General features: G+C 43.1%; 1 protein-coding gene across 1 annotated transcript; it reads right to left on the bottom strand.

Annotated features, from left to right (window-relative positions):
- Positions 1–32,500: 32,500 nt before the first annotated feature.
- On the bottom strand, positions 32,501–99,826 carry LOC124776072 (trypsin-1-like). Its single transcript, XM_047250915.1, has 8 exons — positions 99,747–99,826; positions 78,684–78,766; positions 78,502–78,600; positions 69,758–69,936; positions 55,696–55,787; positions 51,026–51,138; positions 47,562–47,758; positions 32,501–32,644 (listed from the first exon to the last, which is right to left on the bottom strand). Exons 1-8 carry the CDS (start codon positions 99,824–99,826, stop codon positions 32,501–32,503), a joined length of 987 nt encoding a protein of 328 aa, XP_047106871.1.
- Positions 99,827–144,179: the final 44,353 nt, after the last annotated feature.

Below are 144,179 nucleotides of genomic sequence, written 5' to 3'. Positions count from 1 at the left end.
TAAGACGAATAAGAAAGATAAGGTCAGACATTCATACAGATTATTGTTAAAACTAAATTTGGAGCACAACCATGGTAAGTTCAGATAGTATGTCTGATACTTTAGATACTACTTAAGAGTCGAATGTTGAGGGTAATGGTAGATGATGCTGTCACGCCACCACGTGGCCTGTGAGCAATAGGCTACCAGTTCCGAAGTGGTACCCTACACCTGATCCCTTTGTACAACTATGTCAAAGGACATAAGCTTTACCCAGTCAAAACTAGATGAAAATAATCAAAGTCTTGACAATACCTCCCTTCGGCAAGATTAGAGGCTTTGAGTTATCTCAAAATGAGCTTAAGGAGAGCAATGAGAGTAGCGTTCAATGATTTCGAAAGCAAGACGTTATCAACCGAACTGAGTAAAACCCCTAAGAGATTTTGGTCGTATGTAAAATCAGTAAGTGGGTCAAAATCGTCGATTCATTCTCTCAGCGACCACACCGGCACCTAAATGGAAGATAACAGAGAGAAGGCCGAAATACTGAATTTGGTCTTCCGAAGTTGTTTCACCGCGGAAGATCGTAACAATGTCCGTACTTTCAATCTTCGTGTGAACGTCGAAATGGCACATATTGAGATAACGGATGGCGGAACCGAAAAGCAGCAACAATCGCCTAGTAGTGGAAAGGCTTCAGGACCAGATGAGATACCTATAGGATTCTATAATGATTAAGCGAAAGAACTTGCTCCCCTTCTAGCAGTAATTTATCGTACATCGCTTGAGGAAGGAAAGGTACCTAACGACTGGAAAAAAGAACAGGTCTTTTCCATTTTTAAGAAAGGCCGTAAGACAGATTCACACAATTACAGATGTATATCGTTGACGTCAATATGTTGTAGAATTATGGAACATGTTTTATGCTCAAGAATTATGGCGTTCTTGGAAAGGAACAACTCCTCTATAAAAATCAACATGGATTTCGCAAACAGAGGTCCTGCTAAACTCAGCTCGCTCTGTTCCTCTATGAGATCCACAGCGCAGTGGACAACGCCGCTCAGGTTGATGCCGTGTTCCTTGATTTCAGTGAGGCATTTCACACTGTTCCCCACTGCCGTTTAATCAAAAAAATACGAGCTTACGGAGTATCGGAGCAGACCTGCGATTGCATTCAACATTTACTTGCTGACAGGACTCAACATGTCGCTCTTAACGGAACTAAATCGACAGATGTAAAGGTAATTCCCGGAGTACCACAGGGAAGTGTGATTGGACCATTGCTGTTCACAATATATACATGGTGTTATAAAAAGGTACGGCCAAACTTTCAGGAAACATTCCTCACACACAAATAAAGAAAAGATGTTACGTGGACATGTGTCCGGAAACGCTTCATTTACATGCTAGAGCTCATTTTAGTTTCTTCCAACTACACTGAATGGAGCACGTAATCATGATTTCATACGGGACGTTCTACCTGTGCTGCTAGAACATGTGCCTTTACAAGTACGACACAACATGTGGTTCATGCACGATGGAGCTCCTGCACATTTCAGTCGAAGTGTTCGTACGCTTCTCAACAACAGATTCGGTGACCGATGGATTGGTAGAGGCGGACCAATTCCATGGCCTCCACGCTCTCCTGACCTCAACCCTCTTGACTTTCATTTATGGGGGCATTTGAAAGCTCTTGTCTACGCAACCCCGGTACCAAATGTAGAGACTCTTCGTGCTCGTATTGTGGACGGCTGTGATACAATACGCCATTCTCCAGGGCTGCATCAGCGCATCAGGGATTCCATGCGACGGAGGGTGGATGCATGTATTCTCGCTAACGGAGGACTTTTGAACATTTCCTATAACGAAGCGTTTGAAGTCACGCTGGTACATTCTGCTGCTGTGTGTTTCCATTCCATGATTAATGTGATTTGAAGAGAAGTAATAAAATGAGCTCTGACATGGAAAGTAAGCGTTTCCGGACACATATCCACATAACATATTTTCCTTCTTTGTGTGTGAGGAATGTTTCCTGAAAGTTTAGCCTTACCTTTTTGTAACACCCTGTATAAATGATCTAGTAGAAAGCGTCTGATGCTCTTTAAGGCAATTCGCAGATGGTGCAGTTGATGCAGTTGTTTATAGCAAACTAGCAACGCCAGAAGATAGTAAGAATTTGCAGAACGACTTGCAGAGAACTGATGAATGGTGCAGACTCTGGCAGTTGACCCTGAACGTAAATATATGTAACATATTGCGCATACATAGGAAAAGAAATCCACTACAGCGAAGCTACACTGTTGATGAGAAACAGCTGGAGACAGCATCTGCCGTAAAATATCTAGGCGTAACTATGCAGAGTGACCTTAAGTGGAACGACCATATAAAACAGATAGTGGGAAAAGCAAACACAAGACTCAGATTCATCGGAAGAATCTTAAGGAAATGAAACTTACCCACGATGGAAGTGGCTTATAAGGCACTTGTTCGCTTGATTCTTTTGTTCATCTATTTGGGATCACTATCAGGTAGGTCAAATAGAGGAAGATAAGATACAACGTAGAACGGCACGTTTCATCACGGGATCGTTTAGCTGGCTAGAGAGCGTTACGGAGATGCTAAACAAACGCCACTGGCAGACGTTACAAGAGAGACGTTGTGCATCACGGAGAGATTTACTACTGAAATTTCCGGATAGCACTTTTCAGGAGGAGTCAGACAGCCAGCATATTACTCCCCCCCCCCCCCCCCCACATACGTCTCACGTATTGACCACGAGCAGAAATTCGAAAAATTAGAGCCAATACAGAGGCTTACCGACACTCATCCTTCCCACGCACTATTCGCGAGTGGAACAGGGTTGGAGGGATCAGATAGTGCTACCGAAAGTACCCTCCGCCACACACCATTAGGTGGCTTGAGGCGTATGATACAGATGCAGATGAAAACAGACGTTGCGAATCACGCCGTTGAAGTGATACACGGCGACTTATTAGGAATAACTAATGATATTTCAACAATGAAAACTAGAGTAAAAGACATGCCAGATAAGATTAAGAAACTGACAAATGACTTTGATACATTGCGGTAAAATTTAACAACACGACAGTCGACATATCGACAGGTCGCCAAAACAAGTAGACTAACAAAGAATGAAAAAGACGTTGACGAATTTAATGAGAGAAAGGGGTTTCATTTGATAGCAGGTCAAAGACAGAGCTATAGAGGGCTGTTGAGAAAACGATTACTGACGTGTACACAGAGCAGACTACGTCGGTAGTAAAGATACAAACTTAGTTAGCTCAGATGAAAAAGCAGGATCGACCTAGGTGGAAGGATCATGTGCAAAGACAAATAGGGACAAAACTGGAGAAATTAGAAAAATACTTGAATAACATTAAGAAGCAAGCAAGGAATAATTATTGCTAGCCAGCTAAGAGTAATGATGAATGTCATAGCCCATTTTCTCATACAAATGTATGTGCACAAGGAGCAGTAGTTAGCACAAACATAGTACCACAAAACGCCGATGGGTGGACACAACACTTTCATGAGTTATACTAGAATTTAGTCTTCTAAAAAACCGACAGTTCCAGGTGGTCATCCTAGAAAAAAAACCTGGGCTACGGCTTGGTCTGAGCAATTAAGGATGCAGTATATATATATATATATATATATATATATATATATATATATATATATATATATTGGGTTTTATACAAGGGAAGGCCGCACTTTGCACTTCCGAGACGGCAGAGAATTGGCACACATTAGCACAATTTGAAAATGCATTTGTTGGGAAATATTGGTAGCGTTGTGTGCAGGAAAGATTAAGAAAACAAGTATGGAGTCCAGAGCTATACAACATCAGGTAGGGGTCGTTTAAGAAAATATTTCGAGAATTCCTTAAATAAGACTCGTTTCTGGGAAGGACCCATAGCTCTCAGCGATGTTTGACACATTTTGAAAGGAAATCTTCCATGTCACATTGGAGAAAAACTACTACACATACCATACTTTTTGTCGGTCCTTTATTATGGTGTCCTTATAAACGAAGATACTGAGTACTGCTCGAGCGTTTGGGATCCCTACCAGGTCGGATAGAGGGAGGACATAGAAGCAATTCAGAGGCGGGCTGCTAGATTTGTTACTGGTGGGTTTGGTCATCACGCGAGTGTTACGGAAATGTTTCAGGAACTCGGGTGGGAGTCTCTAGTGCAGCATGCAGTACGAGTATCGTAATGGTGGGGGCGGTGGAGAAGCTATGCCCACTCCGCCGCAGTATACCGGCAGCAATCACGGGCGATCACTTGATGTTCATCGTGTGCTTGTTGACACACAGGAGGTTGTGTTGATGTCAGTGCTGTGCCCGACCGGTGGCGGGTCTCCGAATCATAAATGAAGACGTAGGAATGATGACATATATGACACTGGTTATTCAAACCACGAATCCACGGTGACAATACCACCACGGAAACCAGCCACAATTTAATCAGGGCAGAAAGACTTGCCAGCAATCGAATCATAATGGGAGCCGGCCTCTGTGGCCGAACGTTTCTAGGCGCTTCAGTCCGGAACCGAGTTGCTTCTGCGGTCGCAGGTTCGAATCCTGCCTCGGGCATGGATGTGTGTGATGTCCTGAGGTTAGTTCGGTTTAGATACTTCTAAGTCTAGGGGACCGATGACCTCTGATGTTAAGTCCCGTAATGCTTAGAGCCATTTCAACCTAGTGGGGAGCCGCAGTAAGGAAATCCAAATCCAGCAGTGAATATAATCGTGATCATCGATAATGCACGTTCGTTGGCTACGAATTCAGCAAACTAGGCGTGCCTGAACAGGTCGATAACAACACTGCGTAATATAATACACCACATAAACCATCAGATCTAATACACAAAAACAAGGAAAAGAATGAATGGGTTACAGTCACTTGGTGTATGCCTAGGCAGGAAGTATCCCTTGAAAAAAGGTAAGAAAAGTATTAATATCTTTAACAGACAGCGCCAAGCTACGAAAGATTCATTATAGCAAACAGCCGAATAGAGTTAACCAATTCTCTTCTGGGGATAAGGACCCACAGCAAACCATCACTGTTACAAAATGAAAATCATAAATGACAACTGATGTATACCGGTCCTTTTAGGGTTGGGCGAATACCACACTACGGAAGCTACTTGTTGGTATATCCGCAGAGCGGGAAGATATAAGGTTTTCACTGCAGATACATTTAGTCAGATCTTCATAAGTTTTCAACTTGTTGCAGAAATTGGCAGCTTGCTGTAAATGTTCAGAAGTGTAAAATTTTGCACTTCAGGACATGAGAATCACTGTTGGCATCAGCCAAATTACACAAATACCTTGATGAACACTTTGTAGGGATGTGAAATGGAATGATTACGTAAGTTCAGTCGTAGGTAAAGCTGGTGGTAGTGAAGCATCTACATCTACATCTACATACGTACTCCGCAATCCACTCTACGGTGCGTGGCGGAGGGTACCTTGTACCACAACTAGCATCTTCTCTCCCTGTTCCACTCCCAAACTCTCTCTTATATTTGTAGTCTTTCCGCAAAATGTAAGTTGGCGGAAGTAAAATTGTAATGCATTCAGCCTCAAATGCTGGTTCTCGAAATTTTCTCAGTAGCGATTCACGAAAAGAACGCCTCCCTTCCACTAGAGACTCCTACCCGAGTTCCTGAAACATTTCCGTAACACTCGCGTGATGACCAAACCTACCAGTAACAAATCAAGCAGCCCGCCTCTGAATTGCTTCTATGTCCTCCCTCTATCCGACCTGGTAGGGATCCCAAACGCTCGAGCAGTACTCAAGAATAGGTAGTATTAGTGTTTTATAAGCGGTCGTCTTTACAGATGAACCACATCTTCCCAAAATTCTACCAATGAACCGAAGACGACTTTCCGCCTTCCCAACAACTGCCATTACATGCTTGTCCCACTTCATATCGCTGTGTAATGTTACGCCCAAATATTTAATCGACGTGACTGTGTAAAGCGCTACACTACTAATGGAGTATTCAAACATTACAGGATTCTTTTTCCTATTCATCTGCATTAATTTACATTTATCTATATTTAGAGTTAGCTGCCATTCTTTACACCAATCACAAATCCTGTCCAGGTTATCTTGTATCCTCCTACAGTCACTCAACGACGACACTTTCCCGTACACCACAGCATCATCAGCAAACAGCCGCACAATGCTATCCACCTAATCCAAAAGATCATTTATGTAGGTAGAAAACAACAGCGGACCTACCACACTTCCCTGGGGCACTCCAGACGATACCCTCACCTCCGATGAACAAGCAAAGCAAGCGTTGTATCGTGTGTGAGATACAGAGGCGAGCGAGTGTGCCGGGACTCACTCCAGTTCACTGCTAGTAGCGCCACGTCACGTTAACGCCTCTGCGCATAGCGCGCAAATATTGCACCACAACTAAGTATGAAATTAAAAATCAGATTGTACATTTAAAACTTTGTTAAAATATATTTTAGTGTTATAATGTTTCAAATATCAAGTCATTATGTACCTAGACTTGCAAGTATATGTAAAAATGCCGTTTTAAGAAAAAAGAATAAGTAGCGTTAAATAACAAAGCTAGAAAGCCAGAATTTGCTCAGAATGTGCCTTTAGAACTCATAAATATGTGGTACAAGTTTCAAAACCACAGAACAAAAACTACGACCGGAATCGCGATATTTAGGAAAAATCAAAAGCGCTAAATATTGGACTTAGAAACTTAAAAATTTGTTTTATGCTTTAATAGGTGCCGGAGCGGACGGCCGAGGGAACATCTGTTGTCTACGGCTTTCCACATACTGCAGCAGCCTCTGAAAGACCGCTTTCTCGGACACATAATCTTTATTAACATAGTTATAAATTAATTTAGAAACTTCTGAGTTTTTACGTGTAATCATACCTGAGAGACCACGTTAAGCTACGTCTTATAGTTTTTGAGTAATTAAGTAAAAACCAACTTTTAACTAAAATATACCCAATTGTAGTAGGTTAAGTAACTGTAATTTTAATTATAGAAAATTTCGGTTGAAGAAGATGATAAAACTACCAATTAATGCAGGTATACTAAATTTTAGAGTTGTAGTGTTAATAACAGCCAATACAAATTCTAGTAAAGGTGTGGTTCAGCGGTAACGATCTACCATTAGTTCCAGCATAAAAAATCTAGAAGGCAAAATTTTCATTGAAGCGAGCTGAAACTTTTTCTGTGCTTTCAAACTTGTCTGAATACACGTAAAAACTTAGAAGTTTCTAAATTAATTTATAACTATGTTACTAAAGATTATGTGTCCGAGAAAGCGGTCTTTCAGAGGCTGCTGCAGTATGTGGAAAGCCGTAGACAACAGATGTTCCCTCGGCCGTCCGCTCCGGCACCTATTTAAATACAGCCCGAGAGGCAAGACTACGGTTCATTTCGCACTCAGCCACTGTAAGTGCCACATCTGTTAAACGTCGGATCACGCTCTGCCTCGGATGACGTCAGAGCCGGACTGTGACGGATCGCGTATTTGCTGTAAAAGCGGATAGTGAACTCGCGAGGACTGTACACCATCCTGGATTTCTTAGAATTCGCCAAAGTAACTGTTAGTGTGCCGTTCGTGAGAAACTTAAATCCGCGTGGCGAGGTGGCTTCTATTATTTCCACTTCTATCTTCTATGGCGAGCATTAATTTTGAGCATTAATTTTGAACATTTATTGCAAACTTTCATCTGAGTATTATTAGTCATGGCGAAAGACAATCTAGTAGGAACGTATCTTAGATGGTAGCCTCTGAACTGCTAGATGCGTTGTTAGAATAGAAAGACTAGCTTTCAATTGAACATAGTGAATTTCCAAGTGTTGTACTAGAGAAACTTTTATCAATATGTGTGTTAAATAGAACTTTATACTTTCAATCATAAATCACAGTCCTGGTCCCGCTAAGTAGAAGGAGAATAGGAACTTTTCTTTCAGTGGGCTGGACCGGAACGTGGCCGTGTAGAGTGGAAACTAAGGTCAGTATGTTGCCCTTTGCTTTCTGGCTGACCACAGAATTAGTTGCCAAGCTCGCGTGAGAAAGATGGCGAACTGTAACAACCACTAACTCAAACATAATTCAACTCGCCGGCCCACAGTAGACGTCGTTTTGTTGATCGAATACTGGGGAGTGCAATCAGTCTACAAAATAGATTGCTTACAAAGCACTCATACGACTGGTTCTATAGTATTGCTCAAGTGTGTGGTGCTCGTACCAGATAGGGCTAGCAGGGGATATTGCACCTATACAGAGAAGGGCACGAATAGTCACAGGTTTGTTTAATCCGTGGAAGAGTGTCACAGAGGTACTTAAGGAACTGAACTGAAGGAACTTGAATAAAGACGTAAACTATCCCGAGAAAGTCTATTAACAAGTAATTACTATTAAAAACAGTCTTGATCACGATTTATTTAACAAGGTGACCGGTTTCGACCACTACTGTGGTCATCTTCAGACCATTGAGTAGGAACCTCTTTCTGTTAGTAGTGATTCTCCAACAGAAAGAAGTTCCTACAAAGTGGTCTGAAGATGACCACAGAAGTGGTCGAAACCGGTCACCTTGTTAAATAAATCGTAATCAAGACTGTTTTTAATAGTAATTATTTATAAGACATTGATCACTGCTGTTCCCGTAATGCATTCAAAAGTAATTCTATTAACAAAGTTTCAGGTACCGGTTTTAAATGATTACTCTAGGAATATACTACAACCCCCTGCGTATTGTTCACATAGGGATCGCGAGGATAAAATTAGAATAATTACTGCACGCACAGAGGCATTCAATCGTTCTTCCCATGGTCCATAAGTGAATGGAACGTGAATAAATCCTAATGAGTTCTACAATGGGATGTACCCTCTGCCATGCACCTCAATGTTGTTGCACAATGTAGATGTAGATATATATATACATTTTTAGCATGCAATAGTGCTCTGACAGAGACATATCAACGACTGAAGAGACAAAAATATATGTAGCAATACGACAAGACCTCAACTTTAGCACACACTACCTTTATTTAATAGGTATGATCTATGCAACAAGCTGCAAAACGCGAGATATCATAAAGGTAAGTAAAATACAGAATGAAATGAACATCATCCACAAACCTAGCTGACACAACCAGATCAGTGGATACGTTGAACCTAGTAGAAGAATAACAAACGGTACACTCTTGAATCTGAAGATACATGTCTTAAGATATTACTAAACAAGCAGTAAAAAAGAAAGGAAAGTTCAATAATCTCCTCTATTTTACATTTGTCTGTTGTATATATTTTTCATTATTAATGTTTGCATAAAGATTTTAAACTATCAGTTGGTAATTACTGCGAAGTTGCCATCTGGGTCTCGTGGGAACGAAATTATTCCCCCGCGCCCAATAAACGTGTGTTAAAAACAGCAATTCACATCTCAGAGTGCCTGAGGGTGCTCCGAAATTTTGATGCGAAAGTAACCAAACAATTAGGCAAAACGCATTATCAGTAAGGAAAATGAGTACTGTAACTTTATAAGGCGTGCTTTCCAGAAGACGACTCGCGTATAGTAAACGATTTGCGTTTCGGTATGCTGGAAGCACAAGGCAGTCTCACGTAATCCATTTTTGCTTACACCCTGAATAGCAGTGAGAGGGGGCAATACCTCAAATAATTGTATTAAATAACAAATTCTAAACAAATGCGTATACCGCTGGTAAAAAATGAAATGACCGTATGGCATTGTTGGCCTGGAGGCCACATCCGTGGAAGTTCGGCCGCCAAGCGTGAGTTTTATTTCAGTCGTAGTCACATTGGATGACTTTCGTACCGATGATGAGGATGAAACGATGATGAGGACAACACAACACCCAGTCCACGAGCGGAGAAAATCTCCAATCCGGCCGGGAATCGAATCCGGGTCCGCTGAACGTGAGGGAAGCGTGTTATTACTTTTTTTGCATTTTGTTCTTTGTTGTTCGTTCTATTTGATCGTAGCGGACGTCACATGGCATCCGTTGTAGTTCGTTGTTGATCCCCTCACTCAGTTTCTTTGACCGAACACGCTGAGCTACCGTGCCGGCATCTCAGCTAAGCAGGTGGGCTATGCGGCTGGTGATGTTCTCAAACAAGTAGGGATTGTGCTATCAGCCGGGGGAGGTATGAAGGAAGATTGTTATGAAGGTAATTTTAAAAAAAAATTACTACAAACTAAGTGACTACACTCGAATAGTGCAAATATAGTGAACTGAAAACTATGGCTTAAGGAAGTTTTGTTCTCGTAGTGGAGGAAAAGTTGTTCCGGACTTGGATCATTTGACAGTAAAAGTGTCTAAAGGCAGTATGGCGCTTGCAAATAACCATCAAGCTGTGTTACTTCCTGGATCTACTAGTAGGGAAAGGACTCGCGACTTCTTCAGGAACCTTCCTACTCTTCTCTCCCACCTCTGATGGAAGAGGGCGGACTGTTAGAGGACATGCTGCCGTCCCTTTTCAGGTATAGGGGTTGTACATATTATTTATTTCTTTTATTACAATTTACTTTTCTAGCAAGTGCGTTTGCCATATATGTTTTACAATTTTATTACGTGTTTTGCAGTATATTCTTTTCTTTAATAAGTAAGTAACGTTATTTTAATATAATGTGGGTTTTGACAACAACAAAAGACTTAATAAAAACAAAAGACTTGATAAAAACAAAAGACATATATATATACACTCCTGGAAATTGAAATAAGAACACCGTGAATTCATTGTCCCAGGAAGGGGAAACTTTAGTGACACATTCCTGGGGTCAGATACATCACATAATCACACTGACAGAACCACAGGCACATAACACAGGCAACAGAGCATGCACAATGTCGGCACTAGTACAGTGTATATCCACCTTTCGCAGCAATGCAGGCTGCTATTCTCCCATGGAGACGATCGTAGAGATGCTGGATGTAGTCCTGTGGAACGGCTTGCCATGCCATTTCCACCTGGCGCCTCAGTTGGACCAGCGTTCGTGCTGGACGTGCAGACCGCGTGAGACGACGCTTCATCCAGTCCCAAACATGCTCAATGGGGGACAGATCCGGAGATCTTGCTGGCCAGGGTAGTTGACTTACACCTTCTAGAGCACGTTGGGTGGCACGGGATACATGCGGACGTGCATTGTCCTGTTGGAACAGCAATTTCCCGTGCCGGTCTAGGAATGGTAGAACGATGGGTTCGATGACGGTTTGGATGTACCGTGCACTATTCAGTGTCTCCTCGACGATCACCAGTGGTGTACGGCCAGTGTAGGAGATCGCTCCCCACACCATGATGCCGGGTGTTGGCCCTGTGTGCCTCGGTCGTATGCAGTCCTGATTGTGGCGCTCACCTGCACGGCGCCAAACACGCATACGACCATCATTGGCACCAAGGTAGAAGCGACTCTCATCGCTGAAGACGACACGTCTCCATTCGTCCCTCCATTCACGTCTGTCGCGACACCACTGGAGGCGGGCTGCACGATGTTGGGGCGTGAGCGGAAGACGGCCTAACGGTGTGCGGGACCGTAGCCCAGCTTCATGGAGACGGTTGCGAATGGTCCTCGCCGATACCCCAGGAGCAACAGTGTCCCTAATTTGCTGAGAAGTGGCGGTGCGGTCCCCTACGGCACTGCGTAGGATCCTACGGTCTTGGCGTGCATCCGTGCGTCGCTGCGGTCCGGTCCCAGGTCGACGGGTACGTGCACCTTCCGCCGACCACTGGCGACAACATCGATGTACTGTGGAGACCTCACGCCTCACGTGTTGAGCAATTCGGCGGTACGTCCACCCGGCCTCCCGCATGCCCACTATACGCCCGCGCTCAAAGTCCGTCAACTGCACATACGGTTCACGTCCACGCTGTCGCGGCATGCTACCAGTGTTAAAGACTGCGATGGAGCTCCGTATGCCATGGCAAACTGGCTGACACTGACGGCGGCGGTGCACAAATGCTGAGCAGCTAGCGCCATTCGACGGCGAACACCGCGGTTCCTGGTGTGTCCTCTGTGCCGTGCGTGTGATCATTGCTTGTACAGCCCTCTCGCAGTGTCCGGAGCAAGTATGGTGGGTCTGACACACCGGTGTCAATGCGTTCTTTTTTCCATTTCCAGGAGTGTATATGGATAATAGAAAGTCAGTATGCGAAAGGATATGTACATAACAAGATTGAGGATTTATAAATAAGGCGTAATTCATAAGTAATTTCGTATTATTGACATTGTAAGTTTCATGGGTAATTTGCTTGATCGTTATACATATATTGTGTTGCAAATATCAGATTCCGAGGGTAGTTGATTCACAATATGTTTTGCATATAGTAGTGTACATTTATTGGTGGTGTTGCATCTTTTCCTTGCGTATTTTCTACATTAACTGGAGTTTAGTTTTTTTAATTGATCCTGAGAGGGGTGTTCTGTATTGTCAGGTATTTGGTGTTGTTTAGACTGTTTGCTGGTTTCTTGTGTTGGTATGTTATGTGTGTGTGTTTGCGGTTAATGCATTATTCTTTCATCTAGGTGAGTTGGTGTTGTTGTGTTTTCGATTAGGGGTTGTAGAACTGGGACGAGGTCAGGGAATGTTTTGGCTGTGTTTTGGACTATTGTGCGTGAGGGTGGTATGTATTTGTACTAAGGTTTTCCGTTTTCTCTTCCGTTTGTGGTGAGAATATCCTCCATGTCAGTCCTTGTGTGGAGTATGTGTTCGCCGTATTTGGCCCTGAGCTTGGTGATTCTGGTTTTCAGTGGTTCTACATCTGTGATCTTGTACACTTCATTGCTGGGGGATGTGGAAGGCAGTTTGGTGATGCTGCGTATAAGTCTTCTTTCTGTTTTGCAGAACTTTACCGTGATGCGAGCCTGTATTCCCCCGAGTGGAGCGACTGCATACTCCAGTATTGGTCCTATAAATGTTTTATACGTATGTGGAGCTGTTTTATCGCTAAACCCATGGAAGCGTCCTTGTACCTGACTTACTTTATTTTGTCTGAGTCGTATTTCGTTTAGTAAGTGATTTAGGTTTGTTTTCCTTTTAAGGTGTCGGTCTAGATGTACTCCTAGGTATCTGACTCAGTTGTTGAGTGTGAGGGGCGTGTTCCAGAGTGATAGTTAAATATCGTTGTCGTCTTGCTGTCTTTTTTTTTGTGAAATGTCTGTGTTGGGAGGGAACTGTTTGGGGTTGGGGCTAATTCTCCATTTCGTCATCCATTGCTCTAGTCGTGTGTGGTAGTTGTTAGTCTTTCATTGTAAGGTGATTGTTTTCGGTTCTGTGCACCAGTAGACCTATGGTTTACCACCATGAAAGAAGGTATTCGGCAGCCTCCGCTCATAACACACGTATGGGAATAAAGTAGGCCACAGCACTCAACTACGGTGGCTAAGAACTCCAGTTACCATGCTGTGGTATCGTACTGATTGTATCGTATGCATTCATATATGCGCCAGCTTTCTTGCCACCCAATGGACATAGGGACAACGTGAATTTTAGAATAGGAAACGAACATCATAAAGGCACTTATGCAAGTGCATATTTAGGGAATTTGTGGAGAAAGAAATAAGTGTCGACTGCTCATAAAATCTGTGGTAAGTGCTACAACTCCTGTTTTGAAGAAATCGCAAAAAACTTCCAGAAATCATTCCTTTTTTATATCCTTATTCTTTATAGCATAAACTAATGAAGAAAGTTAATCTAAAAACATTTTTAAAGTTACCGTGAAACATTTAACAACAACAAATTTGTTTATGGAACAAAACAAGAACAGGGGTATGAGCCAACCTTACTAACATAAAAACTTGGCTAAGTCCACCACTTATATCTGTAAATAAAGGGGTGTGGGAAAATAACAATAATAATTTTACTATTATTAATATACGGAAACTATTGTTTTCAGTTTTTCTATAGTAACTATATTGTTTTGAAAAGTCAGTTAGGCCTACAAAAGTGCTGTATTAGCAAACAAACTAGATAAAGAACAAAGACAAAATCAAGAACGTTATTGTATTCTTACAAGTTTTATTTCATAATAAATGCCTTTTACAAAGTTTAAAAAGTTATCTTTTGTGTTAATTTAACACTATTTTATAAACAAAATATTACAATGTTACAGTCTATAAGCAGCTCCTGTGTTTAATCTGTCAGATTTTGGTAAAAAAGTTTGTTTTCTTGTGTTTGAGATAAGGTATCATCTTATCGTCTTCTTCAAGTACTGCTTCTCAGGTTTCAATCTGGCTCTTAGTTGAAGCTGGGGTAGATTTAAGCCTTTTATGATTTCCATCTTCACTCCTTCTTTGAATACATTCGTTTGCGTCCACGTTTCACCTTAATTGATTTTTTTTTTTTTTTTGTAAACACTTTTCCTGGGTTAGTTTTGGAAACTTTTAGCCAAATGGCCTTGGAAATTTCTAACTTTTTGTGATGAGGTGTTCTTTAGCTACTTTGGAAAAGTCATAAAAATCATCCTCATTCATCGTAGTGGTTATAAAAGGAGTTTTTCTATTGGCATTATACAAAACTCTCACAAGATCCAAAGTAACTTCACATTTTCCTACTTTTTTTCCGTTTCTCAATCAGAGCAAAGTCTTGGTCACAGGCTGAGTATGTGTGTCCAGACACGATATACTTGTGGTGAACTTCGTCAAGGAAATTATTACAGTCCAAGTATATCCACAGGAACAATAGCATCAAATTTTTGTTTTGGCCACAGCTATTGTCAGACCACACAATTAACATTTTTTCTGGGCGATTTTACTTTTAATCCTCCTTAACACACAGCTCGCTATTTCGTTGTCTCTGCTGCCACTCATGCCCTCGTGCCAAAGAAACATAAAACCTTTATTATTATCTGCCATATGCAATTCCAAATTGTAACAAGAAAGTTGACACAAATAATCCATTTGCAGTGTGACAATGATGGTAAAGAGAAAACTTGTTGTAAATCTATTGATACTGTGCCTATATCACTTGTGCGAGAGGTAGAATATACGTGATCACGATTCATCTCTTCTCTAGATTTTTGAATGCGTCTATGATGAAATTCTAGTGATGTACGATATGCTGCTCGATTGGTTGAGTCATTTAGCATTTTACTTTTAAGCAGATCACATGTGTTACAGGTATCTTTCCTTGGGCGGTGAAATCTGAGTTTAGGAAAATGTTCTTTCAATACTTTTTTGTTGTACAAATATCTTAATTTTTTTGTTTGGATGAAGCGTAACAAAATGCTCATACATTTTGCTGTAATTTAAATCTTGGCTTAAAAATAGAAGGGAGCTTTTAGCTCTTGTGTATTGGCTTTCGTCCTTGGGGAAACTTTTGATGTGTTCAACAATGTGTTTTGCATCAGCAGCTATATATGTCCTTCCTTTGGTTTTATTTACCCTACGTTCAATTTAGGTAACATCATCACTATTTTTTCTTTTACCAAGGTTTCCACTCTTGGCCTGGTAATTTTGTGTATTTCGAGAAAGGTTTTTTTGCAAACTTGAAAATGTCCACCTTCGTCATCAGGAACTCTATGAAAAACACTAGCCTGTCTGCGATTCTCCTAGGGTTCTTCGTAAGAACCATGCCGCTTTTTTCTAACATTGCATATACTTAAGTTTCCCATCAAATAAGAGTTTTGCTTAATATTATCACCTAGTTCGTAGAACTGATTGAATATGTTTAATTTGTGCTCCAATGCAATGCCTCTACATTGATAGCGGCACCGGCATAAAACCTACAACAAACAAACACGGGAATTAGAGGCATTAAATAATGATTTGGGCTGGACATCATTAAAAGGAAGACTTTTTTCGTTGCGACGGAATCTTCTCACGAAATTCCTGTCACCAACTTTCTCCTCCGAACGCGAAAATATTTTGTTCATACCGACCTACATAGGGAGAAACGATCACCACGATAAAATTAGGGAAATCGGAGCCCGTACGGGAAGATATAGGTGGTCGTTCTTTCCGCGCGCTATACGAGATTGGAATAACAGAGAATTGTGAAAGTAGTTCGATGAACCCCCTGCCAGGTACTTAAATATGATTTGCAGAGTATCCATGTAGATGTAGATGTAGATATAGAATTTGTGACTGCCACAAATAACCTGTTTATTTGCTCCTCTGCACAGTTAATAGTTCTGCTATAGTCCAGGAACCAAGTCAAACATAACGTAAAGTGGTCTGCACAATCTAAACATAGGTTAGCTTAGAACACCACAGAAAAATCATAATGAACCGAAGTTCTTCAAAAAAGCCTTAGTTCTAAGGCGTTGAATTTATCATATACACTTACCTCATCAGGTGGAGGTTGTTTTTGTGGTACAGTAACTTTTTTATTGTTCTAATATGGTTTTCCCTCGGCTCTTAGCTTCTTATTTATTTGGGAAACACTACCTTCACCTTCTTTCCGACTTTTTCTTGTTTCATCCATCACATAAACCATAATAGTAAACACAACAGACAGGACTAATCACTGTTAATGGCTCAAATGGCTCTGAGCACTATGGGAATTAACTTCTGAGGTCATCAGTCCCCTAGAACTTAGAACTACTTAAACCTAACTAACCTAGGGGCATCACACACATCCATGCCAGAGGCAGGATTCAAACCTGCGACCGTAGCGGTCGCGTGGTTCAAGACTGTAGCGCCTAGAACCGCTCGGTCACCCTGGCCGGCTAATCACTGCAACTTGAACACAATCGGACCGGGCACATAGCCCGGATTTTGTTTCAGAACAGGTGGCAATTAGCGCCTGGCGCATTCTGGTGGCAATGTTTTAAACCGCTTCTACACTTATTACTAGATAGTCCGGTTTTGACTGACGAAGGTTAGGTACATAGCCAATATTTTCACAATAAAACGAAATTTTAATTTTTGACGCTTAGACCAGAGTTTATAATCTGTCGACAAATGTATCCTCACTAAAATTGATGTGTTAACACAAAAGGAGAAATGTCGAGATACCCTAAACTTCAGAATATCGAGAATGAAACGACGATGTAATAAGGGAGAACGTAGTATACTTATGTATACGTAAATATTTATGTAGTATGAGATAATATCTAATCTAGGTTAAAATATTTGTCTCATGTTAACTATTATTTGAGAAAGAGGTGGACATCCCCAAAAGCATCGGGTTCCGTGGTGAGTCTCGGGTAGCAAAAAACTACGCTCCGAAGGCCTGTTCACGGATAGAACAAACGGCAGTCAAATTACCAACCTATTCCTTATTATCCTACGACTATTACATCCAATATGTCACATGAATATAACATGTACCAATGTGGGACAAATATTTTGTGAAATGAATCATTGGGTTCAGCCGTGTGAGTGTGAACTGCACAGACTTCGCTCAAGCGGACCGTGAAACTTTCCAGTAAATAATTTCGGTGTCTAAGGGAATGTTATGATCTCTGTAGAAAAACAGTAGCTATGTTAAGATTGATCTTGGTTAGTCACATTCTGGTACCTCTACGTTCTTAATGTTGAATAGACTTTGGACAGAGCGGAGTATGTGTTTCCTTATTTAACAATAACCACTGAAGTGAAGAAATTGGTATACATAATAATTATTATAGACCTGTGGAAACTTTTACTGTAGAGAAGGTGAAGAAATTTAACTGTTCTCCGAGGCTGTAAAAGGAGGTAAATGAAAACGGATTAATTCCTGGCTGGCCTGGACTGTATCAAAATGGCCGCTTGCGCGATACGTAAAAATTAAGAGAGTAATTCTCACCCTTTTCAAGAGCTTGCAGTCTTTAAATTTCCAATTTCACTGTCAAAACGTAAAAGAAGTAATAGTTTCTCCATGTCAGCTCATTAGTGAAGCCCTCTGCTTCCCTTATATCGATCTAAAGCGAGACTGGTATTTTTTTTCTATACCATAAAACTAGCCATAGTCGTGAAATATGATACTAGGAGATGATCAGTTCATACCTCTCTCGCTAATGTAAATCCCTTTTGCGTGCTGCGACTAACGATTCCATCGAGAATCATCCTCAAATTAAGGGCGTATCCGTTTTTCAAAATTGTTAAATTATCTTTTTATTACTAAACAGTCAACAGTTATTCTATACCCATCAGTACACGAAAGTCACACAGAAGGAGTTTTTACAACATTAGGGACTATTTAAGTAGGCAACACTGGTCACTAAAGTATACGTTCAGATATATAAAGAATTGTTCCGCAATTTTCTAGATGTATCAATAAAATAAACTGAGGTTACAATGCAAATAGATTTGTACTATTCAAGTTATTTGGTTTTCTTCTCAAGAAAATATTTACTAGCTCTTATGAAGAATTACAAGAATTTTTGTGTTTTGTGCTTTTTTTGCTTCCCAAGATGTTTTAATGGGTTTTTCCAAGTTGCTATTGGTTGTTTGTTTTCTAAAGAAGTTTTTCTTTCTTTTTATCTACAAGTGCGATATGTTATAACTTCTTTTGCTCAGTTGGTGAAGTTTATTAGTTTTACAAGTGGGGATTTATTTCCCTTTGCTTCCACGACGATTTTATTGTATTCTTCACATAAATAAGTTATTCACGAAAAAGCTCATCGTCTACCAAGACGGTGTTTCTGTTTTAAGAAGCCTTACTTAAGCGGTCTGTCAGAGGCTTCAGGACAAACTGAACGAGGAAAGTGTCGTTATGAGCTACAAGCCTGAGCCGATTTTGGCCTTTCTTAAGACGGATGTAAGGTGGGGCTAGAAGGGAGGAAACAGGCACTAAAAACTGTCCATAGATAGCGTCTTTAACTGTTAATCAAAATATTCTGAGTCCCGAATCTGAAACGAGGCACAACTTAAATTTCGATTTATCGTTAGCAATGTTGTGCCAAATATTAGGGGTGTTCGAAAAGAAAGGATCCAGAGGCATAATTACAGAAACCAGTACCTGTATGTTAGGAGTACTGACCCTGGCTGTTGCGACACTTGTCCCACTGTATGACAAGGCGGTGAAAGGATGTCTCGTGAAATTCCTGCGGCTGCGAAGTTAACCAGTTCCGCACGCACAGCTGGACTTTCTATTAAAATGTCTTCCCCTAAACAGGAGTTACATAATATGTGTACGATAACAGATTATTAAGAAGGAACAACGATTAATGTAAGTTTGGGTCTGTCCGAGAGTCATCACGCACGAATAACCAAAGCACTTACGACATCCGCTCACATAAAGCGACAAATCTGGTTTCGAGTCCCAGTCCGTAGCAAATTTTCATTGTCGTCAACCCTTATACAGCTGATGGTTGTTTTTACTCGCATCTACGAATACATTTCATACATGCCAAAAAGGCAGTAGTCGGACTTATATCCATGTCCAAAGGAACAATGCATCTTCCTTCTTAAAATCGAGCGCATTGCAACATCGCTTTCATCCGACGATATCACGCAGCTGCTTTCATTAAAAATGTTCTCCCGTGTATGGAAATATACATAATTAATGTACGAATGCAGGTTGTAGACACTTTGTTGAAGACATCATTTCCACTTCGCGCGTTGGGCGCGTAGGTTCTGTCTCGTCTTTGTTTGCCATAGCGTCTCGAGAGCTTCCTTGTCTCCCCTTAGCGTCCTGTGACTCCTTACGCACGTCTCGTTTTAGTGACTCAGTTTTGAAGTGGCATAGCCTTGCGTCCTGCTGTCGCCCATTGCTCCTAGGAAATGTCCAACTACAGGTAGCGTTAACTTTTGCTTTGATAAGTTCATGTTAATTCGAAAATTCATGATTGTCTTTTAGACACTGTCAGGGTAGCTCCAGAACACCATGCTACGGCTTATATCGATCCTGAATCGTTTGGGTCTTATGTCAAGTCTCTAGATCAACATCAGGTTGACAGTTTCCCTTTGCGGCACGGACACGAACTCCCTTTCGCTCAACACGTCGGATGTAATAGCACGGTTATTTTGGCAAACGCAGAAGTGGAATATGTAAGTTGATGACAATTTCCTAAAGATCGTGCGGCTTTCCTTTGAGGACATACGGGGTATACGGTGAGAAACGCTGGTCCGCTCAACATCGTTTACATGTTTATGGTGATGTTCAATCCTTGGACGTGATGATAAAATCGAAAAACCCCTCTCATTTGCGTACGTGTGAATACCGGGCACATTTAATTTAAACAGGACACGTAGGGACTAGTTATATGTAATGTGCGTGGATACTCCTCAGAAATTGCCCTCGTCGTGTCACCTTAAAAATCCACTAATAAGCATTGTAAAATGGTAACTTTGGCGGACCTCGTTCCCAGAGTGACAGCCATTGTGCACGACCAAGATCCTGAGGGACAACACCAGCCACTGTTTGATGTCCCTAGGGAATTTCCAGAGTTAACCTTTAGCAATACAGAAATACCCGTCGCTGAAGAATGAAATAAATAGGCAGTAAAGGGAAGCTAAGACGAAATGGCTCCGTGAAAAATATGAAGAAATCGAAAAAGGAATGACTGTCGGTTGGACTGACTCAGCATACAGGAAAGTCAAAACAACCTTAGGTGAGATTAAAAACAAGGACGGAAGCAATAACAGTGCAACCGGAATTCCGCTCTTAGATGCAGAGGAGAGCGCGGATGAGGGGGAAGATTTATCTGATGTGATAGAAGAAACAGGAGCCGATTTAAAAGATGTAGGGGATCCAGTATTTAAATCGGTATTTAAGACAGTTTTGGAGGACCTAAAATGAAGTAAGCCAGAAGGGATAGGTAATATTCCATCAGAATTTCTAAAATCATTGCGAGAAACGGCAACAAAACGACTATTCACTTTGGTGTGTAGAGATTATGACTTTCGGAAGAATATCATCCTCACAATTTTGAAGACTGCAAGAGATGGCAATTGAAAGAATTATCGCACAATAAGCTGAACAGCTCATGCATCCAAGTTGTTGATAAGAATAATACGCAGGAGAATGGAAAAGAAAATTGAGGATGCGCTAGATGACGATCAGTTTGGCTTTAGATAAGTTAAAGGCACCAGAGAGGCAATCCCCATCTTGCATTTGATAATAGAAACAGTACTAAAGAAAAATCAAGACACGTTATTAAGATGTATGGACCTCGAAAAATCTTCCGACATTGTACAATAGTCCAAGATGTTCGAAATTCTGAGAAAAAAAGGGGCAAGCTATAGGGAGAGATGTGTAATACACAACATGTATAAGAGCCAAGAGGGAATTACATGAGTGAACGACCAAGAACGAAGCGCTCGTATTAAAAATGGTGTAAGACAGGAACGTAGCCTCCCCCTCTCCGGCCCCCCCCCTAGTCTGTTAAATCTGTATATCGAACAAGCAATGATGAGAATGAAAGAAAGGTTCAGTAGTGGAATTAAAATTCAAGGCGAAAGGGTATCACAATGATACGATTCACTGATGTCACTGCTATCCTGAGTGAAAGTAAAGAAAAATTACACGACATGCTGAATGGAATGAGCAACCTAATAAGTACAGAATATGTATTGAGAGTAAATCGAAGAAAGACGAAAGTAATGAGAAGTAGCAGAAATGAGAACAGCGAGAAACTTAACATCAGGATTGATCGTCACGAAGTAGATGAAGGTAGAAAATTCTGCTACCTAGGCAATGACGGGCAGACTGGCACTGGCAAAAGGGCATTCCTGACCAAGAGAAGTCTATAGGGGAATGTTGAAAATTAGTTGGACTGATAAGGTAAGGAATGAGGAGGTTCTGCGCAAAATCGGAGAGGGAAGGAGTATGTGGAAAACACTGACAGGGAGAAGGAACAAGTTGATAGGGCATCTGTTAAGACATTAGGGAATCACTTCTATGGTTCCAGAAGGAGCTGTACAGGACAAAAACTGTAGAGGAAGACAAATATTGGAATACGTCCAGCAAATAATTGAGGATGAAGGTTGCAAGTGTTACTCTGAGATGAAGAGGTTGTCACAGGAATTCGTGTCGGGCCGCATGAAACCAGTCAGAAGACTAATGATAAACAAAAAAGCGCTCGTATAGGGACTTTGCCACGTAGCTTTCGCGTCGCCGCCAGTTCCACGTCAAAACAAGCGTAGACGGACGCAAGACAATGAGGGATCAGACGATTTCTCTTACCTTCTCCGCTCAACTGAAAAGATTCCGTTGAAGGTCTCCCCCCCCCCCCTCACCGAGTTAGGACCAGATGATAATGTGTTATCTGCTGTTCACCTCCGGCACCCCCTCTGACATATATCACGAGACCGAGACCGTCTCTTGGGCATCACTTGAGAGTGGACCTGTTCCGGAACTTCCTACCTTTCTGGGTATTCCTCAGTTTGTCGCTACCATTCTTCTACTCCTTAGGATGGGGAAAGAATGCCACAGATCGCAGCTGATCACACCCAGAACGGCACAACAAGTGTGGAAGTGGAACACATGGGATGGCAAAATATATACCGTCAGCTTTCGTTTCCGTTCATTCTCAGTATCCGCACCGCCCACCTATGGAGAAGTGGGGCGTGCGGACACCTTCCTCTGCGGCTGGTTCTGAATTTCCGCATCCCCCGACCACCACCCACCCACTCCACCCACGTTACCTCATTAGCTGTCACATTCCAGCAAAGCGTTTTGAAGCTGAGCGTGCGACTTCGCAAAAAGGAAAAAAAGAAGATGTGGAGAAGAGGGATCAAGCGCTTTACATTCAGATTCATAAATGCTCTCTGTCGCGAACTGTGAAGCTAGACCTTAAAGGTCACGTTCAAGTAATCGTCTGAACCGTGTTAGTGACAACTGGTTGCAGGCCTATACTTTTCTTACCTTGAATGTGAACCGAATAAGTTCCGATCTTGCGGCGATGCGACAGTCTTGCCATGCTGTGACAATTTGTTTACGATTCAGTAGCAGACATGAAATTTTTGCAAGAGGTGTTATTAAATCATTTTGCTGTTCCCGGATTTCTAAGTTGTTTAATGTGACTCGTGAACTATCTACTGGTACTGCGTTATTTTACAGAGAGGGAATACCACTGAGAGATTCTGAAGTTCTTGATAACGGCTGAGGTACAGGCTGACATTTTTGTGACCTTACTTTAATTGTTCTTTATGCCCCTTCCGGATCTGGCCATTCGACAGATCGAGCGCGTTTTACAAAGAGAGTATAGTTTATTTATTCCGTAAAACTCTGCTGAAGCTTTTGTTGGGAGGAGATTTGAATTGTGTTTTGAGTCCTGTAGATATGACCCCCAATTGTAATTTCAATAAGGAAGTATATGACTTGGTGCGCTCCTCGCAATACACCATACATGGATCTGTTACTGTCTCTCTCTCTCGTCAAACATAAGCATTTTACAGCTACATCTAGCAGCAGACTCGATCGGTCTTATTTCCCTCAATCTTTATCTGTGCGGTTAATAGCCGTTTCCCGATACTGCAATTCACCAAAGCTGTGTGGCTCGACGTCAAATGCCAGAACGTCATCTCAGTTGCTGCAGCTTCGTTTCTGGAGCCTTATTTTTATTGATTTTAATGAGGCTTTTGACCGTATCAGCTACCGTTTCTTGATGCACGTGTTCCAGGCGACTATATACTCTGTAGATCCTCTGCTTCAGTTATGTAGCTGGAAGATAATGGGAGAAAACATCTCGGTCCGAGCGTACAATAATGATCTTATGGCTTTTCTAAGCCGTATCTATGACATGTCCTTGCTCAAGGACATCTCATACCTTTTGTTATTTCTCTGAGGCCCGCATTAATGAACAGATACTAACATGTTACCTTTGTTGGGTTTTAATCAAGTTGTCTTTTCATGAGCAACCGAGGTTGCTCGCCACAAATCGTTGAGGATTACATAGTATCGCTGCACTTAAGGAGGCTGCACTTAGCGAGAGGTGACTCGCCGTATGCAAAGAGCAATTCGTGAATGCGAACGCTGTTACCTTAGCCTTCTTCACGAAGCACAGGTCTCAGATTCCTCAATTTTCAGTTAAGCGTGTTATTTGCATAAACTTTCCCACTCCCAGCTATGATTGCGTACCAATTGAAGCAGTTACTGAGTCATTTCCTACGGGAAAGTCATATCTTTCGACTAGGGTTCGAAATGATAGCGAGGCCACGTCCCCTTCGAGAGTTGATGCTTCCCAGTATTAAAGCAAAGGTTTCGATACCGTTTGTATGAAGTAACGTCTTAACATATACTCGAGCCTTTCATTCCATTGCATCTCGCTTACTTACATATCTTCAGTCGGTCAGTCTCCCTCCCCCTGCAGATGTTGGCAGCATCAACTCTAAATTGCAGCACGTACGAGAGTTTTATTTTGTAATCACTTTTCCAGGAGCCGACATTTTATCAGTGACGCGTCTTACCACCAGATCTTTACTTTACCGTTGGGGGTACAATAATAGCTCTCCCCTGCTGAAACTGCCGCGTCACCGATTTCTTGAAAAACAGTGTGGTTTCACGTTAGTGAATGTTTTTGATGGAGTCGCTTCATCGTGGTATGGGGTATTCATACCTACGAACGCCTCCGTTGCATTGGTCTTCGTCCAACTGATCTTTGCGACACGTCACGAACCCTATACATCACCATTTCTTCATATAAGTAACTCTGAGTTACTGAAAACTGCAGTTATAAAAAGAAAAGATTGGGCATAAGTTGTTATTCACGGCCTTCCCTTCGTTCACAACGTTCATTAACGGGAATAAGGTTCAGAGAAGAAATTCGACAATAGGTGCTACGACGAGCAGGTTCAGTTCATGCCCCGTGCAGAAGCTGTTTGTTGCACCATATACAGGGTGAGTCACCTAACGTTACCGCTGGATATATTTCGTAAACCACATCAAATACTGACGAATAGATTCCACAGACCGAACGTGAGGAGAGGGGCTAGTCTAATTGGTTAATACAAACCATAAAAATGCACGAAAGTATGCTTTTTAACACAAACCTACGTTTTTTTTAATGGAACAGCGTTAGTTTTGTTAGCACATCTGAACATATAAACAAATACGTAATCAGTGCCGTTTGTTGCATTGTAAAATGTTAATTGCATCCGGAGATATTGTAACCTAAAGTTGACGCTTGAGTACCACTCCTCCGCTGTTCGATCGTGTGTATCGGAGAGCACCGAATTACGTAGGGATCCAAAGGGAACGGTGATGGACCTTAGGTACAGACAGAGACTGGAACAGCACATTACGTCCACATGCTAACACCTTTTTATTGGCCTTTTTCACTGACGCAAATGTACATTACCATGAGGGGTGAGGTACACGTACACACGTGGTTTCTGTTTTCAATTACGGAGTGGAATAGAGTGTGTCCCGACATGTCAGGCCAATAGATGATCGATGTGGTGGCCATCATTTGCTGCACACAATTGCAATCTCTGGCGTAATGAGTGTCGTGCACGCCGCAGTACATCTGGTGTAATGTCGCCGCAGTCTGCCACAATACGTTGTTTCATATCCTCTGGGGTTGTAGGCACATCACGGTACACATTCTCCTTTAACGTACCCCACAGAAAGAAGTCCAGAGGTGTAAGATCAGGAGAACGGGCTGGCCAATTTATGCGTCCTCCACGTCCTATGAAATGCCCGTCGAAAATCCTGTCCAGGGTCAGCCTAGTGTTAATTGCGGAATGTGCAGGTGCACCATCATGCTGATACCATATACGTGGACGCGTTTCCAGTGGGATATTTTCGAGCAACGTTGGCAGATCATTCTGTCGAAACGCGATGTATGTTGCAGCTGTTTGGGCCCCTGCAATGAAGTGAGGACCAATGAGGTGGTCGCCAATGATTCCGCACCATACATTTACAGTCCACGGTCGCTGTCGCTCTACCTGTCTGAGCCAGCGAGGATTGTCCACGGACCAGTAATGCATGTTCCGTAGATTCACTGCCCCGTGGTTTGTGAAAACCGCTTCATCGGTAAACAGGTAGAACTGCAACACATTCTCTGTTAATGCCCATTGACAGAATTGCACTCGATATTACAGTCATCACCATGTAATTGTTGATGTAGCGACACATGAAAAGGGTGAAAGCGGTGACGATGCAGTATGCGCATGACACTACTTTGACTCAGTCCACCGACTCTCGCAATGTCCCGTGTACTCATGTGTGGGTTCATGGCAACAGCAGCTAACACACCAACTGCAACCGCTTCTCCTGTGACGGGCCTGTTACGGACCCGTTTGCGTGCTACGACCATACCTGTCGCATACAGTTGGCGGTAGATGTTTTGCAATGTGCGGCACGTTGGATGATCTCTGTCCGGGTACCGTTCTGCATACACCCTACAGGCTTCAGCTGCATTTCGTCGACACTCGCCATAGATAAGTATCATCTCCGCCTTTTCAGAGTTCGAATACACCATGGTCACAGATCCTACAACACTACACTATCACAGACGTCTGGTAACACGGTGTACTACAGTTGGTCTGCGTGCGGAGACGAATGCAGAATAACAATAGCAGCAAGCGCTACATGCGGACACTGCGACAGCTAGACCAAACCACAACAGTGCACTACAGCCACACTCGTAAATACGGTCGTCATCGTAAACATGTCCCTGCAGATGCTGCTCGCCGACTGTGGCCTGTGTTTGTTACAACACGCAACTGAACGTCGGAGGTTTCAAGCGTCAACTGTAGGTTACAATATGTCCGGATGTAATTAACATTTTACAAGGCAACAAAGGGCACTGATTACAGATTTGTTTGTATGTTCAGATGTGCTAACAAAACTAACGTGGTTCCATTTAAAAAACGTAGGTTTGTGTTAAAAGACATATTTCTGTGCATTTTTGTATGGTTTGTATTAAACAATTACACTAGCCTCTCTCGTCACGTTTGGTCTGTGGAATCGGTTAGTTAGTATTTGATGTGGTTTACGAAATATATCCAGCAGTAACGTTAGGTGGCCACCCTGTATTTCAGCCGGAATTTTTTTTTTAAGTCGCAGTGTGAATTGCGCTCTCCCTCATTTTATTTCGGTTCTAAGGAGCCTTCTCTATAACATTCGCCGGTAGGTAAATTATTTTGCAGCCCTGACTAACCTTATAAGGATACCGATTTCGTGCCGCAATCATTTTCTGTTAAAATGTATATGTTTATAATGTTGCTGATAAGTTTCTCCGCAGTACCGCAATCAGACGCCTGAATGCAGGTGCAGCCGGCCGAAGTGGCCGTGCGGTTAAAGGCGCTGCAGTATGCAACCGCAAGACCGCTACGGTCGCAGGTTCGAATCCTGCCTCGGGCATGTGTGTTTGTGATGTCCTTAGGTTAGTTAGGTTTAACTAGTTCTAAGTTCTAGGGGACTAATGACCTCAGCAGTTGAGTCCCATAATGCTCAGAGCCATTTGAATGCAGGTGAATAGCTTTCCCACGAATTTCTACTGATGCCATTGATCGAGATACCTCCCTGTTGATGTGTAGTTGTGTGTTGAAAACAGCGCTAGCAGATCGCATACCAAATTACTAGTCTACGCGCTCTAGAACCCTAAACTGGTTCTATACAAAAGGTAATACAATGATCTTCATTCGGTGGTACTATCAGCTCATCTCAACATGTTCATTCTGCTTTAAGACACGGAGCTATTGCACGTCAACAATGCTCTTAATCGCTGGCATTCTTCTAAGGAAACATAGCATCTACGTGTACATGGATATATTACAGAAACGTGCATCAGTGTTGATAAACAGTACGGATGATTTTGTGCTATTATTCCCAAATTCATAAAACTCTGTATACTCCCTACAGCTAGAGCAAAATACTTAATAATAGTGTGAACAAAATTTGTGGCAGAAGAAGGTTGATGAATAGTCCTGTCAACGTACATAATCCAGAAATAAAACTAGGTGGTGATAATGTGAACAACATGAGTCCCATGTGATGTTTGAAAGGAACTGCGAGCATGTAAGTGGCTTAAAATAATCTATTTAGTCGTTAATGTTGTTCTGATTATTACTGTATTTAAGCTGACAGTACAATATCCAAAGACCAAACAGACATCTCTCCTCTTGCTTCAATTAATCCAAATGAAGTAATTCAACTTTTGGATTACCATACTAGGAGGTGGAAGCAGGTGGTAGGGCAGTGTGGAGGAAGGGGAGATGGGGGAGGAGGTGTAATCGGGAAAACAAGATCGGCACAAAGTCGATAAGGACGAAGCAGTAGGAAACGAACGTAATGTGAGCTCAAATCTGTACCTATGAACTAAGACAGTATGCACATAAAAAGCAACTCACAATCACATCTAAGTCAAAGACAAAACAGAGAAATATAGAGCTGACAACTGACAACTGATGTTTCTATAGGTAAGCAAAATTGAGGACGTATTGTAGAAAGAGAAGAGGAAGTAGGTGAAGATAAAAAACAAATTACGATACTGAGAGATTTGCACAGCAATGAAAGAAGAAGTGAAAATGAGGTGCCTGTAGTAGACGACATACCGCCAGAATTTTTGAAATTTTTTGAGGGCCAGCCATGAAAAATATATTACACTTGTTGTGCAAGGTATACTGTTTGTCCAGAAAAGGAGGCACTCAGTAGAGGAGGAGGAAACGAGATTTCACGGTTTGAGAGGACACGTGATGTTATTACAGTAATGTACAGATGTGGACGTAGATGTAGGTGTAGAATTGCAAAATCTAATCAAATGTACAAAGTACTTGGCAGTATGAGCTCATTTACCACAATGTGGTTACACCCTGTCTAGTCTTTCAAGCTGTCAGGTGCTAATGACGGTGTCTCATACAAGCACGTGGGATCTCCGTAACCTTCACAGTCATCAGTCAACATCCGACGTTGTCTGCTCCTCCTATAAACCCTACCAGGCCTCGTAACAACACTAAACACGAACAAAAGTGATGCACTGTAGTGGTGTTTCTACTTTTCACAGAGGAGTTCAACTTGAAACAGTTACACACCCACCACCAGCCTGTAATTGACATCCCATCATTCCATCTGGCTGCTTCAGGTTTTTGTCAGGCAGTGAGTATGAGATTGGGGAAATAACTTCAAACTTCAATAAGAGTCTAATATCTCCATTCCCAGCTGTTGTCCGGTACGAACACTGCCGAGCCATCAGTTTAATACTTAATGGTTGGAAAATACTGAAGTGACTCATTTACAGAAGAATGAAAAAATTGGTTCCAACCGGGGAAGGTCAATTGTTTCAGTAGAAATGTAACACACATGAGACAATACTGACCCTATCCTTTATCTTAGCTTGTAAGTGCAGATTTAGTGAAAGCTTTTGACAATGTTCACTGTACTAAACTCTTTGGTATTATGAAGTTATCAGACACAAAATACAGGGAGTGAAAGGTTATTCACAGATTGCACAGAAAGCAGACTGTAGTTGTAGGAGTCCAAGGACATGAAAGTGGAGCTGCAGTTGAGAAGGGAATGAGACAGGTTAGCTGCCTATTCCAGATGTTATTGAATCTGTACAATGAGCAAGCTGTAAAGCAAACAAAGGAGAAATTTGGAAAGGGGCTTAAAGTTTGGTGAGAAGAAATAAACCCTTTGAGGTTTGCCGACGACTTTTAAATCTGTCAGAGAGGGCAAAGAACACGAAACAGCAACTTAACGGCGTGACTAGCATCTTGAAAATAAATCGTAACGAAATAAAAAAAAATGTTCAAATGTGTGTGAAATCTTATGGGACTTAACTGCTAAGGTCATCAGTCCCTAAGCTTACACAATACTTAACCTAAATTATCCTAAGGACAAACACACACACCCATGCCCGAGGGAGGACTCGAACCTCCGCCGTGACCACGTAACGAAATAAGACAACGTGTATCAAATATAGTTGAATCATATGAGGTAATGCTGACAGAATTAGATTCGGAAATTAGACACTAAAAGTAGCAGATGAGTTTTTCTATTTGGCTAGAAAAATAACTGAAGAGGGCCGAAAATAAAAAAAGAAAATTAAAATTTGCCAGTAGCAAGAAAACTTTTTGTGTTTTTATTTATAAATGTTTCATACCAAGTTTATGAATAGTGATGACATTTGTCGATCAGCCGCACGTCGTGGCGTTCAGTGCTTAAATCATTCCTTTATACTACACTTGAGACTTAATATTCAATAACGTAACGCTGTTCTCTGCATTTATATCTTGACTCGATGCAATGGCCCACTCCAGACAACTGGTGTAGTATAATTTTAAATGTTCTGGAGTCGTTTCTCCAGGTATTTGTGTCGAGTATAACCTTGTAAGGAAGTGAAACGTGGACAGCAGGCAGTTCAGACAAGAAGAGAATAGAAATGTGGCACTGTAGAAGAATACTCGTGAAGAGGTGGAAAGGCTGGATGACTAACGACATGGTACTGAGCAGAGATTGATGGAGCAACTAGACCAAAAAAAGGGGAACGGTTGGTATGACACATCCTGAGGTGTCGAGGAATAGTCAGCTACGTAGCGAAGGGCTGTGTTCGGGGCTAGGGAGGAGGGGGTAATGGGGTAAACTGGTTCAAACGCATGTAGGATGTAGTAATTATTCAGAGATGAAGAGGCTTGCATAGGATAGACAAGCCTGCAAAGCTGCATCAGCTGGATCAACGAGAGCAGAAGCAGATTTCACAGGGGAGGTTTCACAAACCTCTACATGTATTACAACTGACTGACTGAATATCAAGTCGCACAATACTGGTGAGTCATTATATCCAGTTGTACACCTCAGTAGCAGAGTGGCCAGCTCAGCGTAGATGGCTGCCATGTGGAGGACGTGTTTCGACTCCCTCTACTGTCGGTAATTTTTCCTTGGTATGGAGTATGGAGTGCACTCAGCCTCGTGATGCCAACTGAGCACCTAGTGGCTCCAGGGTCTGACAAGTCCGTAAAATGGCCGGGAGACAAGTGAGTTGATCATATGCCCTCCATACATCATCCTCATAACACCACAAGGCAGAGGACGACGTGGCGATGGAAAGACACCCCTCAGGCCTTTCCTGTCTGGACGAGGAGCTCGTTAATTACATCAAAAATGTTCGAATGTGTGTAAATTCCTAATTGACCAAAATGCTGAGGTCATCGGTCCCTAGACTTACACACTACTTTAAACTAACTTAAACTAACTTAGGCTAAGAACAACACACACACACACCCATGCCCGAGGGAGGGCTCGAACCTCTGGGGGTAGGGGGTTAATAATATCCAGCACGAAGTTTACCCCCGCAGTATAATGGGTGACATGCAATGGCAACAAGTTCAAAGCACCGAAATGATCAATAAATTGCAAGAACTTTACTGTAATAAAATTAATACCCTTAAACGCATTTAAATGTCAGTGTTTGCATGTCAAAGAAGCATTTAAATTTATATCATTAGTGATAAGATAGTTTCACCTACTCACTGTTGTTATCAAACGATATTAAACAAAAACAATGTTACGCTTTTTGTGTAATGTCACTTTATAATTCCCGATGGGACGAAAGTGTCTTATAGCTAATGATACAAACTGCAGTGTTTATTACAAATACTAGACATATCCCAGTAAATAAGTAAATAAATAAATAAAGATCAGCAGCCTATGCTGGAAAATTATTTATAGAGGTTTTTAGTCGATGTACACCCAATCATAAAGAATGCTATTCAATGTGTTCCGTTTCCGCGAGATTCTAAATCAAATACTGCAACCTTTCTATCTCAGCAATACACTAATGTTGAGATAATATTAGTGAGACATAGCGATTTCAGCGTGCTTGTACGCTCTTTCTGTAAGACTCATGGAGGCAGTCGGTTTTGTACGCTAAGTTTAAAACCCATGTTAGCACGAAAGAACCATGTGGATGAAATATGTATTGCATTATTGATTTAAATTAATTAAGTACTGTTCTGGCAAAGCAGTGTGTTGAATTTAGAATTCATTTCTGTAGACTTTTCAAAGAAATAGTGTTGATACTTTGTGATTTATTTGTCTTTATTACAAATCCCTTGTTCATGAAGAAACTAATGGTTTATTGTGCTAATATTATATTATTTAATATTATTTGTAATGATATTGTACATTTATTGGTTTGTAATACAAAGTAGTAGGAGAGAAAATAACAATTTCCTTAATATTAATGTTGCGTACGGCAATGTAGTGGAAGAAGGAAATTTATCCTATCCCAGGACGTAAAGTTAAACACGATATCCGGAACAAGGAAAACATGAGAAGCAGAACAGCACAAACAAGAAAGATTTCTTTAGCAGCAGGGCTCTACTGGTTCCGAATATCGGTATGGAAATGAGGAAGAAATAGAAACATTTGGAATACAGTATAGTGTGGAAGTGGAAGAGTACCATCTGAAGTTCTTATAAGAAATAGAAAAAAATTGTAACGTGCCGCTACAGAAAAAATACGTTAACTGTACAGTTAAAGATACAAATGAAGAAGTGTTAAAAAGACTAGCTGGGGAGAGAAGGCTGTAGGAGGCGCTTTCAAGAATAAGGAACAAGTCAGTGGAAAAATTGCTACGGTACCAAGAAAAAGTAAAGGATAGTGAAAGATGCAAGTAAGAATGCGGTAGTCTAAAGACTGGTGATTAAAATGGATAATATACACTTCTAAATGTGTTCATTAACAAAGTCGAGGAAGGCCGATACCCTGGTGTATACACTTGGGGACCTCTCTGTGGCACAGGGCATGATGGTCCATGAAGCCATGCCAACCACCATGCCGTCCTGAGTAACTGGACTACCAGAGTCACCCTGAAAAAATAAATAAATAAAAATAAAAAAAATTGCAGGAATCTCAGAGCCCAGTAATAACAACTTATTATAACATAAGGGTCAATCGAAAAGTTCCCGTTCGATGGTCGTACAATATCGATATGCCAATCAGGGAAAATCACCATGAGGATTGAGGCAATCGTCCCACCAACGCACGAGGTTGAGCATATCGTTACGGTGAAACACCGTGCGCTGCTGCGTGAAAAAAACCACGACTGCCTGCTGTATATCCGCGAGCTACAGGAATCTTCGATGATTAAAGGCCTTTTTAAAGGAGCAAAGACATTATAATCACATGGGGAAATATCAGGATTGGCTTCTCCCAGTTAGATGTGTCAATCAGTAAGGAACTTTGCGCACCATTCCAAGACAGCGGTCTTATACAGACACGCTGCACAAAACAGCGGTCTTATACAGATACCCCTGCACGATACACGTTCTTCATTCGTTGATGGCTATCTACCGATGTTTGGCTTTCGGCAACTAAGACAAGAATAAGAGCAAGTTGGCCTTTTTGAACGCATTTGGTAATAACGTCGCCGTAGTTCACGTATCCGCATTTGTTGCACACACGTTAGAAGTGTATGAATGCCACACTAATCCACTGCATACTTGTCGGTGCTTATATAGGCTCACTAGAGTCGCACTACAAAAGATATATCCGGCAGCAATACCCTTAAACGGAAACTTTTGGTCGTCCCTTATGCAGATCAAACCCTGAAGAAAAAGCAACTACTTCTATAAACGTAAAGCAATTTTTCTTGCTTTCTTTTTTTGTGATAACGGAACATCATACTACAACAGTTGTTTTACTTTGATATGTATGTATGGTTCTTTTTATCTCGCTGTTATCAAACATGAAACACTGAATTGTGGCAACTCTGGGTAAATCTGTATTTAGAAAACTGCAAATTATTACGAAAATAAATCAAAGCAATTTCTTACGCATTGAAAAAAGTAGTTTTAATTATTTAGTCAACTGGCAACCCTTCCATGGAACACTTCTTACTAGTTATTATACCTTCATACAAAGAAATATATGTAAGCAGAAAATGTTAAATATGAGGAAACAGAGTAGCCGTGATAGAGTACCTGAGCAGATATTTCGTATTTCAGTAGATTCCATTTTCGGTTACATCAGTTCTCGCTTTGCTTATTGTTCTGCCGTCTTGCCTAGTATTGTTTCGTAGAAAGCACGATTCTTTCGTATCTTGAACTTCTTCTTTCAACTTCTCTGTTGGTTAACGAGTTATTAGGGCAATTTTGGGTAATCTTTTTGTCATGGATATTGTACGGCCCAACAGAAACAAGCGGCCGTTTGGGAGCCAAGCTGAAAAGGGCACCGCGCCTACTGATCATCATCAATTTCTTCCAAATTTATGGTGTACGCACGACTTGACCAGAAATGAAGGTGGCAGAAGTACGAGCTCCGGATGGCAAAGCGTCTAGAAAAAGTAACATGTCTGTCCCGGGTGGGGCGGTACAAGAGCCATGTCTTAATATACTATCAAGATAGCGGTTGGCGCAATGAAGTGTAGGACGGTAATATACGGTCGTGCAAACATTTTTGCATTTTCAATTTCGACTTTACTTACACTGTAAGCAAACCGAAAGAGTTCTTAATATTTTATATTTATCAATATTTACAAAAAGGACACGATAAGGAAAAGCAGCGGATCATTTTGGACCGAGGATTCGAAAAACTGTGGATGAGTATGTGGCAAAATATGGGAATGTCGTCATTATTTCATCAAAATCTAGGGAAAGTACAGTAGCGTTATGCAAAATTTTTTTGACTGATGTGCAGTCCTACGTCCAGGAAAACAATTTTCTTGTGTTAATAATTTTTAAAGATGAAGAAGGATCGCCATCCTGCAGTGTTAAAGTGCCATCCCTCACCAGCACCCCATCCTAAAAAAAAAAAAGAGAAGCGCTTCGCTGGTGTAAACCTGCGATAACTGTTTTTCTGTTTTTATCGTCAGGGAAAGCGTTTGGTCAAAATGCTTAAAAACTGCTTTTATCTCATAAATAGAGAAAAATAAAGCACTTCCCGAGAAGTCTGCAAGAAAATACATTCCAATGCACATCACCAGCACTCCTCGCCATCTTGACTAAATGGCGCACTACGCCTAATTTTATGACGAGTGTGAGATGAGAGAAAAGCCTTTATGAATGTAAACCAAGTCTATTTTTCCATAGAAACTTTAAAACAATCACGAAACTGCAAAAAAGGCGAGGATTTAGAACATATGCAAATGCCAAGAATAGTATTTGTTCCCCTCTTTTTATGACGAACATCACTGCAACACGTGTAAATCAACAACTGTAATTTAATAAAAGTATCTAATTTTATTTACACCTTACACTCACCTTTCGGAAATTTGTTTATTTCGGTCTGTCGCAAGAGCAAGTAACGTGAAAATTGGAAATGAAATAATACTCCGCACACTAGTTCGAATGCGCGTCCCGTGAATTACCATTACGTATACTGTCCGTTCCACCAGCTGCTGCCTGAAAACTACGCTGACATGAATAGCTCTTGCCTCACCCGACGCGTACCAAAATGCTATTTCTCCTAAACGCCTGGCCATCTGGTGCTCCCACTCTTACCACTTTCATTTCCGCCCGACCCGCGGATATATCTCAAATTTGGTTTAAATCGGTGGAAGACGAGTAGGCACTGTCCTCTCGAGAGAGCAGGTCCAGAGGCGCCCAGGAGCAAAATTTTTATACTCTGCGTATCACGATTGGTAGCGAAAACCGACACAGGAGGAAGTATACGGTAATAGAAGCGAGAGAATTAAAGTACACGTGGATCGGAAAATGAGTTATTTGCGAGATAACTGCGAAATTGTGGTTACTAGCCACCACTGACTTCAATATCGAACTTTGTTCTAGTTACAATAAACGTATTTGACATAGAAACTTTTAGATTAAGTCCCCATTTAACTGGACTCAAATTTCACCGAAGATTTACGTTAACAAGACGTAAATTATTCCTTCGGCACGTAGCATGTAACACCTTACTGTACACGTTTCGTTCTGACACGTATAGACTATGCCATGCTAGTCTCCGATGCGAATTACGAACTCCTTCAAACACTCTCGAATCATTTCGTAAATCTTGACATCACAGCAAAATTCGCTGCCCAGTTCTTCAGCCGTATCAACACAATGCAGTACTCTCCTATTTTGTGATGGCTATGTACACTACTGGCCATTAAAAATGCTGCGCCACGCAGATGACGTGCTACAGACGCGAAATTTAACCGACACGAAGAAGATGCTGTGATATGCAAATGATTAGCTTTTCAGAGCATTCACACAAGGTTGGCGCCAGTGGCGACACCTACAGCGTGCTGACATGAGGAAAGTTTCCAACCGATTTCTCATACACAAACAGCAGTTGACCGGCGTTGCCTGGTGAAACGTTGTGATGCCTCGTGTAAGGAGGAGAAATGTGTACCATCACGTTTCGGACTCTGATAAATGTCGGATTGTAGCCTATCGCGATTGCGGCTTATCATATCGCGACATTGCTGCTCGCGTTGGTCGAGATCCACTGATTGTTAACAGAATATGGAATCGGTGGGTTCAGGAGGGTAATCTACATCTACATCTACATGACTACTCTGCAATTCACATTTAAGTGCTTGGCAGAGGGTTCGTCGAACCACACTCATACTATCTCTCTACCACTCCACACCCGAACAGCGCGTGGGAAAAACGAACACCTAAACCTTTCTGTTCGAGCTCTGATTTCTCTTATTTTATTTTGATGATCATTCCTACTTATGTAGGTTGGGCTCAACAAAATATTTTCGCATTCGGAAGAGAAAGTTGGCGACTGAAATTCTGTAAATAGATCTCGCCGCGACGAAAATCGTCTTTGCTGTAATGACTTCCATCCCAATTCGCGTATCATATCTGCCACACTCTCTCCCCTACTACGTGACAATAGAAAACGAGCTGCCCTTTTTTGCACCCTTTCGATGTCCTCCGTCAATCCCACCTGGTAAGGATCCCACACCGCGCAGCAATATTCTAACAGAGGACGAACAAGTGTAGTGCAAGCTGTCTCTTTAGTGGACTTGTTTCATCTTCTAAGTGACCTGCCAATGAAACGCAACCTTTGGCTCGCCTTCCCCACAATACTATCTATGTAGTCTTTCCAACTGAAGTTGTTCGTAATTTTAACACCCAGGTACTTAGCTGAACTGACAGCCTTGAGAATTGTACTAGAGTAATCGAATTCCAACGGATTTCTTTTGGAACTCATGTGGATCACATCACACTTTTCGTTATTTAGCGTCAACTGCCACCTGCCACACCATACAGCAATCTTTTCTAAATCGCTTTGCAACGGATACTGGTCTTCGGATGACCTTACTAGACGGTAAATTACAGCATCATCTGCGAACAACCTAAGAGAACTGCTCAGATTGTCACCCAGGTTATTTATATAGATCAGGAACAGCAGAGGTCCCAGGACGCTTCCCTGGGGAACATCTGATATCACTTCAGTTTTACTCGATGATTTTCCGCCTATTACTACGAACTGCGACCTTCCTGACAGGAAATCACGAATCCAGTCGCACAACTGAGACGATACCCCATAGGCCCGCAGCTTAATTAGAAGTCGCTTGTGAGGAACGGTGTCAAAAGCTTTCCGGAAATCTAGAAATACGGAATCAACTTGAGATCCCCTGTCGATAGCGGCCATAGCGGTAATACGGAACGCCGTGCTGGATCCCAACGGCCTCGTATCACTAGCAGTCAAGTTTACAGGCATTTTATCCGCATGGCTGTAACGGATCGTGCAGCCACGTCTCGTTCCCTGAGTCAACAGAGGGAGCCGTTTGCAAAGCAACAACCATGTACATGAACAGTTGGACGACGTTTGCAGCAGCATGGACTATCAGCTCGGGGACCATGGCTGCGTTTACCCTTGACGATGAATCACAGACAGGAGGGCCTGCGATAGTTTTCTCAACGTCGAACCTGGGTGCACGAATGGCAAAACGTCATTTTTTCGAATGAATCCAGGTTCTGTTTACAGCATCATGACGATCGCATCCGTGTTTGGCGACATCGCGGTGAACGCACATTGGAAGCGTGTATTCGTCATCGCTATACTGGCGTATCACCCGGCGTGACTGTATGGGGAGCCATTGGTTACACATCTCGGTCACCTCTTGTTCGCATTGACGGCTCTTTGAACAGTGGACGTTACATTTCATATGTGTTACCACCCGTGGCGCTACCCTTCATTCGATTCCTGCGAAACCCTACTTTCAGCAGGATAATGCACGACCTCATGTTGCAGGTCCTGTACGGGCCTTTCAAGATACAGAAAATGTTCGACTGCTGCCCTGGCCAGCACATTCTCCAGATCTCTCACCAATTGAAATCGTCTTGTCGATGGTGGCCGAACAACTGGCTCGTCACAATACGCCAGTCAGTACTCTTGATGAACTGTGGTATCGTGTTGAAGCTGTATGGGCAGCTGTGTACCTGTACACGCCATGCAAGCTCTGTTTGACTCAATGCCCAGGCGTATCAAGGCCGTTATTACGGCCAGAGGTGGTTGTTCTGGGTACTGATTTCTCAGGATTTATGCACCCAAATTGCGTGCAAATGTCAGTTCTAGTATAAAATATTTGTCCAATGAATACCAGTTTATCATCTGCATTTCTTCTTGGTGTAGCAAATTTAATGGCCAGTAGTGTACAAAACCATCCAGAAGGTAGAGATGACGTGACATTGGAGGTCAATGTACGGCCTGTGCTGGATCACATTTGACTGTGCAAAAAAATTTCTCGGTTCACTTTCCCCGTCAAATCTAAGCTTTCGATGATATCGACCACTGTCGTTATCTTTTTTCTCTCTTTTTTTTGGCCCCATTTTTAAATCAAAGGGTCATCGTCGATGACGATCCAGACTTCATGGTGGAAGGAAATTAGGAGTTCGGGTTCACATTACTATGAATAAACGTTTGGGGTCAACTTCTTAGGGTCATAAGTTACCGTCAGTACCACCAGTTGGTGGAATGGCATAGGATGTCGCAGTACCAAGGAACGTGGTACCTTATACCGTCGCCATGGAGCGGTATAGTCCTTCCAAGGGTTGTTATGTGGTATACTGATGATGATGTTGTGTGGTTTGTGGAGTGCTCAACTGTGCGGTCATCAGCGCCCGTACAAAGTTCCAATTATTTCACAGTCCAATTTTTTTCACAGTCACATCTAGTCACTGTCACGGATGATGATGAAACGATGAGGACAACACAAACACCCAGTCTTTGGACAAAGAAAATCACCAACCCGGCCGGTAATCGTACCCGGGGGGCCCGTGATTCATAGGTAGCAACGCTAGCCACTAGACCACAAGCTGCGGGTAAGTGGTACACCGAGTTACACAAAGTGTCTACTTTACTGTGCAAGGTCGTCGTCCGTCTACGAACTGCTTCTAGTACTGAATCCTTATGGAAGGCACCGTGCAAGTTAACGACGCGAGTATAGAGGTTGGCACGAAGTATCCATCTGACTACCATATTCTGTGAAACATGTAGGCAGCCAATTTGTGTTGTACTAGCAAGACCCCAAAACCGAGCTGCCACACAGTGTCTTAGAGAACACGGAGGTCTTAAATAACCGAAGCTTTGCTGTGGTACTGAGGTCAGCACCCTTGAAAACAAGGAGGAGTTTCTTGGCCGTACCAAAAGCTTTGTTCCGGAGAAGGTCAACACGTTAATGGAGAAAGAAGTGTTTGTCCAAAATGACCCGCAGAAAAGTGACCAATGTCCCTTCAGGGGATATCCTGTCCATGAAGTCTTTAGCTGTTGGGCATCGAGGGGCGTTCCTTGTTTAAATAGATGTCTGTCGTCTTGACAGGATTTAGTTGCACTTTATTGGTCTGACACCAAGCGGTTGTGGCGCCTAGTTCACACTGAAGGCGTCGAATGTTGCCGTGAATACGTCTGCCACTGGTGAGAAAAACCGCGTCATTCGGCAAACTGCGCAGTTTGTACCCCTGTGACATTCGGCATGTCACTGACATAGATATTAAACAGTAGTGTGGATAAAACGAATCCTTGAGGCAACCCCACATACGGCAGTTGGGTAATAGACCATTCGCCCTCTACAGTAACAATTGTCTTTCTATCTGTCAAGAAACTAGTTGTAAGTTTCACATAACAATTGGGTATCGACGTCAGTTCACCCAGTTTCCGATTTAACTGTTCCCGCCATACTTTATCAAAGGCCCTTTCAATATCTAAGAAGACCGCTGCAGTAGTACTAGGCACATTGAAATTTCTGGCAACATAGTTGCAGCTCCGTGGATAGTTTAGGTTGGGAGCCATACTGTTTTGCTCTAATTGTACCGTCTGCCACAAGTAGTTCCAAAATGCAGGCCTGGATGACTCTCTCGAAGGTTTTGCCCAAATCACGAAAAAGATTAATGGGTCGGTAATTTGCTGCCAGGGTAACGTCCTCCTGGTATAGGGAATAGAAACTACCTTGGCGATCTTCCACAAAGAGGGGAAATACGTTGTCAAGAGACAGCCACTATAAATGGTTCTCGAGAGCACCAATAACTTACATGCCAAGCTCTTCAGGTGTAATTTGCTGATCTTGTCAGATCCAGGTCCCATTTAACTTCCTGAGTAAAGTTCTAATTTCGCTAGGTGTTAGACGGGGACGGAAACGGTTCAGGAGTAGTTACGATCCGATCGACGAGTTGTACGGTGGCATACTCATGGTCTCTCTGGGCTCTGTTCAGAGAAGCATCATTTGTCGCTCAAACGCCATCGCGAATGCTTCCTCTTTTGCGAGAAGGTCTTCTGTTGTTCCGTGAGGAGTCTGAAACGGTCGTCTGGGCATGGTGTGGGCCTCAAGTTTTTCACTAATGGCCATTCTTCTCTGGTTTGCAAGAGTGAGAAGGACGTCATATCCTCCCACGTTTCCATTTGCCATTCAAGTAATTGCCGTTGAAGCTGCCTTTCCATACGATGCTGTCATTGGCGGTAAACTGGATTGCGAGACCGTTGACACAACTTCCGGTACCGGTTCTTCCGTAGCTGTAGTTCTTCTGGTAAGGGAGGCAACGGATCGTGGATCTGGAAGTCCTCAAGAACCGTTATAGCCGACAGTTTATGTGCCCTCCGGAGCTTCCGCGTTAAGTAATTGACGGCATAATCGATTTGTGCCAGGATCTCAACCTCCAGTGTAGACTCGATTTTATTATTTAAGTACCTCTTGAACTTGGACCAGTTACTTTCCTGGTGAACTTGCTGATTCGGTAGGTGACCTGTCAGTGGTAACGACGCCAGAACAGGATCATGGTTCGACGATAAGTCGTAGATAGTAGCAAGAGGGATGTCAATCCCAGTCCTTGGATGGTAATAATGTTAAGGACATTTGGACGTTGTTGGCCGGTAGAGGAAGTTTGAGCAGGCTCAAGAGGTCCCCAGATCTCCAGGTCAAAGTCCTGTTCCAGACTGTGCAGCACCAGTCCCCTAGGGTTGTTGGTACATGAATTCCAGGTAGGATACTTCGCATTCCAGTCGCCTCCAGTAAACGTCTTGCCGTTGGTGCTAAGATATGATGTAAATCTTGTGCTATTAGCTGTGCTGCAGGGCGAAGATATGCCGCCACAAAAGTGACCTCTTCGAAATCTGCTGCAGGGCGACGATATGCCGCCACAAAAGTGACCTCTCCGAAATCTGTCCAGAGTGAAACCACAGTCGCTCCAGCTCCTGTGGGTTGGGTAGGTTGACATGCCGCTGAGTAATACTACGCCGAAGGTAAACTGCTGTGTCACCACGTCGCGCATGTCTGTCAGTGCGGTAACCGACAGTATTTCGAAGCTTGAAAGTTTCATTTGGCCATAGGTGACTCTCTACCGGGAGGACTATGTCGATCTTGTGACAGGCAATGAAATCTTGCAGTTCATGTTTCTTATTGCGAACTCCAGAAGCATTCCATAGGCAGATGCGAAGATATGTTGTCGGTGCAGCCGTGATGTTAATCTGACCCCTTTAGTTGAGCCAGTGTCTTTAGCTGTCAACACCCTTCTTCCAGCAGTGGTGAGCTTATGTAGAAAGTTCTGGCTGCTAAGAAATCTGAGAATGTTTGTCACTTCGGTGAGCACAGCATCCGCGTCTTTGTCCCGAGGTGTCCTCAGTTTGAACAACCAACGTATATCTTGCAATGCCTAAGCAAACGTTCGTCCCTTTCGTGTTGCAGTTGCAGTCCACAGTGGTTCTGTCGGGTGGAGGGGGAGGGGGAGAGAGGGAGTGGGGGAGGGGCGGAGGGGGGGAGGGGCGTAGGTGGGCCGTCTTTTGGAACAGCCGAGCGGTCTAAGGCGTTGCAGTCATGGACTGTGCGGCTGGTCCCGCCGGAGATTGGAGTCCTTCCTCGGGCATGGGTGTGTGTGTTTGTCATTACGATAATTTAGGTTAAGTAGTGCGTAAGCTTAGGGGCTGATGACCTTAGCAGTTAAGTCCCATAAGATTTCACACACATTTGAACATTTTTTTCTTTTGGAACAGCCGCGCCAGCCGTGTCAGTCATTACATGTTTCATACCGTCTTGAACAGTTGCACGTTCCCGCTGTGGTTGTGCAGAACGTGAGGCTGATGTGTGGAACTTCTTGAGAGCTTTCTGAAACTCACTACAGCCCTTTCAGGATGATGCATACGACCCTGGCAACTCGCGCTTTTAGGAGGTGAGCCTGGGGGTAGTGTACGTTCAGTACTGGGGTGCATGGCGCCACATTTAACACATCGTGTCGGTAGCCAACAATAATTAGATGCGTGTGTACAACGTTGACAAAGTTTACATTGGGAAGGTTCGTTGCGGGAGCGGTAATCCTCCATGCGCACTTTCATCGACAGCACATAGCGAACTCCATAGATGGAACCAGATTTACCTCCCTTTTGTAGTGTCACAGTTTACACCAGCAGTGGGTGAAGCTTTCCCTTCCCCTTAACCATGAACTGGTCTACATCCTTTATGGTAAAGACATGATCTTGTAGGGCTTTGTGCACTTCCTCTGCCGTAGCCGAAGGTGGAAAATCTTTCACCACTACCTTCACATCCCTGCCGGTGATATCCTTGAACGTGTGAAATGGTAATTGTTGATTCTTGCGAAATTCGAACACCTTCTGGTAATCCTCGAGGGTGCCAATGTAGAATTTTACACCATCTCCCACGTACGCAGCTCGTAAACCACCAGATATCTGTTTCCTAAAGTTGCGGCACAGCTTAACATCGTTGGCACAGTTCTAAACGACTATGTGTGACATCTTGGGAGCCTTTGGGACGGACGGAGGTGGGGTGGCAGGTCGGCGGTCGTAGGCTCTTGCACCGACGCTCCAACGAGGGCGTCATATCAGTTTGTAGTGACAAGGGTCGGTCGCGCAGCTCGTTATAGTGCCTGAACAGCGCTGCGGTGAAAGATCTCTCAGCGCTGTACTGATTGAAACCCCTTCTAAGCCACGCTGTCAACAGTAGGTTGGCATTCCATAGATTCATCATCCAGATATGTTGTCCTGTGAGGACCTGATTCTGTCGCTTCGCGGTTTAAGCCACACGACGATAATTCCCCAGAATCATTGTCTGTATCCTCCGGAAGCAGTTGTTTCATACGACGTATTTCTTCTAAAGCTTCTTTGCGATGACGTCGGTGGTATTCGTACTTCTCCTCCGGTATTTAGCTCTTATGTGTGGTACACAGGTAGCCTTCAGGCTTTGTTTCGCGGTGTGATGCTGTAGTTGTGGTACAGTCTCACCCATTGTAGTGTCCGACGCGATGTCCGTGACGGGATCCATGTCATCATCAGACAGGGAACCGAAAGCAGCCAGAAATCGCTTTCACACGTCCGCCGACGCGTCCGTGAAAAACACAATTGCAGAAATACTTCCACGAACTCGCGAAAAACACGATAACTGACTAACGGCTTGCGATTCGGTAATTACAGTTCGATACAATCGAAAACTGCCTCTCTGATAGCCGTTAGATAGCAAGGTTCCTTTTTTATAACCCCAGAACAGCATTTGATTGGCCGGATTACGTACAGAGGTGGCGCGTTCTGCGTCCATATATTTTGCTTCCGCTCTATATCTAGCGTCGTTTGCAGCTCCATCCATCGCATCAGGCGGTGAATTGTGGGAAGTATACCTCCGATTTTTTCTCTTTTCAAGTGCACGCTTTCATGCATTGCTAAGAGCATTGTGTCTATTGAAGTTGTATTCACAAGGTCTAATTTTAGAAGCTTCGCCGGCCACGGTGGTCTAGCGGTTCTAGGCGCTCAGTCCGGAACCGCGCAGCTGCTACGGTCGCAGGTTCGAATCCTGCCTCGGGCATGGATGTGTGTGATGCCCTTAGGTTAGTTACGTTTAAGTAGTTCTAAGTCCTAGGGCCCTGATGACCTCAGAAGTTAATTCCCATAGTGCTCAGAGCCATTTGAACCAAAACAAATTATGTACGCTGAAGAGCGGCGTACTAATCTGCCGCCAGCCTGCTCCCTTCGGGGGAGAATCGAAACTCAATTAGGGGAAGAAAAAAAACTCTGCACGACGATCGATCGGCAATCGTCCGTATACACTGGCTCACGTAACTCTTGCCACACTCGCAAGGGATTGTATTATATTTAATGCGCGGCAACATTTCTTTCATTTTTCTGGGCGGCAGGAAAACTGGTCTGAATCCTTGCCTGTTTAAGACTGTCCGTATCTCGCTAGTTGTTGCACCGCGCTGTGTGTTGGTCCCCTTGGCTTCTTTGAATGGAGTGGCGTCCTGGTTTCGTCATCAGGCTGATCTAAAGTTATGGATAGAATACCCATACCTTCTGAACATCGTCTTCAGACGCTTGATCTCGGAACCTAGGTGGTCCATGTCCGAAATAGTTCTGGCTCTGTGTACTAGCGTGTTCAGCATAGCTCTCTTCCGAGCTGGATGGTGAAAGCTACATCCTTTGAGACACAGACCTGCATGTATCGGTTTTTCTGTACACAGAGTGTCCGAGTCGTCCATCTGATCTCCGTTCGACCAACACATCTATGAAGGTAACTTCCTAACCTCCATCACCACTGTACACCATTCAAATTAACAACTTACTGCCACAGTGCCCCACTGCCAGATTAAAAGCTTATTGTCAACATATCTCAAGAAGCAAGCTGTCCGAAAGGGAAGACTGTTCAACGCTCGTTCTTCAACACCTCCCATGAAAAAGTTTGCTACGGCTCGTGACAGTGGTGAGCGAAGTGTCTCATGTCACCAGAAAAAAAGCTGTGCTTGTCTTCAATTCCCCAATGTTGCTCAAGGTAAGGTAACACTGGGTGAAATTTGAGCTCAGTTACCAAGGTCGTAGCCAGGATTTTGTCAAAGGGAGGGTCCGATTTGTTTTAAATTTCTATATGATGTACAACACATGTTTTCTTTTTTACAGTGTGTCCCACAATTCATATTACATACTAACAAAGTTCTAGAGAAGAGAAGACTTAATAGATCAGTTTCATGTAGAAACCCATGTCGAGAAACGTCATCCAACGACGCTACACAGTGTCAAAGTTATAGGCATCAACGCCTGTAAATGTATGTATCGAGACGGAGTGATCCCGTGATTATGTTACAGAGTGATGGAGAAGGATAAATGTATCAATTTGAGGTAAGGGTCCCCGTATCCGAAACGAGCGAGTCGAAAGTTGTAACCGAAAACCGCTATGATGCCTCTGATCGTGTAATACATGTACTGGTACTGCTGTTAACAATGCAGCCTTTCGCTCCCTGTTTTATATCCCTGCCACTTTTCTAATTTGAAAGAGAGTGTTCCAGTCTACACTGTCAAAAGCTTCCTCTAATTCTACGAATGCTATAAACGTAGGTTTGCCTTTCCTGGACCTGACTTCTGTCAGAAGTCGTAGGGTCAGTATTGCCTCGTGTCTTCCTACAGATCTCCGGAATCCAAACTGATCTTCCTCGAGGTCTGCTTCTACCAGTTTTTCCATTCTTGTGTAAGGGAGCCGTGTTAGTACTTTGCATCCGTGACTTTTTTCGACTTAAGTTTTTCAATGCTTTGTCAGATTCTTCCTCTACGTCCTCTTCCATTTCCATAACATTGCCCTCAAGTACATCTTCCTTGTATAGACTCTCTGTAAACTCCTTCCACCTTTCTGTTTTTCCTTCTTTGCTTGGACTGGACAACCATCTGAGCTCTTGATATTTATACAGATAATTCGCTTTTCTCCAAAGCTCTCTTTAATTTTCCTCTAGGTAGTATCTATCTTACCCTAGCGATATATACTTCTGCACCATTACATTTGTCCTCTAGCCATTCCTGCTTAGTCATTGTGCACCTGCTGTCGATCTAATTTTTTCGACGTTTGTATTCTCTTTCGCATGCTTTATTTATTGCATTTTTATATTTTCTCCTTTCATCAATCAATTGCAATATCTCTTGTACTACCCAAGGATTTCTACAATGCCTTGTCATTTTATCTATTATGTCCTCTGCTGCCTTCACTATTTCATCTCTTAAAGCTATCCATTCGTCTTTTACTGTATTACTTTCCCCTGCTCTTGTCAATCGTTCCCTAATATGCCCTGTGAATCCCTCTACAGCCTCTGACTCTCTCAGTTTATACAGGTCTCATCTCCTTAATAACTGAAGAAAATGTCTCTAAAAAAAATTTTGGCACATGCTATCGAGATACAATAGCGTGGAATGAATGGAAAAACAAGGCTACGACTTCCTTTTTTTTTTACCATCACATTCTACAAGTAAAGGAAAAGTCTTGTAATGATAGTATTTCTCCGAATAGAGAAATTGAGAGCTTAGGTGCTGACCTTACAGCTGTAGACGTTTCTTCAATGGTGAACCATTACTGATGTATGTAAGACTATATTTTGTAAACTTGTTGCTAAACTTACCATGTTGTTTTTAAAAAAATTACGGGTTTGTATGTACGTGAAATCTAATTTTTTATTGGAGTTCCTTTTTATTACAACCAGGAAATTTACATTTAATTAAGTAAGTAAAACTAGTACTAGTACTAGTATGACGTATGCAGTGGAGTCTCTAGTATCTAGGTCGAAACCTTCAAGCCATAGATATTGTAAGGCCTTCACAAAAAAGCAAACATGTGAAGGCAAGCGGGCACATGCCTCGACACCCCTAAGTACCATTTACAAATCTCTGTTACGTCACGAGAAGTGCGGATTACCTTCTGTAAACATTTATCTTAAAATGGCTTACGAAGAGCACCAGGGAAGGCAACTAATTTGGAGACGGTGGGAAGCGCCAGAGACATGTTCTTGGATATGCCACGATTCTGTTACATTTAACGGTATTTTGGACTACAGGGAGGGTAAACACACACTTACCTATTATTCTTCAGTGTTTTTCGACATACATGACATTTAGCAGAGATAGTGGCAACCCTATAAATGAAATACATTCACAGTTTCGAATATGGACGGACAGCCATCAAAAGTATAATAAAATGACGTCTATGAACATTTGTGTGGGACCAAGACACGAACCCGGATTTCCCGCTTATCGCAAACGGTCGCCTGACCATTAGGCTATCTGAGCACGACTCATTGTCAGGCTCAAACTTCCACATGTCATCAACCATGTGTCTACCAAGTGTACTCGTACATTCATTGTGTATAGTGCCGCACAAGCGAGACATTTTACTGCAAAGGTCGTTTGTCCCGTGTGTGCGTGTAAATACGGTTTTGCAGTACATGCAGTGCATTGCATCACATTCTGAAAGACAATGACATTGAAATATCATAGAAAACAACCATGTCCTACTCCAGCATCTCACTTTTCTCTCTTTTCTTCATGCCTACATCGGCTCCCTTATAGATAAAATACCGTACTTACGTAGCAGACACCGGTCCCTCCTGTGACCGGGCCTGTGCAAATCATAGTGTCAGTCAGCTGGTTTTCCGTTATTAAGCTGTCGATCAGCTGCGAGCAAGTCGCTTGGTCGATGATGACGACGTCTACAGTCTGCAGGATATCCGGTTCGCCTTCGTCTTCTATCTCTCCCCAGCCAAGCGCAGCAGCGGATGATCCATCTGCGGAAGACAATTTTTGTTCAGTACTTAAGTCATTCAGGTGCAGATGGTCCACATATTTTTATGTGAAATGCAACTTGATATTAGGTGGGAGGTCTTTTTGAATGCAGATCTGATTGTGGTGTTTCTGAATTGCTATCTTTAGAGGCCAAAAACTGAAGCTAAAATAAATTTTTACGGTAATTCTAGTCGTATTGCTTAACAGGAATAGACCGTTATCTGTAGCACGGGCAATAAAAGTGTGATAATAGAGGTAATAGTTTCTTTTCTGGATTAAATTAGTGTATTATATCCATTACTCTACGCTAAGTGGAATATCTTATTTTATTTAGTGATATGTTCGTTAGCAGAAAACATTTTTAATCTCAGTGCAACAAGAATTCTTGCAGATGGCACTGGAACTATTTTGACATGTGCCACAGATCTTGGGAAAAAATACCAGGAAATATAAAGTTCAAGGGTTTATAATGTTGAGATGGAAAAAGTTCATTATAGGAAGACAATGCTGTCTCAAATATCTACAAACACTGACATTAGAAAATCACAAAACTACTGGACCAAATGAGCTACTGAATTTCAAATGGTTCAAATGGCTCTGAGCACTATGGGACTCAACTGCTGAGGTCATAAGTCCCCTAGAACTTAGAACTACTTAAACTAACCTAAGGACAACACACACATCCATGCCCGAGGCAGGATTCCAACCTGCGACCGTAGCGGTCGCGCGGTTCCAGACTGTAGCGCCAGAACCGCTCGGCCACCAGCGGCCGGCTACTGAATTTCGATGTACTCTTGTGCGAAGTATGGTTTCTTCAGTTAACACTTAAATGTTGGCAGAAATATGACATTCTTTCCGTGAGGGAAATATCTGAGAACAATTTATGTCTTAAATAGGGCAACAGACAAAAATTTATTTGGTAACTGAGCAGAATGAATTATGTAGCCTAATGAATAACACCGGATATCCTCCTTCACAATGCTTAGTACTATATACCAACGTATTTATTCCTGTATTTATCCCTTTTCTTCCATTATTTGACACGTATATACTGAAAGTATTGAATAATTTACCGCTCCCTCATCATATTCCATACGTCATTTTGATATATTATCCTTACTCCTCCGTCTCTCTCTTTCGAAGCATTAATCCCGACTTGGGGGTGGGGGGTCTGCTGCTATGATTAACCGGATTTGGAGTGTTAATTTGAAGGTGTGGCCGGATGCCTTTCCCGTCGCTAGTATTATCCTTACTCCTACCATGTCTAAACCCTGTTACATAAACTCCGGAGCTCCGCAGCTTTTAAAACAGTTTATGTAACAGGGTTTAGACGTTTAGGAGTAAGGATAATATATCAAAATGAAGTATGGAATATGATGAGGGAGCGATAAATTATTCAATATTTTCAGTATATACGTGTAAAACAATGGAAGAAAGGGATAAATCCTGGAATAAATACGTTGATATATAGTATTAAGCATTCTTTTCTACCACAATGATATTACCCTTATACAAAGAGTGAGAAAAACAGAAAGTATCTTTGTGTAGAAATTGGAACAGATTTCGGAAGACAACACTTCTGCTTCTTGGGAAATGACAAAAATGTGAACAAGAACAGTGATAGAGAAATAAAGGAACAACGTTCCTAATTCATATGTGAGATCATCAGCAGAATACTGAATAACATGAAGATGAAATATATGAGAGCAAAAATGTATAAAATAATGATGGTACCGATTCTAAAATAAGGCGTTATGCATACTGCTCCTCACAGGCGCATAGTATACAACCAGACGAAATTAGATTACTAAAATAAGTCAGCGGATACTCTAGGTTGGATAAGTATTCATGAGGCTAAAATAGATTTAAATATTGTATAAACTGGGACAATGATAGAAGGAAACTGGAATATATGGGAATACTATAAGAAAAGACTGGAAGAGAAAAGACTTCATAAGTGAACAAAAGGGTACAGCCCTAGAGGACGAAGAAAGATGCAAGACCTAGCCTTTACTGTGACTATCGTAGTATTTGCAGACAATGAAGCCGACTCATAAATGAGTTCGATGATGACTGATATCTGAAGTAACGAGTGCGGCACTTGCTACGGAACGTGAAATAAAATACCATAACTAAGAACAAGAACTTGGAGTACTGGAGTATTGGACATAACAGAAGAGTATCGATGTTCATGGAAGCTCTACATCATAAGCAAAAAGCTTCAGCATTACAGATAAAGAGGTTAAAGGTGGTCGTAGAAGCAGTGTAAAGTAAAAGCACTCCCACTGGTGATATAAGAGAAAAATCACGAGAAACAGAAATGAAGATGTAGGGTACGGAAATTGGAAACCGTTGAAGAAAACCGTATCCAGAGGTCGTAAATGGGAAACAAGTGAATGAACAAATACCGGTGAGAGTATGACGGAGCCTCAGAGAGCAGCAAATTACCCATTTTTTTCAGAGTGAGATAAAAAAAGGTAAAGATAAGTTTCGCAATTGGAATGGTTACTGCCAATTATTATTTTTTTTTATGGAGAGGGGCATTTCGCACACTATATTCGTTATAGATATCTTGGAAAATGGCGGAACTACGTGTAGGAGCTACACTGCCTAACAAAGAAAAATCGTGCCCCCAGAATATGTGGTCGGATGTTAATGTATCTTCGTACACGAACACATCATCAGCGGTATGTAAACGATTGGAGTTGCAATACTGTATGACGGGTGAAACCGCCGCCAGAGTGCTTTAACACTGTTCGTGTTCAGTTTTGTTACTAGTCCTGGCAGGGCACACAAGGGGCGTAAACAGGATCAGAACTAGAACGAAATTTTCACTCTACAGCGGAGTGTGCGCTGATATGAAACTTCCTGGCAGATTAAAACTGTGTGCCGGACCGAGACTCAAACTCAGGAGCTTTGCCTTTCGCGGGCAAGTGCTCTGAGCTACCCAAGCACGACTCACGCCCCGTCCTCACAGCTTTAATTCCGCCAATACCGCGTCTCCTACCTTCCAAACTTCACAGAAGCTCTCCTGCGAACCAAATTTAAGATACGCTATGGAAGAATACTTTAAAGGTGCTCAAACTGCTACAGTGGCATAAATTGCAGGTTTGGATGACAATATCCAGGTGTCTCAGTGTTTCGGTCTCGCAGTATATTTCCAGTTTATAGTACTTTAATAGCTGTATAGATAACTGTTTAACGTTCGGTTCCGAGGTATAACGCAGAACCGCAGGTGAATCGTTTGAAAACGTGTCGGCGACGCTTACCTGTGGGAACAACTCCGGCGCTGGGCAGGTTAATGGGTTGGACAAAAGAGTTGAACGTGAAGGCGGTCATCAGTTTGATGACAGCGATGTCGTTAGGGCTCACGTCAGTACCACTGGAAAGAACGCTTGTTACAGAGCTACTCGTACATATTGGCACAAGAAAGCAGAAATCTTATATTAGGATGCAGAACAATAAATTTAAAAGAAAACAAATATGTATAAAATGTCAACTAAATACTCGCAGAAATTTAGATATTGACAACGATCTCGCGACCGTCGGAACTGGAAAATAACTACAGTGACTAAAATTAATGTACTTCCTCTGTCTAGTATCTACTCAGTCTTGTTTATTTATTTCCAACTTTCCTCTTCAGTTATCATCCTGGCTTACAAAATCTGATCAGTTTATTTTCTGGAAATTGAGATTATACGAGAGTATTAAGGTAAACACCGCTTGGTTCCTTCACGTTTAAACTAAGAGACAGTTCTTGTGATAAAATCGTTTGTGCTGCCAGTACAGAAATTCGATGCGAGACATCATAGTCATGTGTGAAACATTATCCCAAACGAAACTTTAAAACTAATTCATGTACCATGTGAAAATGTTAGTTAGCGCAGTTCAGGCAGGTGAAGAGTCACAGAGTGTGACAAGCTGATACATAGCATATTAGTTGTAATCGGAAATAAACGCATTCTTGCTCGCCTAACATGGAGATATGGGCAGAATTTCGGTGTAGCCATTACGTCGAGGAAGGTTGAGAGCAGTAGATATGTTGAACAGCAGGTAAATGGAAACGCCAGACTAAAGATACTGCAAACGTTTGTTTCACCAAAAAGTACTGATGGTTATGTACTCGTTCGTATTCATGCAACGGTAGTTTTCCAGTATGATTGTACGTAAGAGCTCTGCAATTTCTGCATTCTAGTCCCCAGTTCTTGGTAAGTGTACCACTATTCCCGCTTCCTCAAGGTCTCGATGATCATACATCCTGAGTTATTCTGTTGTCATCTGTAGTCTCATCTGTCTATACCATGCAAATTGTTTTCCTTTCAATCCACTGAATCAATATTGAATCTATGTTTGCTGTCAGTTTGATGTCTTCATTTATTACCCTATCTATTACTGTGATTTTAAAAGCGTTCTTCACTACATCATTTCGGCTGCATACAGCTTTCATTCCATTTCCTTTGTCAGCGACTACGCATGTGTCCTTCACGAGAGGATGCTTTCGACAACACTCCTATACGGTCGTTATTGTATCTTTGACGATACACTCGTTCCAAAATACGGCACGTAGCTGGTTAGTTATGACGTTTAATATCGTTTTTGGATGTGTACATCTTAGACATTCCATTTATTGTCTATCAGTGTGTTGTCTAAATATTTAATAATTTCGTTCTTCAATTTTAAATCACTCCTTTCCGCTTCTATGAACATAATATTACATGTTTCCAGCATTTACCTTTATATATATATATACGAGGGCAGTTCAATAAGTAATGCAACACATTTTTTTTCTCGGCCAATTTTGGTTGAAAAAACCGGAAATTTCTTGTGGAATATTTTCAAACATTCCCGCTTCGTCTCGTATAGTTTCATTGACTTCCGACAGGTGGCAGCGCTGTACGGAGCTGTTAAAATGGCGTCTGTAACGGATGTGCGTTGCAAAAAACGGGCAGTGATAGAGTTTCTTTTGGCGGAAAACCAGGGCATCTCAGATATTCATAGGCGCTTGCAGAATGTCTACGGTGATCTGGCAGTGGAAAAAAGCACGGTGAGTCGTTGGGCAAAGCGTGTGTCATCATCGCCGCAAGGTCAAGCAAGACTGTCTGATCTCCCGCGTGCGGGCCGGCCGTGCACAGCTGTGACTCCTGCAATGGCGGAGCGTGCGAACACACTCGTTCGAGATGATCGACGGATCACCATCAAACAACTCAGTGCTCAACTTGACATCTCTGTTGGTAGTGCTGTCACAATTGTTCACCAGTTGGGATATTCAAAGGTTTGTTCCCGCTGGGTCCCTCGTTGTCTAACCGAACACCATAAAGAGCAAAGGAGAACCATCTGTGCGGAATTGCTTGCTCGTCATGTGGCTGAGGGTGACAATTTCTTCTCAAAGATTGTTACAGGCGATGAAACATGGGTTCATCACTTCGAACCTGAAACAAAACGGCAATCAATGGAGTGGCGCCACACCCACTCCCCTACCAAGAAAAAGTTGAAAGCCATACCCTCAGCCGGTAAAGTCATGGTTACAGTCTTCTGACTGCTGAAGGGGTTATTCTGTTCGATGTCCTTCCCCATGGTCAAACGATCAACTCTGAAGTGTATTGTGCTACTCTTCAGAAATTCAAGAAACGACTTCAGCGTGTTCGTAGGCACAAAAATCAGAACGAACTTCTCCTTCTTCATGACAACGCAAGACCTCACACAAGTCTTCGCACCCGAGAGGAGCTCACAAAACTTCAGTGGACTGTTCTTCCTCATGCACCCTACAGCCCCGATCTCGCACCGTCGGATTTCCATATCTTTGGCCCAATAAAGGACGCAATCCGTGGGACGCACTACGCGGATGATGAAGAAGTTATTGATGCAGTACGACGTTGGCTCCGACATCGACCAGTGGAATGGTACCGTGCAAGCATACATGCCCTCATTTCAAGGTGGCGTAAGGCCGTAGCATTGAATGGAGATTACGTTGGAAAATAGTGTTGTGTAGCTAAAAGATTGGGGAATAACCTGGTGTATTTCAATGCTGAATAAAACAACCCCTGTTTCAGAAAAAAAATGTGTTGCATTACTTATTGAACTGCCCTCGTATATATATATATATTCTCGTAAATCTCAAATCTATAGCATTTATGAATTTATATCAATGCAGGTAATTCCCAAATACCTAAGTTACGTTGTTTGCTTCTCGACTGTTATCATTCGGTCATCCATAAAGAGTAGGCTGTAATTTCATCCATCGGAAACGAAAATTTTCGAAACCCTAAAACTTTGTTATTTGTGATTTAAACAATAAAATACCGTTCCGGGCACTGCCGTGGAAGGAAAGCATGGTAATACACACACAGACATTAAGTCCAATATTATTGTAATCTTCTAGAGAATTTGAAATCGGAATAATTTTTAAACCACATATGTTCATAAGTTATTTCGAGCGCTCCACGCCCTTACGGAGTCCGTTCAAATTTCTCCAGTGACCCCAATCCAGATGGGAACACGAGGGTTTATTAAGCGCATTTGGACGTTCTTATTGCTAGAATTGTTTTATGGACTCTTCTGATGGTTGCACTCAATTTATAAATCCGTTGGGCACTGGTTGATGGTCATATGATGGCTGACGTTTTCGATTAATCTGTTTGTTCGGTTCTTTTGAGCTAAGGAACGATCTTCTGGTATGTGGAGCAGCAATGCCCGATTGTGAATACTGGTGACCCATTCTAGTTGGTTTCGAGCAGTCAGTTATTTTCCTTCATGTATCATAAAGACCGTATTAATTTCTTTGGTGTGCTTAGACGTCTCCCAAATAGGGAATCCATAACCGGTGACCGAAAATACATGCTGAGTGCTGTGCAGCGTAGCACGTTTTCGTTGGTCCCCTTAACCCCACTTTGCAGATATTTTTGATTAGTACGTTATTCCGTCTTTGGATTTTGTTTTTGTTTTTCTCAATATGTTTCCTACTTGCCAAATTTCTGTCGAAGTTGGTACCCAGGGTGCCACTCAAGACGATATTTAGATCCTTTCTGAATTTTTGCCAGGATTCGGTATTAGTTGTTTTGCCCTGTAGTAGTATGTGAGTGTCACGACGTCACTATTTAGGCCATTTTCAATTTCATCACGAGATTTTGCTTAACATGAAATCGCCGCATTATCTACGTAAATAAAAGATGCTAACTTTCTCCAAAATTGATTGATCATTCGTGTGCTTATGAAAGTGCAGCCATCTGCGACACACTGCCTTGCAGAAAACTGTTTTTCCTGCTTCGTTAACTGCTTGTAATGTGTTAAGATTCGACAAAGGATCTACTATTTAATATACGTGCTAACAAAGGACATTCGTCATCGTATCCCCTTCAGATTTAGTGCAAAAATGGTCCAGTGGTCGGTCAAAAATTAAACATAGCTCAAACTTGAATACACGAAGAAGGTGTACTGAACTGTGAAAAAAGAAGCAAAACAGATGCAGTGAACGACGTAAGCTCAAGACGTGCTTCTTCTTGTTTGAATACTTGTTCTGTGTTCAGTTTTTGACGACTGGGCCATCTTACCACCATATATGAAGGAGGTGCGATGGAGAGCATCGCTTGCAAGATGTTTCTACGGATCTTGACCACCCGATTTAATTTTGAAAGAAGAATTCTCAGGTTTACAGTATCGTCTGCTACACATGTTCGATGTACTTAATCCGGGCACTTCGTTCTTGATCTTCCATTCTTATTGTTTGTTCTTCTATACAAATAAAAAGAAACACGACAGATGGGAGGACTTGAACTAATCTCTATAGGAAGATATCAGGCTTAATATATGAAAGTGAAGATGATGCTGATAATATTTCAGTGATTTGAAAATTGAGTCAAACATAGCACTTCAATGTGGAAGAGTACTTTACTCACTGGAGTCGGTATGAAGTCTGTTGAATTACCGCGTGGCTTGTACTTACCCTGGGTGGTCTGGGTGCTTGATCATCTGCGAAATCCTCACCTCCTGCTCCGTGCCTTCGTCGGTGCTCTGGTCCAGTTCTCCGGCCACTGCCTGGAACAATAACGTGTACCTCTCGTTCTTTTCCACACTATATGGGAGACAATTTAGCATCGTTAATTTCTACTCTATAATGTTTGACATAGGAAAGAAGTGAAAGAGATGAAATTTAAGGGACGGGGTGAGGGAAGGAAGAAATGTTGGAGTTTAAAGGTCCGTTGACGACGAAATCATTAGAGAAAGAGCACAGGATCTTAAAGAAACCGTCCCGACACTACTCTGACTTGAATCGCAGTCTTCCCGCAAGCGAGGAGTTAAGGGACCAGATAACCCTGCTAAGATTCACCGAAATCACAGATCTTCTGGCTGAAAGTAAGAACTTTTTTGAGCAGGACAGGATAACAACCATAAGTTTTGACTTACACAAAAAATGGGGGGAAATGCTAAAGAGCAGTAGAAAGGAATATATCAATTTGCTCCAAATCACAAGTCGAGAAGAGTAGAAATGGTGGATAGGCGAGAATGTCTGTACAAGGGAGAACTCAGTAGAGGGTGTCGTAGGCGAGAGGAGCTTTCTCCAGAAACTGAGGATCACTGGTGGTAAATCTTAGTATTAATCGAGGAATTTTTTAAATAATTATTATATCCAGAACAAAACAATGCGTATATACGAACCGTATATATTAGGAAGATAAGGAGAAAAAAGAGTTAAGTGCCTAGAATTTCCTTCACATAGTGTATTACAACTATGTTTTGAATATTAAAACCTTTTTTCACACTAAAGCTTTGCATGTGACGTGCCATTTCTCCATTAACGATTGCTCAATTTCGGTCCAACAGACCATTTCAAGGGGGTGAAAATGTTTTTGGGACTTTGTGGTAAGGTTCTATGGGACCAAACTGCTGAGGTCAGCAGTCCCTAGCCCCGAGTGAGGACTAGAACCTCCGACGGGGGGAGTCGCGCGAACTGTGAGAAGGCCCCTAAGACCGTACGGCTACTCCGCGCGGCAAGTGGGGTGGAGTATATGACCGAGCATGAACATCAATATAGTTTAAAATACTATGTCTGTTAAACTAACAGGGTAAGCGTATGCAGGCAAACCACTGTAACTAAAGTTGCAAATAATGATAATTATAGTCGCATCCCTGCTCGTACATCCATACCAACGTGAACTGGAAATGTGCTTAGTAACCTGTTTGAATTCCTCGTTGTAACATATCCATGCATACCGTTAAGAGATCTAATATTCTGTCTGCCATCCCCACTCATATATTTGTTGACTCTTAAAAATGCAATAGTGAGGTGAATATGGCAAGCTGTGTTGTACAAACATATTTATTCATATAAAATAAGACCCTTGATGGAAAAGTTGTCGTTTACTCTCCACTGAACGAAGAAAGTAAATTGGAAGGAACAATGGGAAACAAAGTATTGGAAATAACGGATAACGAGTAAATGCCATCTTTTACGGGAGATAACCAAATATAGTTATGGAAACATAAGGAGGAGCAATGGGGGAAATGAAGGGCTTTAGGAGCTTCACAACAAACTTTACTGTGTTTCGAGAAGATGAAACAATTTCTTATGTGAGACAAATTTCATGGATGCACCGTTTCCCTACTAGGGAATTTTTTGACGTTAGTTTTGTCCAGAGACGGTGATCAAATTGCGGTGTGATAAATATTGTTTTAGAGATATTGCTCATCTGATATAGATTTATTTCTGTGCTAAGAGACGAAGAGTTTGCAGTACGAGACCGCGATATATACTTCGGAAGAGCTGGTTGCCCGTTTGGCTGAAGTTGCAGGCATTACGCGTGAAACACGTAGTTGTTTAGAGCGAGTTAGGCAATCATTAGCACGCAGATGCCAGTTGTGCATTAATGAAAGCGGACGTCATTTTTATTAACATCTTTAAAATTATACTGACCACACTGAGGTTTGAAGACCGTCTCTAAACATCACTAGAGTATAAACCTTCATGAACTCCTATGGCCAACAAGGTACGTTTATGATACTTTTGTCACGTGTAAAGAGTATTTCTTTTTATCGCCATTAAATAATCTTAAGCTTTTTTATTCGTAATTCTTTTACGCCTTGTATTTAACTGTCAGACGTAACTATAAATGTGCTGCCTGAAAATAATTGTTGTGGATATAAACAAATTGTCTGAAGAAAGAGAATGTGAAATAACTGTTGTAAGGTGTGGTGTGTGTGACAGAAATTGTTCTATGTATGTTAAGGTGACATATCTGTATCTCTGTATTCTTCTACTGACGAATTGGAACGGAGACATGAACTTCAAATAGAGTCGATGCCGGTACGCGGATTTAATACGACAAGAAGACGCAAACTTACAATTCTGTCTTCCTGATATTGTACGAGGACGTGTTGAAAAGTAATACCTTCGAATTTTTAGGTGAAAAATCTGAAGTTTGCATGAGTAAAACACACATTATTAAAATTCTACACCTTTCTTCATGTCTACATATTTATTTCACGTTAAAAAAATTCAGTCTTGCAGCCGATCGTCCTTTAATTCTGTAAGTAGGCTGTTTAGGTTTTTATGTTGGTAACGCCACGTAGCGCTCTATATGAAAATCACTGACTGTGCTGTGTGCAGTCTGGTGCTGGTTAGCATTATTGGAATATTCGCTGTTGTAGTGTTGGGCAGTTGGATGTGAACAGCGCGTAGCGTTGCGCAGTTGGAGGTTAGCCGCCAGCATTGATGGATGTGGGGAGAGAAATGGCATAATTTTGAGAGCGTACTATCTGGACGTGTGTCCATCAGAAAGAGTAAATTTGTAATATTTACCTTAATATAAATATTTACCTTAATAATGTTGCAAAGTTATATATATATATATATATATATATATATATATATATATATATATATATATATATAGCATCAACAGGTTAGTGTTCATCACGAACGTGGTTTTGTAGTCAGTGCAATGTTTACAAATGCGGAGTTGGCAGATGCCCATTTGATGTATGGATTAGCACGGGCCAATAGCCGTGGCGCGGTACGTTTGTATTGAGACAGATTTCCAGAACGAAGGTGTTCCGACAGGAAGACGTTCGAAGCAATTGATCGGCGTCTTAGGGAGCACGGAACATTCCAGCCTATGACTCGCGACTGGGGATGACCTAGAACGACGAGGACACCTGCAATGGACGAGGCAATTCTTCGTGCAGTTGACGATAACCCTAATGTCAGCGTCAGAGAAGTTGCTGCTGTACAAGGTAACGTTGACCACGTCACTGTATGGAGAGTGCTACGGGAGAACCAGTTGTTTCCGTACCATGTACAGCGTGTGGAGGCACTATCAGCAGCTGATTGGCCTCCACGGGTACACTTCTGCGAATGGTTCATCCAACAATGTGTCAATCCTCATTACGGATGAGGCTTCATTCCAACGTGATCAAATTGTAAATTTTCACAATCAACATGTGTGGGCTGACGAGAGTCCGCACGCAGTTGTGCAATCACGTCATCAACACGGATTTTCTGTGAACGTTTGGGCAGGCATTGTTGGTGATGTCTTGATTGGGCACCATGTTCTTCCACCTACGCTCAATGGAGGATGTTATCATGATTTCATACGGGATACTCTACCTGTGCTGCTAGAACATGTGCCTTTACAAGTACGACACAAAATGTGGTTCACGTACGATGGAGCTCCTGCACATTTCAGTCGAAGTGTTCGTACGCTTCTCAACAACAGATTCGGTGACCGATTGATTGGTAGAGGCGGACCAATTCCATGGCCTCCACGCTCTCCTGACGTCAATCCTCTTGACTTTCAATTATGGGGGCATTTGAAAGCTCTTGTCTACGCAACCCCGGTACCAAATGTACAGACACTTCGTGCTCGTATTGTGGACGGCTGTGATACAATACGCCATGCTCCAGGGCTGCATCAGCGCATCAGGGATTCCATGCGACGGAGGGTGGATGCATGTATCCTCGCTAACGGAGGACATTTTGAACATTTCCTGTAACAAAGTGTTTGAAGTCACGCTGGTACGTTCTGTTGCTGTGTGTTTCCAGTCCATGATTAATGTGATTTGAAGAGAAGTAATAAAATGAGCTCTAATATGGAAAGTAAGCTTTTCCGGACACATGTCCAAATAACATACACTCCTGGAAACTGAAATAAGAACACCGTGAATTCATTGTCCCAGGAAGGGGAAACTTTATTGACACATTCCTGGGGTCAGATACATCACATTATCACACTAACTGAACCACAGGCACATAGACACAGGCAACAGAGCATGCACAATGTCGCCACTAGTACAGTGTATATCCACCTTTCGCAGCAATGCAGGCTGCTACTCTCCCATGGAGACGATCGTAGAGATGCTGGATGTAGTCCTGTGGAATGGCTTGCCATGCCATTTCCACCTGGCGCCTCAGTTGGACCAGCGTTCGTGCTGGACGTGCAGACCGCGTGAGACGACGCTTCATCCAGTCCCAAACATGCTCAATGGGGGACAGATCCGGAGATCTTGCTGGCCAGGGTAGTTGACTTACACCTAGAGCACGTTGGGTGGCACGGGATACATGCGGACGTGCATTGTCCTGTTGGAACAGCAAGTTCCCTTGCCGGTCTAGGAATGGTAGAACGATGGGTTCGATGACGGTTTGGATGTACCGTGCACTATTCAGTGTCCCCTCGACGATCACCAGTGGTGTACGGCCAGTGTAGGAGATCGCTCCCCACACCATGATGCCGGGTGTTGGCCCTGTGTGCCTCGGTCGTATGCAGTCCTCATTGTGGCGCTCACCTGCACGGCGCCAAACACGCATACGACCATCATTGGCACCAAGGCAGAAGCGACTCTCATCGCTGAAGACGACACGTCTCCATTCGTCCCTCCATTCACGCCTGTCGCGACACCACTGGAGGCGGGCTGCACGATGTTGGGGCGTGAGCGGAAGACGGCCTAACGGTGTGCGGGACCGTAGCCCAGCTTCATGGAGACGGTTGCGAATGGTCCTCGCCGATACCCCAGGAGCAACAGTGTCCCTAATTTGCTGGGAAGTGGCGGTGCGGTCCCCTACGGCACTGCGTAGGATCCTACGGTCTTGGCGTGCATCCGTGCGTCGCTGCGGTCCGGTCCCAGGTCGACGGGCACGTGCACCTTCCGCCGACCACTGGCGACAACATCGATGTACTGTGGAGACCTCACGCCCCACGTGTTGAGCAATTCGGCGGTACGTCCACCCGGCCTCACGCATGCCCACTATACGCCCTCACTCAAAGTCCGTCAACTGCACATACGGTTCACGTCCACGCTGTCGCGGCATGCTACCAGTGTTAAAGACTGCGATGGAGCTCCGTATGCCACGGCAAACTGGCTGACACTGACGGCGGCGGTGCACAAATGCTGCGCAGCTAGCGCCATTCGACGGCCAACACCGCGGTTCCTGGTGTGTCCGCTGTGCCGTGCGTGTGATCATTGCTTGTACAGCCCTCTCGCAGTGTCCGGAGCAAGTATGGTGGGTCTGACACACCGGTGTCAATGTGTTCTTTTTTCCATTTCCAGGAATGTATTTTATTTCTTTGTGTGTGAGGAATGTTTCCTGAAAGTTTGGCAGTACCTTTTTGTAACACCCTATATATATATATATATATATATATATATATATATATATATAACTTTGGAACATTATTAAGGTAAATACACTGTTTGTTCTCTATCAGAATCTTTCATTTGCTGACTATGCCTATCAGTAGTTAGTGCCTTCAGTAGTCATAATCTTTTATTTAGATGGCAGTAGTGGCGCTCGCTGTATTGCAGTAGTTCGAGTAACGAAGATTTTTGTGAGGTAAGTGATTCAAGAAAGGCATAGGTTGTTGTTAGTCAGGGCCATTCTTTTGTAGGGATTTTTGAAAGTCAGACTGCGTTGTGCTAAAAATATTGTGTGTCAGTTTAGTGTTGATCAGAATAAGTAAAGAGAGTAATGTCTGAGTACGCTCAGTTTTGCTCAGCTGTTTGAAAATCAAATAATGTAAGAGGTTTATCAGCATAGTCATTCATAAATTTTTCTAAGGGGACGTTTCAATACATCCCACGATATTTCCTGTAAGTACATGCCAGGAAGCTACAGGTGAGCCATCGACGAAGAAAATAAAAATTTATGTTTATTTCTCAACATAGACACCCTCGTGACGAACTCATTTCTCCTAATGACAGAGACGTTTGTCGATAGAGTCATTAGAATGTTTGTTGATGGAGACAGAACCTCACCTCTGCCTGAACTGTTCATCTCCATCAAAGGGAGCCTCACGGGATAGCCGCGCGTTCTGAGGCGTCTTGTCACCGTCCTCGCGGCTTCCCCCGTCGGAGGTTCGTGTCGTCCCTCGGGCATGGATGTTTGTGTCGTCCGTAGCGTCAATTAGTTTAAGTTAGATTAAGTAGTGTGTAAGCTTTGGTCCCATAAGACCTTACCACAAATTTACAAAAGTTTTTTCCATCAAAGCGAAGTCCTTGAAAGTGTCCTTCAGGTTTTCGAAACAGATGGAAATCGGATGGGTCAAGTCGGGACTGTATTGAGGATGATCGATGACAGCGAAACCAAGACGTCGCAATCTTGCAGATTTCGCGGCGCTGGTGTGTAGTTAGGTATTTTCATGCTCAAAGAGAGGCCGCGAGCGGCATATACATAGACATGAGGAATAAAGATACAGAATAGCGCCTGTTATATTTAAAAGCTTTAAGGGGATCCGGAAAGGCTCAAAATCATGAAAAGTTCAATTTTTACTTTTTTGCGTTTTCTGAATCTGCAGACTATTACCTTTTAATAGATTTATATTTATTCAATTCCGAAGACTACAACTATTTTTAAATTTTTTTTGAAATGTGTTCTACATGGGCGTGACCCACTGTGGCGCTGTTAAACTGCTGTCAAATGGTGTTATTATTAACGTCCGTGTTCATCAGGTACATTTTAGTGATGTGAGATAAAGTATGTGTTGTGGCTAACCTGTGATGGTTCAATATATATCGTTGGTGTGATTGTCGATTGTTTCATGTTTATTTACTCTGTCGTTATCTCGAAAATATTCGTAATTAATACTGTTTCTTGAGTCTCTGTGCCCGTATCTCGTGGTCGTGCGGTAGCGTTCTCGTTTCCCACGCCCGGGTTCCCGGGTTCGATTCCCGGCGGGGTCAGGGATTTTCTCTGCCTCGTGATGGCTGGGTGTTGTGTGCTGTCCTTAGGTTAGTTAGGTTTAAGTAGTTCTAAGTTCTAGGGGACTGATGACCATAGCTGTTAAGTCCCATAGTGCTCAGAGCCATTTGAACCATTTTGAGTCTCTGTTTTGTTGAAGTATAATAATGAGTAAAAGTAAAGTTATTAGAAATCCTCTGAAGGCTTTTAAGAAAAGGAGAAATGTTGGAAAGCCAAAGGTATGTGTTATTACTGTAAACAATAAAGACGATAACCAAGTGAGTGAACCTAACCTCTCAAGTACACCTGCCCATACTTCACAGAAGAAGCTTGGCTCAAAGGAATTTTTTCAAACTGTGTAAGATGTATTCATTGTAGTGAAGTTGGTCTGGAACTCTCCATAATAAAGCACGTAGGACTTGCTAGTGAAATACAACTGAAATGTGATAAGTGTTCATACATGACCACCTTTTGGAACAGTGTTGCAGTAACTGCAACTGAAGAAAATGGTAGCAAAATCTACGAACACAACAACGTGCGATGCTTTAGACAAGGAACGCCTTCGAGCTGCAGACAGGGCTGTAAAGAGTCTAGAAATACAAGCAAGAGTAAACAGGAGGTGGAACAAGAGGAAGCTGGAGGAGGAGTTTGCAGAGGGTGAAGATAATCCATGCTATAGACCTGTAATGCACTAAAAAGTTAATCCAATCTTTGTCGCTCGATTCCGAAAACTTTTATTTTCTCATACTAATTACATGTTTTCTAAGGATCTTCTGAACATATTTGTTTCAAACTTTCAGTAAATGTTACACAGTACCTTCTGCATAATTTAACACAGCCTTTTTCCAAAAAACCGTATATTTTTGAATATATAAATAAAAAATTGCAAAAAAATGTTGTGAATTTTTATTACAATTGAAAAAAAAATCATCTTTAATAACTGAACTAAAATTTTGTAAAATCCATGTGTTAAATTGTAGCCCATATTCCAATAAATAATCTGTAAAAAGTTCAACTTCCTACCTCAAATACTTTGTGAGGAAAGATGTAATTTATAAGCGTTATTTTAACATTGCAAGTATAGGGCGTTCCGGAGCCCCTTAAGAGTTTATACAGAAAACATTCGGCGGCATCATAGTTCAGCATGCTCTCATTCACTGCTGACAATCAGTAACATTTATCGGCGGATTGTTATTGTTCGCTAAATTATTTTCTATCGTTACTTGCAAAACTGACTCGTCAAACGAGTGCATATATGGGACTGGATATCGCTTCTACATAGAACACTAAACAGTCGTCCGGAATATCAAATACGACTAAACAAGACATTCTTGTACTTTTATTTGTAATCTGCAGATGAAAACATGTTGCAAGTATTGAAAAAATTAAGACAATTGCTTAATAGGTTGTTTGCCCGCCTTTAGAACGCAGTATAGCAGCCATTCTTCCTAGCAGGGATCTAATACGTTCTAGATAGGGTTTCTAGTAGAGTGTGGCATCAAACGAGAGTTGAATGAAAAGTAATGCCTCCACCTTCGTTAATTGGGTTTGAATGGGAATATTTTACTAAATCAAATGCAAAAATAACCCTTAGAATGTGATCTTTAATTACCAATATTCAATTTCCCACATAATCGCCGTCCACTGGATACATTTCTGCAAACGATGAACAAGTTTTCTGAAGCCGTCACGGAAGATGTCGACACTCTGTTTCCGCAACCACAATCTCACAGTTCTCTCAACGTCTTCATCAGAAGCATACTGTTGTCCCCGCAGATCGTCTTTCGTTATCGGGAACAGATGGAAGTCGGATGGTGTTAAATCGGGATTGTATGGAGGATGCCGTACGATGGTGAGATTCAGTCTTTGAAGGTCTCCTGTGGTAGCACGTAAAGTGGATGGCTTGGTATTGTCATGCTGCATCTTTCGATAGCCAAGCAAAGCAATAATGTGACCCACACGTTCTTCTGAAATGCCGATTGCGCTTGCAGTTTCTCTCTGAGTGATACGACGATCGTCCTGAATCACTCCGTCAACATTTATCTTGTGAAGCTCGGTGGTTACTGTCACAGGACGTCCAACTCTTTGTTTGTCATCCAGGTCTGATGTTCCCTCCTCAACATCCTTAAACGTACTCGTCGGACGACGCACAGTACTCACGTCAACACAATCATCATAAAATTGTTTCATTCTTTGAAGAATCTCCTTTGGGTTGACACCTTCTGCTGTCAAGAATTCAATGACTGCATGTTGCTTAAATCGCATTGAACGACCGTCTGCGCAGGGTTCCGCACTTCACGCTGTAACAACACAACCGATCAATGCTAAGGCTTCCCGCCAACTGGAGCTGTAGAGAAGATGCTACGGAACAAGCCAGTTCTGCCGCACATCAATGCTGCCAACTGCTGAAGATTTACGAAGGTGGAGGCATTACTTTTCAGTCAACCCTCGTGTATCCGCGCACTGGCCACTAATTCCCGTAAATTGCAGGATGGTGGTTTGTCGACGAGGATCTGCTGTCCGACAGCATCCCAATGTTTTCCATCGGATCCAGATCTACAGTTACATCTACGTGGATACTGTGCAAATCTCACTCAAGTGCCTGGCAACATCGAACAGCACGTGAAAAGAAACGAACACCTGTATCTTCCCGTGCGAGCTCTGATTTCCCTTATTTTATTATGATGATCGTACCTCTGTATGTAAGTCGGCAGATGAGTTTGGGGTATTCACATCATTGTTGCGCAAACATTTCTGACCTTGCTTCAAGATGACATCGCCGTTGTGGGTGCGAAGGGATGCTGGTGGATCGCTATAATATTCTTGTAGTCCGCAGCTGTCATGGTAGCTTCTATTAATGCCATAGGTCCCACTAAAGCCCAGGTGAATGTCCCCAGTAGCAAAATACTGTCCCCACCGACCTGCGTCGTGAAGGTGTGCATACTTTTAGTAATCATTGGCCTGAATGACGACATATCCGGACACAGTTATCGACCATGTGTAGCAACTTCCAATGTAACTGACGGTGTCGTTGTGCCTCACGAAAACACGTACCAGTGACCTACTATGGAGCCGTAAGTTCAAGAATGTGTGCTGAACGGTCGGATCTACTACACCCGTGCTCACTTCATTATCGTATTCTGCTCTCAGATATGCCACAGATCACCGCCTACGCTGCTTCACAGAACGGATAAGCCTCCTAATTCCATATTCTGTGATGATGCGTGCACACCTGTGCCTAATACTTAGTCGTCTACACATAGTTTCACCATCCTACAAACATTTTCCACTGATTATCCCAGTCAATGAAGAGGAAGAAAGTTAGAATCGGAGGAAAAATTAGCGTAGACACCAATTATTATACAGGTGTGGCGGGAAGGGTGGGGGGGGGGGGGTGGAAATGCCATGGACAACGTACTAAAAATCCCTACCAGTGGGGCAAGAGCATCTGCGTTGCTGTGTCGAGATCTTGCGTGTATTCCGCCACCTACCAACCATACAGACAGGTTACGTGGGCAACGGACGTGTCTCCAGTCGACAGACAACAGACGGCCAGCCCTGCCATCAGGTGTCAGGTGGCAACTGGAGTGCAGCACAGGTCACTGGCCACGTGTATCTGTTTTCTTCCTGCGTCCACGTGACCAAAAATAATACCAATTGTATCATGGCCGGCCGCGGTGGCCATGCGGTTCTAGGCTTTTCAGTCCGGAACCGCGTGACTGCTACGGTCGCAGGTTCGAAACCTGCCTTGGGCATGGATGTGTGTGATGTCCTTAGTTAGGTTTAAGTATTTCTAAGTTCTAGGGGACTGATGACCACAGATGTTAAGTCCCATAGTGCTCAGAACCATTTGAACCATTCTTTTGGGGTTGAATGGTCAAAACGTGAGGGAATGTGGGACACTGTACTTTGGTCGTACACTTCCCATCTTCATAGGTATGCAAACTGAAGAGCGAGCTGGTGATGTTCCACTGTCTCCTCAACTACAAGAAACAACTACAGGGTGTTTTACCAATATAGGATGACCCTCTCCAGCACACCTTATAAATCACTGGTGGCGCAATGTGTTCATTTGCCACAATATTCGTTAACACCACATAGAATACATATTCATTACTAATAATACAAATCTCTGAGGTGTTATATTGTAATAGAGAAAAAATTGATTCTTAGTCATTCTGCCAAAGTGTGCAAAAATTTGTGACTACACAAATTTATCAAAATTTTTTTTTTTGTTGATTCCACTGTGTGCCCAAGAACAGCCGATCTGCTTCGCAATTTTCAAGATCCTTTTCCCCATGACAATTCGCCCTTTGTAAAACCCGCGTATGTCAGTGGATTTGCCCTGTTGAGGCCGGTATCGTCGCTGGAATGATTCCAATTTTTTCTCTCTTCCACTGATATACACTATCTGATCAAAAGTATCCGGACGCTTATTTGAGGACATTAATATGAAGCGTACCGTCCCCCCTAATTCATGTCGTTTATGACGACTTGAAATCTGCTGGGAACATTTTCAATCAGGTGTCCGAATATCTGTGGACGAACGGCAGTTCATTCTTCCTCAAGAGACCAAATCAGACATTGTATTCATGTTAGACGCGGGATCTCAAAGGTTCAGATCGGGACTCTGGGCAGGCAAAACTATTTCAGGAATGTTACTGTCCCCAGCCCATTGCTTCACAGACCCAGCTTTATGACAGGGTGCGTTGTCGTGCTGATACAAACTGCTGCTGTGCTTCTGTACGCAGCACACAATGCTGTAAAATGCGTACATGCCCTATCCCCTCCGCGTCTGCTTACGTTCAGTAAGGTGACCACGCCCCAACCTCGCAAAAGACTCCCATACCGTAACATCACATCGCACGTATTTCACTTTTGGAACTACACATTATGACAGGTAACGTTCTCCATACTTTCGCCAAACCCTAAGCCTTCCATCGGTTATAGAGACAGTCATCACTCCAAATGGGTTGTTTCCAGTCGTCAACTGTCCACAGTCGTCGCTCTTTGCACCGACTCAAGCGTCGCTTAGTACTGACTTGTAACACTTTGGAACTTGCGAGTGCTTCCTTGCCTTGATTTCGTGCTATGTTTTACAATTAGCTTTATCAATTCTAAGCGACCATTGTTCCTTAGTACACGAGATCTGCCGACAGTGGTGTAGCTGTGGTTCTTTCTTCGCGTTTCCATTTCACAATCATCTGTGCATACGGGCAACTTTAGATGAGTTGAAGTGTCCCTCCCGGATTTTATGTTCAGGTGGCCCCTAATGACTCGTCTACGTTTGAAGTTACTGAGGCCTTCTGACTGACCCATTTTGCTGTTACTACTTCTCTACTTCCCTCTCTTCCTTCATACTGGCCGGTCCTCCTCTCGTGACGTCTAGTGCCCAATTCTATATTACATAGCGATGTCTGGACACTTTTGATCGCGTAATGCACATCTCTTACCGTCTCATGTTCTCGCAAAGCCATCAGACAATATGCCATCTCAAAACAGGCCTCGTTAAAACTAATTATTTTTGGAAGATTATTTGTGGAAGCAGTGTTGGACGAAATAAGCGATCGCAATGTAATATTTGAAATTACTTATAAAACAGTCTAGATCGTAAGGCACGATTGTTAAAAGATGACTGGTTTCGATCATCACATGATCATCTTCAGACATTCATCAATACTGAGGATAATGGCTGTGCATGGAGCAGAAACCGCTGAATGACGACAGTCAACTCAACGTCAGCAACTGCAGTAACGTCTTTCGGTGGATTATGCCCCATGAACAGCCATTATCAATCAATTTGGTTGAAGGGCTGAAGATTATCAAACGATAATTGGAACGGCTCACTTTTTAATAAACGGGTTGTGAGATTATTTGTTTTATAATTAATTTCCAGCTGTCAAATCGTTTTGGTTCAACAGCGTCAAGTGTACTATATACAAAAGAGTAGACGGAAACGTGTCCTTGGCCCTCTCACTGAGTCTTCTCTTTTAGAAGAAATTTGTGATCTTATAAAACACAGATATTTGTTGCTGAAGGCAGATTCCCTACGTTCCTAGTGTTAACGCCGTCTTGCATCCATGTGGAATGAGTTTTCATAGACTCTTCTGCTGCGAATATCAATGTAAAATACATCAGCGTCAATACAAACTACGTGCTTTTAATTTCCAGATTCGTTGGTCAATGAAATTCTCTGTACTTCGGTGACATCTTTAAAGATGATATAGGCAGAAAATATTACACTTTAAAACAGTAACCTTTTTTCAATCTCGGAATTTCAGATTAGTTATCCAGTTGATGACAGTGTTTTGCGTTTAATACTGACATAGAATGTCAGATGAGTCCTCCATCAGTTTGATCAAAGCTGTTAAATGCTATTTAGAGTAATTTACCTTGCGAGCTGAATTTTTCTTCCGAATGCTGTATGAAATTAGTTTACACGTGTGTTTCGCAGTCGTACATCAGTAAAGGCTGTCCAAAACATTACTGTAAGTTTATAGAGCTGATAAATGAAGTGACCGCTTAACTAATCATAAGGCGTATACCGTCCCCACTTGATTTAAAAATCATATTTTCAGGCCTTTGGATAAGTGAGATATGAGTTACACCAATTTTACATGTCAGTTACTTAGTTTCTCCTTACCACTCATTTTTTTCTTCTCTGTTTCGTCCGTTGACTTTATGTACTTAAATCCCCAGTTCAGTTTGTGTGTGTTACGACACTTCCTGCCATTTCCGTCGAGTGCTACATTCGTTTTTGGTACAAAATTAGCGTAACTAACACACTTGTCGCACAGTCTGGTACTGTTTTGTATCTCTTACTCTTTGGGACACCAACAGTTGTACATTCGTGATGCGAATGGAAAGCGCCACGCGTACTCACAATCGATTTGTCGATGTTGGTGGTGCAGTGGGCTGCTGTGAGCACAGACGTACTGAAGATGATGGCCCCTCCGCAATGGTGGCTCTTGGTGAACGTCCCCACTATCTTCAGCGACACCATATATGGGAATTCACCTGCAAAATTAGCGAATAGTGAATGTATAAGTACAGCTGCACAGAGATTGACAAATGTGTGACACAAAGATAGCGAATTTATTGAATCATACACTTGAACTAAAAATGGGAAACTAGTAAGTGTAATACAAAATATGGACCACTAGCTCACCTCTATTGTACTTTCTGATAGGTTACGATCCAATCTACAATTTTCCTCATCTGTTTGTTTATTTGTGTCACTCTCTGTTATTAAGTTTATAAATTTCCTCTTTACCACTTGAAGAAATACAGCAACCAACTACTTTTTATATAGCTTCATTTTGCCCAAGACACGTTTCTGGCTGTCACTTATCTTGAGTTGGCGTACTACATTTATAGCTTCCTCGATTCAATGATTTTGTCTGCTCCATTTTGAACGCTCCACCTGCGCTGTAAAATCTTACAATTCATTTGCTAACCATGTTTCCCAAAGAGTATATTTACTTTTAATTAATAACTTCGTGCACTTACTTCTATTCTGTTACTATTAACGCCTTTTATTGGCATTTATGAGCATAGCAACCTCACTTCTACCTCCCCTGAGTAAGTCATGTAGCGCAGTATTTAGGACGCAACTGATTATGCGTTTGTTTACTACGCCTATACTCAAGTTACAAGTTTCTTACAAATTCAGAATCTGCCCTGAAATCAATTGTGCTTATAGACGTTATGTTACCATCCTTAAATCTTGACACATGCATTTGTGTGACTAAATAACAATGTCGGTATGTGTGTCCGACAAATCCTCGTTTCCTTCTTGATACAACCGGGGAAATAAACAGTTATTTTATTGGGAACCACCTACTAAAGAGCTGCTGAACTTCATGTATGGCGGTCAACAATGGATTACAAAAAAAAGGTTTAAAAGTGGATGGATTTAGAGCGATGATTGTGAATGAATTATCTGACAACGACGTGATCTAGTGAGCTGTAGCTTACCGTTATTTGATGACACAGCTTCCAAATGCCATGCCTCACTCAAGAGAGTTATTTTTTGACGAATATTCGATAGTTCACATTTCACACAAAAGTAATGTAGTTGTTTGGTGTATAGAAAATATATGAACGTTGGAAATGAAGCCGACTCAGGAAGGGGCCAGTATGTAATCACGTCACCTGTTCAGACCCTCTTTTTTTGAAGGATGTGGCATTGAAAAGCTCTCATTCCGACATTTTACAAAAATGGTTAATACTTCAATAGGCAGGTAAGGGAACCGTGGATCACGTGTGGTTGCAGCAGAACAGAGCTTCAGCACATTCTGCACTTCAGGTGCACAAATTTACTAATAAACGATTTAGAGGCTGTTGAGATGGGCATGCTTCAGAAACATCGCGAGATCGCTTGAAGTGTCCAGCATGATACCCAGACTTTACCTCGGAGAACAACTTATAATGGTGAGTAATGAACTACTTACAACACAAACACTGAGATAGAACACACACACAACACACCAGACCACACCACATTAGGAAAAACAGACAGATGATACATATTAACATACAATAATGAAAGAGCACACAGAACTGGAAACATACTGAAAAAGCAAGGGTTGCCAGTATCATTTAGAACCAACAACACAGTTCAACAAAGTCTAAGATCAAACAAAAGAACATCAGACAAATTCAGGAATAGAGGAATATGTCAACTCACATGTGACTGCTGGTAAGCCCAGACAAGCAGGAAGCTCCGAACAATGTTTCAGAGCACATGAGATGTTTGAAGAATGACAGCACACTTTCGCAGAACACCTAATGAATAAAAACACCCCCCCTCCCCCTCCTCAGTAACGAAACTGATGTACACCTCATGGAACACGGCAACAGTTTACACCGAACACTGCCAATAGAAGAAAATAATGAAGGCTTTCACGGCAGGTGTAGTCATCACTTAACACTTTCGCGGCGCTGAGATTTTTTTTTTTTTTTTTAATGGACTTGTAGTCCGGGGTGAGATGTTACAATACAGCATCACCGGTCTATTGCGGTCTAACTGTGTTGGTCAGGCAGTAAATTTCCACAGGGCAGTGACTCCGTCACTGCAATTCACTTTGGAGGTGTGGCGGTGGGACTTGTAGTCCCGTACCACCCTCTGACGGTGATAGTGCTACGTAGTCAGGCAGCAGAATTTTATTGCGGTCTAACTGTGTTGGTCAGGCAGTAAATTTCCACAGGGCAGTGACTCCGTCACTGCAATTCACTTTGGAGGTGTGGCGGTGGGACTTGTAGTCCCGTACCACCCTCTGACGGTGATAGTGCTACGTAGTCAGGCAGCAGAATTTTGCCTAACATGGGCGGGTGAAGGTGTGGCGGTGGGACTTGTAGTCCCGTACGCCAGGGCGACGGGCGCTGAGATTTCGTGGTCCATACATAAAACTCTCCCCAGAAGTTTCGCCTGCGACTGCAGAAGGCATCCTCCGAAGAGAAGCGGCGAACTGCAACGAGAGCGCGAATGAGCGAAATTAATCGATTGTCACGCTGTTGCTGCACTGTTGACATCCATATTTTGTCCAGCTTAATGCCTTCATCTTTTCTATTAAAATTATTGCAGTGTTTGGCAATCTCAATAGCCTCTCTGTACATTCGCGCATAATAATGCGACGTCTTTGCTATGACGATCGTCTCACTAAACTTTATTTCATGATCACCTTCCTGAAACACATGGTCCGCTACAGCCGATTTATCAATATGTGCGAGGAGGTAGTTCCTTTTATGTTCACCCAGACGGGTGTTGACGCTTCTTTTGTTGTGCCTTATAGACCTTTACACAACTGCACGGAATTTTATAGACACCTGGTGTAGCTAGAGGATGTCGTTTATCTTTTGAGGATCTTAAACATTCTTTTATTTTCGTGGTGGGTCTGAAATCAGTTTCCACATTGTGCTTGCTTAAAATTTTCCCAGTGCGATCAGTGACCTTACTGATGAATTGTAAGAACACTTTCCCCTTGGGTTGGTGTCGATCCTCGTCCGTCCTGGTTGTCAGTCTAGGGCATAGTGCACGATCTATCTCTCTGTTGGAATACCCATTCTTCTTGAAGGTCGCTCTAAGGTGTTCAATCTCATCATCTAAGTGAGATGGTTCACATACTTTGTGCGTCCTGTCTATTCATGTTTTAATCACCCCTCTTTTATTTCTTGGGTGGTGGTTAGAATCTTTCTGCAGATGACGATCATTGTGTCTGTCATTTCTGAGAACCTTATGACCCAATGATCCGTCCTCTCGTTTGATTACAGTCACATCTAAGAAGTTAAGGTGACCATCGATTTCCTTTTCCATAGTGAATTGAATTCTTGGATTAATACTATTCAGATGTAACAGGAAAGTAGTGAATTGAATTCTTGGATTAATACTATTCAGATGTAACAGGAAAGCATCCAGTTTCTCTTCCCCATGGGTCCATATAACAAATGTATCGTCTACATAACACTACCATATGCCTGGTCTTTTTCTAGCTGTTTTCAGCGCCTGTTGTTCAAAGTTCTCCATGAAACACAGCTCGACTAAGAGGACTTCCCATAGCCACCCCGTCAATCTGTTCATAAAAAACATTATTATACTGAAAATAAGTTGTTGTAAGCCAATGTCTGAATAATGCCAACATATCACTAGGACAAGATTTTAAAATTTTAAACATGACTGAAACAGCAACTGTTGAAATTCTTCACGGTAAATGATGACAGTAAAAACAGTTGCAGGATAAAGATTTATTAAAATTCTTGACCACAGTTTCGGTATAACTAAATATACCTTCATCAGAAGTAAAATACACTAAAATCACATCCTGCAATGGAGATTCATAAAACAATTGTTCCAAAGGCGTCGTCAGTAGTTAAAACGTCATCTCCATTTCTACAACACAATTATGGACAGAGGATCGATGCGACCACAGCTTAGCATCAGTACTTCACCTTTGGCACAATTGTTTTTTGAAGCTCCATTGCAGGATGTGATTTTAGTGTATTTTACTTCTGATGAAGGTATATTAAGATACACCGAAACTGGTCAAGAATTTTAATAAATCTTTATCCTGCGACTGTTTTGGCTGTCATCATTTACCGTGAAGAATATCATTAGGAACAATGTCCGGTATACATGTGATCGCTTCGTTCACCGGGATCATGGAAAACAACGACATCGCATCAAAACTGACCAGGATATCATTAGGGCCCACACTAATTTCCTTAATAATATCGGTAAAGTGATAAGAACGTTACTGCCGTAATGAAGAGTAAAGATTATCAGGAAAAAATCATGGACAGTGTGGATCCCAACAATTACAAACAACTTCAGAAGAATCCGACATCGAAGATTTTAAAAATGACTAATCAGTTGGTGAAAGCGTCTTCCCTCTCTTCAGTTGACAAGAAGTAACTCTTTAAATCAGAACCTTACTCGCCCAGGTTCTATGGGGTACCCAAGGTCCATAAACGGCTGAGACCTATAGTCAGCGCAGAGACCTATAGTCAGAGACCTATAGTCAGTCCCATCCATGAATTAGCTGGACACCTTGCCTCGCTGCTGAAACCTCATGTTGGTGGAACTGACAGTCATGTTAAAAAATTCATATCACTTCGTCTATATTATTAAGGATATTAATGTGGGCCTTAGTGACATCCTGGTCTGTCTTGATGTGGTGTCGCTGTTTTCCATGATCCCGGTGAACGAAGCGATCACATGTATAGCGGACATTGTTCCTGGTGATATGTTGACATTATTCAGAAATTGGCTTACAACAACTTATTTTCAGTATAATAATGTTTTTTATGAACATATTGACCGAGGGGCTATGGGAAGTCCTCTTGGTCCAGCTGTGGTTAACTTGCTCATGGAGAACTTTGAACAACGGGCGCTGCAAACAGCTAGAGAAAGACCAGCCAGATGGTAGCGTTATGTAGACGATACATTTGTTATATGGACCCATGGGGAAGAGGAACTGGATGCTTTCCTGTTACATCTGAATAGTATTAATCCAAGAATTCGATTCACTATGGAAAAGGAAATCGTTGGTCACCTGAACTTCTTAGATGTGTGCGAATGTACAGAGAGGCTATTGAGATGAATAGATAGTTTTACTATGAATGTACAGTATACAATATGCTCTCTTGACCTAGATTTATGGCTACTTCGCGGGCGCCAATTTCACAGGTTTTTTCTTCGATTAACGATATAATAAGACTATATTAGTTACGTAACGGAACAGTGACTGGGTAGCATGTACTGAATTACCAATGACATTGAATGATACAGAAATGGAATGATTACTTTGTGGAGGAGTGACTAACTGCTATAGACAAATGGTAACTAAATTATATTGCACTGTATTCTTCTTCTGAGAACTCGTTTATTTGAAAAGATCACTATGGAAACACAGTTACTGGGTTACTAGTTTCGGTAATATCCATAAAACTGGGCAGTGGTAGCAACATCGTGCAATGCTTACACCACTCTACGCATAAAAGAGTCGACGCATTACAACGACATGCCAGTACATCATGATGTATGTACAGATTTGAACACGAAGGAGAAAGATACCTGTCACAAATTGGCGCTTCGTGGTATAAAGCTATGTTGGCTGCGACGGACTAGCTCTGTTGCATGTGTCTGTCTTGTTCGTGTTCGAAGTTGTACATACTTTGTGGTAGAACACCTGGTATGTCTTTGGAAGGCCGCGACTCTTTTAGGCATGTTGTATAGCCCTCATGAAACAGATTGGTATATGGGTTAATGATGTAGCTACCATTGCCCTGTTTTATCTATCTGTGGACGACAATATGTATTGCAGAAACTAATAATCCAGTAACTGTGTTTACATAGCGATCTTGATAAATACATTGGTTTTAAAAAGAAGACTGCACTACATAATTATAGATCTCCTCCTGAAAAATGTTGATCACGTCAGGGAACCATAAATTATGTTGAATGTTACAAAATGTGCTAAAAATTTTTTCAAATACGAGAGCCAGTATCACACATTTCACGTAGAATTACTACACTGATATGGTGGAATATAGTTTTAGACTGAATAAATGAGTAAAATAAGAACTAAATGACTCAAATCATAGGCAGTTTGATTAATAATAATAACATTGTTTGACGTGTAGATTGCAAGAATAATACATGGAAATTTCTTAGATACATTTTTTCGGCGAATTTGAACATGCTGTTCTGACTCAATGTTTTAGGGAAGGAGTGCGTGCTAAGCATATAAATGCCCAAAACCAAATTACAAGTTACAGAATCAAAATAAGTGTACCTATTACTTAAACACAAATCACAGAATAGGTTTCGCGGGTAATGTTCTTACCGCTGAGCTAACCCCTAAATAGCTCGCGCCCCTCCTCCCTCCCCCTCCCCTCTACCCAAAACACTTCTGAAGGAAAGGACATGCTGATAAATACCTAAGCCACAGCACAGAGTATCTTTCCCAGGGTTAATATTTCAAGCTATAGCGGGATGTGTGCCGTTTCATAGTTTCTTGCCAGTGTGTCGCACCAAGATCTTAACCAAGAAGCTTCTCTTTCGCCGGACATACCCATTTAGGTAACCAGGCCATTAGCTCCCTCCGAACTTCCAAATTGTGCCAAAAAATATATTTTCTATTAAAAGCTAAGGTCTGCATTCGACTCCCGGGCGGGCACATAACTTCGATCTGCCAGCAAACGCATCCAGCCCGGCACAGGGAGACATTCGTTCTGAAAAACTTGGAAAGTCGTGGGATACCTATATAGTATAGTATCACGTACACAAGGTATAAAACTGCAGTAGCGGAGCTGTCACTTGTACTCAGTAATTCATGTGAAAATGTTTCCAACGTGATTATAGCAGCAAGACGGGAACTAACAGACTTTGAACGCGGAACGGTAGTTGGAGCTAGATGCATAGGACATTGCATTCCGAGATCCACAGGGTCAAGGGTGTGCCGAGAATACCTCTCACAACGGAAAACGCACTGGCCATTGGCCTGCAATTAACAACAGAGGGCAGCGGCATTTGTGTAGTCAGTGCCAATAGACAATCAGCACTACGTGAAATAACCTTAGGAAACATGAGGGACGAACGACGAACGTATTCTTTGCGACAGTGTGACAAAATTTTTCGTTAGTGAGCTGTGGCTGCAGACGACCGACGCGAGTACCTTATCTGGCAGCGTGACATCGTCTGGAGCGATTCTCCTGGGCTCGGTCGACATTATAATTTGCCCCTAGACGACTGGAAAACCGTTGCTTCGTAAGATGAGTTGGTAAGAGCTGATGGTAGAGTTCAACTTCGGCGCAGGCCCCACGAAGTCACGACCACTAGTTATTAACAAGGAACTGTACAAGCTGGTGGTGGCTCAGTAATGGTGTGGGCTGTGTTTACGTGGATTGAATTGGGTCCCCTGACCCAACTGAACCTCTGGTTGACTGGAAATGGTTACGTTTGGCTACTTGAAGACCAATTGCAGCGACTCGTGGAGTTCATGTTTGCAAACAAGTATGGAATTTTAATGGATGACAATATGCTATGTTACCGCGCAGCAATTGCTTGCGATTGGTTTGAAGAACATTCTGGACAATTCGAGCAAATGATTTGGCCAATCAGATCGCCCGATGTGAATCCCGTCGAAAGTTTATGGGACATAATCTAGAGGTCAGTTCTTGCAAAAAATCCTGTAGCGACAACACTTTAGCAATTAGGAACGGCTATAGAGGCGGCGTGGTTAGATGTGTCTACAGTCGACTTCAGACGACATATTGAGTCCAGAATGAGATTTTCACTCTGCGGCGGAGTGTACAATGATATGAAACTTCCTGACAGATTAGAACTGTGTGCTGGACCGAGACTCGAAATCGAGACCTTTGCCTTTCGCTGGCAAGTGTTCTACCAACTGAGCTACCCAAGCACGACTCACGCCCCGTCCTCACAGCTTTAATTCTGCCAGTACCTCTTCTCCTACCTTCCAAACGAGGTACTGGCAGAATTAAAGCTGTTAGGACGGGTCGTGAGTCATGCTTGGGTAGCTGAGATAGTAGAGCACTTGCCCACGAAAGGCAAAGGTTCCGAGTTCGAGTCTTGGTTCGGTACACAGTTTTAACCTGCCAGGCAGTTTCACATCAGCGCACACTCCGCTGCAGAGTGAAAATCTCATTCTGGAAACATCCCCCAGGCTGTGGCTAAGCCTTTCGTCCAGGAGTGCTAGTTCTGCAAGGTTCGCAGGAGAGCGTCTGTGAAGTTTGGAAGATAGGAGACGAAGTACTGGCAGAATTAAAGCTGTGATGAAGGGTCGTCAGTCGTGCTTGGGTAGCTCAGATGGTAGAGCACTTGCCCGCGAAAGGCAAAGGTTCCGAGTTCGAGTCTCGGTCCGGCACACAGTTTTAATCTGCCAGGAAGTTTCATGTTGAGTCCATGACATGTCCAACTGCGGCACTACGCCGGGCAAAAGGAGCTCGGTCACGCTATTACGAGATATCCCACGACTTTAGTCAACTAAGTGTACGTTCTGCAGATGATGTACTGTTCGGGTTGTAAAGAATCTATTGAGTGCATCAGAAGAGTGTACTCACCCCTCGCTGCGTCGTGGCCTCCATAGATTAGGCCTGCAGCTACGCCCAACCTCCTGACTGGACCAGTGTGAGCCAAGCGGCCAATCGGCAGCGAGGCTCCTGCAGTGTAAAAACGCTTTACGTCAGAGCCAATGCAGACTGAGTACGTGTGCTGCGATAAAGAAATACCTGCCGGTACTCACCCAGTACACATGCGGTGGAGGCGAGGAGCACGACTACACACAATCGCAGCATACTGGGTAAAGCTGAATGGTCCTGCTTCTCACTGGCAAAACCAAACAACGGGCCGCGACAACAGAGGCTGTCTGACCAAGTACAGATAACCGACATTAAATACACTCCTGGAAATTGAAATAAGAACACCGTGAATTCATTGTCCCAGGAAGGGGAAACTTTATTGACACATTCCTGGGGTCAGATACATCACATGATCACACTGACAGAACCACAGGCACATAGACACAGGCAACAGAGCATGCACAATGTCGGCACTAGTACTGTGTATATCCACCTTTCGCAGCAATGCAGGCTGCTATTCTCCCATGGAGACGATCGTAGAGATGCTGGATGTAGTCCTGTGGAACGGCTTGCCATGCCATTTCCACCTGGTGCCTCAGTTGGACCAGCGTTCGTGCTGGACGTGCAGACCGCGTGAGCCGACGCTTCATCCAGTCCCAAACATGCTCAATGGGGGACAGATCCGGAGATCTTGCTGGCCAGGGTAGTTGACTTACACCTTCTAGAGCACGTTGGGTGGCACGGGATACATGCGGACGTGCATTGTCCTGTTGGAACAGCAAGTTCCCTTGCCGGTCTAGGAATGGTAGAACGATGGGTTCGATGACGGTTTGGATGTACCGTGCACTATTCAGTGTCCCCTCGACGATCACCAGTGGTGTACGGCCAGTGTAGGAGATCGCTCCCCACACCATGATGCCGGGTGTTGGCCGTGTGTGCCTCGGTCGTATGCAGTCCTGATTGTGGCACTCACCTGCACGGCGCCAAACACGCATACGACCATCATTGGCACCAAGGCAGAAGCGACTCTCATCGCTGAAGACGACACGTCTCCATTCGTCCCTCCATTCACGCCTGTCGCGACACCACTGGAGGCGGGCTGCACGATGTTGGGGCGTGAGCGGAAGACGGCCTAACGGTGTGCGGGACCGTAGCCCAGCTTCATGGAGACGGATTCGAATGGTCCTCGCCGATACCCCAGGAGCAACAGTGTCCCTAATTTGCTGGGAAGTGGCGGTGCGGTACCCTACGGCACTGCGTAGGGTCCTACGGTCTTGGCGTGCATCCGTGCGTCGCTGCGGTCCGGTCCCAGGTCGACGGGCACGTGCACCTTCCGCCGACCACTGGCGACAACATCGATGTACTGTGGAGACCTCACGCCCCACGTGTTGAGCAATTCGGCGGTACGTCCACCCGGCCTCCCGCATGCCCACTATACGCCCTCGCTCAAAGTCCGTCAACTGCACATACGGTTCACGTCCACGCTGTCGCGGCATGCTACCAGTGTTAAAGACTGCGATGGAGCTCCGTATGCCACGGCAAACTGGCTGACACTGGCGGCGGCGGTGCACAAATGCTGCATAGCTAGCGCCATTCGACGGCCAACACCGCGGTTCCTGGTGTGTCCGCTGTGCCGTGCGTGTGATCATTGCTTGTACAGCCCTCTCGCAGTGTCCGGAGCAAGTATGGTGGGTCTGACACACCGGTGTCAATTTTCCATTTCCAGGAGTGTATAATCTATGCGTGATCGTAACTGTGATAACGAGGCAGCGAGATATTAATTCATTATTTGATACAATCTCATAAGCAGCTGAATTACCGCCATTAAAATAACGGAATCCTCTTGAAATGTGGTTTTGATATATCTCTGCAATAGGGGGATTCCTTGCAACTGCATAAAAACAATCAAAGATATATATTCCAACTACATCTAGGCGAAAATTGGTTTCAGATTAACTAGCTCCATAACAGTTAATAGTTGTATTTCACTATAGTTATGGAAGAGGTGATAGAGAAGGTATTGGGTGGTAGTGGTACAGAATGGGGAACGAAGAAATTAAAATAATTGTTATGCTGACAACATAGTTCTGCTGCCAAACAGCAAAGTTAACCTCAGCGGCTTTACGTATACTTAACGTGGCAGCCAAAACTTACATACGGTCACCCAAAAAATCATATGTATACTGAAATCTGTATAACCATTAAATGCAAACTGGAAGTGAATGGAAAAATTGTTCAAAGGATAATGGCAATTAAATATCTTGATACGGAACTCTCCAGAAATGTAAATGTCGAAAAGGAATTTAAAGAACAAGTAGAAAAACCAAACAATGTGGCAGCGTGTTAAAGTGATAAAATTGTTAAAAACAAGCGTAAAGAAAAGATGCAACGTCAAGAATATAAAAAACCGTAGTGAGCTCAGTACGACATACACAGCTGAGACAAGACCGGCAACATGAAAAGCCATTTTGCAAGCCAAGGAGCTGAAAATTCTGCAAAGGATTACAGAAATTGGAAATTTGTGGTAAGGACTATGGGATCAAACTGCTGAGGTCATCAGTCCCTAGGCTTACACACCACTTAATCTAACTTAAACTAACTTACGCTAAGGACAACACTTACACCCATGCCCGAGGGAGGACTCGAATCTCCGACGGGAGGGAGCCGCACGAACCGGGACAAGGCGCCTCGGACGGAACGGCTACCCCACTTGACAGGATTACAGAGAAGACACTTAGAGATAGAGAGAGAAGTAAAAGCATTAGAAAAGATGTGAAGTGGACTCCATTAATGAATGGGTACAGAAGAGAAAGCGTGACTAGGACGAACACATGGACGACAGGAAAATTGTGAAAATCGTAAGAAATAAATTTCCAGCAGCTACAAGAAACATTGACCTTCCAAGAAAATGTGGAGTGGTAACCCGGGGTAGCCTGAGGGCTAATAAAGGAAACACGTTAGCCTAGGAATAAAGGAAGAAGAAGATAATCGAAATGCACAGTGTTTCTGTTCATGTATCCAACTGGTGTATATCCAGGAATAGCAACTTCATTTTCCAGTAAGTTTGGAATACGTTTTATAACCCGAGCTAAAATTTGACGACTGAAGTTTATATTTATGAAATAATTTCTAAAGCTTCGCTCACATTTCTACTAGCATTTACTTAACATAATTAGCACGACGTAATTCAGCAGCATGCTGCCATTATCACAAGTATACCTTTTAAACGTACACTACATTAATCACAAACGCGATTAGTTTTCTATGTTTATTGTATCGTATCTGGAAGACTTTCCCAGTTTGGCCTGCATATAGAGCTTTGTATGTACTACATGCTACTTCATAAATGTCTGACGCGTATCTGTCTGTTTGTTTATATTGTATCTTAATGTGTGTTATAGTTTGTTGTGTGTTGTGAAGGCAATGTTCATGTTGTTCCATCTGAAAGTGTTCGTTATCTTACAGGAAATGTTCCTCTGAATGGCATGCAGGCAGGGGATTTCTTTTTCATTTTCTGTTGCGGTACTTGGTTGATTACTGTTTTTAGGGTCCGTGCCTTAGTAAAAACGGAAACCTTACGGAATCCCATTATTGTCTGTCTGTCGGATTATTTAAAGCCCTTTTTTTCAGGAAAGGGGATCTGGTGAGCTGGGAGCCAGCACATCAATTCGAACTCGCCACTGTATTCCTCGAACCACTCCATCACACACCTGGCCTTGTGCCATGGCGCATTATCTTGTTGAAAACTGCAACCACCGTCACGAAATAAGAGTCACGACGGGGGGAGCATGATCTGCAACCAATGTACGACAGTCCTTGGCCTTGTACCAGCTCCTTTGGACGCATGGATGCTCTCGTGAATGTTCCCCAGAGCATAATGGAGCCCATGCCTGCTTGTCTCCGCTCTGAAGTGCAGGAGTCAAGGAACTGTTCTGGAAGACCATGGATTCGCGCCCTTCCGTCGGCATGACGAAGAAGATATCGGGATTCATCAGACCAGTGAACACCCTGACACTGCACCAACGTCCAGTGTCAATGGTCACGTCCACCCTTCAGTCGTAGTTGATGATGTCGCGCTGTAAACATTGTCACATGCAAGAGTCGTCGGCTGCGGAGGTCCATTGTTATGAGTGTACGGTGCACTATGTGTCCAGACACACTTCTACTGGAAATAGCAGTAAAGTCTGACGTTAGTTCCGCCACACTTCGCCGCATGTCCTGTTTTAGCAGTCTGTCCAGCCTTGAGAGCCAACATCTGCAATGAGGGGTGGCCCCCATGACCTCGGGACGCGGTATCACCTTAGTTTAGTCACATGTTGAAGACACTCACCACAGCATTCCTGGAAAATCCGACAAGTCGTTCAGTTTCCGAAATGCTCGTGCCGAGCTTCTGTGCCTCATGATCTGCCCTCGCGCCTTCCCGATTCCACTCACGGACAGCAATCTCGCTGATATTACATGCACTGTGCGCGTATCTGATTAACAAACATTTCACGCCAGGTAACGCTGCTGTCGCCTGGATGGGTTTTTATCGATAGTATGTCGGTGGTCACATTGTTCTAGCTCATCATTCTAGTTACGGAATAGTTTGATGGGATAATACTTGCCCTAAGTGTAATATTTGGGTAGCAGTTGTATATATATACATACACACACACACATACACACTGACTAAAATAACTATAAATACATTATTTCATAACATTATATTAATTAATTTTTTAAATCTGCATTAATCTATATATGTCGACGCACTTCAGTTGTAATTCTCATCATGAGCAGCGAACAGAAAGACAGAGTCCGTAGTACGCGAGAGACTGGCAAGCACATTGTTAATATTGCCCACAGACGGCACACTACTTCCAGGTAGCGCAAAGTTTTTTAAAAACATTTGATATGCGCAGTATTATTCAAAAATGGCTCTGAGCACTATGGGACTCAACTGCTGAGGTCATTAGTCCCCTAGAACTTAGAACTAGTTAAACCCTACTAACCTAAGGACATCACAAACAGCCATGCCCGAGGCAGGATTCGAACCTGCGACCGTAGCGGTCTTGCGGTTCCAGACTGCAGCGCCTTTAACCGCACGGCCACTTCGGCCGGCTGCAGTATTATTTCTCAATCTCTCACTCTCACCGCTGTACGTGCAATATTATTGTGCCTTCGAAAATATTGCACAACAATATTGACCGCTTTGAAACTACGCACTCGGCAACATCAATAGATTATTTTCGTAACTGACATACCTGCGTCGTAATTCGCTGCTGATTTAGACGCTTATACGAAAGGCGCTTGCACTGCGAGTAGGCAGTTTTGACCAGAAAATCGCTCGTGTAAACTGGCTTAACTAAACAAGAACTTAGACAGCTCAAGGGGTGAGTTACAGGGCTGGTAGCCTACGTGGGTGTTCTAGGGATGGCGGTTATAGCTGAAACAACCGGCTTTCGGTTGTATCTTTTTTTTTTCAATGCCAGTTTAACTCGAGTGATAAAAATGCTCAAAATAACTGGTTTCTGAAAGAACTCATTTTCAGTTTTTATTTCTACTGTTTCTTGTAATAAACGTAAAAATCGATGACGACTAAAAAATTTGTTACCTCATTTTGAGGATACATAGATTAAAATATTATATTAAATACGTTAAGAGAAGAAAACTTAGTCCGTCCACCGTTCGCTAATTCACTCGAAAAGTGATATGTTATTTTTATTGCTAAAATTCACCATTATCCTCCCACTCTTACTAATATTTTGAAAGTCTGCTCAAAAATCATGTAATCTACAATCATTCTACGCTCTAAAAAGAGGAAACTAAGGTTGGAGAACTATTTTTCGTTTAATTCGTCCGGTTTCAAAGGCAACAAACTGATAGAGGCATATTATGTACACTCAAGCAAGATTCAGCTACATTCTATTTCCATTGAAATCTATGAATGAACTGTTGAGTTTTTAGTTTTCTTGTTATACGATGACACGGGTTTGTCGTTGCTCCTCCCTTTCTTAATCACCTAAAGCAACTGTTATTGATAATGCACTTCGTAAAACACTCCCAGACCATGGATGGTGCCATGCGCGTAATACAACTAATGCTCGACGGCAATGTGAGAAAGTACCATATAGACCAGTAGGGGAAGTCCCACTCATTGCATGTACACGTGTACCGTCCAACAGACAACACCACATGCTAAAAGGTACAGTATTGTCTCAAGAATGCTGTACCAATTCTCATGCCATGTGTTTGTTGCTCATTTCTGTATGCGTTGTTATTCAAATATCAGTGATCGATTTTCCCGTTGTCTATAATAACGCACTATTTCATAGCAGTGGAAATTCCTCGTTTACTAAAACAGATTTATATAAAAACTAAAAATTATAGCACTGGTGCCATGGCTATCTGATATTTAGGTTTTTCTACCCCTTATTAGTAAAAAAATCTCCTCTTACAACAGACATCAAGCAAATAACGAAAAATACCTGTTACTCAGAATTAAAATAACAGTATCGGTTATAACTGTTCGGTTTTTGACATCCCTACAGTGTTTTGTATTTCCGCGAAAGCAAATCTGTTTGCCGATCCCTTCTGGCGTTGGAAGACTCACACTCGTACTCTGTGATGAATCAGGATGAGTCATTTCACAACACAAAAGAAAGCGGAGTTTTCCGTAACTGCAATGGCCCGAATGTTTCCTGACAGTGACAGTATCGTCAACGTGGTAGTTCAGGTCCAACTACTACTGGCACATAAAACAACCATAGATTAAAACACTGCTGGCCGGAGTGGCCGAGCGGTTCTAGGCGCTACAGTCCGGAACCGCGCCACCACTATGGTCGCAGGTGCGAATCCTGCCTCGGGTATGGATGTGTGTGATGCCCTTAGGTTAGTTAGGTTTAAGTAGTTCTAAGTTCTAGGGGGCTTATGACCACAGCAGTTGAGTCCCATAGTGCTCAGAGCCATTTGAACATTAGGATAGTTAGGTTTAAGTAGTTCTAAGTTCTAGGGGACTGATGACCTCAGAAGTTGAGTCCCATAGTGCTCAGAGCCATTTTGATGAAAACACTCCTTCCTAAACAATCACGGTGATGTGTCCGCATGATATAAAATGGTCGTTCCCTTGCTTAGTGCCACAATAATCAGCTTCTTCTTTTCTCACTCGATTACAGAGACTCCATTCTTACCGCTGCCAATAGTGACCTACCGATTACATGTCAAAGCATTTCTCTCACACAACATATTACAATTCTTACAATTTTACATTCATAAATATTCTATGCAAGTAGAAACACGTTGATATATGTACAAACGCACAACCGCAGAAAATAAGGAACAACAAGTCCATATATGGCAGTTACAATACTTACATAGAAAGAAACACAAAACCTACACAATTGCAATTATCTGTGATCTGAGAAGAAAACAAAAAAAGAAAGAAAATATAAATAAATTTTGTCGGACTATAGTGGTTCCTTCACAAATGGACGTACGCAGGTCCGTGTGGCCGAACGGTTCTAGGCACTTCAGTCTGGAACCGCACGACCGCTGCGGTCGCAGGTACGAATCCTGCCTTGGGCATGGATGTATGTCATGTCCTTAGGTTAGTTAGGTTTAAGTAGTTCTAAGTTCTAGGGGACTGATGACCTGATGTCCCATAGTGCTCAGAGCCTTTTGAACCATTTGAAATGGACGGACGGGAAATAATGGAAACAACTTGTCCTGTCGCAAAATACACCAAACGCATTTATTATCTGTATTAGATAAAGCCGAAATTAAACCGGAAGTAAGACAGAAAACGGAAGATACTGAGTATTTATACGTTATTGTTAATTAAAGAGACAAACTATAGCTACACTCCTGGAAATTGAAATAAGAACACCGTGAATTCATTGTCCCAGGAAGGGGAAACTTTATTGACACATTCCTGGGGTCAGATACATCACATGATCACACTGACAGAACCACAGGCACATAGACATAGGCAACAGAGCATGCACAATGTCGGCACTAGTACAGTGTATATCCACCTTTCGCAGCAATGCAGGCTGCTATTCTCCAATGGAGACGATCGTAGAGATGCTGGATGTAGTCCTGTGGAACGGCTTGCCATGCCATTTCCACCTGGCGCCTCAGTTGGACCAGCGTTCGTGCTGGACGTGCAGACCGCGTGAGACGACGCTTCATCCAGTCCCAAACATGCTCAATGGGGGACAGATCCAGAGATCTTGTTGGCCAGGGTAGTTGACTTACACCTTCTAGAGCACGTTGGGTGGCACGGGATACATGCGGACGTGCATTGTCCTGTTGGAACAGCAAGTTCCCTTGCCGGTCTAGGAATGGTAGAACGATGGGTTCGATGACGGTTTGGATGTACCGTGCACTATTCAGTGTCCCCTCGACGATCACCAGTGGTGTACGGCCAGTGTAGGAGATCGCTCCCCACACCATGATGCCGGGTGTTGGCCCTGTGTGCCTCGGTCGTATGCAGTCCTGATTGTGGCACTCACCTGCACGGCGCCAAACACGCATACGACCATCATTGGCAGCAAGGCAGAAGCGACTCTCATCGCTGAAGACGACACGTCTCCATTCGTCCCTCCATTCACGCCTGTCGCGACACCACTGGAGGCGGGCTGCACGATGTTGGGGCGTGAGCGGAAGACGGCCTAACGGTGTGCGGGACCGTAGCCCAGCTTCATGGAGACGGTTGCGAATGGTCCTCGCCGATACCCCAGGAGCAACAGTGTCGCTAATTTGCTGGGAAGTGGCGGTGCGGTCCCCTACGGCACTGCGTAGGATCCTACGGTCTTGGCGTGCATCCGTGCGTCGCTGCGGTCCGGTCCCAAGTCGACGGGCACGTGCACCTTCCGCCGACCACTGGCGACAACATCGATGTACTGTGGAGACCTCACGCCCCACGTGTTGAGCAATTCGGCGGTGCGTCCACCCGGCCTCCCGCATGCCCACTATACGCCCTCGCTCAAAGTCCGTCAACTGCACATACGGTTCACGTCCACGCTTTCGCGGCATGCTACCAGTATTAAAGACTGCGATGGAGCTCCGTATGCCACGGCAAACTGGCTGACACTGGCGGCGGCGGTGCACAAATGCTGCGCAGCTAGCGCCATTCGACGGCCAACACCGCGGTTCCTGGTGTGTCCGCTGTGCCGTGCGTGTGATCATTGCTTGTACAGCCCTCTCGCAGTGTCCGGAGCAAGTATGGTTGGTCTGACACACCGGTGTCAATGTGTTCTTTTTTCCATTTCCAGGAGTGTATATAGCGGAAAACAATCCATGAAAAAATGTGTTCCGAAACTTATCAGCGTGTATACAGGGTGTTTCAAAAAGAATATACGTATTTCGGACGCATATATTTATTAAACTTTAAGACATACGAATATGGAACTTCATACACACATTCATGAACCTCTCAAGTTCAGATTACTGATGTTCAATATGCCCTCCAAGAGGGACAAGAACAATATGACATCGATACTCAGATTCCTCCCGTACTCGGGCAAGCATGTCCTTCGTCACTGCAGTGGCAGTACGAATCCGGTTCTTTAACTCTTCCAGGTTCTGTGGGAGTGATAGTACATAAATGTTGTTTTTAACGAAACCTCACAGGAAGAAGTCAGATAGTGTAAACTCCGGTGACCGTGGAGCTCAGCTGAGACGTGCTGAGTCAGCAGCTCCTTGACGACCAATCCAACGGTTAGGTAGAGTTTCATTCAGATATTCACGCACTCAGCGACTCCAGTGAGGGGGTGCCCCGTCTTGTTGAAAAATGGTCTTCGTGCAGCCTCGGAAACAACCTGTTTTGTAACACAGTGATATAATGCTGACCGTTGACTGTGTTTGCATCAAAGAAGAATGGGCTGTAAACAGATGATCGGGATAGTGCATGATTTTGGACGAATCTCGTACATGTTCAATTGCTGCATGTGGGTTCTGTAGGTCCCAAATTCTAACATTGTGTTTGTTTACCTGACCACTAACATGGAAAGTCGCTTCATTACGGAACACGATACGCTGTGCGAAAGTGTTATCATTATCAATAGTCGGGGACTGGGTGTTCGTGTTGTCCTTATCATTTCATCATCATCATCTTCATCATTTGTGACAGCGTCGAGATTGGATTGTGGATAAAATGGACTGTGTAAGAATTGGGACTATGTACGGGCGATGATTACCGTGCACTTGAGCGCCCCACATACCAAACATCATCATCATTGTCAATAGCATCGAAAATCTCGTTACAAAATGCCACATGTTTGCGCTTATCATCAGGACGCAGAGCTTGTAACAGCTGTAACTTGTGCTGCTTCATAACCAACCGTCGTCTCAAAACACGCCAAAGGCAGTTGTAGCTTCCGACTGGCTCGACGAGTTGATTTTGAAGCTCTACGTTGGAAAGCAGTTTGAATTCGTGCAACATATTCTTCAGGAACACTAGAGCGGCCAGGACTCTTTCCTTTACATACACGTCCTGTATATAGAAACTGTCGATACCATCTGCAAATGTTCCACCCATTCGGAGGATCAGTTTGGTACCTCAACCTGAAAAGTCTTTACACTGTAATCACGGAATTGCACTTCGCAAACTCGAGAGATTTCTGCTGTGGAGTAGCCATTTCAAACATATGACGGTTACCAAGTAAAAATGAAAACTGACATCTAGCGGCTATTAATATAAACTAGACTATGTATTCGTTTTTTCAATAGCCGAGCCGAGGCACAGCGATCAATAGTTTCTACAAAATAATACTTTGTAATACATATATTCTTTATGAAACACCCTGTATTAATGCATTCGTTCATACGTGGCTCGATATGAGAAGCTGTACACATTCCAGCGAAAATTTATTTATAGCAATTTACACTACATCTAGCTACCGTACAATGTTTAGCACACATTTTTTGTAGCCAAAAACATTACCGGTTCTATAAACAGACACCTAGTAAATTGATTCCGTTTAATATTCTCTTGTACATACATGGCTTTTATGGTTGTGCTTTCCGTCGTTCCTACATCCTGGGAACATTAATAATAAAACAAATCACAAACAATACAGAACGTTGCTTCATCAAAAGAAGTTACATTCTTATGAGGCGATATTTTACATGGAAGAAAATTAGAAGACTATTGCGACATGCTGGAGAAGACAAAAATATGTAAAACCCACAAACACAATACATTACCATGCCTAATATGGTGTAGGAAAATCGTTGGCATTCAAATATGCCTCCAGTCGCTTCTAAATGGATAAATACAGGCCCTGTATGGTTTTCAAGTGAATCTCATACTATTCTTCCTGCAAAATAGTGGAAAGTCCAGAAAACTATGATGGAGGTGGATGGCGATCAGACATTCATCTCTCCAAAGGTGTGGTGTGATAAATGTGATGACTAGGGGAGGTGCTACAGATTATCCTCGTGCTCAAAAATCAGCCCTAGAAATGCGAGCTGTGTGAACAGGGGCCCAGTCAGCGTGGAACATAAAATCATCACTGTGGAACAAGCCGCGCAGAGTGACCGCCTGGTTTGAGGCACCATGTCATGGACTGCGCGGTCCCTCCCGCCGGAGGTTCGAGTCCTTCCTCGGGCATGGGTGTGTGTGTTGGTCCCTTAGGAATTCACATGCATTTGACATTTTAAACTGAGGAACAAACATTGTACAATGAGCTGCACTTGATCACCTAAAATGGGCACATAATCCTTGGCAGTAATATGGTCATGCAGTATAAGTACGGGACCCATAGAGTACCACTACGTAGCTACCCAAATCATCACCCAACCCACGCCCTGTTTCGCTCTTTGAATGTAAACTCGGTCAGTAATTGGAAGCGATGTGAAGCACTACTCATCCGACCAAATGACAGTCTTCCATTGCCCCATAGTCGTGGTTTGAGAGCTTTGATACCCGCTTTCGAGAACACTTGCAGCACTGAGGTGTGGTCTTCCTCCTATAACAAAATAATAAGAAACGAGTTCCATAACAGAAATTTGCCGGTTTCGGGCACTTAGTGCCATTCTTAAGAAGGTTATACCTATCGCATTAGGCGCAAGGATCAGCAACGACCAAAGGCATCAGGATGGAGAAGGCAATGGAAACCACTGCATTAAGGACACATGGTCCGCAATTAAAAAAGTGTCATGATGATCTCTCCGTTGGCAAAAGACTCCGGAACAGTCCCCCATTCGGATTTCTGAAGGGGAATGCCAAGAGGGAAATGATTAAAAGAAAAAGATTGAATGACCAACGAAAGGATAAGATCTACGAGTTGGGGGACGGAATGACAGAAACCTGAACGTGGTAGGGAAGCTAGAAAATCTGAAAAGGGAGATGCAAAGGCTCAGTGTATATATAGGTGGAGTCAATGAAGTAAAAGGGAAAGGAGACAAGGATTTCTGGTCCGATGAGTATAGGGTAACATCAACAGCAGCTGATGATGATACAACGAGAGTTCGAGTCGTTATGAGCGGAAGGTAGGGCAGAGGGCATGTTACCGTGAAATGTGATAGGGTTGTTCTCATCAGAATCCACAGCAAACCAACACCGACAACGATAGTTTATGTATATATATCGACGTCGCAATGTGAAAATGAAGACAGGGAAAATACATGAAGATTTTGAACGGGTAATTCAGTACGTAAATTGAAATGAAAATCTGATAGTCATGGGAGACTGGAATGCAGTTGCAGGGGAAGGAGTAGAAGAAAAGGTTACAGGACAATATGGGCTTGGGACATGGAATAAGATAAGAGAAAGACTAATGGAGTTTTGTAATAAATTTCAGCTAGTAATAGCGAATACACTGTTCAGGAATCACAAGACGAGGAGGTATACTTGGAAAAGGCCGGGTGATACGAGATTTCAGTTACATTAAATCACGGTCAGACATTCATTCCGAAATGAGATACTAGATAGTAAATCATAAGCAGATATAGACTCAGATCACAATGTAGCAGTCATGAAGAGTAGGCTGAATTTTAACAGATCAGTCAGGAAGAATCAAAACGCAAAAGAGTGGAATACGGGAGTACCAAAAAATGACGAGACATGCTTGAAGTTCTCTAAGGCTATAGATACAACAATAAGGAATAGCTCAGTGGGCAGTACAGTTGAAGAGGAAAGGATATGTCTAAAAAGGGCCATCACAGCAGTTGCAAACAAAAAGGTAGGTGCAAAGAAGGTAACAGCGAAGAAACCATGTGAAACAGAAGAAATATTTCAGTTGAGCGATGAAAGAAAGAAGTACAAAAACGTTCAGGGAAATTCCGGATTACAGACATACAAGTCGCACAGAAATGAAATAAATAAGAATTTCAGTGAAACTACGACCAACTGGCTGCATGAAGAATATGAAGAAATCGAAAAAGAAATGACTGTAAAGAAAAGTGAAAACAACATTCGGTGACATTAAAAGCAAGGGTAGTAACATTAAGTGTGCAATGGGAAATCCACTCTTAGATGCAGAGGAAAGAGCGGGTGGGTGGAAAGAGTACAATGGAGGCCGTGTGAGGGGAAAGACTTGTCTGATGACGTGATAGAAGGAGGAACAGAAGTCTATATAGGAGTGACAGGGGATCCAACATTGGAATCAGAATTTAAAAGAGCTTTGGAGGACTTAAGATCAGATAAGGTGGGATGGATAACATCCCATCGGAAGTTCTAAAGTCGTTGGGGGGAAGCGACAGCAAAACGGCTATTCAAAATGGCTCTGAGCACTATGGGACTTAACATCTGAGCTCATCAGTCCCCTAGACTTAGAACAACTTAAACTTGACTAACCTAAGGAAATCACACACATCAATGCCCGAGTCAGGATTCGAACCTGCGACCTGCGCGGCTCTGGACTGAGACGCCTAGAACCACTCGGCCACAACGGCTGGCAAAAGGGCTATTCAAACTGGTGTATAGAAGGTATGTGTCTGATGACATACCATCTGACTTTCGGTAAAATATCATCCACACACTTGCGAAGATTGCAAGAGCTGACAAGTGCAGTCGGGTTGAAAGTTGTTAACCATAAGTTGCTGGCAACAGAAGAATGGAAAATAAACTTGAGGATGTGTTAGATGACGATCGATCTGGCTTTAGAAAAGGTAAAGGCTTCAGAGAGGAAATTCTGACTTTGCAGTTGATAATCGAAGCAAGACTAAGGAAAAATCAAGACACGTTCACAGGATATGTCGACCTGGAAACAACGTTCGACAGTGTCATATGGTGCAAGATATTCGAAATTTTGAAGAAAATAGCGGTACGCTATAGGGAGAGACGGGTAAAATACTACATGGACAAGAGCCTATGGGGAATAATATTAGTGGAAGACCAAGAACGAAGATGTACAGACGAATGTTGAAAATTAGGCGGACTGATAAGGTAAGAAATGAAGACGTTCTATCCAGAATCGGAGAGGAAAGTAATGTGTGGAAAACACTGACAAGGCTAAGAGAAAGTATGATAGGAGATCTCTTAAGACATCAGGGAATAAATTCCGTGGTATTATACAGAGCTGTACAGGGTACAAACTGTTCAGGAAGACAGAGACTAGAATACATCCAGGAAATAACTCAGAATGTAAGTTGCAAGTGCTGCTCTGAGATGAAAAGATTGGCACAGGAGAGGAGCTCGTTGGGGACCGCATCAAAGCAGTCAGAAGACTGACCAGGGACGGCAGTACTTGTTCTACAGTCTCTGCGGCGTGCTCGGTGTGCTCCCATGCTGGCCATAAGATTGGTAAGGAGTTCTTGTGGTAGGGTGCTGCTTTCTAGCATCAGCAGGATTGACAACCGCTCGGCAGTTGTTGATGGATGTGAACATGCTGCGAAACGTCTCCAGAACGCTTTCCACACGTGCTCGATGGGATTTAAGTCGGGGGCACAGGAAAGCCAGGCCATTCACCGAATATTCTCACGTTCCAAGAATTACTCCACCTGCTCAGTTCGATGCAATCAAGCAGCATCACACATAAAAATGAAATCAGGAGTGAATGTAACCCTGAAAATACGCACATCGGGATCAAGTACAGTGTCACAATAAAATAACACTGACCCGTGAGTATAATGTGTTCAAAGATTTCGAGTTAATTTTGCCCATGCAACATCATGTATTACTACACGTTAATAACTGGAGCCACCTACTCAGTCATGTTCCACAACTTTCCTGGGTGCAATACGTGCACCAATATCTCGTCATATGAGGAAAAGTCCACAAGCACCACTCAGGCTGAATCTACTGTCCTCGAGAAGAGCACTCGACCTCACTCCTCATTGGTCCAGTCGCAATACTCTTGGCAACAATGCGAACGGCACCGCCGATGTGCTGATGTCTAAGGAACACAACGTACTGGTTGCCGGGTAAATAGACCAGTCCCATGGAGTCGCTGTTCGAGAGACTGCGTGCATTACTGTCGTTTAAATATTGTTTCAATTGGACGCTCCGTTTGCCGTGAGTTCTTCCTTGCTTGCTGCACAATGTAGCGACCATCTGCTGCACCTCCTCTCCTTCGGGCTGCAGTGACTTAGGTTCGAAATGCTTCCCATTAACGTGAAATGGAAATGCCGTGTGTCAAGGGCCTCCCGTTACGTAGGCCGTTCGCCTGGTGCAAGTCTTTCGAGTTGACGCCACTTCGGTGACTTGCGTGTCGATGAGGATGAAATGACGATGATAAGGAGAACACAACACAACACCCAGTCCCTGAGCGGAGAAAATCTCCGACCCAGCCGATAATCGAATCTGGGCCGTTAGGTAGACATTCCGTCGCGCTCACCACTCAGCTACGAGGAGCGGACATGAATACTCTTGGACTACAGTTTCACACCACGCCTTTTTTCTTACAAATTCCCGGTGATTTTCTCCCGTGTGAAGACATCCAGATGTGGTCTCCCGGTCATTATGTAAAAAAGAACATCATCACAGCGCACCGTAGCTGTTCGTTGCTTGACACACGCTCTTATTTCCCGTTTCTTCAACTGCGTGATGTTCCGGAACGAGCCCCATTTTACGCTATAGTCGTCCTTACCTCACATCCTGTGACGTCCGATTTTCTATGCATGAGTGGGAGACCTCTGGTAACATGCTGCTGCACTTTCATTCATGTACACAGAGTTGTTAAGGTGTTATGTTACTTTATGTACCTTGTCCTTAAGTTTTGCAGAGTATTCTACGACAGCGTTTAAAGTACGCTAACTACATCGCTTTTTGCTAGAGGAATGTACAGCTTTTTTAAAGCATCAATGATCCTTTCGTTGAGTTTTCTAAGTCCCTTTTGCTGTGATCAAGATATTTATTACGTTCGCTGCTAATTGGAATATCATAATTTACAACCCGCTCAAACACGTTACAAAGAAACGAGGACAAGTAAAGCAATCCTCTTAATTCTGCATCGATAACTAGTAGAAAGGGGCGAACCAGGAAGTAATTTGGAACAACGGGTCAGCGTTCTCTTGATCTCGAGTTCACAGAACAGCAGTTGTGAAGAAGGAGAAATAAAAAAAAAGAATCATTGTTAACATTTAATACAGCACTGGGAATAATCAGTTCCATTTAATAAATGAGAACAAAACTAAAAAAAATTTATTCTGCCTGCAGTTTGTCATTTGTGTTTTTCTCACGTAACTAGAGTCTACTTTCTTTTTTAGTTCCCGGTAACACAGCTGGAGTTTTATGTACAGCAAGAAAAGTTTGTAGTTTCTATGTGTATCATCTCAAAATGTAATAAGCATACTGCCTTTTCGCTGATTAACTGATCGCATTTTTCTAAAATATTTTAGTACAGTAATAAGTAAATAAATTATTGCAAAATGTCAACCAGCATTTGCTTATGTGTCCGAGTGTCTTCAAATGGTTCAAATGGCTCTGAGCACTATGGGACTCAACTGCTGAGGTCATTAGTCCCCTAGAACTTAGACCTAGTTAAACCTAACTAACCTAAGGACATCACAAACATCCATGCCCTAGGCAGGATTCGAACCTGCGACCGTAGCGGTCTTGCGGTTCCAGACTGCAGCGCCTTTAACCGCACGGCCACTTCGGCCGGCTGTCCGAGTGTCTTCTTAACTGTATATCTCTCTTTACAGTAACATTGTCTGTGACGAAGAGTTACCGAAGTCAGAGATCTCACGTTTCCACTTCTGCGTGAGCGATGTCGTCCAACGTTGTAACGGGAGCGCATATTCACCTAATTAACAGAACCCCATCTCACCTTTGTATGTTTCAGTACAATTAAAAAAGAAGATTAAAAACGCAGCAAATATATCCTCCATTGCTGGAATGAACGAAAGGTTGCTCCTCTCAAATATAACAAAGTTTCTCATTTCTCATTATCGGTTCGCTGCCTTAAAGGTTTTACAGTTCATTTACAGCTGACTTTTCCCCATACCTACAAAGCAGGAATGAAAATTTCATCTTGTGTTATTGCAAGTAGCCTGGTAGAAGAAGGCTATGTGCATTCAAAGATTTGCATTCAGTAACTGTGAACAGCGATTACCTGATGATCACGAACTATGTAGAAATGTACTAACACAGAAGATAATGCAGACGCAATAAATTTCTTTTCATCATACGGGAGCCATTCCACACATGCAATTGTTTAAAGGACTTCAGCAAGATTGTTCTGTAGCTGCGACAAAGGAATATCCCTATAAACTACATTGCGAAAGCATGCCAGAGTGCAAGTGCACAAGTGTCGCTAGTTCTGAAATCAAGTTTCTGTGTGCTATGTAAGTAACGAAGTAATTTCGCACAAATTTAGTTCTTAGGTCTCACTCTGCACTTACAAGGAATTACTTTTCTTTAATGTGTCAGTGATTCAACAAAGAACTGCCTTTGTGAGATAAAAATCTTCCTAGTGTGAATGAGTACCTCGGCATTTAAATGGCTGCCTGCTCAAAGTACTTCATAGAAACCTCAAAAACTATGGTTATTCCTTCAGAACTCACTTTGATGGGGACTCACGTATTTTGCTTAGTTGCATTTCTACCAAGTCCTGAAAATTGAAGTAGAGTGTCAAAGAGACAACTGGCACAGTAATGACCTTATCTTGTATTCATTCCCGATGTCACAATGCAAATGAGGCAACTGGGCATTTCATCTCCAAGGTTACACGCCCACCTGCTTCCCCCCAGAGGACTCCCAACCTTGCCCTCTCACTTGAGGCAACTGTGTTTCGCACACTCAAAGGTCACACTCTCCACACCGACCTCCACCAGTGGGAGGGTGTAAAAAGGCAGGATACCACTGGACCAATAGGAATCAAGGTCCCCACCTCTCCCCTTCTTTTTAGAATAATCTAATTGCTTGAGCCCTGTCATTAGAGGTCTGTATACTGCAGTGAAAGGACCACCGTGAAGTACTGGCAGCGGCAGAAGAGATCAGCCACTCTCTCCAGCTAGAATAAAAAATAGAAGACTTTCACACTTTAAACAAAATATTTGTCCAGTTATTATTATTATTAATATTATTATTACTATTGCTGTTCATGTCTAAATAAATGTGTTTATACTTACGTTTCGTTATTTACTTTCCAGCAGCATTTTCCCTTGATGTGATACTAAGAAAACTGTCTAGCAAATAAACACAGATGTTCGACCTGCTATTGTCTGCACCACCACAGCAGCACGCAGGCAATCTTCTTGATTTATTGGACTGTTCTCAATCGTCACCACAGCCATTGCAGCAGCTGTCGGAACATTCTCAATACCTCGAACCTCAGTTAAAAGCCACCAGGATACCATTATCTGTCAATACGTATAATCTGCCAGCTAGTTGATATAAATGCGACATTGTAGACCTAGCATCTTGGAGTAACTTCGATGTAGTAACTGAAACTGAAAACGCTCGACGGGTTGGTACTGGAGTGCAGTCAGTCAGTATACGTGATATGAGCGGGTCTACCTGTGAAGCATGATGAAAAACACTGAGAAGCAGATGACGACTGAGTACAACCTGTCACACACGTCTGTTGGATGTTTGGATGGAAGGTATCGGTCATAGATATGTAAGGCGAAACAATGCTGGAATTAGTTTCGGGAGACACACACATTTACATAAAACACTCGAGTGTTGCGACTGTATATGAGCTATATGGTGTTTTAATGACTGTCGCGGACAGACTGTGTCACTGGCACCCGTAAGTTAGAGGTACATTCTATCACTTGGTAAACTATTTGCAAGAGGATAGTGTAAATATGGGTCAATTGTAACAGTGTATAAAAGTCTGTATTCATTCAGTGTCACAATCTACAAATATTGACCCTCTAAGTACAACATCCGTGGAAGCCGATTGCATGTATGGAATACCTATGTATGTAGTTGCTTCTGTTGGTTTGAATACAACACAGGCCGAATTGAAGGAATAAAAGAAAGAATCATTTGCAAAATATTACTGAACAGTATGACCATAATAATTTGAGATAATGTTTGTACATATGTATGTAATAGTGATCCATACAAATTGCTTACATGGACCTTGTACACAGCAAAGGACTTTATTTGTTTGCATGTCCCCCATCGCTTGTGACACCATCGTAAATTCAAAGTATTGTCAAACTTCTTCTTTGTCATAAAAACTATTAATGGTTTGCTTGAATTGTTGTATGGTATTCCGAGAACGCATCATCATTTAGGTACACTATACGAGACGAGTGGGCAGATTTCATTGCTGGGCAATCAACAAGTGTCAGCATGCGATCCATTCAATGAAACACCATCGATATGGGCTTTTCGGAGCTGAAGGCCCACTCGTGTACCCTTGATGACTGCACGACACAAAGCTTTATAGCTCGCCTTGTATCGTCAACACCGACATTGGACTATCGATGAGTGGAAACATGTTGCCTGGTCGGACGAGTCTCGTTTCAAATTCTATCGAGTGGATGGACGTATATGTGTATGGAGACAACCTCATGAATCCATGGACCCTGCATGTCAGCAGGGGACTGTTCAAGCTGGTGGAGGCTCTGTAATGACGTGGGAATTATGGAGCTGGAGTGATATGGTACCCCTGACACGTGTAGATACGACTCTAACGGGTGACACACACATAACCATCGTGTCTGACCACCTGCATCCATTCATGTCTTTTGTGCAGTACGTCGGTCTTACGCAATTATAGCAGGTCAATGAGACCCCTCGCACGTCGCGAATCACCACAGAGTGGCTCCAGGAACACTCTTATTAGTTTAAACACTTCCGCTGGCACCAAACTCAAAAGACATGAACATTATTGAGCATATCTGGGATGCCTTGCAACGTGCTGTTCAGAAGAGATCTCCAGCCCCCCGTACTCTTACGGATTAGCGTTGCAGGATTCATGAAGTCAATTCCCTCCAGCACTACTTCAGGCATTAGTCGAGTCCATCTCACACCGTGTTGCGGCTCTTCCGCGTTCTCGCGGGGTCAGGTGAACTTGTTTCTTTGGCTCTTCAGTGTATAAAACACCGATTCTTAAAACAAGTTCGACGAGCACTGAAACCATTAAACGGTATCCCAATAAAACGCAAAAAGCCAATGGATTGAAGCTGTTTTGGAAGCACAGAAAACAAACACTATTCTAATAAATAAAAGACAGCAACGAAATAAGTTATGATGGGGAGCATCGAATAGGTAATGCGTCAGATGGATAACTCACCAGATGATTAGATAGAAAGTGGCAGCTAAAGCAACCCAAAACGTAGCGGGTGGACAAGAAATTCAAATTATAGTTCAAGTTAGCCACAAGATGTGAATGTACGTCTAGAAAATCGACTAAACGTACCTCAATATCAAAATACAAACTAGCGGCTTTGGCCCCAAAATGTCTCGTCATATAGTCCACAATATGAGTCCACAACAGTTCATGGAGCAGACTTGCTCCCTTCAATAACTGAGTCGCTGACATTTCAACTCGAACTTGCATGAAGGTGACGATAGCAGTGCACAGGTTAGGCCACTGCTTTCCAGCTACATTCGGTCAAACATTGAGCTCACAAGTCCCATGTTAAGCAGGACGCTTAACTGCCCACATTGCTTGCCAAGCTCATCGCTATATCCAAGTCCGCCACTGGTTACGCGCACTCTTGGAGGCTGGCGTTGACTGGTGACCGAGCAACAGCCCAGAGGCAAACACAGGACCGATACAATCGATACTTGGGCAGGACCCAGATCGGACGGTGTTGTCGTTCAGCGGTCTTTATGGCTGAGGCATCGTCTTCCTTAAGAAGAAGCAGTTGAAAGAAAAATTGTTGCTACTTACCACGAGTTACTGTTCTCATGTGATTCTCCAGCCGCCGCTGCTGCCGCCTCTTCTACCACCGCTGCTATCGCCACTGCCATCACTAACTGTTAACACAGCAGATGCAGCCATCACTAACTGTTAACATAGATAATACAACGATCACTAACTGTTAACATAGCTGATGCAGCTACCACAGACATTGATGGCACCACTGCAGTCACCACTAATGTCGCTATAGTTGTCTCTAGCACTGGGTGTAGAGAGACAGATGCAGTGACACCTACATTGAGAGCCGGTTTCGATAAGCTGTCCAGTGTGCATATCTATGTAATGCTTTAGCTAACAGCCGAGAGGAGTACCGTCTGTCTCACATACACAGTTACTCTGCTTCTTCCTTCTTCGACAACTGTCAGAAATCAGATGTGAATTAAGAACTGGCCAATGCTCACAGTCTCCATGACCAATTGGGTATTTCTAAACACAAATAGTTTCCCATTGCCATAACGTAAAAAAACATACCAAGGTGTGATTAATACATATATTATTATTTTTAGCACCAAAAGGAATAATAGTACATCGAGATATAATCTTTTCTCTTTGATCATTTTTTTAAAGCCCTCATACATTGCGGTAGATAGTCAAATCTTTGTAAAATATCACTTAACAATGGTATAAGTTGTGTAGGAAACAAATAATAGTCAACAGTGTTCAAACATTCTGTACGATTCCTATAAATGTCCAAAAGCAGTTTACACATGTTTTCAAACTTCAGTCAATAAGCAGTAAAATATTCCTCTTATTTTCTGTCATCGAAATAAAAATCCTTCAGGTGAAGTGTTATTACATGATCGAGTATAATTAGTTCTTAAATATTTAGGACGTATGAAGTGTAAGTTAATGGCTCTATTCAAAGTAGAAACAGATGTATCAGAGATCAGAACATGCGGTATACACTCCCATCCCTCACACACAGGAACAACTACGGCCCTCACTCTGTATTTATTGGGTTTAACGTCATAGATAATGACTCAGTCCAGTAGGCATTCGCGACAATGAAGAACTGGCTCTACAGCCCCCTGTATGCACTTTCTCTACCCGTAAAAAGCACTGCTGATAATATTATATGCAGGGTGTTTAACTGAAGACATTGAAATATATCGAAAACCACACATCGGATCAATAAAAGCTATAATTACAGTTTGCTTGCTTCTGAAGGGGAAGTTCAATCATACCACACTCGGGCTGCCAGCCCACCCCGCGCTTAGTAACCCCATCCACTCCCACCCACCCGCTTTTTATTGCAGATTACGATTCTACGGCAGAATCTACATGAGTTTTACCTGAAGCTTTTTCTTCGTTTTGCTCTGTAATCGGAGGAATAAAAATGGGTACACAGTGGTATTTACGACATTCTAGTATGTGGTCCTTGAATGTTCAATAGTAAGTGGGACCACACCTCCATGCTGCCAGCGTAGGCTAGGCCAGTATTTCATAACTTCTAATTGGAAACTCCATTCGCAACGTTGATTCCTACGAAATATCGAACGGGGGACGTGGCTAACTACGACGTATCATAACAGGCAGTAAACTGCAACCCGAGCTCGTGTATCGTGCAGACACAAACAGATAGAGGCTCTAAACATTACAATACCTGCGCAGTGTTTATTGCCTGCACACCTATCTATCGTTTGGAGAATAAGCCTGCAAGTGGGCGATGAATGTTGCAACCACAGAAGAAAAAATTCAAATGATCCTGATTTCCGGTGAAATGTTGAACCTTCTGTTGCCTTGCATGCCGAGCGTTTCCCAAAGAGAATTCGCTCTCGCTCATTCTTTTACGACGTTGTGAACGCCTTTATGTCTGACGGCAGCGTACAGACCGGCAAAAGGAAGCGAAACAAATGTGTTACAGGAGAAGCTAATGAAATATCTGTACTAGCGGCAGAGCATCACAACCTACGAATAAGCTTCCCCACGATTCCGGTATGTCCGTATTTATTATTGTCACAATACTGCGTCGTCATAAGTAGCATCCATACCACGTGTCACTGCAGCAAGAACTTCATGGCAGCCGATTTCCATAACCGGGTACCGTTTTGTGAATGGGAATGTCAATAAATGCAACAACCCCATGTCCTTTGCCGAGGTTCTGTTTTTTGATGCGTCTTCATTCATATACCTTGGTAGCATTAACATTCGTTTTCTGAGTGTAGACAATCCCCACTGGTTACGACCAGTTGATCATCAACGTCCTTGGTCCGTTAACGTTTAGTGTGGCATCATGGGGAATAAAGACTTTGGTCCATATTTTACGGACGGTACGTTGAATGGGTGCAAATATCGAACGTTTTTGGAGTAGGAACTACTGGTACTATCGCAGGATGCTGCCCTGGACGTTCGACAATGTATGTGGTTTCAGGGTGACAGTTGCCCAGCGCATTACGCTACTGAAGCAAGGGAGGTATTAGACCGTGTTTACAGTGGTCGGTGGATCGTCAGCTGTGACCCTTTTAACTGGCACGCTAGGTCGCCAGATTTGAGTTCTCTGGATTTATTTTTGCGCTGATATTTAAGAGATAAGGTGTACCAGCAAGTGCCAATAGGCCTTGAAGAGATGGTCGAGCGCATTAGAAACGCCTATGCTGATATTCCCGCACATATGCTTCTGCCCTGTCTATTGTCATTTGAAAAACAGATCGCTAAGTGTACTGAAGTTTGCGGTACTACGTTTGAACTCTTCCTCTAATTGGAAAAGTAGGGTAGCTTTCCCCTCGAGCCACGGGGTGGGGTGGCGGGTCGAGTGTGATGTCGTTGGATGTCCCACTCTGAGACAAACAAATGGGAATTATAACTTTTTTTATCTGGTGTGTAGTTTTCCAGATATTTCATTGTCTTCAGTTTAAACGAGGAATCTGTATATTTACAGTGATAGAAAAATCGTTCATTCAGTCACTGGAGAACCCTCAAAGGATAAACGTGTCAAAACAGATAGCAACAGTCCCCTCTACAAGACAGCCTTGATATAACTTAGTGCTGATGAAGATTGTGGATAAGAATGTAGGCAAAAAGTGACGTTTACCTAATAAGTTTTTTTCTTTTGTTCCTTGCTGGCTGGGCAAAGTCTTGTCAGTAGCTACCTGATGTGGCTATAATGTTGCTTAATCGTGTACCTATAGTTTAAACAACAGTTGCAGCGTGTGTGTGAGTGTTGTGTCAGATCATGGGTTCTGTCTAGTGCTGGTGTTCGAAAATCCTTAATATACGAGATACCAAGGTAATATTATCGTTAGATCACTGGGTTCGTCTACGCGATACTTCAGTCCAGATTGCTGCTTTGTTCAACATAAACGCTGACTCTTCCTCAGTGTTACTGGGTAATCATACGATCACTACATGAGAATTCCTGCGAACAGTTGAATTATTTAACAGGAGAGTGCACCCATCTACAGGAGCAGACGTTTCATAATCTGACGTAGGCTGATTACGCGATCCGGCATGCTCCGTACCGTCTACTGTTCGTTTACTGAGTCTACGAAAAATTGTGTAGCAATCTGTTTGAGTTAGCGAGCCAAACTTTTCATCCATCAGAAAAAAAATCACTCAGTTTTACGATTCATGTTGTGTACCGATACCTGTAAAAATTTAATAACCAGCTGTGTCAGATGTAGACACAAAACTTACATCCTTATTTATGTATGTTTTTATACCCTGATACTTGTAAGAGATTATAACTAAAAAACAAGAAGTATAAGAAGTATAGGTGTGTGTAGTTTCATTTCTCTGTACAGTATCCTGTATGCTAATGTGAAAGTACAGTCATCACTATGACTCCGTGATGAAACATCCTCGTCACAAGGACTTCGTAGTAACCGACTGTCCTGCAATGGTGCTGGACACCGGGAGAAGAAGAATGGGTCACTACTCCCTGACAATACATACGCTTTATGCAAGTCTGCAGGCTTTCGTGGCCGTTGTCACTAAGTTAAAATCTTCTGGTTTGCTAGGCCGCGTCATATTTCCTTATAAAACAGTCGACGTTCGACCCCTCTGCTGGGATCTTTTGCAGGACGTTAGGGTGTCCGCTATTGCTAGATCATTGTCACAGACCAGTGTCACGTTCTCTTATAAAGGGGAGTTTTCCCACGTTTTTGCTGGAGAAGTGAGTGTCGGTTAACATTCTCGTGGCTACCATTGGTAGGCCATCGTCATAGGCTTATATTGCCACGCTGATGCAGAAGAATGGGCGTTATTGACTGAACTCTTAAGGATACTATTGGTGGCCCATCATCATTGGCTGGAAAGGCACTATTCCACACTTACCCTAGAAGGAGGGTTATTGGTTGAAATTTCTCCTACTGCTATCGGTTGGCCATCGCCATTATCTAAATGCGAAACAAACAGAGCAAGAAAGGGGTATATTTACCCAAAATACTATTGTCCGCCGAGACGACTTGCAGCGCATTGTTTGTATTGCTCGCACACCATGGCGACCGCATATTTACTTCTGTTGTGGCGGAGAGCCACGATGCCGGAAGCCTACAGCCGTCCTCTCTATGGAAATTACAAGTATTCTTTGAAATTTCAACCGTTTCTCGGACCTTTCTTCTGTTGGTTTCTTTAGCCAGCACACGTACGTTATTAAATCGATGTCTGAGCCACAGTTTTCATGATATTCCGCTACTGCCGATGTTACACTTTGTTTTAGCAGCGTGTGCCATTCGTGTTCCTTAATGCGTTCGTTAACAGTTCTTCCCGTTACGCCTATATACACTTTTCCACAGCCACATGACACCTGATAGACGCCTGCATTGTGGAGGCAATCAGGCGCATTCTTTTTTTCGCCGAAAAAATCTTTTATTTTGTTTTGACTAAAGGAAAATGTCTGGATACCATTTTTCTTTAAAATTCTATTTGTTCCGTCAGTGACCCCAGAAAAGAACCGTAACGTAACGGAGTGGGAAGGGGGTTCCTCGTCATTCTTATTTGCGTGATTAATATTCCGCCTAAAAATCCTATCGATTGAACAACTATCATAGGCATTTACCTTCATTGTCCTCTTTAAAAAATTCAACTCCGAATCCAGATTGTCGTCATCGCTGATACGGAAGGCATGTGAAGACAGTGTTGAACACTGCTTCCTTCTGGGCTGGGTGGTGGTCCGAAGTGGCATCTAAATAATACCAGTTTGTTTTGGTCAGCTTTCTATACACTCTGTGACCTAGAGTGTTATCAGATCGTCTGTATACCAACACATCTAGAAATGGAAGATCGACCTCACTCTCAACCCCCAATGTAAATTTGATTTTAGGGTGAATTCGATTTAAGAAGTTGTGGAACGCTCGAAGTTTTTCTTCGCTGTGTAGCCATATAACAAACAAATGTATCGTCCACATGGCAGAGCCGACGAGATGGCTTCAAAGGAGCACTTCTTAATGCCTGTTGCTGAAAATGTTCCACAACAATGCCAGCGGCAACTGGCGATATGGGTGAGACCATAGCAACGCCTTCAGCCTATTCATTGAATTCACCATTGTAAGTCACAAACATCTGGAGCAACTTTCTTCCATATGATCTCCATTGTAACTGGGACGTTGGTAAATAGCGATGTCATATCGAAGCTAACGAGAATGTCTCCATCGGATATCTTCACTGTGAGGATAATTTCTAAAAAAACGTTTCGAGCATTTGACAGAACTATTTGTTTTACCAACTAGATGTCTCAGTTTATTAGATAAATGACGTGCTACAAAATATATACGCTGTAATTGTAGGAACATATTATGAGAAGACTGACGCTGACGCTGTTCTGTCATTGTCAACACATTCTGAGGGGATCTACTTCAAGCGTGTATATATATTTTCAAAATCATTGTTTCAACCATAATACCAGATATTACAGGACCTTCCAGATACTGAGCGAAAGCAGTGATATCATGCCACCTGAAAAAGTAAAACCTGACTCTGTAGTCATATTTCACGACGCTGCGGTGGGAAACCAGGATCAATTGAGGAAACATTTTTGTTTCAGCTGTCTTATAATGATTATCATCTTTTATTGGAGCTAGACATTTTTCGGGATTCAGACATAGAAGATCCGTCAAAAAAAAAATCATTAAGTGAGATGCGTACTATATAGGTTCTTCTACTTCTGTACTACTTTTATTGTAAATAAATAGTATCTTTGTGTATATATGTATAGCAAGTAACTCTGTGCCTGATATTAATAGTATATATATATATATATATATATATATATATATATATATATATATATATATATATATTACCACTCCGTCTTCAGGCCATGGGAGGCCTACCGGGACCATCCGACCGCCGTGTCATCCTCAGCTGAGGACGCGGATAGGAGTGGCGTGGGGTCAGCACACCGCTCTCCCGGTCGCTATGATGGTATTCTTGACTGAAGCCGCTACTATTCGGTCGAGTAGCTACTCAACTGGCATCACGAGGCTGAGTGCACCCCGAAAAATGGCAACAGTGCATGGCGGCCTGGATGGTCACCCATCCAAGCGCCGACCACGTCCAACAGTGCTTAACTTCGTTGATCTCACGGGAACCGGTGTGTCCACTGCGGTAAGGCCGTTGCCTGTAAAAATATTTTATTCTAAAAATCTTAGAAAATAATCGTAAATAAACCATTAATTAAAGATCTTATAAAAATATTATTGTTAATAAATGAATCAATAACCTGTTAACATAAGTGTATTGAAAGAAAAGTTATTAATGAACCATAAATCAATTCATTACATCAGAGCTATTTTTTGCAAAAGAACTTCATATTTTCACTACAAAATAGATGTCAGTAGGCTCATGCAACAGCTCTATAGGGAGAGAAAACGAGGAGTCGAAAAATATTGTTAGCAACCCAAAAATTATTTCGTTACCATTATTTATAACAATCCCCTCACTCTCACTATGGTGAACAGACCTGAGATGATAAAACTTGAACAATTTGCTCCAGTAATAAAAGGGGGAGGCGGAGGAGGAGGAGGAGGGGGTGTGGTTGCTCACCACTATGTTACCATGGACTCTGGGAGAATGGGGGAGGGGAGGTGTTTCCCACAAATTTTGTCATGCAACTGCCATAGATATATGGACATGGTGTCTTGATGGAACTGAGGCTCTTAACAGGACCCACCATGAACCCTTACGCACACACTGACTTTTCACTTACATCCGACAACAGGCAGTTATCACTTATCAGACCAGTTGGAAGACGCTCGCAATGGATCTACAATTGAACTGGGCGTCGGTTGAAGTGACAGTCTAAAGATCTTTTCACTGTGCAACATATGTGAGGCGAAGTACGTCTCTACATTAATCACGGAAAAGCCACCGGAGAGGCATTTCTGACGTATTCTTGAGAGTGGGAGGAAGGCTTAAGAAAAATCAAGGCACGTTAATAGGACTTTCCGACATAGGATAAGCTTTCGACAATGTAAAATGGCGCGAGTTGTTCTAAATTCTCGGGAAAGTAGGCGTTACCTGTAAGAAGAAATGGGTAATACAAGAAGAAACATGGAAAAATAAGAATGGAAGACCAAAAAAATAGTGCTTGTATCTAGTAGGATATTATACAGTTCAATCTATACAGGGTGTTCTGATATAGACTGAAGGGCTTCTAAGAGTGTTGCAGGGAAAGTTGTTCTGAGAAATAACTCTCAAGAGGAAATATCAACACACTGTGCTTTTTCAGAGTTATTTAGCATTGTAGTTAGTCACTCACGTCGTCGCACACAAGTTGGAGCAGACAGCTGGAGACAGTGTCGTCAAACCTGTTCTTCGTTAGCTTTCCGCAAACCAAACAAACGTAGCCTTTGCTCACCTAGCTTAAACTTATGATTCCCAGAAGAGGCACATGTTAACCGGTTATCAGCAATCGAGCAAGTGTATCTTACAGACACGTTGAAGTCTGGGCATTACGGCATTTTAGTGCCTAACGTTAATGCATCATAACTCTGAAATGGCGCTACATATCGAATTTTGTTTTTAATATTTATTTATCAGCACAATCTCGACTGCAAAACCCTTACAAGCTTTTCATTGTTCCTGACCATCTTCTATATGGAAGAAGAAATGATAGAATGTTTCAGGTGTGGCAGTAAAATACGTGGGTTATAACTTAAATAGTGGCAACACTGCTCTGGAGACACTACGCAATAGAATCTACTATTGCCGCTGATAGCACACGTTGTTGACGTACCTACCTTACCTCCGGGCAAATGGACTCGCCCGTCCCACGTCAACGGTGTGTTCACAATAGAGGGAAACACAGTCAATTGTGAGTGAGCGGTTTAACGTAACGGTATCACTATGTTTTCGAAATAGAAACAACGGAGTTGGATCAAGACTGAATGTGCCAGAGGTCGTACAGCACGACAGTGTCATCAAGGTCTACAAGAGGCGTGCGGGGAATCGGCATTGCAGTACAGAACAGTGGCACGTTCTTCAACGAAGGTAGCCAAACTGTGGCAGACATGCGTCTCTGAAGAAACCGTGCATGCTATTGCCGAATTAGTGGACAGTGATCGACGCCATACGATTCGTGAGCTCACCCACGAAACCGGATTAGCGCACACGACTGTGCTTCGCATCCTGATGGAACGCCTGGGCATGCGAAAATTTGCATCACAATGGGTTCCGCATGACTTGACGGAAATACAGAAATGGTTGCGTTACGACGCTATTCAGACGCACCTGGAGCGCCATGAGCGCGAAGAAGAGGCTTTCTTAGGCAATATCGTAATACTGGATGAGACATGGGCCACATGTTCGGTCGATGGGACTGAGAAGTACTGTACCATCCACCATACTCCCCGCACTTAAGTCCTTGTGACTTTGATCTGATTCCGAAGATGAAGGAACCACTTGGTGGCAATCTCTTCTGAACTGTACCAGAGATTCGACAGGCAGTAGACCGCTCCATTCGCATCGCACCATCAAAAGAACAGGCTCTGCTAACGGTATACTACGCCTTCCACAACGCTGGCTATGGGTTCTACACAACGTTGGTGACTGAAGGACAGTAACAGGTGCAAATATGTAACTCTTTTGTATCGGTAGTGAATAAATAGTTCCCAATAGTTAAGTTCCAACCCTCGTACATGTTGAAAGAATATGAGTGATGAGTTTAGCGGACGACGCTGCTATACTCTGTAAAATCGATGAAATCTACTGAGCATAGAAAATAGTTTGGAAGTAGACCGAATAAATATGAAAGAATGAGGCATAGCGGAAATGAGATTAGTGATGAATTTACCATCAAAATTGGAGACCACGAAGTAGAGTAAGTGAAAGATTCCGCTGCCATGGGAGCAAAGTAATTTATGAAGGACGAAGGAACAAGGACATGAAACGCATACTGACGTAGGGCTAGAAAGGACTACTATCATCAGACCTTGGTCTTAATTTGTGAGATAAATTTCGGAGCATCTGCGTTCGGAGGGCGGAATTCTATGGAAGTGAATCATGGACATCAGGCAAATGGGAAAAGAAGAGAATCGAGATGTCTTTGGTGCTATAGAAAGATGTGGAAAATTTGGTCGAGTGATAAGAAATGAGCAGGCTCTTCCCAGAATTGCCCAGAAGAGAGGCATGTGGATAACAGTGACAAGGTACTAGATGATAGCAATAACTTTCATGCTACGAGAAGAAACCATAGACACTAGAAAGTGTAGGGGAAGGCAGGGGTTAGAATACACCCAACAAGCAGATGAGGACGTTGAAAGTAAGTGCTACTCTCAGATAAAAGGATGGCACACAAATAAGACGCGCTACTGAAACAGATCTGATGTCCAGGAGAAATATCGACTGCTCCATTGTCACCACCCATAATGCTATTTCTCTCCCTCGCTCAGCTCACAATCATATTTTATTGCTCAGACACTGGAAGACCTTCTTCGAGAGGCATTTAAGCGTAGGCACTATCGTAAATTAATGACTTGGCTAGTTCGGAATCCGCCTGACGGAACTATTTGAAAATACAACTGCTAATTATTTTTAAGAATACTGCCATTAAACTATGCACTCTTTGCCGCAGTTTCGATGCTGTTTATGAATGTATGTTCTGTACTTTGATTGTAGCTTTCGGCGCGATAAACACAATTCCTCCTTGACTCTAAATTTGTTTTATGCCTTATATGTATTATCTTAGCTGCCATCTTGTTGACCAGAAACACGATCGTAAACGAATTTTGTTCCAGACGTCTGCTAATGTAATTCTGCTGCATCAGTCGAAACTCGTACATTTATTTCTAATTTTTCATCTGGTTTTACAGGTAAATCTACTGTCCCCTTCCAGGGTCTCATTTTTCTAAACACACATACTATACTGTACTAAGGATTCATAGCTGCAGAAATACATTTTTGGTTTTAGAGCTTTGTTTCATACCAACGTGAAACATGAAGAAGTTATACTTCTGATATTTTCAATAATTCGCTCATGTTCCGAAACTTTTTTTTTTTTTTTGCCTTTCTAAGTCATAGTTCTGATTTTCTCCTAGTCCATTTTTGTTTTTGCACCGATCGTCCCAGCTTTGGGGCATTATTCACTGTATCCTTACAACTCATGGTCTGCTAGGTAGCCCAGTTTCATAGATACGAGATTGTATGAGGTTGTGTTTATTCCTTACTGTATATTTATACACTGTCCCATCAAATTAATGTGACCGCTTGCCAAAAGGTTGAATAATCATCCTTTGCATCACGGATCGCTGCGAGGCGTGCGTGAAGAGAGTCACTGAAGTTCCGGAAGGTCCCGACAAGGATGTTGAGCCACGCCGACACGAGTGCCGTGGTTAGTTGCGCTAGATTTGTCAGTTAAGAATCGATGGTGTGCATAGCCCAATGATAGTGGTCCCATACAATCTTGATTGGATTTAAATCCCGCCGTCCGCTGTGACCGAGCGGTTCTAGGCGCTTCAGTCCGGAACCGCACTGCTGCTACGGTCGCAGGTTCGAATCCTGCAACGGGCATGGATGTGTATGATGTCCTTAGGTTAGTTAGTTTTAAGTAGTTCTAGGTCCAAGGGACTGATGACCTCAGATGTTAAGTCCAATAGTGCTTAGAGCCATTTGCTTAAATCCAGTGGAGTTAGGTGGCCAGGGGTGTGCGGTAAACTTACGTTGGTTCTCTTTGAACCACGAACGTACGCTGCGGACTGTGTGAGACAACGTATTGTCTTGCTGTTGTGCCGAGGAATAACAAACTGCTCGTAGGGGTGAACATGGTCCCCAACGACAGGTGCATGCTAGCTGTTGTGCCGAGGAATAACAAACTGCTCGTAGGGGTAAACATGGTCCTACGAGATTGACGAGATCACCCAAGAAATCCTCTCCGGCCTTGATCCTTCCGACTATTGTTTCAGTGTGTTTGTTTTCACTCTGTACACGACAAAGGTCCTCTGTGCAGATTCCAGGGTTGGTCGCCGATGAACAGCAGCACCATGGGCGCATGAACTTTGGGACTGCTACAGAGGCCCATACACTGCTATGTTCGCTAAACAGTCGTTGAGGGTACGTTGTTGGTAGTCTCTTGGTACATCCAGGTGTTCGGTTGCTCAACAGTTGCACGGCTATATACTTCCCCACAGTTACTGTTCTTCAGTGTCATGTAAGGCCGATGGTGCAATGCTGTTGCCTTGGTGCCCATTTTTGAATAGCGGCAATCTGCCATGCATGGTATCCTTTAACCATAGTGGTACGTGAACAATTCAGAAACTTAGCCGTTTAGAGAAGGGTTCCACCCTTGGCCCGAAAGGCAATGACCATGCCCTTCCCAAAATGAGATAAATCGCTCCGTTTCCTCATTACAACACCGTATGCACTGTTCCCTTCCCCTTCCCCCCCCCCCCCCCATCACACTTTATATACTCCCCACACACACACACACACCTAGTGATGCCACCTGCCGTCTGTGAGCGGTTGCTAAAAGTGATCGTCGAACATAGGTGATCCTCACATTACTGTGACTGGACTGTGTATAATTATGAAACTTCATTAGCTTTTATGCTACGTTCTCCTTGCTTTACAACTGAACAATGTAAGCTTGTATTTCCTTACTTCGTACTTGTGTTACTCACAAAATATTTCGACCGAAATTAGTTCAAATGGTTCAAATGGCTCTGAGCACTACGGGACGTAACATCTGAGGTCATCAGTCCCCCAGAACTTAGAACTACTTAAACCTAACTAACCTAAGGACATCACACACATCCATGCCCGAGGCAGGATTCGAACCTGCGACCGTAGCAGTCGCGCGGTTCCGGACTGCGCGCCTAGAACCGCGAGACCACCGCGGCCGGCCCGAAATTAGTCTTCTTTCCCAAACATAAGACTGTAACGAAGAGGCCACCTAGGTCCTCTTTTCAGAAATGTAGTACGTGCTACAAGGAAACACTGTGTCATATCGGGACCTGAGTCTCGACTAAACACTGATTAAAAGTATTAGCCTCGGCTTTGGGTAGTAGCTGGGATGAAATCTCATTTACATTCTATAGGTCCTCTCAAGTCACGCCGAGCAAATATTCCTTAAATAGTAACCTACACATATGAACTTTCAAATTTTTCTTTTCCCGATCACGAAACTTTTCTCCGTCTCATGTGATATAACGTTTAAGACAGACAGTTTTGTTGTACCTCACTTTAAAATTGCAGATACTTTCATTGTTATTATTGTTGTTTTGGGTGTCAGTCCTAACACTGGATTGATGCCGCTCTCCACGATACTCTACACTGAGTCGAGAAAAGTCATGGGATACATCCTAATATCGTATCGCACCTCGTTTTCCTGGCGTACTGCAGCAACTAGATGTGGCTTGGACTCAACAAGTCGGTCCAGTCCCCTGCAGGAATGCTGAGCAATGCTGCCTCAAAAGCCGTCCATAATTGTGGAAGTGTTGCTGGTAGAGCATTTATGCACGAACTGACCTCTCGATTATGTCACATTAATGTTCGATGGGATTCATGTCAGGAGAACCCGATGCTCAAATCATTTGTTCCAACTGTCCAGTTCCCGGGTTCGATTCCCGGCGGGGTCAGGGGTTTTCTCTGCCTCGTGATGACTGGGTGTTGTGTGACCTTAGGTTAGTTAGGTTTAGGTAGTTCTAAGTTCTAGGGGACTGATGACCATAGATGTTAAGTCCCATAGTGCTCAGAGCCATTTGAACCATTTTGAACCAACTGTCCAGTATGTTCTAACACGGTGCATTGCCATCAATAAGAATTCCGTTGTTGTTTGGTAATATGAAGTCCATGAATGGCTGAAAATGGTCTCCAAATTCCAGAATATAACTATTTCCAGTCAATATCCTTTCAAATGCACCAGAGAACCCAGTCCATTGTCCATTTCACGTAAACTCAGCCCACACCATTCTGGAATCACCACCAGCTTACACAGTACATTCTTGACAAATTGGGTCCACGGCTTCGTGTAGTCTGCATCGCTCACGAACCCACCGTCAGCTCTGACTTCTGGACTCATCTGACCAGGCCAGGTTTTACAGTACGGCACATCAAGAAGTGCCCCGTGTGTGCGGGTTAATTGCCTGCTACAAATTATAATATGTATTTCTAGGGTTCTGTGTTGCCGTGAAGAGACACATTTATTTTCTAATGTTATACTCTCTTTTTGTTATGAGTCCGTTTCGGTGGTACCAAGAAAGTGCGGTGTATCATATAGCATTGCAGCTTAGTCATGTCGAACTCAGTAATCCTGTGTACGTACAAGCGATAGAGACAATAAATAATTTCATACCGGGAGCTTTCCTTACGCTGAATTCTAAGGGAATGTCATCTGCTCGAGGGAAAATGTTTCGTCTTAGATCTATTAGAGTTCTGTCAAATTCTTTTCGCAAAATTTCTTTGTTGGGCGCTCGATACATTTCTTCATCTATGAGCTTTACCCTCTTTGGTTTACGACTGCCTCGTCATGTAAAACTTTATAATGTCTGTAAGTCTCTTCCACGTATAACATTCTTTTACGAATCTTAATCCAAGTATTAGGTATGATTAAATCATGCTCCATGCAAAATTCTACCTGGCGGGTTCCTCTTTCGCTCTCTTCCCTCAGTCTTTGTTCTGTTACTGTTTACCTTTCTCTTCCTCCTCCAGCTATCCATTTCTGTCTCCTACCACGGTTACATTTTCCTCTCCCTTTACTGTCCGAATAATTTCTTTCTTCTCATCATACGTCTTTCAGTCTCTTCAGTAACTGCGGAGCTCATTGGCGTGTGAAATTGTACTACTACGGTGGGTGTTGGCCTTGTGCCTACCTTGGCTTCGACAATGCGTTCACTATTACACACAAAAGATGGCTCTGAGCACTAAGGGATTTAAATTCTGAGCTCATCAGTCCCCTAGAACTTAGAACTACTTAAACCTAACCAACCTAAGGACATCACACACATCCATGCCCGAGGCAGGATTCGAACCTGCGACCGTAGCGGTCGCGCGGTTCCGGGCTGTATATTACACACATCACATTAGCTTATCCGAATTGTTGTTTTCGTATTCATTGTTAGATCTACTCCTGCATTACCGGTATTCGAGTTTGTATTTAGAACCCTGTACTCACATGACCAGAAGAACTGTTCTTCCGGCTCTGCCATCCACTTCACTAATTCCCAATGTGTCTAATATCAACATACCCCTTCCCCTTTTAAAATTCCCTAATCTCCCTACCACATTACGAATCCAACATCCCGCTCTTCTACCCGTAGAATTCCATTTTGGTTTTCCTCATGATGATATTCTGGATAACCGAATGGGGGACTATTTGACCTGCGGAATGTCTTATCCAAGAGAATTCCATCATAATTTAATCACAGAGAAGAGCTGCATGCCCTCGGGAGATATAACATCTTAAGTTTCCAATTGCTCTCAGCCATCCACAATACCAGTACAGCAAATGCCACGTTGGCTAGCGTAAGGCCAGATGAGTCATTTCTCTAAATCATCAATTATCGTGACTGTTGCCCCTGCAATCACTGAAACGCTGCCGTCCCTTTTCAGGAATCACATTTTGATCTGTCCTCTCAACAGGAACCTCTGCTCTTCAGCTAAATATATCGCTGAGGAACTCAAACGACCCCACGTCGGCAATATCTATGGTTATTTGCGGGAGGGGCAGGCGCGGCGAGTTTGTTTTCCGTCAAGCGACAAAAAGTACGAACTTTAGTGTACTCCTGTAATGTGTGAAATGGAGAGGATATTTTTGTCGCTGCTACAGAAGCGCGTAACCTCTTGGAAATGGAGGGAGGTTCGGTAGGGCTTACTACTTGGGCATTGCTTACACTTGTGGAGTAACAAAACAATGATATATACGCCTTTCAGACCAACCGTACCGACAATTCTTAGTGGAAGCACTGTGTCCGATCTGTTTTGGTTCAGGAAAGTTTTAGGTGAGCTGTCAAGGATAAAAAAAATTGGTTAATCTCACTTTGCCTGATAGCTACTAGTAAGTTGTAAATCGAACTCAACCACAAAACTTCAAACGGAAACGTAGGAAAAAATAAATATCGCAGTTGGAAAGAACCTTCGAAACTAAATAATTTGTCACTAAAAATCTTTTTTATTGATGCAGTTTCGGTTCTATTAGTAAATCACGTTTCATGACGACGAGCCACACTGGAGAGGGTAACATGCTAGTGGCATTTCTGGAGTCTAGCAAGATGAATTTTGGAGATAATTCTTCAAAAGTAATCTTCACTTTATCGAATGCATTTAATTATTTATTTATTTATTGTGACAGCACATCCTAAGGAAGAGATATTACATATGCTTATGGGACTCTCCAGGGGTGAATACAGCGTCGAGGAGGTGGGGGCAACAGACGACTCCCCCTCATCCCCCACCCCACCCCACACACACAAGCCATCCATTCACTCCTCCGAAATGAGAAACGTCGTCAATTACCTTGTACCTGCCCTACCAAATGAACAGACGTAGAATCAGTTTATTATTATTTTGAGAAGAGCAACATAGTATAATGATATTGACAGGAAGGAAATGTGCTCAGCGCATTTCTGATGAAATCTCAAAAACTATTTCTTCATTTACCGCACGTGCCCCGTACCCCAGGTACTCGCAGAATGTCACCAGAAGTACCTACAAGAAGTGCGAGTTTATGCAGACAGATATCAAGATCGGACAGGCCGATCCTGTTGTGAGCTGATATTCTTGCTACAAAATGTCGGATAACAGCTCTATAAACGGTCGATAACAGTGTATTTCGAGATACGTATCGTCCGGGGATCACCACTACGTTCATCAGATATCAAGCGAATACGATTGCAGATAAGAAACAAATCCTGTATTTGATTTCCTAATCAAACACGTTGACTGTTGTACTGTGGACTGACGAATCTATTTTCAGATGTAGTGCCAAAGCACACATCCAAAATGCTCGACGTTAGACAGAAGAAAACCCTCCCCGAATTCATCAGCAGGAGACCAGCTAGTCTGGTGCACAACCTGGTTTGGCACATCCATGATAAGATTATCGTATCTTTTATTTTATTGCTTTTTCAATAAATTGTATTAAGAATTTATTCAGCACAGCTTGACGTTGCTGCAAGAAGACGTAGCGCTAGCAACAGGGTTGCTAATGTAATAGCAGGTCGAAGCGTGTCCAGCACATTTTTCCTTAATGTCCAGGCGTACCTTCATCAAAATTTTCCTGTCGGTGGATTGCTAGACGAGGGCAAGCGACATGACCCTCACGGTCACTAGACTGCACTCGCCTTGATTATATATTTTGGGACACACCAAAGACATACACGGAAACCGTAAACTGTAATGTTTTCTAATCTTTTGTTGTTTGGCAAAATTAAAAATAAATTTTATTCTTTGCTAAATGTCCATGAAAATGTTTTTCCATACTGCAGCATTAGGAAGCTAATCTGTTAGCTTAGAAACACTCGTTTTCTCTCTTTAAGCGTCATTCAAAACATCAACTGCAGAAAGGCATTTTTCATTAGATGACTGAAATGGTCTAAAATAAACTAGATACACCTTAGACAGTAATTGTTCGTGTTTTAGAACTGTTGCTAATGTCTTCCCATTGTAACAACTCGGATAAACTGATTTTCAGAAATTTTAGAAGAATAAAGTGTTCTAAATTTTGGTTTTTGTTAACGCGGCTAATGAGTAAGGATAATAGGTTTAGGCAAAAGAGATATTGGAACGAAAATTTGTCTATGTAATAATACTGAATAAAATGTACACACACGTGACCAGGACGCTAATCTATACAACACAGCAATCCAATAGAGACCGATAGTGGTAGTTTTCACTCTATTATATTCTCTTATAATGAGAAAATATATTTTTCTCACTAATCAATATAATTATATCTAATTACTCAGGGTCCACCAGGAGTGAGGGCGACAAGCCCAACCTCTACTTCCTCCCTTTACACTATTTCCAGTACGCTACTTCAAAGGATACGTTAGAAATGAGCAACATTATTGACCAGGCGTTCTCGGCACTCGCCGTCGCTGTGGCCGAGCGGTTCTAGGCGCTTCAGTCCGGAACCGCGCGACTGCTACGGTCGCAGATTAGATTCCTGCCTCGGGCATCTATGTGTGTGATGTCCTTAGGTTTGTTAGCCTTAAGTAGTTCTAAGTTCTAGGGGACTGATGACCTCAGATGTTAAGTTCCATAGTGCTCAGAGCCATTTGAACCACTTCTTTGCTCTCTGCCTTCGATAATAAATCCTTGAACCTACACGTGACATGTCTGAATGCACGATGACCAACTCTGGGTTACACCAAATTTCTACTGAAAATTACGACGCTAAGTTCGCTTTCTCCAGCAGTTTCTATGTAATGAAAGTTTCACCACTCCATTTAATCTTATCGGTTTCCCTAAAACGAATATAACCTAAAAAAGTTCGGATGCACCGTTTCCAAGAAAAAGTACTTCTGCATTGAGTCTGAAGCTGGAGGTTCGAGCTTGCACTGCTCACTGTCTTACATTACAGCACAGTTTTCTAAAATAAATTAAGATCCTTTCAATTTTTAGTGAAACATATTTAATTATTTAAACAAAATTATGTTCAAGTTACACTTTCTGTGAAACACATCTTATATTTTCAAGTTTACGTACGTAAATTTACCTCTTTATATTTTTTATGGTGTGGGACATAATCTGCTGCCAACCTCTAAACTCTACACATCAAAGTCAAAAATGTTCAAATCTGTGTGAAATCTTATGGGAATTAACTGCTAAGGTCATCAGTCCCTAAGCTTACACACTACGCAACCTAAATTATCCTAAGGACAAACAAACACACACACGCATGCCCGAGGGAGGACTCGAACTTCCGCCGGGACGAGCCGCACAGTCCGTGACTGCAGCGCCAGACCGCTCGGGTAATTCCGCGCGGCCATCAAACTCAATTCAAAAAAAAATTACTGGTGGATGAGGGAATGCAGCATCTTCATTTAGACGGCACAAACACAGGTTTTCGAAAGTCCTAGAACAGTTGGAATCAAACTAAAATTGTAACAGGCTAAATATGGAAACATACAACATTCCCTGGCAACTTTGGGTAGATTTTTCAAGGAAACATTAGTCAAATGACATCGCTATAACATGGATAACCAACCTCGGTTCATTCTGCAGTAAACTAGTTTGTATTACTGAGTTCCTATGCTGTATGATAGAACACAAATTGGAGATTTGAACCTTTCTTTCTCTTTTATACAGTAGGCGACAAGACTTTTTCGTAAAGAATTACTAAAACTTTTAGTAAATTGTGGTCGAGAACTACCTACTGCTGTCGGTTACTTAATATACACGGACGATGTGAGAGTACATAACAACCCTGCCTCACAAACAAAGTGTAGCACATAGAAGGAAAGAAGGAAACGAAATTAAACTTCACGGATTGTGAGAGTATTTGACGTTATTTCAGTGATTACAAAATGGAGCAAAATTTACAAGAAACTTGGAAATTCAGATCATTAGTCAGTACGATGTTGCACTCTCTCTGGGCTGGAAGCATGTCCTCGTTCGGCTGGGGTGGATGCCACAGAGCTGTTGCGTCCCATCCTGAGACCGTATGGGCCACAACTATTGTAAATAGTCCTTGATATCCTGGATAATCAACCGGGTCGTTTTTGACATTCCAGCTTGTTCCACACTTGTTTTATCAGGGAAAGGCCTGAGGATCTTGGTGAGGGGAGAAGCTCAGCAGATGTCGCGGATAGATCGTACAAGCATTTCCCACATGTGGACGAGCAATGTGCTGTTGAAAAATTGCACCAGGACACTGTCATATGCGAGGTAACACTTGAGGATGCAGGATATCCGGACATACCATTCTGCTGTCAGAATGTCCTCAACCACTACCAGCTGCGAACTGTAGCGATGTCTGATGGCTCTCCACACCATGACCCCAAGAGCAACACCACAGCGCCTCTCCAAAACACTGGAGAAATGGTGCCTCCTCTTACGTCGCCCATTACGCGCCAACGGTTCTCATCCATGGTAATGCAGAACCGTAATTCATTGATGAACACAGTGCGATGCCATGAACCGTAGTCCGTGCTTTCTGGTTACGGAACCACTCCAAACGCAGCATTCATTGCGGTGGCCGACCGGAATTTCAAGGACGTGTATGCCTGTTCTCACGTTCTCGTGTGGTATAACACGGACCCTTTCACATCCGAATACTGATACCTCTGAATCCATACCCAACCCAGGGCGTTGAGTTCCTTGTCCGGGAACAGGAGAGCGTCTCAGCCAGGGCCAGCGCATGCACGATGTGTGCAGTGCTGCTACGGACGAGGACACCAATGGACGGATGGCCACGGAAATCATGAATGGAGTTCAAAGGGATGTGAGAAGAGTGGTTTGTTGTCCTGTATATGAGGAAGGTGTGGCAGAGAATCACACAAAGATTGTCGCTCATTGTGGTTTCTCTTGGTGCGAGTGAGTCTATTAGAGGTCGCCTGTCCACTTCCTGTCGGTCGTCGCCTGGTGCGCTTATCTATACGGAAATCAGTTTAGCAAACGTTGAACCTTTTTCTGCCATTTGTGCTAGGGGTTGCTGAAGACTGTGACACAGTGCATCACCTTTCGCTTGTCCACTGCAAGCCTTACATCATGTTTCCAAGGAACTGATTATGTGCTTCCGTTGTGTCCAGTACTTTCACAGAGAGTTACTCATTGATTTCTCCGATTTCGAAAGATATATTTGCTGTTCTGTGTGTTTGCGGGCGTACCTGGTTGTATGTTTACGAAACGCCTTGTGGAAGCGCAAGGTGGGGCCGCCTTGGACCGATGCGTGCAGGCCTGTTGGTCCGTTGATTGGTTGACTTTGGGGAAGGGACCAAACAGTGAGATCATCATTTCTTTGTAAGGAACCATTCCGGAATTTGCCTCAAGCGATATAGAGAAATCAAGGAAAATCTGATTCAGGATGGCTGGACGTGGCTTTGAACCGTCATGCTCCCAAATGCTAGTCCTGTGTGCGAACCACTGCGCTACCTCTCTCGGTGCCAGTGGTGGGTCGTTATATGGTTGGTACCATTTATGTGGTTTCTGCAGCTGTCGATATGGATCTACGTCCTTCAGATGTTCCTTGCTTATGAAACGTTAATTGATTTGATAGGGGTGTGGTTGTTCTGGTATTGCATGATTTTTGTTATTTTTTCTTATGTTTCTTATGAATAGTTTTTAAGATAAATTTATTTTAAGTTTGAAACGTACTAAAGAAATTCTTTTAATGACAAGATTATTTTATTGGGCCTTTCATTTAAATAAATTCTGACTATAGTCTTGGTTTAAAATATTACAAAGTTGCAGTAAAGGGTATACCAGAATACCTATTTGTAAGTTACATTGGTTCTTACACACTCATTTAATGTATATATGTATTGTTGCTGTGATCCACTGTCAAGTGTACTTATTCAGGGCGTGTACAACCTAGACATTGTGTGAAAAAAAGGCTGCTAACTTTTTCTGCTTCTCTGTGCTCTGTGACCTCAACTCCTCAGTCCCCAGGTCCTGTTATCATATCTGAAATGCACCACAAATCTGGATGTAGCGCGATGTGATCACTCGGCCAAATATAGGCTCAGAATGGGGCCATTTTCAATATCTGTCATTTCCTGATGACACTGCATTGCACGGGTAATATACTTCACAGTGATCACTCAACATCTCAAAATATTCACGATTGTTACATATCGTATCAGGTCTGGTAACAACAAAAAATCACGAACAACATCAGTGCAGTCTGGCGGCCGTTCTACCCGTCACAAAAATTGTAATTTTAATAATTTACATACGGGCTAATTGTGAGTCAGTGCGCTGAGTTATATTGACATCAGATTATGGCTTCTGGGTGCTTCACGTTTGTCAGAAGTGTATTGAGTAGAATCTTTTGTCAATGTATTATATATGTTCAACACAACTGTAGTGTAGTTATGAAAAAAACATCATTGCATACACATCAGATAAAGTGGAAAATATTACACAGTAAAGCACTGGTCTGGTTTTTATCAAACTTTGCTGCAGATGCTCGTCATATCTTCTTGTCTTCTTTTGCTTCTGCCTTTGTCCCCAGTTTTTCACTGGGTCAGCAGGATTAAAATCGGATTTGGCAAGGTTAATTTCAAGGGGTGGCCGGATGCCCTTCCTACACCCACTCCATACCCCCCCCCCCCCCCCCCGGATGAAATAAGTGTACCCCAACTGTCAGTATCTAGGGTAAACCATGAAATAATGTGAAAGTGTTTCGAATGTCTGTGAATCGTGTAACTGAGGCAGGATGTGGGGGCCAGTCCAGTATTCACCTAGTGGGATGTGGAAAACCGCCTGAAAACCACATCCAGGCTCGCCAACACCACGGCCACGTGGTCAATCCGCCAGGTGGATTCGATCTGGGGCTGGCGCGCCTACCCAAGTCCAGATAGCAGCGCATTAGCGCTCTCAGCTAACCTGGCGGGTCAGACGCGGATCATGTACTTATTATAAAATGGTTAAACTTTCGTTCAGTTAGGAACAGACATCGATCATGAACAGTCTTGTATTTGTTGTGCCAAGGAAACAAACAGGGCCTAAATCTCATCTTGAGAAATTACATGCTATGAGTGAAACTCATCCAATCTCAGCTTATGGGGATTGATGCTTGGAGGCTGGAACTAAGGTATATTGTTTCCCACTGCATCCCAGACACTTGAGTAGGGTGACAAATCAGGGGCCCCATCAGGCGTCTCATTATCGGTCTAGCAATTTTTATCATTACTATACACAATTGCATACATGGTCTACCGGTAGCGTCTTTGAGTAGTAAACAGAATGCCCTTGTCAGGCTGAACTGGCGGCCGAAGATTATGGCATATGAAATCACCCTCTTTCCGCCAATAGCTTTGTCAGAGGAAACGTCCGTGAAATACGAGAAAATTTCAGTTAGATTACATTGTCGTCAGGCAGAGATTCCGAAGTAAGATACTGGATTGTAAGGCGTACACATGAACAGCTAGAGACTCAGTTCATGATGTAGTAGTGACGAAGAGTAGGTTGAAGTTTAAGAGATTAGTCACGAGAAATCAAAACGCAAAGAAGTACGTAACGGAAGTAATAATGAAGGAGGAGATACGCTTGAATTTCTGTAATTCTGTAGATGTAGCAATAAGGAATAGCTCAGTTGGCAGTATAATTGAAAAGAAATGACCTTCTCCAAGAACGGCAGTAACAAATGTCGGAAAGAAAAACATAGATACAAAGAAGATAACTGCGAAAAAACCATGGGTTACAGAGGGAACACTTTAGTTGATCGATGAAAGAAGGAAGTACAAAAATGTTTAAGGAACTTCAGATACAAGTCGCTAAGGAGTGAAATAAATAGGAAGTGCAGGGAAGATAAGACGAAATGGCTGCGTGAAAAATGTAAAGGAACTGAAAAAGAAATGATTGTCGGGAGGACTGATTCAACATGTAGATTAGTCAAACCAACTTTCCGTAATATTAAAAGCTAGGGTGGTAACATTAAAAGTGCAACGGTAAAATGTAGAGGAGAGAGTGGGTAGGTGGGAAGGGTTCATTGCAGGCCTCTATGAGAGGGAAGATTTGTCTGATGTGATAGAAGAAGAAACAGGAGTCGACGTAGAAGAGATAGACGGTCAAGCGTTAGAATCTCGATTTAAATAGCTTTGGAAAACTTAAGATCGAACGAATAACGCAGAAGGGAGAGATAATTTTCCATGAGATATTCTAAAATCATTAGGGAAAGTCGCAATAAACGAATATTCGCGTTGGTCTGTAGAATGCATGAGCCTGGGGATATGCCAAGTGACTTTCGGACAAACATCATACACACATGTCCGAAGATCGCAAGAGCCGACAAGTGCGAAAATTAACGCATAGTTAGCATTAAAGCTAAAAAAAAATGGCTCTGAGCACTATGGGACTCAACTGCTGAGGTCATTAGTCCCCTAGAACTTAGAACTAGTTAAACCGAACTAACCTAAGGACATCACAAACATCCATGCCCGAGGCAGGATTCGAACCTGCGACCGTAGCGGTCTTGCGGTTCCAGACATTAAAGCTCAAGCATGAGAGTTGCTGCCAAGAATGTCATACAGAAGAATGAAAATGAAGATAGACAATGTGCTAGATGACAATTTGTTTTGCTATATTGATGGACACGAAATACATGAAGATAAGAAATTCTGCTGTCTAGGGAGCAAAATAAACAATGCCGGACTTAGGAAGAAGGACATTAAAATAGACTAGCATTGGCAAAAACGGCGTTTCTGACCAAGGAATAGTCTACTAGTATAAAACGTATGTTTCATTTTCTTGATGAAATTTCTGGGAGTATACGTTTGGAGCACACCATTGTATGCTAGTTAAACACGTACAGCGAGAAAACCAGATCAGAAGATAATCCACGCACTTGAGATGTAGTGCTACAGAAGAATGTTAAAAGTTTTGTGGACTGGTAAGATAAGGAATGAGGATGTTGTCCCTAGAATCGGCAAGGAAAGGAATATATGGAAAACACTGATAGGGAGAACGGACAGAGTGACAGGGTATGTTTTAAGACATCAGGGAATAAGATTCTTGGTACTAGAGGGATCTGCAGAGGGTAAAACCTCTAAGGGAAGACAGAGATTGGAATAAATACATCAGATAATTGAAGACGTAGGTTGCAAGTGCTACTCTGAGATGAAGAGGTTGTTGGCACAGGAGAGGAATTTGTGGCGGGCCGCAGATTGAAGACTGCTCACTCTAAAAAGAAATTCAACCAAGGATTGTCAGATGAGGAATGAGTTACTTAAGGAGCGTTATTTTCCTAACAAAATCAATATGAAACCATCGTGAATTACATTGAAAGTGTTAGACGCACTCAGTTAGCACTTGTGTTAAGAGAAACTCAGGTTGTTAGTAAAATAAACGAAGAACTACGGGCAGAAAGGAGTTTGCGAGTGGGTTTTGGTAACAGATCTAGTGGTTCTCTTAAGCTCGATCAACAGAGAGCAGCTCTTTTGTTGATCACAAAAGGAGTGTTGTTGTTCAAGCAAGCAGATTGTCGGCACCTCTTTCCATCAATTTCAAATGATTATCCAACCTCACCGAGCTAGTGGGAGTATTTTCAGATGTAATAATTCAGGAAAATTTGTTCGGCAGTGACCCTTAGGTCGTGGGAAGAATGACGGCAGATGACATTTTCAGAAATTGGCTTGAGAGGGCGAGAAGCCGAGCCGGTTGCCCACCGGCGTCATGTCACAAGTTACAAAATGGGATCAAAAGTATCCGGACACCTGGCTGAAAATCACATACAAATTCGTGGTGCCCTCCATCGGTAGTGCTGGAATTCAGTTTAGTGTTGGACCGCCCTTAGCCCTGATGACAGCTTTCACTCTCGCAGGCATACGTTCAGTCAGGCGCCGGAAGGTTTCTTGGGGAATGGCAGCCCATTCTTCACGGAGTGCTGCACTGAGTAGAGGTATCGATGTCGGTCGGTGAGTCTTGGCACCAAGCGGTTCTATAGGATTCAGGTCAGGACTCTGTGCAAGCCAGTTCATTACAAGGATGTTATTGTCTTGTAACGACTCCGCCACAGGCCGTGCATTATGTACGGATGCTCGATCGTATTGAAAGATTCAATCGCCATCCCCGAATTGCTCTTCAGAAGGGGGAAGCATGAAAGTGCTTAAAACATCAATGTAGGTCTGTGCTGTGATAGTGCCACGCAAAACAACAAGGGATTCAAGGCCCCTACATGACAAACACGACCACACCGTAACACCACCGCCTCCGAATTTTACTGTTGGCGCTGCAAACGCTGGCACATTACATTCACCGGGCATTCGCCATACCCACAACCTGACAATGGATCGTCACATTTTGTACAGTGATTCGTCACTCCACACAAAGTTTTTCCACTGTGCAATCGTCCAATGTTTAGGCTCCTTACGCCAAGCGAGGAGTGGTTTGGCATTTACTGGCGTGCTGTGTGGCTTATGAGCAGCCGCTTGACCATGAAATCCAAGTTTTCTCACCTTCCGCCTAACTGTCATACTACTTGCAGTGGATCCTGATGCAGTTTGGAATTCCTGTGTGATGGTTTGGATAGATGTCTGCCTATTACACATTACGACTCTCTTCAACAGTCGGCGGTCTCTGTCAGTCGACACACGAGGTCGGCGTGCACGCTTTTGCACTGTACGCATCCCTTCACGTTTCCATTTCACTATCACATCGGAGACAATGGACCTAGGGATGTTTAGGAGTGTGGAAATCTCGCGTACAGACGTATGACGCAAGTGACCACGTTCGAAGTCCGTGAGTTCCGCGGAGCGCCCCATTCTGCTCTCTGACTATGTATAATGACTACTGAGGTCGCTATTATGGAGTACCTGGAAGTAGATGGGAGCACAATGCATCTCATATGAAAAACATATGTTTTTGGCGATGTCCGGATAGTTTTTATCACATAGTGTATGTGAAGCTAGTAACTAGTTTCTCCCCTTCATCTCTTCCGTCCTTAGCTGCGATCCAGTTCTTGGACAGCTGGATTCTAGCAGTAATATTTCTTTCTTTAATACTCTTACTATCTCAAGAACAAGCATATTTTTAAATTGCCAAGTTTAAAGTTACTGGACTAAGGGATTCGTATTGTTAATGGTTAGTCATTACCATTTTAGGTAAGGTACAAATAAATTTAAGAATGAGCAATTCTCGTGGACTCTTGAAGTCCATGTGTCTGAACAACTCTCTGTCGATTTAATACTGAGTTGTCACTTTGTGTACAAAATGGGGCGTGCTTTAGACTACTCTGGAAATCAGTTTGCAATTAAGTTTTATGTAGCCAAAGCCAAAATTCTTCCAGTAATAATGTTGATCCGTGCGATTTCAAGTTTGGTGTCAGCCATTTGGGTGAATTGATTGGTTTGGAGGGGGGGGGGGGGGAGGGGGCCAAACATGAGGTAATCGGTCCCATCGGATTACGGAAGGATGGGGAAGGAAATCGTCCGTGCACTTTCAAAGCAACCATCCAGGCAATGCCTGAAGCGATTAAGGAAAATCAAGGAAAATCTAAATCAGGATGGCTGGACGCACGTTTGAAACGTCGTCGTCCAGAATGCGAGTCCTGTCTGCTAACCACTGCGCCACCTGGCCCGATCGGACATCTGGGGAACGTGAATCCTCGGAGTTATCAAGTTTATATTAGTTTCATAATTTTCCAACAGAGCAGTTTGGTGAAACCCATAAATGGAGTGTCAAAGCACACACAATCACCACACCTTGCAGGTTGTCGCCACCCAAGATGTCGAAAAGTTGTTGGCTGAGTGGGTGATTAGGCGCTCTACCTCTCCGTGTGCCTCAGCATCTTTCTTGGTTCTCAAAGGTAATGGCAAGGCGTAAAAAGTTATCCTCCCATTGGTTATTCAGTCTTTTTCTCATGGTCACCTCCCCCTTGACAGCCCCTGTCGGAGATCCGAATGGGAGATTAGTCTGGAATAGTTTGCCAACGGAAAGATGATTATGATACATTTTCAATTACAGTCCACGTGTCCTGTGAGTAAACATTAAATGCCTTTAATTCGGGGCTGTCCATTGCCTTCTGCGTCCCCATGCCGTCGATTATTGCTGATTTTTCCGCCTGTAGGAGCAGTTCCCCACCCCAAGGGCAAGGAGGGCCCTGAACCTCCACCTTCTCTGACAATGCTATGGCAGATGGAGGGTGAATTCTTATCCAGAAGTGTTCGGCCGTCATTATCAATGATATTCATTCAAAATTCAGGCAGTGGCTGTGTTCTAACCCGGGTCAGAGGGCGTTTCGATTACTAATTGAAGGCGCTACACCTTTTCTTCGTTCCTCCCTCATTTTCCTTATTATAAAGGAACCTGCATAAAAGGAGTATATTTGCCTCCGACAGTTTGACGCTTAAATATTAAATAAAAATAAATGAAAATCTGCTCCACTTCAGACGTTCGTTCCTACCTGCGCGTATCTCAACAGCTCTTTCCAAACTAAGAAAGGAGGAAAGAAAAGGGGGGAGAGGGTATCAAAAGTATGTAGCAGAGAAGAAGTATTTTTTTCGCTCAGACCTGTAACCCTTGACCACGGCTTATGTTAGATGTTACACCTTATTTAATAAATTGTTTAAAAATATTAGCGCATCCCAGAGTAAGAGTTATGTTGAATTGGTTCTGCAGAAGTCCAGTAATAACCATGATGAATTTTATTATGTCTACTGACCAAGAATCCTTAAAAGGAGAAGAAATTTTAGTAGTGGAAAACCTTAAAGTAATTTCCTGGAATACAAACTGCATAGAAAACAAAGTTCTTAAAATAAAACTTTTCACTGGTGAAATCCTGCAGTTGTAACGTGACTCAATGGAACTCACTTGCGACCTTCAGAAACATTTAAGATGCAATGATTTAAACGTTAATGCACTGATGCAGCTCTGACTAGGCGGTGTCACTGCCCTACTACTCCAAGAAAACGTACAGCACGGGGAAATTCTTTTGCAGCAGACAGTTAATCTAGGAGCAACGGCTATGAAGATATGAGTTCCTCGGGGAGACATAAAATTAGACTTCAAGTACCAGCAACCCCAGAAAGAACTTACACTGACTGAACTCAATAACAGCACTACTGACACCGTAGTAGTAGCTGGTGATTTGAAATCCAAACATCCCATATGGCGTTCAAGGACCACCAACATTAATGGGAATATATTATCCAACTATTATAAAACCTCCAGTCTACCTATTCTTTCGCCAAATGAACAGACTTATTACTCCACAAATACAGCGTTTTTACCACACTTTCTGAACGCCATCCTCTATAAAAATGTTCCGATCTTTATAACAGCTGCAACTCTTTGTACCCTAAATTCTGATTATTGGTATCCCTCGGAGATACGTCGCCAGGCAAAGAGATAATTCAGCCACACAGGAATAATAACTGAGAGCTATACAAGCCACGACTTGAAACAAGGATACAGACTGTTAATGAGATAGAATTGCAAGTTTATCGTCCTTTTCACAATAACAGCTACCCTCAGCAACTTGCCCGCCTTCCGTCGCACAAATTACACACCTAAATTTCCTCTTGAGATTTTTCGATTAAACAAAACTAACAACTAATTACAGAAATTCTGGCAACGGAGGCATAAACCACCAGTAAAAGCTGAATTAAGATAAATGGGAAACTCAGCGAAAAAACAAAGCAACATGTAAACGACACATGAAACTACGGATTTAAACTGATCAACACAGGTTCAAATTCTGTCCGGAACGTTATTCGGAAAATTCTTCATGAGCCTATCGTTTTTCCAGTACTACATAACGATCCTGCTGTGGGTACTGCCACCTACTACGTCGGCGATGAAATTGAGCGCATAGATTTCACTAATCTAAGAGAAATTAACAAAATACTGTCTAACCTAAAATCACGAAAATTCTTGATATTGATGGGATAAGCAACATGATATTACGCAACTTTCAATTCCCGAAAAGTGTTAGTCATCATCATTAATTCAATGTCAAAAGTAAGAGATTTTCCTAATTTTCCTAAGCAGTGGAAGCATGCCAAGGTTTATACTACACCCAAGCCACGTGAACACCATAGGTATCCCAAAACCTAAAAGCCAATCAGTCTCTTATCATCAGTCTCGAAGGTAGTGCAGCAAGTCATACTCCTTCGACGTTGAAAAACATGCATTTATTTGTGACACTGCTTCTGATGTCTATCATATAAACCCCGGTGTGCCACAAGTTTACCTTTTGGGGGCGACACTATTAAATATATATTTAACTGACATACCAGGCTTGCGACCCGTCAATATAGCTTCCTTCCCTGATCATACGACAATGTATTACACTGACAACAACGTACCGACATTCATGACAGACTCCATTGTGCTTCCCCTCAGGTTGAAAAATGGCCATAGTCAGTCAAGACAAATGTGAGTGAAACCACGTTTTACACGAGAAGAACACTGGATTTACTTGTCACATCGATGCTATCCAGTGCAAGCATTCCTTGTACTGACTTCTCTAAATATCTTAGGAGTTCACATCAATAAATGTCTTACGTTTAAGAAACATGTTTACCGATGTAGAGAACAAAGCGTACAGTATAATAGCTGCTTTGTATCCTTTAATAAACAAAAGGTCTTCTCTAAACTGTAAACGCAGTCTCCTACAATATAAATCGGTAACAGAACCAGTCATCTTGTATGCCTGTCCCATCTGAGGATAAACCGCGTCTAGGCACCTCCACAATCTTCAGGTTGTTCAAAATGAGATATTGTGCTTCATATTTAATGGTGCACGATTCGTTAAGAACACAATGTTCACGAGTTACAAATAAACACTGTTCCAGAGGAGATTCGCTCGACATGTGAAAGCTTTTAAGCCAACCTCCTTCACCATATGATCGCGACGGTCAATACAAACATCAACGTCCTAAATTGGTAATGTTGCCGCACCGGTAATTCAAACTGAGCCAGACATCCACCATGCACGGTCCTAACCATTATTGCCACATATTTTGTTTGTTTATCACAAATCATTGTAAATAATGGTTTTTAATGTTGTAAACAGCAATGTTGTTAATGTGATATTGTGCACCGTAAACTACTTTTTGCTCGTTTATTCCACAATGCACTAAGGGCGTTGAATAAGTAATGCAATCGGTCGATTTCGGCTAAAAAAAAATTCGCCTCAGTCCTTCTAGTTTCATGAGGTTTCGAGAGGTGGGGGCGCTATGCGTAACTTCCAAAATGGCATCTGTAACAGAGGTGCGTTCAAAACAGAGAGCTGCCGTTGAGTTTCTTTTGGCGGAAAACCAGAGCATCACAGATATTCATAGGCGCTTGCAAAATTCTTTCTGATACTTGGCAGTGAGCAAAAGCTGCGAATCTTTGGGTGAGGCACCTGTCATCACTGCAACAAGATCCACAAACCTGACGAGCCTCAGGGGCGCCGGCAGGCCGCACAAAGCTGTGGACACTCTCATGCGTGCTAATCTCCGGATCACAGTGAAACACCTTGCTGCTAAACAGGACGTCTTTGTTGGGTTACTCAAAGGTGTGTGCCCATTGGGTTCCTAGGCGAATAAAAGACGACTTTGTAAAGAGACGGCTGTGTGGAATTGCTTGCGCGTTACGAGGCTGATAGTGATAATTTTTGTGAAACGTCGACAAAGTCGATGAACATCGGTCTATCACTTTGAACAAGAAACAAAACGAGAATCTATGGAGTGGCGCAACACCACTTCTCCTTAGAAGAAGTTCAAAGCCGCACCCACGGCCAGTACAGTCATGACGACTGCCTTCTGGGGCTCTGAAGGGGTTATTCTGTTTGATACCCTTCCTTGTAGCGCAACGTTCAAGCGCATTGTGCTACCCTCAGGAAACTAAAGAAGTGACTTCAGTGTGTTCGTCACCACAAAAATCCAAACGAACTTCTTCTTCTCCATGACAACACAAGGACTCACATAAGCCCGCGCCCCCGAGAGGAATTAACAAAACTTCATTGGACCGTTCTTGCTCATCCACCCTATAGCCGGGACTCGTAAATTTCGACTTCCATCTGTTTGGTCCAACGAACAATGCGTTCCGCGGAAAGCAGTACGTGGACGATGGTGCGGTTATTCATGCAGCAATACGTTGGCTCCGACACTGAGCAGTAGAGTGGTATCATGTGGACATACAGGCCCTCCCAGTTAGGTGGTGTCAGACCATCTCATTGAACGGTGATTATGTTGGAGAATAGTATTTTGTCGCCAATAGATTGTGGAATGACATGGTGTAGTGCAATCCCGAGTAAAACCAACCTGCTTTCAGAAAGCAAATGTGTTTCATTACATGATGAACGCCCGTAGTATTGTGACGGGTTTTTTGCGTGTTAAAAATAGTGTGAACTATAAATTGTTGAAAGAGAGCGTCCGTGCGCGCAATTAATATAAAATATTAAAAAGTGTAGTTTATTGTCTGTAACGCTTGCAAACAGAGATGCGTTTAACAAGTAGCCTTTTGTTTATGGTATCTAAGTAATGTAGATGAAGAAGAACAGAGATAATTTATTTGGGCTAAGATTTTTTTTTCCTTGCTTGTTTCGTCTAGCGCAAGGTCGCCATTGTATCATAGTCTGATATTTATTGTAAGTCTGCCTGTAAGTTACAGAATATATGTGGAATTGGTATTAGAAAGTGGTAGTTGTTGAAGTAGTGAGCACCTCCCACAATATCCACCATTAATTGTAATTAATAACTCTATTTCAGAACTTCGTGTTGCGGGGAGCTCTTTTTCACTAGGAGCAGTTGTTCGGCCATTACGCTGACGAAATTTTTTAGTTTGAAATTCATTCTGTAATATTAAATGTAAATGCGGGGGACTTCTCTGTTTTGATCATTTAAGCTAGTGAAGTAAAGACAAATTCCATTCATTAATGTTTTCGTACTGAATGAGTTCAGTATGTTTAAGATTCGTCGCTTAACGGCAGATGAGATTCTCCTCTGTTTTTGCCTTGCAGATAACGAACAGTAAATACAGAAAAATATTCCGTTTAATAAGCACAAAAAATATCTCAGTTTCTTCGCGGAAATTGGTACATAAATGACCAGTAGCCCCTGAGAACCAAATTATTCATTACAGTTTGCCTAAAATCACGCATATTTTCTCTCCATAACATTAGCGCTCACGCGAACTATCTGTTAGGAGGCGGTGAGTCGCGCGCTGTGTATAAAATATTGTCGTGGTATGACGCGCTCCTGCCGTCGCAGCGGAAGGAGCTCTCAGCCGGTGATGGCGGGTGCAACGGTAGCTATTGGGGTTTAGGCCTCGCTGACCGCTCTGCTCTACAGAGAGTTCCCTTTCGAAGCGCCAGTAGCGCTCGGTGGATCGGCGGAGGGTTGAGCTTGCTCCCTTTCGTCGAAAAGCCGCGTAGCTCGCGGAGAAGCTCTATTGTCGCAAGAGTCACTGACTCACAGTAACCCGTAACTTCGGTTACAAACCTAGCGAGACTCTCTCGTTCTGTGTTAGGGTTGATCAGTGCCAGGGGCCCGTTCACGTCGGACCACCCCGCGTACTGTAGGCCACTTCTCTTCCTCCGCACCTCCTTTAGGTGCCGCGCCACTGCACCAACGGCGCACGCTAGGCCGTAGGGCATTCCCCCTCTTCTGTAGGACCTACTTGTTAGCCTTTTCTTTTCAGAAAAAGCATAATTGTCGTGCCTACCCACACCAAATAAAGCTCCTGTAAACACTAAGATGGCAGATTCCACCGGTGTTTCCCCCGCCCTAACCCGCAGCAAGGCTGCAGCTAAAGAGGCGCGAGAGTCGGCTGTTCCCGTCGACGTGAGCGTCCCGCTTGCCGCCGTTGAGGAGGTGTTGGCCGACAAGGACCGGCAAATCGCTGCGCAAGCGCAGGAACTGCTGAGCCAGCGTCGATTGATAACCGACCTCTGCGGCCCAAGTGAGTGCCCCACGCGGACAAGTACACTCCACATAACACTACATTCACCTGCAACTGGTGACTCATGCACCACTGTCCCACTGCGGCAGCTGACTCCAACGGCGGAACCAGCAGCTGCAGATGCGGACACAGAACAACACTACACTGGGCCCTGGCAGGTGGAGGGCCCACGACGCAAACAGAGAAACACCACGCAAACAAGCGAGCAACCACACTCGCAAGGTAGCTGAAAGGCACTGCTACCTACACCAAAACCCGCACTTCCGGTTAGGAACACCAACACAACAACAAACACGACCCAATCTGCGGTCAGCAACACCATACAAGTACCAACCGCAGCTACGCCCGCACAACAGAAGATTGGTTTTCCCCCAGTCGTTATACAGAACTACGGGGACCTCAGCGTCCTCAACACAACATTCGCGGAAAGGCACTCACCTTGCACGCTACACACGAAGTACTCTGTGGATAGGGCCTCACTGTACATATCAACTAACAATGAATATAAAGATCTCCTTATCTTCCTCAAAGAAAAGGGGATCGATCATTATACGTACAGGACCGCCGAAGAACGGACACAGCAGTACGTGGTAAAGGGAGTGGACCCCAGTAACCCAAACAGCACAGTACAAGCGGCGATCAACGTCCTTGGATGCGACTGCAAAAGTGCTTCCAGGATGACAGGCTTCCGCTCCCACCACCGACTACCACACTACCTGGTCGAGATGGGCGACACGGCCGCCTCCCGCGGCCTTCTGCAGATGAAAAGCCTTCTGCGGATGGACGTAAGGGTAGAGTGATACGAACCGCCACAGGTCCCACAACAATGTAACAACTGCCAGCGGTTCGGTCATTCGGCCCTCCGCAGCGGCCTGGCACCCCGTTGCCGCGGATGCGCTGGCAAACACGCATTCAACGCATGTACACTAACCCACGAAAACATACGCCGTTGCGCCAACTGTGGCCAAGGCCATACGGCCAACTACAGGGGCTGCCACGTATACAGAGAGGCGCAGAGGCGCAAAAATCAAAAGTCGAAGCCACCCAACGTCATAACACGTCCAAGGCCCGCACCAAACCCTGTCAGGAACGGAGTGTCGTTCGCCATGGCTACACGCCCTGGAGGAGCGGAGCAGGCCGCGGAACCTCTGCGCCTAGCACACGCACCTAACACAACCGCTGCGACAACAACACAGCCGTCTCAGCCAACACACGACACTGCAACCACACCGGTGCCAACACCAGCCCCCAAAAACAACACAACCCCACCCCCTGAAGCCACTGCCTGCGAACCTACACACGACACACAGGAAAACACACTCACACAAAGAACCCCAGAACCAAAAACCCAGAGAAGGCGTAGGCGAACACGTGGAAACAGGAGCGGGAACACACGTGCTCCACAACAAAATACCCAGCGACAGCAAAACAATGACACACAGACACAGTCAGCAAGCCAGCGACACCAGCACTCACACTACTCCACCCCCCTCCACGTCTGACACACAGGCACCTCAAAATGTTTCACATAACAACAACACAAGCGCCAGCCCACACATAACGCCAACACCCGCACCAGCGGCCGCCAACACCACAACCGAGCCACAGGCCGACACACACAACACCAACACAACATTTGAGGGCATATTGGAAACAATATTCCCCCATCACACGACCGCTCAGATCTTTAACGAGATCATGGGGGTCGTCGCCACACTCTTCCCACGGCTCTCGACTGCTCAACCTGGGCAGAACTGGGCTGCCATACAAACAGCGTTCACCACACTGTTTACACCCATACATGGATAACACGCCACACCCCGCCCCCATCGCAAACAACCAGACACTGACGCGGATCCTGTTCTGGAATGCAGACGGGATCAACAACAAAAGAGCGGAATTTGTCGCGCTCATGGAGCGTAAGGGTATTCTTATCGCCCTATTGAGCGAAACTAAGCTCAAGCCACGCAACCAACTAAACTTCACCGGCTACTGCGTCTATCGTACCGACCGAGCGGGCGGCTCCGGTCACGGCGGAACAGCCATCATCATACTTAAAGACATAGAACACACAAACATAGTGCTCCCTGAACTTGAAAAACTAGAGGCAACCGCCGTCAGGGTCAAGTTCAACGGAGCCTATACTACACTGGTGTCAGTATACATCAGCTCTAAAAACATTAAAACACGCGACATCAGCACAATACTCGACATATCACCGCGCGTAATAGCCGCTGGAGATCTTAACGCAAAACACCCGGACTGGAACTCACGAATACGAAACTCCAACGGCAAGAAACTATACGAACACGCACTAGGACGAAACTACACTAGCGCCGACCGAACCGACGCACATTCCCTACCGGAGGGGACACAGGCCAGACGTATTAGACATGGCCCTCATCAAGGGCATAAAAACGACACTCAACGTTGCCGTTGAAAACGATCTGCCCTCAAATCACCAACCCGTTATACTGTACATTGAAGAAACACTGCAGCACACGGAACAACGCAGGATGTTAGACTACAGGCGCACGAATTGGACCCAGTTCAAGGAAACGCTTGACAGCCGCATCCCACCCACCCACGCGATTAACGAGACAGCCCAAATTGACGAGGCAGTTGAAACCCTCCCCGGCGCCGTCCAGGACGCAATAGCCGACACCATACCAATCCGCACGTCACAACAACACAGTGCTGCCCTGCCCCAGGAAATCCTGGGCCTAATCTCAATGAGGAATCGCCTCAGGACACGTTGGTAGCGTACCAGGCGCCAGCACTTCAAACAGCACATTAACAGGCTCCAGGGTATAATCTGGGAAAAAATACAAACATTCAAGACACAACAGTGGGACCAGAAACTCGAAGGGCTGGACACCAACCGACCTGGAGTGTGGCAGATAGCCCGACACTTCACCAGGGAGAAACTGTACACCCCCACGTTACAAGGGCCCGACGGACCAGCATATTCTGCGGAAGAAAAAGCGGAACTGATGGCCCTCACACTCGCAGCGTCATTTACACCGAACCTGGATCCCCCAGACCCAGCGTTCACACTTGCTACGGACCAGGAGGTCACGCGCATCTTGGCCCAACCGGCGCGCAACAACATCCGACAAGCTAGTACAGCAGAAGTCAAATGGGCCATCATGCATGCCACCGCTAGGAAGGCCCCTGGTCACGATGGCATTCAAAACCGTGTCCTCCAGGAGTTCACGGACAAAGCTCTAGACTACCTAACACACATCACGAATGCCATACTCAAGCACCAACACTTCCCTGCCTTTTAGAAGACGGCCAAGGTCCTGACGTTCAGGAAGCCGGGGAAAGACCACTCCCTCCCACAAAATTACCGACCCATCAGTCTGCTGAGCGCGCTCAGAAAGATCGTTGAGAAGGTAATATTAAAACGGCTCATCCGGCACTGCATCACAAACGACACCCTGAGACCGGAGCAATTCGGTTTCAGGAATCACCACTCAACAACACAAGAACTCCTCCGCGTCGTTGAATACATAACACACGGATACAACACAAACAAGGCAACTGGGGCGGTGTTCCTGGACATCGAAAAGGCTTTCGATCGTCTATGGCACAACGGCCTAATACGCAAACTTAGCGACGCAGGGTTCCCCGACGGGCTCGTACGTCTCATACACTCATATCTCACGGACAGGAGTTTCAACACGGACGTGCAGGGCAAACAATCGACACGACATGGTATACAGGCAGGAGAGCCCCAAGGAAGTATCCTAGGGCTCTTACTGTTTAACCTCTACATTAACGACCTCCCAGCTACACATAACACGACGGTATCAATCTACGCGGATGACACCGCCATCCTTGCGCAAGATTGGTAGCCGTCTAACATTAACTCACGACTACAGACTGCACTCAGAACGGTGAAGCCTTGGCTGGTGAAATGGCGTGTTAGAGTAAACGTCGACAAGTGCGAAGCCGTGCTGTTCACTAGATGACCGAAGCAACTGCGCAAACATCAGCACTGCAACCCAATAACACTAAACACACGCCCAATACGTTTCCGCGAGAAGGTCAAATATCTCGGTGTCTGGCTGGACAGGAAACTACTCTGGGGAGACCACATTCAACACGTGACCAACAAAGCTAACGCTTGGCTCAAACAACTCTACCCTATGCTTAACAGGCGTAGCACACTGAACAGGAGGGTGTCTAGGTCCATGTACATGACACTTATTAGACCCCTGATGACGTACGCAGCCCCTGTCTGGGGATACGCTGCGCCAACTCGCCTGCGCCGCCTGCAGCTCACACAGAACAAAGTACTCAAAATCATAAGCAACGCTCCGCGCTACACACGCATCGCGGACCTTCACCGGGAATACCGGCTAGATACTATCTTGCAGGTATTCCAAAAACTCTCCACACGACTGTACAATAACACGAGACACTCGCGCAACCCGTTTATTCTTTCTCTGGGTAACCACGACCACAGCCATAGATGGAAGCATAACAGACCAAAGACATTACTGGCTAGGAAGTAAACATCTATGGTCCATAGAACACTAACGCGACAGTACTGGCGAGCCCCTGCAACACAGTTATTACTGGAAACCCAGATGTGCGACCAGCCGAAAAACAGGCAACCGCACGGAAACCGTACTGTACACAGCACGCAAACCAGCCACACACACCCCTCACACCGTCTGTGAGTCGATCTATGACCGATCGCCCACTAATCTACAACGACCTTGACCTGTTGCAGGGACGCAGCAACTGCAGAAAGCGCCGCAGCAAGCTCCAACAACGACAAAGGTAACGATGCACGATACCTCGAACTAACACAACCACACCTTGCATGCACTGTCGCAGATAGCAAGCCGCTACTGCCTTTACTACCCGCCCTACTGTCGCAGAGGTTTTTTTCCCTTGGCTCCTGCCTTGGCACTTTTTTTCCTCTGCCCTTACAACCGCTACCCTTCAATCGTTTTCGTCCACTTCTATCTCCTGATGGACCATGTTAATGAGTAATCTTACCCAGACGCATGGACCACATCACAGCCCGTATCCTGTGACGCCTGATTCAAAAACTAACATGTTTACGGATGTGACAGTAGAACTTTTGGTTTGGTCACCACGTTGGTGTGGGCGTGGAGGGGCCCCATCCTTTATCATCTGGGTTATTTCAGAGTCTCATGCTAGCCCACAATATTTAACAGAGTGAATAATATTGCAGTACAGAGTAAATAATACTTCAGTATTCAGCATTTATTTCTATTTTTTTATTCATGACCGTATATGTAGAATTTAGCAAAACTCCCAATCCCGAGGACCGCGATAGTATGTTGCCCAATAGTTATCTACTATTTGTAAATCTTTCATTATTTATGCTTACTAATGACCTAATACTTATAACACATTACTGGAATCAATGTTTTATTCATCATTTCTATTTTGTCATGCTGTGGGGGTTGTAATTACCTCCATAGTAAATGTTTTTCCCCTTTACTGTCATGTTCTGCAAGATGTACGAAACTTTACGTACATACAAAACAAAAGAAAAGAAAGATGGTTGCGAATGTGGAGCATCCGTAACCTCGGACCTCATCGTCTGGGAATGAGTAGTTAGACAACATGTTACTTGCGAGGACACAACGTAATTGCTACTACACCAGTATGTAACATAAGAAGGAATGAGGAGTTGTATCATAACCTGAAATTACTGACAGCTAGTCGGTGTACTGACCACATGCTCCTCTATATCCGCATCCGCTGACGCCTGTGGGCTAAGGATGACACGGTGGCTGGTCGGTACCGTTGGGCCTTCACGGCCTGTTCGGGCGGAATTTAGTTCACTTTTAGTTTACGGACTGCCAGCCCACATGACCGAGAGAAACGAAGAAGAGTCCCTAGTCTACGTCATGTCAACGATATGCACCTAGTCAGACAATCAACTAACAATAACTTTCCGGAAGCACAGGTGGGTCTCTAGGAGGACCAGGAAGGATTTCTTAGAACTCTGACAGACTTCTCGAAGCAGGAGAAGTCTACTTTTGCTGGCAGGATAGTATAGCCTCGAAGCGTCAGGGGCTAACTATCCATGCCCATTTTAAAACTGTGTGACACTTTTAAAGAAGATATTTTATGTAGGTCTTTTCCTCGACCACCACAATTTTTAGATATACTAACAAATTTGGAATTATGCTACAATAGAATGTGTTAAATTTCTGTATACCAATTCATGTGCAAAATTTCGTCTGTCCTCGTATAAAGTAGACTGAGTGCAAGAGATAGCAAAGAAATAAATAATCCAAGTGATTCAACAGCATGAGGTGCTTGTGGCGCATGCGTTTCAATACGCCTGGAGTGTGTTGCTTATTCTGACAGGTGGGGACCTGGGATCTTTTGCGGTGGCTCTATCATTATGCATGATTATAGGCCTGCACTGTACCTTAACGAAGATATGCAGTGCGTTTGGTGGACAGGTGAGCAGTCCTCTGTAAAGTGACGTTTCTACCTTCGATTGCAGTGTTCTCACTTAACGAATTTTTTTGCAGTGGTACTTGCGCAAAAGAAACAAATCCATAAGACCAGTATAAAATGGCAATGAAAACTTTATTCGTGTGGGCCATTGCTTTAGGAACTTGATTGTTCGGTGTATTTCTGTAGTCTGTGCTCTGTTAACTTTGCAGCAATTGTTTCCTTGATTGAAAGTCATTACCAGGAAGCACTTTGCTCTTGAGTGATTATCTGTGTACTAGGTATCGAAAATACACTTTAGACTTGGGAACAAAGAACACAAATAATAATTACAGCTGATCTGCTTTCTATCACATTAATAACTCCACTTTTATCTTGACGTGCCTCGAGGAGGGATCGATTGTACACTGACGTAAAACTTTTATAAAGAAACTTCGACGGGGACTAACAGCTCCCATCGTTATCACGTATAACTTGGTTACCACTTATCAACAAGTAGCACAGTAACCTCATCTTCCTGGGACAATTAAAAATAAAAGCATATCTGTTATTAGAGCACAAGTATCTGCCGTTACCGGTCTCAGTAGTGCCGATAAATGTAATCCATAACAAAGTACAGAAATGCTGATATATAGCATACAGATATATTGAAGACATAGGCCATAAATGTTTACCTGTCAGATTTTTAACAGAGTGAGAGATTTCTTGAACTTTTGTTCAATAACTGGCACGTCGTTTAAATAACGCAATGTGAATCTAAGATAGCGTGAGTGTTGCTTATATTTATAATTATGATTATAATGCATTTCGCTATGACATATTTACAATGATTCAGCCTTTAAATTTGGGCACATTAATGACAGTCACTGCTAAGCCAAGCGGTGTACAGCTGTCTGAACATCATGGGGCAACTCATCTACGATGAATGTCTCCCTGTTTGTTGGTATCCCATTTCTTCAAGCTGTCCTTGAATTTTCTTCTGCCTATTCGCAGTGTATTGAGTTGTGCACAGCCAATGATTTTTTTGTACGTTGCAGATGATTACAAAATTTATCGTTCAACACATCAACCCAGATGTTGTTTACATATAATTGCAGTTGTGTTGTTGATTCTAGAAGAAATTTTCTAGACTTTAATCGAAATGACAGATGATAGTTTCAAATTATTTCATGGCTTGTATGCGGAATTCTTTACGCTCTCCACAACTGAAGCTGCCTTGCGTTTAACATATGAGGTCTTGTCTTCAAGGGACAATCGTACCTGTGTACAGATTATCAAGGATCCTGTGATCAATATGGGTGCTTCATTTAGCGTGACACCATCTTTGGTGGCATAAGCTTTCGTGCCATAAGTATACTCTGGCCGACTGTGCATGGCATGAAGTCTTTTGAGAAGTCAAGTGAAAAAGTAGTATCAGGCGACTGCTGAACTACGTTAAGTTAGTTAACTACATATCCTGCAGCTTATTGACACGACTTCTACGGTAATTGTGTATAAAGAGTCACTTTACAAGCTATCAATATATTATTAGTTTCTTTGTATGGGAGCATGTTGCCCAGTTGCGGAATATTAAGTATCACAGTGAGATAAATAATTTTGAAGGAATATATTAGCATTTGCTTCAATTTTAGAACAAAAGTAAACACCTTTCTCTTTCTTTTCTCTCTTAGGTCTTCCATAGAACACATACGTAACTATAAAGCATTTATGGGAGCACGTTCTGCAGCGCAAAAGCGTTGCAGTATTTCTCTGCCCGTCTGCTTCCTCTCATCTGTCCAGACCCTGTTCTACTTTTGCTCATCGTGAAAGCCCTTAAAGTTTCGATCCGTGATCTGTACTTTGAACGGTTATAGCTGTACTTTTCATTCATCAAACGCTCTTGAGGTCCTTCATTATTTACTTGTAATTTTTATCGGAGACTAAGCTTCTTGTCCTGTACATGAAAAACCTACTTTTTTAGTGGGGTTGCAACCATCCTGAACAGACATCCGTGGAACTTTAATCGTTGCTTCCTTATATAATTCATCAGCCGTTCATCGTCCCTTTACAGTTCTTCTCTTCCTCACAGCGTCTTCCTCATGATACGGATGGATGAGAGTGGAGAGGGGGGGGGGGCGGAGGGTGATCAGAGTTTCAAGCCACCCCCTCTTTCTCCTCCAGGAATAGTGCTATTAAGAGCTAGCCTCATCGTTAGCCTGGGACCGGCGCGTTGTATCTCACAGTCACCTTATTTGGCACGGCTTCTAACGCATTACTATTACAAATATACCACCTCGTTTTATACCCTATACAAGTAGCTGAACATTGACAAAGCGGTCTCCAAAACAGCCCGTGTTCCTTGGTGCACATGTGATGGTGCTGGGTTGTTCCTTTTCCTGAATTTACTCACGTCCCTTAGTAATATTAGAACCACGAGCTACCCTGATTCGACATGTAGTGTGGTTCTACTTGGAAGAACTGAATAAAGAGTAAATAAGTTCTTTTGCTGAATCCCTTGAAAGAGCATTCATTCTATCGTGTTTGACTGCAGCTGCTAAATAAAAGGAGTTCTTGTCTTAAATGTCTGTGCTATACTCTCACCTAAGAAACTCACACGTAGCTCCAAGGATGTCCGAACACTTAGTTTCCGACGTTAAAGCATATACGTGCACTCCGTTCATTTAGAGCACATTCTCTCTGTAGTATCCAACTCGCGACGTGTATGCAAAGACCATAACATTTTCCATTCTGCGAACAGTTGGAGCATTCCCATTACTGCTATCAGTTTAGTATGCTCCCACAATATCAGACTCTTCACCACTGTTTTGCAACCGAAGTCCGTGGAATATCACTACGTAGCATGCTAAGTGGGACTCTGTAGCCTATCGGAAGAACTTCTTATAATATTTCTAAACTTCCGGAAAGTCACTTGCAACATAACTCATCAGCTTCAGAACCATTAATCGTCAGCAAAATCAGATTACAAAATTTTTACAAGAATACTAGAGCGCGGAACATCTGGTTCTCACGCTACTAAAACTCAGCCACGTCTCTTCGGGACTTGCGAGCGCGAATCTCTCATGAGCAAACGATCGTTCTCCACTCTGATTAACTAGAGCACAAGTTAGCTAGTCAGATTCATGGCTTTTTGTGGACAGCGCAGTAAGTTTCTTTCATGGACAGTCCCCAACTTCGAATTACATTTATTAGTACCCACAATTCCTATTTTTCTAAAAGTAAATAATCTCAATACAAATCCCACATTAATTAAAGATGTTAATAAAGACTGTGTTTTGAGAACACTTAAAGTTGCTGTTTTCCAACAAGCATTTCACGACCAGCATGTGATTCATTGCGCTAATACACAACGTCATCCATATGTTCATTTGTTATTAATTATTTAAAAAATACATACGCTGCATTCACCCTGTCGCTCACACTGATAGAAGAATAAATCAAAATAACGATGTCAAAAAGCTGAGAATAATAAGTAGTGTTTGAAAACTGAAAACATTACATAATTTCTACTGTTACGACAAAATAATGTTTAATTATTTTGAAGGAAAGGGTTTAGCTTAATTCATCCTCTAATGCATGTACAAAAATTTACTAACGTAACAGATACCGTAGTAGCTTTTAGTGTGAAGTTACAGAACTCTGATTTTACGTGATTTTGAATATCTCATACGCTATTCGAGGCATAGAACTCAAACGCTACAGAAGTTATGTTTTTATTCCGAAAGACCGTATAAAATTTCATAGCGATTGGTGTGCGAAAAATGAGACTGGGAGGCCAATCTGAGCTTCTGAATCGTCAATACGTATCGTTACTACGCCACGCACAGTATTGTCCATGGCAGCCATGTGTCAAAGTTCATCGTGTTAAGAGTGAGTTGTGTCGCAGAAAGAGTGCGCTTCCTCTAAACGTTGGCGAGTTCCTTTACTTGTTCCTCACGTCATTTTATTACAACGATTTCATTTTATAATTTGTTTATGTGGTATGTACCATATAAATTAGTGGCGAAAATACAATAATGGTGGGTCTGTTAACGAAAAAATTATCCCCGCTCTCAGTAACAAACTAGAACTAACTTCTCTGGCAGCGTCAGTATCTTAGAAATGATGATGACAAAAGAATGCCTGCAGAACTGTGAATCCTTAACTATTAAGCATAGAAAACTAAGCTGTTAAGATAATGTGTAAAGGTTTTTAAACTCGTCACACTAATATGTCGACTATGTCTCTGTATTTTAAAAGTCTTACTACTAAAATTCAGAGTTTTGCTTTATTATTCAGTCTTTTATATATATATTGAAGAGTGTTCGTAAGTTCACAACCTGCTATGTACTTCCAGTGAGTTTTCAATCGAAAAACTTCATGCAACGAATCAGATGGTCCAATACAAGGCAACCTTAAGGCGCTTTATTTTGGCAGTACGATTAACACATGCACGTCAGTATGACGTGAGATGCGGGCTACACTTTTAAAGGAACATCGCAACCAGTGAGATACGTTTGTCGTTAGAAATTTCCTGTGCGCGTCGAATATCATAATAAATTACACGTTTCCCTGCCAAAACAGATTGATCTGTAACAATCAAGCAAGTAAAAACAAACTATGAATATGTAGTGTAGTCACAATTCCTGCCACACAAAATATTTATTTTCAATAGGAAGATCCACATTAACAATTCAAATGTTGGCAGGTTGGACCCGGAAGGACATAGCTATTTTACTGGTATAATTATTAGTCTTCCACAGGCAAACTCTGCACTGAATTTACTCTCGAAATTGCGAGAAGAAAAAGTAGTGAACAATTATGTTTGATAAGGATAAGATAGCAAACCAATAGCAAATAGACCATGACAGTAGCCAGTCGCTGTTGCATGCATATAACAACGACAATATCTCAATCTGTGACATCTATAGGTAATTAGTCTGGAGTGAATGGTAACGTTGTGCAATATGTCTTAAGCCCTAATGTTGAGTAGCGTATTACATTGTGGTTGAAAGCTAAGATGTGATGGTTAAGTTGAATACAGCCTCT

The sequence above is a fragment of the Schistocerca piceifrons genome, chromosome 2 (assembly GCF_021461385.2).
Source record: "Schistocerca piceifrons isolate TAMUIC-IGC-003096 chromosome 2, iqSchPice1.1, whole genome shotgun sequence".
Classification (NCBI taxonomy): domain Eukaryota; kingdom Metazoa; phylum Arthropoda; class Insecta; order Orthoptera; family Acrididae; genus Schistocerca; species Schistocerca piceifrons.
The sequence above is the reverse complement of the archived record's forward strand: the minus strand, read 5'-3'. Positions and strand labels throughout refer to the sequence as shown.

Coding starts and splice junctions, on each gene's coding strand:
- LOC124776072 (XM_047250915.1), bottom strand. CDS start 99,826: ATGGCAGTGGCGATAGCAGCGGTGGTAGAAGAGGCGGCAGCAGCGGCG. Junction 78,601..78,683: donor CTCCACCGCATGTGTACTGG/GTGAGTACCGGC, acceptor TTTACACTGCAG/GAGCCTCGCTGCCGATTGGC. Junction 69,937..78,501: donor AGGCCACGACGCAGCGAGGG/GTGAGTACACTC, acceptor CTAATTTTGCAG/GTGAATTCCCATATATGGTG.